The following is a 144,179-nucleotide window of genomic DNA, read 5'->3' as shown; positions in this document are numbered from 1 at the left end:
CCAGCCAGAATAAGGGAAAAGAAGAAATCCCAGATGCCTCACAGGGGATCAAAAATAGTGTACCACCCACTATCACCCTAGAAATAAGAATTATTAATGTGCCAGAAGCTGAATGGTTAATGCCATGTATCATTGAAGCAGTAGTTCAGAGGTTAAAGCTGGTACGAACAGAAAACCTTGCCACAAGCAGTAACAGAATTGTCCGTACTACAAGCTTCACCAGAAATCACATGGTCACGGAGATTAACATTTCTAAAGTAGTACAAACTGGTGCAAGAGAAACTACAAGCCCATTTGACAACACGCAACCAAAAGAAATGCTATTATTTTTTTTACAGGAAGGATGCTGAAAAAGTGTAGGCTAGAAGTCTGAGGAGTGAATGAAATGAATGAGTAAAGTGGTGTGACCCTAAACTATCTTACTGCTTCTTTTTCCCTCTTTCTAAAAATGTCATTTTTTCCCTTTTGGGGCAGGCCTCAGGCACATCAGAAGTGCAACGACACACCATTCACGGACTAACTCTGAGGAGTTATGAAACAATGAACTTTGGCTGTAAAAAAATGAACCTTTATTTTTAAGTGAACAATGGCCCAAAATGGTCATCAAAGCAGGGGATAAGCCTTTTGTATATTCAAACTGTCTGACAAAGATAAAGGACAAATCTTCAAAATATCCTAAAAATATTCCAGAATTGATGTCTTGTTCTAAAACAAAGGAGGTATGAAGTAGACACATCCTAGTGTGATTACCATGGGAAAGAAACCAGAGTGTCTCCTAACAGGAGGTGAGAGATGACAGTTTTACCCTAAAACAAAGACAGCCAAAGAGAGAGAGAGAGTGACCCAGAAAATGAAGCTACTTGTAACTGCTGGCATTCCAGCAAACCGGAAGGCACATGTCCTGCTGGAAAATCTGGCATCTACATAATACAGGAGAGAGAGCTGGAAGTGACCTACCATCTACAACAGAACCTTCAATCAAGAGAGAAATCTACAATCATCTCGGGTCTTCAACTATCTGGAGCTTGAATCTCAAGAGAATTCAACAGGTTTATCGTAAACTTTCTCCCCCACTAAAACCCATCTACCTCTTTCCCTTCCCTGTCTGTTTCTTCATATGTGTGTGTGTCAGCAAGTGTCTGGGTGAATGAGGTTGTGACAATTTCGGGTTAAGGCATATTTATCAATAAATAATTGACTTTCTATGTGTTAAAACCTACAAGAAAGTCTGTTGCTGTCTGTTTACTTGAAAAATAAAACCCCAAGGGGCTAAACTCTTAATACAAATACACTTTTTGTAGTCAGGTAGGGAGTTAGTGAAGCCTGCACAGTGTGAGTGATGGCAGTGGAGAGACACTAGTGAGTCGCATCTGCAGCCAGTAAGCAGCAGCGGGGCAGGGCAGGGCAGAGCAGAGGGAGGGATGGAGTCGGCAGGTGGGTGGGGAGGCTTCAGAAATGCACAGTGCAGGCTTCAAACTGCGAATAAACAGCTACCGGTCCCGTGTTTGCACCAAGCAGGGCAACAGCTGCAGGACTTCTCCTGGTTACAGGCCCAGTTTAACAGCCACCATTTTTCTGGGGCAATGTGCTACAGGGCACATATGTGACCATCCTGGACCAGGAAGTAGGAGGAGAGAATGTTGTGAATTTCTATGCTGGAATGGCAGTGATGGGTTTTGTAAACTCCTTTTACAGAGGATTAGCAGGGGTGAATTTACACACAGAAAACTCAAACCAAGAGAAACGTTTGCCTCTTCTGAATTTCTATTCTGGACTGACAGTGATGGGTTTTGTAAACTCCTTTTACAGGAGGTTAGAAAGGGAGGATTTACAGATGGGAAACTCAAGCTAACTGTCAAATCAAGATTTGAGATAGTCACTCGATTCATCAGGACCTGAATATCATCAACCTTTGAATGTGGAAGGAAAAAGGTTTGTCAGCTCTGTCTGTGGGAAAAGATTTCAAGTATTAATGTGACTGGAAAAGCAGTGATATACATAAAGCCCTGGTTAGACACACCTGGATGACTTAGTCCAGTTCTAGCAGCACACATTAGGAAGGATGTATTAGTCTTGGAGGTAGTGCATTGCAGATCTACCTGAATGATACCTGAACTCCAAGGTTTAAATTATGAGGAGAGATTATACAAATGAATCATTATGGTATAGAAAGAGGCCATTTGGTCCATCAAGTCTATGCCAGCTCTCAAGTCAGTCCAATTCCCCTCCTCGATCCCCTGGCCCTGAAGGTTTATTTCCCTCAAGTGCCCATTCAATTTTCTTTAAAATCATTCATTGACTCCATTTCCATCACTGTCCTCGGTAGGGTGTTCCAGGTGATAACACTCGGTGTGTAAAAAATGTCTTCATCACAACCCTCTTGCCCAAAGCTTTAAATCTGTGTCACCTTGTACCATCAGCTAATCGGAACAGCTTTTCTTTGTATACCCTATCTAAACCTGACATAATCTTGGACATCTCTAACAGATTCCCCCATCACTAGCTTTGCTGCAAAGATAAAAACACCAGCTTCTCCAATCTAACCTTGTAGCTAAATTCCCTCATCCCTGGAACCATTCTGGTAAATCTCCTCTGCACCCTCTCAAGGACCTTCACATCCTTCCTGAAGTGTGGTGATGAAAATTGGACATAGTACTGTAGTTGTGGCCTAACCAGAGTTTATAAAGGCGCAAGCTTAACTTCTCAGATTTTGTGCTCAGTACCTCTATTTATGAAGCTCAAGATTGTTAACTTTGTTAACTACTCTCTCAATATGTCCTGCCACCTTCAAAGATCTATGCACATGAACCCCAGGTCCTTCTGTCCTGCACACACTTTATAACTGTGTCATTATGTATATATTGCCTCTCCCTATTCCTTGTACCAAAATGCATCACCTCACTATTTCCGCTGGTTGGGGAACCTAATACTAGGGGTCATAGTCTAAAAATTAGAGCCAGACCTTTCATTAATCTACCCCTAGGCCCTGTAAATCTGAGCCTCAATCTGCCTCTGGGCCCAATAAACCCGAGCATTAATCCACCCGGGTTCTGTAAACCCGAGAAATAATCCACCCCTGGGCTCTGTAATGCTGATCATTAACTCACCTTGGGTCCTGTAAAACTGTGCATTAATCTTCCTTGGTGCCCTGTAAACCCAAACATTAATACACCCCTGGTCCTGTAGGCTTAAACATTAATCCACCTTGCTGTATATAAAAAAACAAAAAGAACAAAGAACAGTACAGCACAGGAACAGGCCATTCGGCCCTCCAAGCCTGCGCCGATCTTGATGCCTGTCTAAACTAAAACCTTCTGCACTTCCGGGGTCCGTATCCCTCTATTCCCATCCTATTCATGTATTTGTCAAGATGCCTCTTAAACATCGCTATCGTGCCTGCTTCCACCACCTCCCCCGGCAGCAGGTTCCAGGCACTCACCACTCTCTGTGTAAAGAATGTGCCTCGCACATCCCCTCTAAACTTTGCCCCTCTCACCTTAAACCTATGTCCCCTAGTAACTGACTCTTCCACCTTGGGAAAAAGCTTCTGACTAGCCACTCATAGCTTTGTAAACCTCTATCATGTCGCCCCTCCACCTCCATCATTCCAGTGAAAACAAGCCGAGTTTATCCAACCTCTCCTCATAGCTAATACCCTCCAGACCAGGCAACATCCTGGTAAACCTTTTCTGTACCCTCTCCAAAGCCTCCACATCCTTCTGGTAGTGTGGCGACCAGAATTGCCCGCAATATTCTGTGTGTGGCCTAACTAAGGTTCTGTACAGCTGCAGCATGACTTGCCAATTTTTATACTCAATACCCCGACCGATGAAAGCAAGCATGCCGTATGCCTTCTTGACTACCTTATCCAGTTGCGTTGCCACTTTCAGTGATCTGTGGACCTGTACTCCCAGATCTCTCTGCCTGTCAATACTCCTAAGGGTTCTGCCATTTACTGTATACCTCCCACCTGCATTAGACCTTCCAAAATGCATTACCTCACATTTGTCCGGATTAAACTCCATCTGCCATTTCTCTGCCCAAGTCTCCAACCGATCTATATCCTGCTGTATCCTCTGACAATCCTCATCATTATCCGCAACTCCACCAACCTTTGTGTCGTCCGCAAACTTACTAATCAGACCAGTTACATTTTCCTCCAAATCATTTATATATATATACAAACAGTATATACCCAGAATTACAGCCCAGAAACTAGCTTCTTGGCCCCACAAGTCTGTGCTGGTGTTTATAATCCACATGAGCCTCCTCCCAATCTAATTCCTTCATCCCACCCTGCCCCCATATCCCTCTATTCCCTTCTCCCTCATAAATGTATTGAGCCTCCCCTTAAACATATCATTGCTATCAGCTTCACCCACTCCACGTGGCAGTGAGTTCCACATTCTCACCACTCTCTGAGCGGAGAAATTCCTCCTAAATTCTCTATTTAACCTGTTAATGTCTGTCTTATATTGCTGCCTCCTTGTTCTGACTCACCGATAATTTTAAAGACCTCTATCAGATCTCCTCCTAGTCTTCTCTTTTCCAGAGAAGGAGCTCCATCCTGCTCAATCTTGCTGGACAGTAACATCCTCTCTGGTGACATCTTTGTAAATCTATTCTGCACTTTCTTCACTGCTTCAATCTCCTTTTTTAATGTGGAAACCAGAACTGCTCACAGTCCTTCGAAACGAGGTTCTCTATAAATTTAACACTCCCTCCCTGCTGTTGCAGTGTATTCCTCTAGAAAAGAACATCAACTCTTTCTTTGCTCTCTTATCAACTTGTGTTGCTCCTTTTAGTTATTTATGTGGCTCTGTTCCCAGATCTCTTTGCTCTTCTGCTCCATCGAATTTATTACATTCTCACTTATTGCTCCTCCCAAAATGAATCAGCTCACATTTCACTGTAGTCACTGACCCGAAACGTTAACTCTGCTTCTCTTTCCACAGATGTTGCCAGACCTGCTGAGTGGTTCCAGCATTTCTTGTTTTTATTTCACATTTCACTGTGTTGACTTTCATTTCCCATTTATCTCTACAGTCTGCCAGCCTGTTTATGTCTTTCTGAGTTCAAATGTGGGTAAAAAGCAGAAGTCCCATTGTACTTTTCACCATCATTGATGGCCCAGGCACTCAGGTTTCTGTATAATTTGTTTAATAATTTCATTCATTGCTTCTCCAGCTCCAATCTCGATGGGATGACACAAAAATAATCATCCATTCAAAAATTGGAGCTTTTAATGGCCGATTAATTACCCATGGGTCAGAAAGTCCCCTATCAATGACTACAGGCGCCCAGTGCGCCGGCGTGGGATCAGACTGTGCTTTGAGCTGGTGCTGGTGGAGATGGACTCAGATAGAACAGGCGGATCAGGAGGAGACTGTGGGCACAGGAGAGCAATTGGAGCCGTGAGTGGGCTAGGAAACTTCAGAAACACCGGGGGTAAACCTGAGGCCTCGAGTAAGATCCCAAAGGCTGCGAATTTACCCTGCAATGACAGGCCCGAGGGAGCGGGGGCACTGGCTGCCATCTAGGCCAGGGCAGGGTCAGTGGTGCGGGCACAGGGAATGGGCAGGGCTTCATGGTCTCTGTTTCCAGCTGGGTGCCAGTGCCCGGGAGATGGAGCCTCCTGGACAACAGGATATTAAGCAGCTTCACCCACTCTCAGGCTGCATGTGATGTTTACAGCCTCGAGGAGTCCATGGTCATGTATATATTCAGTGTAGAGGTTACAGTCCCTGTATAGTTAACATGAAGAGGCTGCTCCTCAACTTAGAAAATTGGAAATATACAGCCCGGAAGGAGGCCATTCAGCCCATCGTATCCACCCAGCCGACAAGGAGCCATCCAGCCTAATCTCACTTTCCAGCTCTTAGTCCGTAGCCTTTTAGGTTAGGGCACTTCAAGTACATATCCAGATATTTTTGAAATGTTATGAGGGTTTCTACCTCTGCAGGCAGTGCAGATCCCACCACCCTCTGGGTGAAAACATTTCCCCTCAAATCCCTCTAAATCTCTACCTCTTTCCCTAAATCTATACTCCTTGCTTATGGCCCCTCAACCAAGGGGAATAGGACCTTCCTATCCACTCTATCTAGACCCCTCATAATTTTAAACACTTCAATTAGGTCTCCCCTCGGCCTGCTGTGTTCCAACGTAAACAATCCTGGTTTCTCCAATCTTTCCTTATAACTAAAATTCTCCAGTCCAGGCAACATCCTCATAAATCTCCTTTGTACCCTCTCGAATATAATCTTTCCTGTAGTGTGGTGACAGAACTGCACACGATACTCCAGCTGTGGCTTAGCCAAGTGTTTGATTTAGTTCCAGCATAACCTCCCTGTTCTTGTATTCTATGCACGGCAAGTATCTCACATGCTTTTGTGATGGAGTCCTTGGGCTGAATTTAATGAGCCCGCTGTTGATCTTGGAGGTGGGCCTGGTCAATGGCGCTGTTTCCATCTGTCACGTGACAGCCCGCCCCACCCCGATTATGCAGCAGGTGGCCATTTTGCATGGGGGAGGCGTGGGTTTCCCCTCAATCGTGTGGCGGGGGCGAAAGTGTCATTGATTACAGTCTCAGATGACTCTGGAGCAGGTGCTGGCCAGCATTCACTTCCGTCCTGAATACATTGTCAGCTTGGTGCACCCTATGATTTAGCCCAAATGACTCCTGTACTTCTCACTTGGATCCACTGGGAAATAGTGATCATAATACCATGGAATTTCATGTTAAGTTTGAAAGTGACACATTTCAATCACAAACAAGAATCTTAAACTTAAACAAGGTATGAGGGGAGAACTGGCTAGGGTTAATTGGGTAAATAGACTGGAAGGTATGGCGGTAAATGAGTGGTGGGAAACATTTAAAGAAACAATTCAAAGGGATCAACAAAAGTACATTCCATTAAAAAAACAAAAACTCGACTAGAAAGACCCATCTGTGGATCACTCAGGAAGTTAAGGACAGTATTAGACTAAAAGAAGAGGCTTACAATGTTGCAAAAAATAGTAGAAAGTCTGAGGATTGGGAATGTTTTAGAAACCAGCAAAGGGCCACGAAAAAGTTGATAAAAAGGGAAAAAATTGAATAAACTAGCCAGCAATATAAAAACAAATTGTAAGAGCTTATATAAGTACATAAAAAGGAAGAGAGTAGCTAAAGTAGACATTGGTCCCTTAGAGGCAGAGACAGGAGAAATTGTTGTACCTAATACGCACTTACTCTTAAAGAATCCACAGAATTTGATTGGTGAAAGGTATATGAATATTTTATTCACACACTTAATCATCAAGTACAAGCTCTCACTACTTGTACAATATACTACCCGTCAAGGCACGAGGTGATCGGTCTCGGACTTGCGGCTGCTCTTCTGTTCTCTGAGCCCCTGGCTCAGGGGTATCTTCTCGAGTGTTCTTCCCCGGGGTTCTCGTGCCTTCCCTCGTTTCAGTCAGGGGTTAAATCTTGTTTCCAAGACCCTCCCCTCTTGCTTACTCATAGGGGTCTGGTATAATGACATAATGATAATTCCCTATTTGGCTCAGTGAGAACCTGGTTCATTTCCTTACAGTTTCCCATTGTCTACTGTCAGTCTAATCGTATCTTGTGTCCATAGCAACTCCTTTATCTATTATGTGCAAGGACACTGAGTCTGCTAGCATCTTTGCTGTTCCCCTTTCTACCCAATCCCCCTATGTTTCGACACACTGCTCTTTGTTTCAACTAAATTCTTATATGTTTTTACTAATATGTGTTTTTAATGGGTCTACAGTCCCCACTTTGATCCTGCAGGGCTATGTCCAAGGGATCACACTCTCATGTCTCTTAGGTAGTACACTTGTGCAATTACAATTTCATTTGTGTAATGTTAAAGAAAGCGCATTTTAATCATCGCTATTACATAATCAGCATTTCGGGGATAGTGACCATAACCCTGTAAGATCTAAGGTAGTTATGGAAAATGATAAATATGGACCAGAAATAAAGGTACTGAATTGGGGGAAGGCCAATTTCAATATGATAAAACAGAATCTGGCCAAAGTGGACTGGGAGCAGCTACTTGTAGGAAAGTCTACATCACATCAGTGGGAGTCATTCAAAGAGGAAATAGTGAGAGTTCAGAGCCAACGTGTACCCATTAAGGTGAAGGGTAGGACCAACAGGTCCAGTGAACCCTGGATGTCAAGGGATATAGAGGATTGGATAAGGGGAAAAAAAGGAGGCTTATGGCAGATTCAGAGTGCTGAAAACAGCAGAGGCACAAGAGGAGTATAGAAAGTGTCTGGGGGTACTGAAAAAAGTAATTAGGAGAGTGAAGAGGGGACATGAAAAAACAATGGCAGGCAAGATAAAGGAAAATCCTAAGGCATTTTGTAAGTATATTAAGGGCAAGAGGATAACCAGGGAAAGAGTGGGCCCATTAGGGACCAAAGTGGCAATCTATGTGTGGAGCCGGAGGACATAGATGAGGTTTTAAATGATTACTTTTCATCTGCGTTCACTATGGAGAAGGACGATGTAGGTGTAGAGATCAGGGAGGGGGGTTGAGATATACTTGAACATATTAGCATTGAAAGGGAGGAAGTATTAGCTGCTTTAGCGGGCTTAAAAGTGGCCAGGCCCAGATGAGATGTATCCCAGGCTGTTAAATGAGGCAAGGGAGGAGATAGCAGGGGCTTTGACACAAATTTTCAAATCCTCTCTGGCCACAGGAGAGGTACCAGAGGACTGGAGGACAGCGAATGTGGTACCATTATTCAAGAAGGGTAGCAGGGATAAACCAGGTAATTATAGGGCAGTGAGTCTAACATCAGTGGCAGGGAAACTATTGGAAAAAATTCTGAGGGACAGGATTAATCTTCACTTGGAGAGGCAGGGATTAATCAGCGATAGTCAGCATGGCTTTGTTGGGGGAGATCGTATCTAACTAACTTGATTGAATTTTTCGAGGAGGTGACTAGATGTGTAGATGAGCGTAAAGCAGTTGATGTAGTCTACATGGACTTCAATAAGGCTTTTGATAAAGGCCCGCATGGGAGATTGGTTAAGAAGGTAAGAGCCCATGGGATCCAGGGCAATTTAGCAAATTGGATCCAAAATTTGGCTTAGTGGCAGGAGGCAGAGGGTGACGGTCGAGGGTTGTTTTTGCGAGTGGAAGCCTGTGACCAGTGGTGTACCACAGGGATCGGTGCTGGGACCCTTGCTGTCTGTAGTGTACATTAATGATTTAGACATGAATATAGGAGGTATGATCAGTAAGTTCGCAGATGACACGAAAATTGGTGGTGTCTTGGATAGTGAGGAGGAAAACCTTAGATTACAGGATGATATAGATGGGCTGGTAAGATGGGCAGAGCAGTGGCAAATGGAATTTAATCCTGAGAAGAGTTAGGTGATGCATTTTGGGAGGACTAACAAGGTAAGTGAATACACAATGGATGGTAGAACCATAGGAAGTACAGAGGGTCAGAGGGACCTTGGTGTATTTGTCCATAGATCACTGAAGGCAGCAGCACAGGTAGATAGGGTGGTTAGGAAGGCATATGAGATACTTCCCTTTATTAGCCGAGGCATAGAATATAAGAGCAGGGAGGTTATGATGGAGCTGTATAAAATGCTAGTTAGGCCACAGCTGGAGTACTGTGTACAGTTCTGGTCACCACACTATAGGAGGGATGTGATTGCCCTGGTGAGGGTGCAGAGGTGATTCACCAGGATGTTGCCTGGGCTGGAGCATTTCAGCTATGAAGAGAGACTTAAAAGGCTAGGGTTGTTTTCCTTAGAGCAGAGAAGGATGAGGGCGAACATGATTGAGGTATACAAAATTATGAGGGACATTGATAGATTAGATAGGAAGAAACTTTTTCCCTTAGCGGAGGGGTCAATGACAAGGGGTCATAGATTTATGGTAAGGGGAAGGAGGTTTAGAGGGGATTTGAGGAAGAAAATTTTCATTCAGGGGATGGTTGGAATCTGGAACACACTGCCTGAAGAGGTGGTAGAGGCAGGAACCCTTGCAACATTTAAGAAGTATTTAGATGAGCATTTGAAACACCATAGCATACAAGGTTACGGGCCAAGTGCTGGAAAATGGGATTAGAATAGTTAGGTGCTTGATGGCTGGCACAGACACGATGGGCTGAAGGACCTGTTTCTGTGTTGTATAATTCTATGACTCTCTGACTTGTGCGAACATAATGCAGTCGCAATTTCATTTTTAGAGTACCTTGATCATTCATTAATTCATTTTCAGTATATATGAATAGGTTATACAATAACCCTCGTGTTACATAACTAATTGTCTATCATTTTATAGAGCAAGTTCGAATACTGGTTGCCTTTAAGGTCCAACCTGCGTTCATACATTTCTTAACTTTCCAAATTAACAGTGTTACATCTAACACCATGATACCCCAAACCACCATCAGGACATGGGAGATAATTCTAAACCAGGGGTGTATCTGCACATTTGACCCCCAGTTCCATAAGTCCTCCCACCAAGTAGAATCGTTTATCTCGTCAATCTCATCTTGTAGCTTCTTTAACTGTTTTTCCAGATTGTAGTACAGTACAGCAATGGCTTCTAGCTGCTGTCTCTCTTTACCCATGGGCAATGCTGAATAGTATATTCATATTCCCAGAGGTAATTTCTCAAATCCTCCTTAATACATTCTGTCACAGTTATCGTTTCTGTCTTTCGTTTATGTATGTCTACCAACTCCATCTTCCCTACTCTGGTTGGTGTTTGTGGGTTGAAACAAAACATACTGTTGTTCACCAGACGAGTCTGGTTATGTCCATACTGGTACTCCTCCGCCGTGGTGGTTAAGCAATATCTCCCCTTTCCCATATAGGCCACATGGGTTAGCCCTGACAATGCTATCCATGGTGCAATTTACAGTGGCATTAAATCCACATTTTGACTCTGCTGTTTTATATATAGGATGAGGAGATATGACCACCTGGTTTTCCAGACTACACTTAGACAATGTTGTCCCAATTATCTCTCTTCCAATTTCCACAACATAGGGTAATATAATAGTTTATGTAATCATGCCTACATTTTCCACTTTGTATAATTGCATCCCTAACTTATCTCTCGGAATTACTGGTATCCCAACACTACTCCAATTCTCATAGATCCTGTATTTGCACACTCCTGACCTTTCCATACCTTGACAAGTTTTCTGAGTTGGCACCTGGTAATTTTATCATTTGTGTGACTAGCTAAGTCCTCCAACTGGGTGTCATTTATCCAAACTGGCACTTGTCCTGCATCAATTTGTCTCAAATTTTCCCGAGTTTGTTCTAACATCCACGAACTGTATTCACTACAAACACTTTCATTATTTGAAATATCGTGGACCTCCTTTACCTTTTCTATTATATCATTAATAGTATGAGCATGACCTTCCCGTACTCTCACCAGTCCTGTCACTGTGTTCGTCAAATCCTGTCCTACTTTTGCTACATCACTCTGTCCCTTTTGTTCCTTTTTCAAAATATCCTTTACTATCTGGCTGAGAGTTCTAACCTTCTGCTCCACACTTTCCAAGTCTACAGTACTGACAATTGAAGTTCCTGTATTAAAGACTGCGCTACGTCATTCACTAAACTATGTTTACGTCTCTTTCCCTTTATTATTCCCTCGTCACCGAATTCTTGTCCCAGCAATTGTTGTAGTAACACCTTGTACAACTCTTGGGTCTTCTCAGGGCACCAGTCAGGTAGCTGGATATCTGAGAAAATCAATATTACCGGTACCAACTCATGCTCTATATTATCATATACAATTTTATTAGTTTTTATTATCGTAAGTCCATTTTCTGGTCCTGCAGTTAAGGCAGGGCAAGGGAGATCAGTTGTGGCTGCTGGGTCGTAACCTTACTCATTAGTAATTCGGATGTGGGGGTAACCGTGGGGGTTGGTCCTTCTTGCCCATTTAATCTCACGACCTGGAATAGGAACTGTCCTTTTTTATTTTCCCCAACACAATAGAGCCAATAGCCCCTATCGTTGTGTGGTTTCACACATATTGGTCGATTTCTAGTCTTTATCATCGCGCTGCCATACAGGGAACTCGGCGACCCCTGGTGGATCCCTGAAGGTGGTCCCTTTTAGTCATTCGACACAGACCCACTGTCTGATAGTAACGTTTACAAGAAAGACCCACCGCTCGTCCCCATCTCCATCTTCCTGTAGCCCCTGGTAGTTGCTGTGTATTTCTACCAGTCATCCGGATGTCCTCCCCTGTAGAGGAACCGTTAACAAAAATTTTGATTGCTGGCTCCTTCCTTTGTACACCACCCAATGATTTTGACACAAAAGGTCCCTTGAGGGCCTTTGCTGTCAAAACCTGACACTCAATGGGGTTCGCCCTGGTAGATTAAATTGTCCGTCAGGAACGTAGTAGTTTTTCAGAGGATCATATAAAGGGGCTGCCTTTAAGGAAAATCCATCAATACCCAACGAGGCCCAAACGTGATCTCAGAGCCTTAATAGTTTGCTGGAGGGGGAGTTTGAGGTTTGTCTGTACTCGCATCTGCTCTATCTCATGCTTTCCCTGTGTTATTACTATTCCTAAATAGGAAACCTTTTCTTTCATTATCTGTGCCTTTTTAGGGTTAACTTTCACTCCGACCTTCCAGAGGAGTCGAAGGAACTCCTCCTTACTCTGTGCCAACTGCTGGTGGAATATCAACAGACTATTATGAAATCCTTGGAGGAGACACGTCCAGGTGTTGTCTCTGGAATGTAAACACAAATTTATATTGGCACTGTAATGCCAGTGGTATGGACCAGAACCCATTGCTAATGTTCAACACAGTAAACCATTTAGACTGTTTTTGGTTTTCTAAAACATTGTTTGTCCTCTTAAATGTCAGATAAATTTCCCTTTGAGTGCTTTAAATAACCACTCATATCAATTAAATTTTACACACAGGGTGGTGAGTGCCTGGAACTTGCTGCCAGGGGAGGTGGTGGAAGCAGATACGATAGCGACGTTTAAGAGACATCTTGACAAATATATGAATAGGAAGGGAATAGAGGGATATGGGCCCCGGAAGTGCAGAAGGTGTTAGTTTCAGCAGGCATCAAGATCGGCGCAGGCTTGGAGGGCCGAATGGCCTGTTCCTGTGCTGTACTGTTCTTTGTTCTTTGTTTATCAATTCCAATTTCTTATGCCCAGACTTGGTGGTATTGCATTTTTTTTTACATTAAAGACAGAAGTGCTTGCAACTATCTCTCCTTCTCCAGCACATTGTCTCATTGATAAAGATGCTGTGACATTTAATGTCTGCAATTAATTTAGTTTTTAAAATTTTATTTATTTAGAGATACCGCACTGAAACAGGCCCTTCGGCCCACCGAGTCTGTGCCAACCAAGAACCACCCATTTATACTAACCCTACAGTAATCCCATATTCCCTACCACCTACCTACACTAGGGGCAATTTACAATGGCCAAGTTACCTATCACCTGCAAGTCTTTGGCAGTGGGAGGAAACCGGAGCACCCGGAGAAAACCCACGCGGTCACAGGGAGAACTTGCAAACTCCACACAGGCAGTACCCAGAATTGAACCCGGGTCGCTGGAGCTGTGAGGCTGCGGTGCTAACCACTGCACCACCCAAGTTAAGTTCTTGAATTCTTAAAACTGCTGGATCTCTTGCTGTGACATCAGTTCGCATGTGGCCTTGGAACCTACCGTCACCTGCTTAAAAAGAATCCATTGTGGCTCTGCCCCTGAGCCCAATGTGTGAAGTTGCCCAATTATATCTGTCAATTTAGAAATGTAAAATTTAATAATGTCCAATATATATACATTTTACTCTCAGCAATGCAAAAATTGTGTGGTGGATTAACTGGAAAAACAACAGCTGTAGCAGGGTTAATTTCTTTGTTTGTCTCCAAGGGGGCGGAGCAAAACCGAAGCTGCGTCACTTTACGTAACCTTTTTTCTGATCGAAAAGAATTACTCTCCATTTTAAACTTTTTTTTATCTTTAGGATTTGAAAACAATAAAAGCATTAGTAACATTATCAACTTCAAAGGAAAGCATCTCCATCAGGAAAGACAGCATTTTAGATTAAACTTCAATCGTTTTCAAACTTTAGCATTCTTTTCTAATCCAAGGATTTTTTTTTATACAACAAAGATGATTCCAAATTCCAATTCACGGCAATAAGTATTTAAAAATTAAAACTGCCAATGTTATATGAGCAGGTCTATGTCCAGAATTAAAGACTCCCCCAGAACTTGACATAATAAACTTGAAAGTTCATTGTGGCCACAAATGAAATTCACAGTTTTTTCAACTTAACAGGTCAGTTAACCTTAATAGTATAAACTTAACTCAGACTTATTAACTTACAATACTTATTAGCTACACACAGAACAGAATAGCATGTACCTTTTTTAAAGATGGCAAATTACATAATTTTTCTTGTTCTTTCTTCAGGCACCTTTTCAAATGACTGTAATAAAACCAAAAACTAAAGAAAAAGTTATTTAACATTCTTAAAACAAAAGATTTAACACCAGCTTCTTAAATAGACAGAATCTTTCCTATATCTCCTTTGTTTATCCTTCTCTCCCTTAAACCAATATCCAATTCCTGACATTTGCTACTTAAACCAGTCAATAAAACATGTCTTTAATTTAAACTCCAAAAAAACAAAAACAGATTTTAAACTGGAACTGCAATTAAAGCAGTGTTTTAAACTTTAAATTGGATTTCTGCCAGTCATCTTCAGACCTTCAAGGCTGAAGCTTATCTCTTAGAAAATTGTTCATTGCCTTTTCACTGTTGAAAAACCAACTTTTAAAATAAAAATAAAACTTTAATTTAAAATATAATTCAATTTTATACCCCACTTCTGGGTGCACAATCTTAAATTGAAATAAACACTCAACAATCACTTTTCACACTCATTCAATTCCAAACAACTTAGAAAATTGATTCCTGTAATGGGTTATGAATTCAAAGTACCAAAATCTGTGTCAAATCCCCTGTCCCGATGCCAAGGACTGTGCCTATGACTCTGACATTAATTTCATTCATGGAAGCTTCCAACATTCACACATTCGTATCAAAAGACACAGTACCTTGTTTTTACTCACTTGAAATTTCACTAAAGCATAGTCTTTTTATGTCACTCTGCCATAAACTTAGTCATGGAGCCCTCTGGCTGCCCCCCCCCCCCCCCCCAGTTATTAATGGGCCACAGATAATGCCAGGGTGGGGGCCGAAGGCTCGAATGGGGGTTCGGGCGGTTCGGGGGACACAAGGACTGTAACCATCGTCATGGTACTTACTGGCCTTATCTGCCAAGTCGGCCCTATTAAAGTTATCATTGTCATCATCCTACCTATCCGTAAACGCACATATTATATCCCTTTGCACTGAGAGTTGAGACTGTAGTTCACTTAACTCCTGCTGACATTTGGTATGCTCCGCTGACTGATACACCCGCTCCGTCTGTGAGTGGTGCAGAACCCGTCATTGCGGTCTGTAAGTCAGAGTATTTCTATTCCGCTCCTGTGAGCGGTTCCTTCGCCTTGTCCGCTTCCCTCTCAGCCTTATTACGACTGTACTCAGCCTTTTTGGCCTGAGACTGGAATTGGATTAAATGCACTACCTGTTCTGCACTAACTGTTTCTGCCTTCAGGGCCCTATCACACCCCTCGTTCTTTTCTTTTTCTAACTTCTGCAACTCCTGCTTCAATCTTTCAACTTCACTCTCTTTCTCATCTAATTCTTTCATACAAGCAGTGGCTTTCACTAACTTAGGTGCCCATTTGGCTTGGTGGGTACGCGCATCCTCCCAATGTTGTACCCCAATGGAACCCTCGCCCGTGTACTGTTTAACTGCAAACTCTATCCACGAGGGCCACTTGCCCCACAAATATTTCCGGAGTTCCAACTCCCACTCTGGCCTGGCTAGGGCCATAATTACTCACCCATTGTCCTGTTTTATCTACTCAATTACTCAAAGGTTCACCAATCCGATCCGTCAAACTCGTAACTTTGCTTTTTAAATGAGTTTGAACACGGTGAGACTATTCAAAATAACTTGAAATAGCACTGCAACCGAGTCCCTGTTCGGGCACCAATTATGTTGTGCCTAACACGCGCTCTACTCTTAAAGAAGCCACGGAAAGCTGATTGGTGAAAGGTATATCAATATTTTATTCACACACTTAATCATCAAGTACAAGCTCTCACTACTTGTACAATATACTACCCGTCAAGGCACGAGGTGATCGGTCTCGGACTTGCGGCTGCTCTTCTGTTCTCTGAGCCCTTGGCTCAGGGGTATCTTCTCAAGTGTTCTTCCCCGGGGTTCTCGTGCCTCCCGTAGTTTTGTCAGGGGTTAAATCTTGTTTCCAAGCCCCTCCCCTCTTACTTACTCATAGGGGTCTGGTATAATGACATAATGATAATTCCTTATTTGGCTCAGTGTTCTCACTGGTTCATTTCTTTACAGTTTCCCATTGTCTACTGTGAGTCTAATCATATCTTGTGTCCGTAGCAACTCCTTTATCTGTTATGTGCAAGGACACTGAGTCTACTAGCATCTTTGCTGTTCCCCTTTCTACCCAACCCCCCTATGTTTTGACACACTGTGTAATTAAGTGTAACTAGCCCTTTGTTTCAACTAAGTTCTTACATGTTTTTACTGTATGTGTTTTTACTGGGTCTACAAAATCATCATAGGGAATGAGGAAATGGTAGAGGCATTGAACAAATATTTTGTGTCTGCCTTCACAGTAGAAGACACAAGTTCCATATCAGAAATAGGCAATAACCTAGGGGCTAAAAAGAGTGAGGAAATTAAAGAAATTAATATCAGTTGAGAAAACGTATTGGAGAAACTTGAGAGACTAAAATCTGACAAGTCCCGTGACCAGATGGCTAACATCCTAGGATTCTAAAAGAGATAGCTTCAGAGATAGTGGATGCTCTGGCTATGATTTTCAAGAATTCCTTAGATTCATGAATGGTCCCATCAGATTGAAAGTTGGCAAATGTTACACAGCTTTTCAAGAAAGGAGGAGAAAACAGGGAACTACAGGCCAGTTAGCCTAACATCAGTCATTGGGAAGATGCTGGAAGCTATTATTAAGGAAGTTTTAACATTGCACTTGGAAAAGCATAGTATGATTAGAACAAGGCAGCATGGTTTTACTAAAGGGAGATCCTGTTTGACAAATTTTTGAGGATGTAACTAGTCGGGTAGATAAAGGGGAACCAGTAGATGTAGTATACCTGGATTTTCAAAAGGCATTTGATAAGGTACCACATAAAAGATTAATGGGCAAAATAAGGGCTCATGGTGTTGGGGGTAATATATAGGCATGGATAGAAGATTGGTTAACAGACAGGAAGCAGAGTGAGCATAAATGGAGCACTTTCAAGTTGGCAGTCAGTGAATAGTGGGGTGCTGCAAGGATCAGTGCTGGGCCTCAGATATTTACACTCTATATTAATGACTTGGATGAAAAGACAGAGAGTAATGGATCTAAGTTTGCTGATGATACAAAGCTGGGTGGAAAGGTAAGCTGCGGGGAGGATGTAGAAAGGCTGCAAAGAGATATAGACAGGTTAAGTGAGTGGGCAACAAGATGGCAAATGGAGTATAATGTCGGGAAGTGTGAAGTTGTTCACTTTGATCGTAAAAATAGAAAAGCAGAATATTTTTAAAGGTGTGTAACTGGTAAGTGTTGATGTTGAAAAAGGCTTGGGTGTACTCGTAAAAGGAACGCACAAAGTTAACATGCAGGTGCAGCAGGCTATTAGGAAGGTAAATGGCATGTTGGCCTTTATTGCAAGGTGATTGGAGTACAGGAATAAAGACGTCTTACTAAAATTGTACAGGGCTTTGCTGAGACTGCACCTGGAATACTGTGTGCAGTTTTAGTCTCCACATTTAAGAAAGGATATACTTGCACTGGAGGCAGTGCAGCGAAGATTTACTAAGTTGGTCCCTGGGATGAGAGGGTTGTCCGATGATGAGCGGCTGAGTAAATTGGGCCTATATTCTCTGGAGTTTAGAAGAATGAGAGGTGATCTAATTGAGACATACAAGAGTCTGAAAGGGCTTGACAGGGTAGAAACTGAGAGATTGTTCCCACTGGTCAGGGAATCTAGAACATGGGGACACAGTCTCGGGATAAGGCATCAATCATTCAGGACTGAGATGAGGAGAGATTACTTCACTCAAGGGGTTGTGAATCTTTGGAATTCTCTACCCCAGAGGGTTGTGGATGCTCCATCATTGAATATATTTAAGGCTGGGATAGATAGATTTTTGGTCGCGCAGGGAATCAAGCGATCTGGGGAGTGGGCAGGAAAGTGGAATTGAAGCCCAAGATCAGCCGTGATCATATTGAATGGTGGAGCAGGCTCGATGGGCCATATGGTCTACCCCTGCTCCTATTTCTTGTGTTCTTCATGGCCACTCTCTTGGACGGGGAGATTGGAGTCCCTGCTCAAGAAAGTGAGAATTGCCTCCGATCAGCTTTTGCATTAATGCTGGCGACCCACATAATGCTTGGTTGACATCAGGAGATCTGCACAGCCTAACCCACATATGTTTGTGTTCTCTCATGCAGGTAGCCATTCGCAGATGTCTGCAGCCACAGGGGAACAAGCACCCACCTCTGAGGAGGAGGACCACTCAGAAGATGCACCGTTCCAAGACTCTCCTGCACCCTCCACCAGCGCAGATAAATTCACCTCAGTGGGCACCCGCTCAGCCTTAGAAACAGGGTCACAAGCTGGTGAGAGCGCCACACCCATGCCCACCCCAGCAGCTGGCTGAGGCTGAGACAGCTGAGGCCACTGACAGTCGGAGGACTGCAGGTAGCCAGGCCCATACTGAGGCTCAGAGTCATGATGAACCTCTGCTGTCGACAGCTGGAGTTGTAGAGAGAGATAAGGCAACATCTGGCAGAGATGCCAGAGGCAATTTGCAGCCATAAGCATACGATGGAGGAGTCCAGCCATGAGAGCTGCCATGTCTCAGGAATGTGAGTGCATGGCTTCCTGCATTGAGAGGTTGGTAACCGTGATGGAGAGTTAGATCCCATCTGCAACCATCGCCTTGGCTATGAGCTCAACATAGCAGTGGAAAGGTGAGAGAAGGAACATGAGCCCAGAGGCTTCTGCAGCCCCTGGTCCTTCTGTGGTGAGCAGGGAGTCTCAAGAAAGCCTTGAAAGGGAGGAGGAGAAGCTGACAGCCACACCTGAGGGCTCTCCTCAGGGCGCTGTGAGTGTGGACAGCAGCTTCTCAGTCCCTTCGCCTGTGAGCCCAGATCAAGCAGCTGCGACACCTGAGGAAAGTCCTGCTCCACCCAGGACACACCCAGGCAGCCGGGGCCTTCCAGGCCTCAGGCAGCCAGAGGACACCTGCCAAAGTCATCACAGGCCAAGGGGCAGCCTGATCAGCAGCCTGCCTCCAGTCCAGCTGCTGCTGCTGGGATCGCACTGTGTTGGAGCAGCCGCAAATGGATTAAGAAGAGCACATAACTGCACTTTGGGTTTCACGGATGTACCATGTAGGTTCTGTGTTAAATAATGAAAAGATTTTTTTTTAAATTATTTCCAAAATATACTTTATTCATAAAAATCTGTAAAAATTACATTGCCAAACAGTTTCAAACATCACCAAAAAATACAAACATTGCAAGGGAGATCAGTTTCCTTCAATAATGTCATGAGTTTCTTCACAACCCTTCCGTTTCACAATTGTCATGTCAATTACAGTTTTACATTTACAGCAAATGAAAATATTAACGATACAGTTCGAGGGGTTTCCCATGGATCCAGCCCCTCAGTTCAGCTTGGTGGGGGGGACCTTACACTGTGGTCTTTCCCCATTGAGCCTTTGCTGTGGTTGCCCCAAGCTTTAGTGCGTCCCTCAGCACGTAGTCCTGGACCTTGGAATGTGCCAGTCTGCAACATTCGGTGGTGGACAACTCTTTGCGCTGGAAGACCAGCAGGTTTCGGGCAGACCAAAGGGCGTCTTTCACCGAATTGATAGTCCTCCAGCAGCAGTTGATGTTTGTCTCGGTGTGCGTCCCTGGGAACAGCCCGTAGAGCACAGACTCCTGTGTTACAGAGCTGCTTGGGATGAACCTCGACAAAAACCACTGCATCTCTTTCCACACCTGCTTTGCGAAGACACATTCCAGGAGGAGGTGGGCGACCGTCTCTTCCCCACCACAGCCACCGCGGGGGCACTGTGCGGAGGGGGTGAGACTTCGGGTGTGCATGAAGGATCTGACGGGGAGGGCCCTTCTCACCACCAGCCAAGCTACGTCTTGGTGCTTGTTTGAAAGTTCTGGTGATGAGGCATTCCGCCAAATGACTTTGACGGTCTGCTCGGGGAACCATCTGACAGGATCCACCGTCTCCTTTTCCCGTAGGGCCTTGAGGACATTCCGTGCAGACCACTGCCTGATGGACCGGTGGTCAAAGGTGTTTTCCCGCAGAAACTGCTCCACGAAGGATAGGTGGTACGGCACGGCCCAACTGCATGGAGCGTTCCGCGGCAATGTGACCAGGCCCATCCTTCGCAACACCGGGGACAGATAGAACCTCAGCACGTAGTGACACTTGGAGTTTGCTTACTGGAGATCTACACACAGCTTGATGCAGCCACACACGAAGGTGGTCATCAGGATGAGGGCCACGTTGGGTACATTTTTCCCGCCCTTGTCCAGAGATTTGAACATCGTGTCCCTCCGGACCCGGTCCATTTTAGATCCCCAGATGAAGCGGAAAATGGCTCGGGTGACTGCCACGGCGTAGGAGTGGGGTATGGGCCAGACCTGCGCCATGTACAGCAACAACGTGAGCGTCTCGCACCTGATGACCAGGTTCTTACCCACAATGGAGAGAGATCGCTGCCCCCACATGCCCAACTTTTGTCGCACCTTGGCCACTCGCTCCTCCCATGTTTTGGTGCACGCCCCGGCCCTTCCGAACCATATCCCCAGCACCTTCAGGTAATCTGACCTGACGGTGAAGGGGACAAAGGATCGGTCAGCCCAATTCCCAAAGAACATGGCCTCGCTCTTGCCATGGTTAACTTTGGCTCCCGAGGCCAGTTCGAACTGGTCGCAGATGCTCATCAGTCTGCGCACGGACAGCGGATCCGAGCAGAAGACGGCGACGTCATCCATGTACAGGGAGGTTTTAACCTGAGTGCCTCTGCTGCCTGGGATTGTCACCCCTCTTATGCTCGCATCCTTCCTAATAGACTCAGCAAAGGGTTCAATACAGCAAACAAACAAGACCGGGGAGAGAGGACAGCCCTGTCTGACTCCGGATTGGATCGGGAAACGTTCCGATTCCCACCCATTGATTGAGACTGCGCTACTGATGTTTGTGTAGAGCAGTTGGATCCAATTGCAGATTCCCTCCCCAAACCCCATTTTGGAGAGCACGTCCATCATGTAGGTGTGCGATATCCTGTCAAAAGCCTTCTCCTGGTCTAGGCTGATGAGGCAGGTGTCCACCCTCCTGTCCCGTACGTAGGCGATCGTATCCCGGAGTAGTGCAAGACTATCGCAGATCTTCCTGCCGGGTACAGTACAGGTCTGATCAGGGTGAATCACCAACTCCAGAGCAGACCTGATTCGACTGGCTATGACTTTGGACAGAATCTTGTAATCAACATTAAGCAGTGAGATGGGCCGCCAATTTCTGATTTCTGCCCTCTCCCCCTTCCGCTTGTAAATGAGGGTGATGATGCCTTTTCTCATGGATTCTGACATGCTGCCGGCCAGGAGCATACTCTCGTATACTTCCAGCAGGTCTGGGCCGACCCAGTCCCCACAGGGCCGAGTACAACTCAACCGGTAAGCCGTCGCTCCCGGGAGTTTTACTCTTCTTGAAGGACTCGACGGCCTTTGTCAGCTCGTCCAGAGTTAGCGGCTTGTCCTGTCTCTCCCTCATGCTGTCATCTAAGACCTCTGTGATAGATGACAGGAAGGACTGGGAGGCTCTGCTGTCTGTGGGCTTCGCGTCATACAGCCCAGCATAAAAGGATTTGCTGATCCTTAGTATGTCGGACTGCGAAGACGTTACCGAGCCATCTTCTTCCTTCAGGCTGCTGATAACAGAGCTCTCTCTGTGTACCTTTTGGAAGAAGTAACGCGAGCACGTCTCATCCTGCTCGATGGAGCGGACTCTGGACCGGAAGATGATCTTTGAGGCCTCCTTGGCAAAGAGCGAGGCCTGCTGGCTCTTCACCTCTTGGAGGTCCTCCTTGACCTCGACCCCCATTGACTGCAACCGGAGTAGATTTTGCATAATTTTCTGGAGTCGGGACATTTCCCTCTGTCTCTCTCTCGCCTTCTGAACACCTTTGTGGATGAAGAACCTCTTGATGTTCTCCTTAATCGCTTCCCACCAGTGAACTGGAGACTCAAAGAGGGGTTTCACGGTCCTCCAACCTCCGTAATCCCCTTTTGAGTTTCTCAATGTTCTCTGGGGTCAGCAGTGTCGCATTGAGCTTCCACGTCCCTCTGCCAACCCGCTGGTCGTCCTGTAAGTGACAGTCGGCCAGTAAGAGGCAGTGGTCGGAGAAGAACACCGGCTTGACGCCGGTGGATCCGACCGTGACAGCACGGGACACAAACAGGAAGTCAATCCTGGAACGGGCAGACCCGTCCGATCTTGACCATGTGTATCTGCGCTGTGCTCCGTCTGCAGGTTTGCTGAAGACGTCGTGCAGTTTGGCATCTTTAACTGTTTCTATTAGGAATCTGGACGTAGCGTCCAGTTTGCTGTCGTCACTGCCGGATCGTCCAGCCGCATCGATGATGCAGTTGAAGTCATCGCCTAGGATGACCGGCCTGGACGTCGCCAGCAGCAGTGGGAGCTGCTGGAAGACGGTCAGCCGCTCGCTGCGTTGTACCGGGGCGTACACGTTGATCAACCGGAGCGGAGCATTGTTGTACATCACGTCTGCTACGAGGAGGCGGCCGCCCACCACCTCCTTAACTTCGGAGATGGTGAAGTTACCTCCCCGCAGCAGAATACCCAGGCCGGAGGAACGGCAGTCATTACCCCCCGACCAGATCGATGGCCCGTGGGACCACCATCGCGACCACTGCCTGTAGGTGCTGAGGTGTGGTATTCCACACTCCTGCAGAAACAGGAGGTCAGCTTTGACCTTGGCAAGGTAATCCAAGGTTGAAACACATCGCGTAGTAGATTTAATGCTACGCACATTAATGGAAGCAATTCTTACACCCATTTTTTTAAAGATAGTTGTTGCTTCCCATACCATTTGTCCTCGCTAGTCCCAGTGATACTTTGTTGATATCATTAGGCTTCATTGTCTGAAAGCCATTTTCCATTTTGCCTTAATTGTGAGATGTTGACCTCCTGCTTCCCCCTTAGGGTGATGCCAAAGTGACCACAACCCTCATTAACATGCCAATGTGATGAGAGCCTTCATTAACATATACTTTCCCATGGGCACTAACGCAATTGCATCTGCTTGCAAGACAGGGACCACAAATGGAAAGGACGCGACAGAGCTCAGGCATTAGGTGGGATTTTATTTCACTCTCTGTGAATGGACAGCAGGATGGCTGCAAACGAGTCATTGTGAGGTTGCCTCTTGCCTCCTTCGTACGTTGCTCTACCCTGAGAATGTGCCAAATCTGTCGGTGGAATCACTCATGGACTTCAGAGTCCAACCTCAATGAGGGCCCAGCCTCTGTTCCAGCAGTGTAAGCAAACAGACCCATCACACAGCAGTTATTAACCCCATACTGATAACACCCCCCCCAACAAACCCCACCCTCCCAAACCCAAACCCGGACTCCCTTTCAGAGCCCCTAATACCCCGGACCCCCTTTCAGAGTCCCCAGTACCCCCGACCCCCTTTCAGAGCCCCCGGTACCCCGGACCCCCTTTCAGAGTCCCCAGTACCCCCGACCCCCTTTCAGAGCCCCCGGTACCCCGGACCCCCTTTCAGAGCCCCCGGTACCCCGGACCCCCTTTCAGAGCCCCCGGTACCCCCGACCCCCTTTCAGAGCCCCCGGTACCCCGGACCCCCTTTCAGAGCCCCCGGTATCCCGGACCCCCATTCAGAGACCCCAGTACCCCGGACCCCCATTCAGAGCCCCCAGTACCCCGGACCCCCTTTCAGAGACCCCAGTACCCCGGACTCCCTTTCAGAGCCCCCGGTATCCCGGACCCACTTTCAAAGCCCCCGGTACCCCGGACTCCCTTTCAGAGCCCCCAGTACCCCAGACCCACTTTCAAAGCCCCCGGTACCCCGACCCCCTTTCAGAGTCCCCTGTATCCCGGACCCCCATTCAGAGCCCCCAGTACCCCCGACCCCCTTTCAGAGCCCCCGGTACCCCGGACCCCCTTTCAGAGCCCCCGGTACCCCGGACCCCCTTTCAGAGCCCCCGGTATCCCGGACCCCCATTCAGAGCCCCCAGTACCCCGGACCCCCTTTCAGAGACCCCAGTACCCCGGACCCCCTTTCAGAGCCCCCGGTATCCCGGACCCCCATTCAGAGCCCCCAGTACCCCCGACCCCCTTTCAGAGCCCCCGGTACCCCGGACCCCCTTTCAGAGCCCCCGGTATCCCGGACCCCCATTCAGAGCCCCCAGTACCCCGGACCCCCTTTCAGAGACCCCAGTACCCCGGACTCCCTTTCAGAGCCCCCGGTAACCCGGACCCCCATTCAGAGCCCCCGGTATCCCGGACTCCCTTTCAGAGCCCCCGGTACCCCGACCCCCTTTCAGAGTCCCCTGTATCCCGGACCCCCTTTCAGAGACCCCGGTACCATGGACCCCCTTTCAGAGACCCCAGTACCCCGGACCCCCTTTAAGAGCCCCCGGTACCCCGGACCCCCTTTCAGAGCCCCCGGTACCCCGGACCCCCATTCAGAGCCCCCGGTAACATGGACCCCCTTTCAGAGACCCCAGTACCCCGGACCCCCTTTCAGAGCCCCCAGTACCCCGGACCCCCATTCAGAGTCCCCAGTACCCCGGACCCCCTTTCAGAGTCCCCAGTATCCCGGACCCCCTTTCAGAGCCCCCGGTACCCCGGACCCCCATTCAGAGTCCCCAGTACCCCGGACCCCCTTTCAGAGTCCCCAGTACCCCGACCCCCTTTCAGAGTCCCCTGTATCCCGGACCCCCTTTCAGAGACTCCGGTACCCCGGACCCCCTTTCAGAGCCCCCGGTACCCCGGACCCCCATTCAGAGCCCCCGGTACCATGGACCCCCTTTCAGAGACCCCAGTACCCCGGACCCCCTTTCAGAGCCCCCGGTACCCCGGACCCCCATTCAGAGTCCCCAGTACCCCGGACCCCCTTTCAGAGTCCCCAGTATCCCGGACCCTCTTTCAGAGCCCCCGGTACCCCAGATGCCCTCTCAGAGTCCCCAGTCCTCCGGACCCCCTTTCAGAGTCTCCTGGTACCCCGACCCCCTTTCAGAGTCCCCAGTATCCCAGACCCCCTTTCAGCGTCCCCATTTATCCCGGACCCCCTTTCAGAGTCCCCAGTACCCCGGACCCCCTTTCAGAGTCACCGGTACCCCAGACCCCCTTTCAGAGCCCCCGGTACCTCGGACCCCGTTTCAGAACACCCGGTACCCCGGACCCCATTTCAGAGCCTCCGGTACCCCGAACCTCCTTTCAGAGCCCCTGGTACCCCGGACCTCCTTTCAGAGCCCCCGGTACCCCGGACCCCCTTTCAGAGCCCCCGGTACCCCAGACCCTCTTTCAGAGTCCCCAGTACCCCGGACTCCCTTTCAGAGCCCCTAGTACCCCGAACCCCCTTTCAGAGCTCCAAGTACCCCGGACTCCCTTTCAGTGTCTCCTGGTACCCCAGACTCCCTTTCAGAGTCCCCTGGTACCCCGGACCCCCTTTCAGAGTCCTGGTCCCCCGGACCCCCTTTCAGAGCCCCTGGTATCCCGGACCCCCTTTCAGAGTCCCCAGTACCCCGGACGCCCTTTCAGAGCCCTCAGTACCCTGAACCCCCTTTCAGAGCCCCTAGAACCCCGGACTCCCTTTCAGAGTCTCCTGGTACCGCAGACTCCCTTTCAGAGTTGGTACCCCAGACCCCCTTTCAGAGTCCTGGTACCCCGGACCCCCTTTCAGAGCCCCTGGTACCACGGAACTCCTTTCAGAGTCCCCAGTACCCCGGACCCCCTTTCAGAGCCCCCGGTACCCCAGACCCTCATTCAGAGCCCCCGGTACCATGGACCCCCTTTCAGAGACCCCAGTACCCCGGACCCCCTTTCAGAGCCCCCGGTACCCCGGACCCCCATTCAGAGTCCCCAGTGCCCCGGACCCCCTTTCAGAGTCACCGGTACCCCAGACCCCCTTTCAGAGCCCCCGGTACCTCAGACCCCGTTTCAGAGCACCCGGTACCCCGGACCCCATTTCAGAGCCTCCGGTACCCCGAACCTCCTTTCAGAGCCCCCGGTACCCCGGACCTCCTTTCAGAGCCCCCGGTACCCCGGACCCCCTTTCAGAGCCCCCGGTACCCCAGACCCCCTTTCAGAGCCCCCGGTACCTCAGACCCCGTTTCAGAGCACCCGGTACCCCGGACCCCATTTCAGAGCCTCCGGTACCCCGAACCTCCTTTCAGAGCCCCCGGTACCCCGGACCTCCTTTCAGAGCCCCCGGTACCCCGGACCCCCTTTCAGAGCCCCCGGTACCCCAGACCCCCTTTCAGAGCCCCCGGTACCTCAGACCCCGTTTCAGAGCACCCGGTACCCCGGACCCCCTTTCAGAGCCCCCGGTACCCCAGACCCCCTTTCAGAGCCCCGGGTACCTCAGACCCCGTTTCAGAGCACCCGGTACCCCGGACCCCATTTCAGAGCCTCCGGTACCCCGAACCTCCTTTCAGAGCCCCCGGTACCCCGGACCTCCTTTCAGAGCCCCCGGTACCCCGGACCCCCTTTCAGAGCCCCGGTACCCCGGACCCCCTTTCAGAGTCCCCAGTATCCCGGACCCTCTTTCAGAGCCCCCGGTACCCCAGATGCCCTTTCAGAGTCCCCAGTCCTCCGGACCCCCTTTCAGAGTCTCCTGGTACCCCGACCCCCTTTCAGAGTCCCCAGTATCCCAGACCCCCTTTCAGCGTCCCCATTTATCCCGGACCCCCTTTCAGAGTCCCCAGTACCCCGGACCCCCTTTCAGAGTCACCGGTACCCCAGACCCCCTTTCAGAGCCCCCGGTACCTCGGACCCCGTTTCAGAACACCCGGTACCCCGGACCCCATTTCAGAGCCTCCGGTACCCCGAACCTCCTTTCAGAGCCCCCGGTACCCCGGACCTCCTTTCAGAGCCCCCGGTACCCCGGACCCCCTTTCAGAGCCCCCGGTACCCCAGACCCTCTTTCAGAGTCCCCAGTACCCCGGACTCCCTTTCAGAGCCCCTAGTACCCCGAACCCCCTTTCAGAGCTCCAAGTACCCCGGACTCCCTTTCAGTGTCTCCTGGTACCCCAGACTCCCTTTCAGAGTCCCCTGGTACCCCGGACCCCCTTTCAGAGTCCTGGTCCCCCGGACCCCCTTTCAGAGCCCCTGGTATCCCGGACCCCCTTTCAGAGTCCCCAGTACCCCGGACGCCCTTTCAGAGCCCTCAGTACCCTGAACCCCCTTTCAGAGCCCCTAGAACCCCGGACTCCCTTTCAGAGTCTCCTGGTACCGCAGACTCCCTTTCAGAGTTGGTACCCCAGACCCCCTTTCAGAGTCCTGGTACCCCGGACCCCCTTTCAGAGCCCCTGGTACCACGGACCTCCTTTCAGAGTCCCCAGTACCCCGGACCCCCTTTCAGAGCCCCCGGTACCCCAGACCCCCATTCAGAGCCCCCGGTACCATGGACCCCCTTTCAGAGACCCCAGTACCCCGACCCCCTTTCAGAGCCCCCGGTACCCCGGACCCCCATTCAGAGTCCCCAGTGCCCCGGACCCCCTTTCAGAGTCACCGGTACCCCAGACCCCCTTACAGAGCCCCCGGTACCTCAGACCCCGTTTCAGAGCACCCGGTACCCCGGACCCCATTTCAGAGCCTCCGGTACCCCGAACCTCCTTTCAGAGCCCCCGGTACCCCGGACCTCCTTTCAGAGCCCCCGGTACCCCAGACCCCCTTTCAGAGCCCCCGGTACCTCAGACCCCGTTTCAGAGCACCCGGTACCCCGGACCCCATTTCAGAGCCTCCGGTACCCCGAACCTCCTTTCAGAGCCCCCGGTACCCCGGACCCCCTTTCAGAGCCCCCGGTACCCCAGACCCCCTTTCAGAGCCCCCGGTACCTCAGACCCCGTTTCAGAGCACCCGGTACCCCGGACCCCATTTCAGAGCCTCCGGTACCCCGAACCTCCTTTCAGAGCCCCCGGTACCCCGGACCTTCTTTCAGAGCCCCCGGTACCCCGGACCTCCTTTCAGAGCCCCCGGTACCCCGGACTCACTTTCAGAGTTTCCCGGTACCCCAGACTCCCTTTCAGAGTCCCCTGGTACCCCGGACCCCCTTTCAGAGTCTCCCGGTACCCCGAACCTCCTTTCAGAGTCCCCAGTATCCCAGACCCCCTTTCAGCGTCCCCATTTATCCCGGAACCCCTTTCAGAGTCCCCAGTACCCCGGACCCCCTTTCAGAGTCACCGGTACCCCGGACCCCATTTCAGAGCCTCCGGTACCCCGAACCTCCTTTCAGAGCCCCCGGTACCCCGGACCTCCTTTCAGAGCCCCCGGTACCCCGGACCCCCTTTCAGAGCCCCCGGTAGCCCAGACCCCCTTTCAGAGCCCCCGGTACCTCAGACCCCGTTTCAGAGCACCCGGTACCCCGGACCCCATTTCAGAGCCTCCGGTACCCCGAACCTCCTTTCAGAGCCCCCGGTACCCCGGACCCCCTTTCAGAGCCCCCGGTAGCCCAGAACCCCTTTCAGAGCCCCCGGTACCTCAGACACCGTTTCAGAGCACCCGGTACCCCGGACTCCCTTTCAGAGCTCCGAGTACCCCGGACTCCCTTTCAGAGTCCCCTGGTACCCCGGACCCCCTTTCAGAGTCCTGGTCCCCCGGACCCCCTTTCAGAGCCCCTAGAACCCCGGACTCCCTTTCAGAGTCTCCTGGTACCCCAGACTCCCTTTCAGAGTTGGTACCCCAGACCCCCTTTCAGAGTCCTGGTACCCCGGACCCCCTTTCAGAGCCCCTGGTACCCCGGACCTCCTTTCAGAGCCCCTGGTACCCCGGACCTCCTTTCAGAGTCCCCAGTACCCCGGACCCCCTTTCAGAGTCCCCAGTACCCCGACCCCCTTTCAGAGTCCCCTGTATCCCGGACCCCCTTTCAGAGACCCCAGTACCCCGGACCCCCTTTCAGAGCCCCCGGTACCCCGGACCCCCATTCAGAGTCCCCAGTACCCCGGACCCCCTTTCAGAGTCCCCAGTATCCCGGACCCCCTTTCAGAGCCCCCGGTACCCCAGACCCCCTTTCAGAGCCCCCGGTACCCCGGACCCCCTTTCAGAGTCCCCAGTACCCTGGACCCTGTTTCAGAGTCAACAGTACCCCGGACCCCCTTTCAGAGCTCCCAGTATCCCGGACCCCCATTCAGAGTCCCCAGTACCCCGGACCCCCTTTCAGAGTCCCCAGTATCCCGGACCCCCTTTCAGAGTCTCCTGGTACCCCAGACCCCCTTTCAGAGTCCCCAGTATCCCGGACCCCCTTTCAGAGCCCCCAGTATCCCGGACCCCCTTTCAGAGCCCCCGGTACCCCAGATGCCCTTTCAGAGTCGCCAGTATCCCGGACCCCCTTTCAGAGTCCCCAGTACCCCGGACCCCCTTTCAGAGTCTCCTGGTACCCCGACCCCCTTTCAGAGTCCCCAGTACCCCGGACCCCCTTTCAGAGTCTCCTGGTACCCCAGACCCCCTTTCAGAGCCCCCGGTACCTCAGACCCCGTTTCAGAGCACCCGGTACCCCGAACCTCCTTTCAGAGCCCCCGGTACCCCGGACCTCCTTTCAGAGCCCCCGGTACCCCGGACCCCCTTTCAGAGCCCCCGGTACCCTGGACCCTCTTTCAGAGCCCCCAGTACCCCAGACCCCCTTTCAGAGCCCCTAGTACCCCGGACCCCCTTTCAGAGCCCCCAGTACCCCGGACCCCCTTTCAGAGCCCCCGGTACCCTGGACCCTCTTTCAGAGCCCCCAGTACCCCGGACCCCCTTTCAGAGCCCCTAGTACCCTGGACCCCCTTTCAGAGCCCCCAGTACCCCGGACTCCCTTTCAGAGCCCCTAGTACCCTGGACCCCCTTTCAGAGCCCCCAGTACCCCGGACCCCCTTTCAGAGCCCCCAGTACCCCGGAACCCCTTTCAGAGCCCCTAGTACCCTGGACCCCCTTTCAGAGCCCCCAGTACCCCGGACTCCCTTTCAGAGTCTCCTGGTACCGCAGACTCCCTTTCAGAGTTGGTACCCCAGACCCCCTTTCAGAGTCCTGGTACCCCGGACCCCCTTTCAGAGCCCCTGGTACCACGGACCTCCTTTCAGAGTCCCCAGTACCCCGGACCCCCTTTCAGAGCCCCCGGTACCCCAGACCCCCATTCAGAGCCCCCGGTACCATGGACCCCCTTTCAGAGACCCCAGTACCCCGACCCCCTTTCAGAGCCCCCGGTACCCCGGACCCCCATTCAGAGTCCCCAGTGCCCCGGACCCCCTTTCAGAGTCACCGGTACCCCAGACCCCCTTACAGAGCCCCCGGTACCTCAGACCCCGTTTCAGAGCACCCGGTACCCCGGACCCCATTTCAGAGCCTCCGGTACCCCGAACCTCCTTTCAGAGCCCCCGGTACCCCGGACCTCCTTTCAGAGCCCCCGGTACCCCAGACCCCCTTTCAGAGCCCCCGGTACCTCAGACCCCGTTTCAGAGCACCCGGTACCCCGGACCCCATTTCAGAGCCTCCGGTACCCCGAACCTCCTTTCAGAGCCCCCGGTACCCCGGACCCCCTTTCAGAGCCCCCGGTACCCCAGACCCCCTTTCAGAGCCCCCGGTACCTCAGACCCCGTTTCAGAGCACCCGGTACCCCGGACCCCATTTCAGAGCCTCCGGTACCCCGAACCTCCTTTCAGAGCCCCCGGTACCCCGGACCTTCTTTCAGAGCCCCCGGTACCCCGGACCTCCTTTCAGAGCCCCCGGTACCCCGGACTCACTTTCAGAGTTTCCCGGTACCCCAGACTCCCTTTCAGAGTCCCCTGGTACCCCGGACCCCCTTTCAGAGTCTCCCGGTACCCCGAACCTCCTTTCAGAGTCCCCAGTATCCCAGACCCCCTTTCAGCGTCCCCATTTATCCCGGAACCCCTTTCAGAGTCCCCAGTACCCCGGACCCCCTTTCAGAGTCACCGGTACCCCGGACCCCATTTCAGAGCCTCCGGTACCCCGAACCTCCTTTCAGAGCCCCCGGTACCCCGGACCTCCTTTCAGAGCCCCCGGTACCCCGGACCCCCTTTCAGAGCCCCCGGTAGCCCAGACCCCCTTTCAGAGCCCCCGGTACCTCAGACCCCGTTTCAGAGCACCCGGTACCCCGGACCCCATTTCAGAGCCTCCGGTACCCCGAACCTCCTTTCAGAGCCCCCGGTACCCCGGACCCCCTTTCAGAGCCCCCGGTAGCCCAGAACCCCTTTCAGAGCCCCCGGTACCTCAGACACCGTTTCAGAGCACCCGGTACCCCGGACTCCCTTTCAGAGCTCCGAGTACCCCGGACTCCCTTTCAGAGTCCCCTGGTACCCCCGGACCCCCTTTCAGAGTCCTGGTCCCCCGGACCCCCTTTCAGAGCCCCTAGAACCCCGGACTCCCTTTCAGAGTCTCCTGGTACCCCAGACTCCCTTTCAGAGTTGGTACCCCAGACCCCCTTTCAGAGTCCTGGTACCCCGGACCCCCTTTCAGAGCCCCTGGTACCCCGGACCTCCTTTCAGAGCCCCTGGTACCCCGGACCTCCTTTCAGAGTCCCCAGTACCCCGGACCCCCTTTCAGAGTCCCCAGTACCCCGACCCCCTTTCAGAGTCCCCTGTATCCCGGACCCCCTTTCAGAGACCCCAGTACCCCGGACCCCCTTTCAGAGCCCCCGGTACCCCGGACCCCCATTCAGAGTCCCCAGTACCCCGGACCCCCTTTCAGAGTCCCCAGTATCCCGGACCCCCTTTCAGAGCCCCCGGTACCCCAGACCCCCTTTCAGAGCCCCCGGTACCCCGGACCCCCTTTCAGAGTCCCCAGTACCCTGGACCCTGTTTCAGAGTCAACAGTACCCCGGACCCCCTTTCAGAGCTCCCAGTATCCCGGACCCCCATTCAGAGTCCCCAGTACCCCGGACCCCCTTTCAGAGTCCCCAGTATCCCGGACCCCCTTTCAGAGTCTCCTGGTACCCCAGACCCCCTTTCAGAGTCCCCAGTATCCCGGACCCCCTTTCAGAGCCCCCAGTATCCCGGACCCCCTTTCAGAGCCCCCGGTACCCCAGATGCCCTTTCAGAGTCGCCAGTATCCCGGACCCCCTTTCAGAGTCCCCAGTACCCCGGACCCCCTTTCAGAGTCTCCTGGTACCCCGACCCCCTTTCAGAGTCCCCAGTACCCCGGACCCCCTTTCAGAGTCTCCTGGTACCCCAGACCCCCTTTCAGAGCCCCCGGTACCTCAGACCCCGTTTCAGAGCACCCGGTACCCCGAACCTCCTTTCAGAGCCCCCGGTACCCCGGACCTCCTTTCAGAGCCCCCGGTACCCCGGACCCCCTTTCAGAGCCCCCGGTACCCTGGACCCTCTTTCAGAGCCCCCAGTACCCCAGACCCCCTTTCAGAGCCCCTAGTACCCCCGGACCCCCTTTCAGAGCCCCCAGTACCCCGGACCCCCTTTCAGAGCCCCCGGTACCCTGGACCCTCTTTCAGAGCCCCCAGTACCCCGGACCCCCTTTCAGAGCCCCTAGTACCCTGGACCCCCTTTCAGAGCCCCCAGTACCCCGGACTCCCTTTCAGAGCCCCTAGTACCCTGGACCCCCTTTCAGAGCCCCCAGTACCCCGGACCCCCTTTCAGAGCCCCCAGTACCCCGGAACCCCTTTCAGAGCCCCTAGTACCCTGGACCCCCTTTCAGAGCCCCCAGTACCCCGGACTCCCTTTCAGAGCCCCTAGTACCCTGGACCCCCTTTCAGAGCCCCCAGTACCCCGGACTCCCTTTCAGAGCCCCTAGTACCCTGGACCCCCTTTCAGAGCCCCCAGTACCCCGGACTCCCTTTCAGAGCCCCTAGTACCCCGAACCTCCTTTCAGAGCCCCCGGTACCCCGACCCTCCTTTCAGAGCCCCCGGTACCCCGAACCTCCTTTCAGAGCCCCCGGTACCCCGAACCTCCTTTCAGAGCCCCGAGTACCCTGGACCCCCTTTCAGAGCCCCCAGTACCCCGGACTCCCTTTCAGAGCCCCTAGTACCCCGAACCTCCTTTCAGAGCCCCCGGTACCCCGAACCTCCTTTCAGAGCCCCCGGTACCCCGAACCTCCTTTCAGAGCCCCCGGTACCCCGAACCTCCTTTCAGAGCCCCGAGTACCCCAGACTCCCTTTCAGAGTTGGTACCCCAGACCCCCTTTCAGAGCCCCTGGTACCCCGGACCTCCTTTCAGAGTCCCCAGTACCCCGAACCACCTTTCAGAGCCCTCAGTACCCCGAACCCCCTTTCGGAGCCCCTAGAACCCCGGACTCCCTTTCAGAGCCCCCTGGTACCCCGGACCCCCTTTCAGAGCCCTCAGTACCCCGGACCCCCTTTCAGAGACCCCAGTACCCCGGACCCCCTTTCAGAGCTCCCGGTACCCCGGACCCCCATTCAGAGCCCCCGGTACCCCGGACCCCCTTTAAGAGACCCCAGTACCCTGGACCCCCTTTCAGAGCCCCCGGTACCCCGGACCCCCATTCAGAGTCCCCAATACCCCGGACCCCCTTTCAGAGCCCCTAGTACCCTGGACCCCCTTTCAGAGCCCCCAGTACCCCGGACCCCCTTTCAGAGCCCCCAGTACCCCGGACCCCCTTTCAGAGCCCCTAGTACCCTGGACCCCCTTTCAGAGCCCCCAGTACCCCGGACTCCCTTTCAGAGCCCCTAGTACCCTGGACCCCCTTTCAGAGCCCCCAGTACCCCGGACCCCCTTTCAGAGCCCCCAGTACCCTGGACCCCCTTTCAGAGCCCCCAGTACCCCGGACCCCCTTTCAGAGCCCCTAGTACCCTGGACCCCCTTTCAGAGCCCCCAGTACCCCGAACCTCCTTTCAGAGCCCCCGGTACCCCGAACCTCCTTTCAGAGCCCCCGGTACCCCGAACCTCCTTTCAGAGCCCCGAGTACCCCGGACTCCCTTTCAGAGTTTCCCGGTACCCCAGACTTCCTTTCAGAGTTGGTACCCCAGACCCCCTTTCAGAGCCCCTGGTACCCCGGACCTCCTTTCAGAGTCCCCAGTACCCCGAACCCCCTTTCGGAGCCCCTAGAACCCCGGACTCCCTTTCAGAGCCCCCTGGTACCCCGGACCCCCTTTCAGAGCCCTCAGTACCCCGGACCCCCTTTCAGAGTCCACAGTACCCCGGACCCCCTTTCAGAGTCCACAGTACCCCCGACCCCCTTTCAGAGCCCTCAGTACCCCGAACCCCCTTTCAGAGACCCCAGTACCCCGGACCCCCTTTCAGAGCTCCCGGTACCCCGGACCCCCATTCAGAGCCCCCGGTACCCCGGACCCCCTTTAAGAGACCCCAGTACCCTGGACCCCCTTTCAGAGCCCCCGGTACCCCGGACCCCCATTCAGAGTCCCCAGTACCCCGGACCCCCTTTCAGAGTCTCCTGGTAACCCGACCCCCTTTCAGAGTCCACAGTATCCCGGACCCCCTTTCAGCGTCCCCAGTACCCCGGACCCCCTTTCAGAGTCTCCTGGTACCCCGACCCCCTTTCAGAGTCTCCGGTACCCCAGACCCCGTTTCAGAGTCTCCTGGTACGCCGGACCCCCTTTCAGAGCCTCCTGGTACCCCGACCCCCTTTCAGAGTCTCCTGGTACCCCGACCCCCTTTCAGAGCCCTCAGTACCCTGAACCCCCTTTCAGAGACCCCGGTACCCCGGACCCCCTTTCAGAGTCTCCTGGTACCCCGGACCCCCTTTCAGAGCCTCCTGGTACCGCGGACCCCCTTTCAGAGCCTCCAGTACCCCAGACCCCCTTTCAAAGTCCTGGTACCCTGGACCCCCTTTCAGAGCCCCTGGTACCCCGGACCTCCTTTCAGAGTCCCCAGTACCCCGGACCCCCTTTCAGAGCCCCTAGAACCCCGGACTCCCTTTCAGAGTCCCCAGTACCCCGGACCCCCTTTCAGAGTCCCCAGTACCCCGACCCCCTTTCAGAGTCCCCTGTATCCCGGACCCCCTTTCAGAGACCCCGGTACCCCGGACTCCCTTTCAGAGCCCCCGGTACCCCGGACCCCCATTCAGAGCCCCCAGTACCCCGGAACCCCATTCAGAGCCCCCAGTACCCCAGACCCCCTTTCAGAGTCCCCAGTACCCCGGACCCCCTTTCAGAGTCTCCTGGTACCCCGACCCCCTTTCAGAGTCCCCAGTACCCCGGACCCCCTTTCAGAGTCTCCTGGTACCCCAGACCCCCTTTCAGAGCCCCCGGTACCTCAGACCCCGTTTCAGAGCACCCGGTACCCCGAACCTCCTTTCAGAGCCCCCGGTACCCTGGACCCCCTTTCAGAGCCCCCGGTACCCCAGACCCCCTTTCAGAGCCCCCGGTACCCTGGACCCTCTTTCAGAGCCCCCGGTACCCCGAACCTCCTTTCAGAGTTTCCCGGTACCCCAGACTCCCTTTCAGAGTTGGTACCCCAGACCCCCTTTCAGAGTCCTGGTACCCCGGACCCCCTTTCAGAGCCCCTGGTACCCCGAACCCCCTTTCAGAGCCCCTGGTACCCCGGACCCCCTTTCAGAGCCCCGAGTACCCCGGACTCCCTTTCAGAGTTTCCCGGTACCCCAGACTCCCTTTCAGTGTCTCCTGGTACCCCGGACTCCCTTTCAGAGTCTCCTGGTACCCCAGACCCCCTTTCAGAGCCCCCGGTACCCCGAACCTCCTTTCAGAGCCCCCGGTACCCCGAACCTCCTTTCAGAGCCCCGAGTACCCCGGACCCCCTTTCAGAGTCCTGGTCCCCCGGACCCCCTTTCAGAGCCCCTGGTACCCCGGACCCCCTTTCAGAGTCCCCAGTACCCCGGACCCCCTTTCAGAGCCCTCAGTACCCCGAACCCCCTTTCAGAGCCCCTAGAACCCCGGACTCCCTTTCAGAGCCCCTGGTACCCCGGACCCCCTTTCAGAGCCCCTGGTACCCCGGACCCCCTTTCAGAGCCCCTAGAACCCCGGACTCCCTTTCAGAGCCCCTGGTACCCCGGACCTCCTTTCAGAGTCCCCAGTACCCCGGACCCCCTTTCAGAGCCCCTAGAACCCCGGACTCCCTTTCAGAGCCCCCTGGTACCCTGGACCCCCTTTCAGAGTCCCCAGTATCCCGGACCCCCTTTCAGAGCTCCCGGTACCCCGGACCCCCATTCAGAGCCCCCGGTACCCCGGACCCCCTTTCAGAGCTCCCGGTACCCCGGACCCCCATTCAGAGCCCCCGGTACCCCGGACCCCCATTCAGAGCCCCCGGTACCCCGGACTCCCTTTCAGAGTCCCCAGTATCCCGGACCCCCTTTCAGAGCTCCCGGTACCCCGGACCCCCATTCAGAGCCCCCGGTACCCCGGACCCCCTTTCAGAGCTCCCGGTACCCCGGACCGCCATTCAGAGCCCCCGGTACCCCGGACCCCCATTCAGAGCCCCCGGTACCCCGGACCCCCATTCAGAGCCCCCGGTACCCCGGACCCCCTTTCAGAGCCCTCAGTACCCCGAACCCCCTTTCAGAGACCCCAGTACCCCGGACCCCCTTTCAGAGCTCCCGGTACCCCGACCCCCTTTCAGAGTCCACAGTGTCCCGGACCCCCTTTCAGCGTCCCCAGTACCCTGAACCCCCTTTCAGAGCCCCTAGAACACCGGACCCCCATTCAGAGTCCCCAGTACCCCGGACCCCCTTTCAGAGTCCCCAGTACCCCAACCCCCTTTCAGAGTCCCCTGTATCCCGGACCCCCTTTCAGAGACCCCGGTACCCCGGACCCCCTTTCAGAGCCCCCGGTACCCCGGACCCCCATTCAGAGCCCCCGGTACCATGGACCCCCTTTCAGAGACCCCAGTACCCCGGACCCCCTTTCAGAGCCCCCGGTACCCCGGACCCCCATTCAGAGTCCCCAGTACCCCGGACCCCCTTTCAGAGTCCCCAGTATCCCGGACCCCCTTTCAGAGCCCCCGGTACGCCAGACCCCCTTTCAGAGCCCCCGGTACCCTGGACCCCCTTTCAGAATCCCCAGTACCCCGGACCCCCTTTCAGAGCCCCCGGTACCCTGGACCCCCTTTCAGAGTCCCCAGTACCCCGGACCCCCTTTCAGAGCCCCCAGTATCCCGGACCCCCATTCAGAGTCCCCAGTACCCCGGACCCCCTTTCAGAGTCCCCAGTATCCCGGACCTCCTTTCAGAGTCTCCTGGTACCCCAGACCCCCTTTCAGAGTCCCCAGTATCCCGGACCCCCTTTCAGAGCCCCCAGTATCCCGGACCCCCTTTCAGAGCCCCCGGTACCCCAGATGCCCTTTTAGAGTCCCCAGTATCCCGGACCCCCTTTCAGAGTCCCCAGTACCCCAGACCCCCTTTCAGAGTCCCCTGTACCCCGGACCCCCTTTCAGAGTCTCCTGGTACCCCGACCCCCTTTCAGAGTCCCCAGTACCCCGGACCCCCTTTCAGAGTCTCCTGGTACCCCAGACCCCCTTTCAGAGCCCCCGGTACCCCGGACCCCCTTTCAGAGCCCCCGGTACCCCGAACCTCCTTTCAGAGCCCCCGGTATCCCGAACCTCCTTTCAGAGCCCCCGGTACCCCGGACTCCCTTTCAGAGTTTCCCGGTACCCCAGACTCCCTTTCAGTGTCTCCTGGTACCCCGGACCCCCTTTCAGAGTCCTGGTCCCCCGGACCCCCTTTCAGAGCCCCTGGTACCCCGGACCCCCTTTCAGAGTCCCCAGTACCCCGGACCCTCTTTCAGAGCCCCTGGAACCCCGGACTCCCTTTCAGAGTCTCCTGGTACCCCAGACCCCCTTTCAGAGTCCTGGTACCCCGGACCCCCTTTCAGAGCCCCTGGTACCCCGGACCTCCTTTCAGAGTCCCCAGTACCCCGAACCCCCTTTCAGAGCCCTCAGTACCCCGAACCCCCTTTCAGAGCCCCTAGAACCCCGAACCCCCTTTCAGAGCCCCTAGAACCCCGGACTCCCTTTCAGAGCCCCTGGTACCTCGGACCCTCTTTCAGAGTCCCCAGTATCCCGGACCCCCTTTCAGAGCCCTCAGTACCCTGAACCCCCTTTCAGAGCCCCTGGTACCTCGGACCCCCTTTCAGAGTCCTGGTACCCCGGACCCCCTTTCAGAGCCCCTGGTACCCCGGACCTCCTTTCAGAGCCCCTCGTACCCCGGACCTCCTTTCAGAGTCCCCAGTACCCCGAACCCCCTTGCAGAGCCCTCAGTCTTCCGAACCCCCTTTCAGAGCCCTCAGTACCCCGAACTCCCTTTCAGAGCCCCTAGAACCCCGGACCCCCTTTCAGAGCCCCTGGTACCCCGGACCTCCTTTCAGAGTCCCTGGTACCCCGGACCCCCTTTCAGAGTCCACAGTACCCCGGACCCCCTTTCAGAGCCCTCAGTACCCCGAACCCCCTTTCAGAGACCCCAGTACCCCGGACCCCCTTTCAGAGTCCACAGTACCCCGGACCCCCTTTCAGAGACCCCAGTACCCCGGACCCCCTTTCAGAGTCCACAGTACCCCGGACTCCCTTTCAGAGCCCTCAGTACCCCGAACCCCCTTTCAGAGACCCCAGTACCCCGGACCCCCTTTCAGAGCTCCCGGTACCCCGGACCCCCATTCAGAGCCCCCGGTACCCCGGACCCCCTTTCAGAGCTCCCGGTACCCCGGACCCCCATTCAGAGCCCCCGGTACCCCGGACCCCCATTCAGAGCCCCCGGTACCCCGGACCCCCATTCAGAGCCCCCGGTACCCCGGACCCCCTTTCAGAGCCCTCAGTACCCCGAACCCCCTTTCAGAGACCCCAGTACCCCGGACCCCCTTTCAGAGCTCCCGGTACCCCGGACCCCCATTCAGAGCCCCCGGTACCCCGGACCCCCATTCAGAGTCCCCAGTACCCCGGACCCCCTTTCAGAGTCTCCTGGTACCCCGACCCACTTTCAGAGTCCACAGTATCCCGGACCCCCTTTCAGCGTCCCCAGTACCCCGGACCCCTTTCAGAGTCTCCTGGTACCCCGACACCCTTTCAGAGTCTCCGGTACCCCAGACCCCGTTTCAGAGTCTCCTGGTACCCCCGACCCCCTTTCAGAGCCCTCAGTACCCCGAACCCCCTTTCAGAGACCCCGGTACCCCGGACCCCCTTTCAGAGTCTCCTGGTACCCCGGACCCCCTTTCAGAGCCTCCTGGTACCACGGACCCCCTTTCAGAGCCTCCAGTACTCCAGACTCCCTTTCAGAGTCTCCTGGTACCCCAGACTCCCTTTCAGAGTTGGTACCCCAGACCCCCTTTCAAAGTCCTGGTACCCCGGACCCCCTTTCAGAGCCCCTGGTACCCCGGACCTCCTTTCAGAGTCCCCAGTACCCTGGACCCCCTTTCAGAGCCCTCAGTACCCCGAACCCCCTTTCAGAGCCCCTAGAACCCCGGACTCCCTTTCAGAGCCCTCAGTACCCTGAACCCCCTTTCAGAGCCCCTAGAACCCCGGACCCCCATTCAGAGTCCCCAGTACCCCGGACCCCCTTTCAGAGTCCCCAGTACCCCAACCCCCTTTCAGAGTCCCCTGTATCCCGGACCCCCTTTCAGAGACCCCGGTACCCCGGACCCCCTTTCAGAGCCCCCGGTACCCCGGACCCCCATTCAGAGCCCCCGGTACCATGGAACCCCTTTCAGAGACCCCAGTACCCCGGACCCCCTTTCAGAGCCCCCGGTACCCCGGACCCCCATTCAGAGTCCCCAGTACCCCGGACCCCCTTTCAGAGTCCCCAGTATCCCGGACCCCCTTTCAGAGCCCCCGGTACCCCAGACCCCCTTTCAGAGCCCCCGGTACCCTGGACCCCCTTTCAGAATCCCCAGTACCCCGGACCCCCTTTCAGAGCCCCCGGTACCCTGGACCCCCTTTCAGAGTCCCCAGCACCCCGGACCCCCTTTCAGAGCCCCCAGTATCCCGGACCCCCATTCAGAGTCCCCAGTACCCCGGACCCCCTTTCAGAGTCCCCAGTATCCCGGACCTCCTTTCAGAGTCTCCTGGTACCCCAGACCCCCTTTCAGAGTCCCCAGTATCCCGGACCCCCTTTCAGAGCCCCCAGTATCCCGGACCCCCTTTCAGAGCCCCCGGTACCCCGGACTCCCTTTCAGAGTCCCCTAGAACCCCGGACCCCCTTTCAGAGTCCTGGTCCCCCGGACCCCCTTTCAGAGCCCCTGGTACCCCGGACCCCCTTTCAGAGTCCCCAGTACCCCGGACCCCCTTTCAGAGCCCTCAGTACCCTGAACCCCCTTTCAGAGCCCCTAGAACCCCGGACTCCCTTTCAGAGCCCCTAGAACCCCGGACCCCCTTTCAGAGCCCCTGGTACCCCGGACCCCCTTTCAGAGTCCCCAGTACCCCGGACTCCCTTTCAGAGCCCTCAGTACCCTGAACCCCCTTTCAGAGTCCCCAGTACCCCGGACCCCCTTTCAGAGTCCCCAGTACCCCGAACCCCCTTTCAGAGTCCCCAGTACCCCGGACCCCCTTTCAGAGTCCCCAGTACCCCGGACCCCCTTTCAGAGCCCTCAGTACCCTGAACTCCCTTTCAGAGCCCCCGGTACCCCGGACCCCCATTCAGAGTCCCCAGTACCCCGGACCCCCATTCAGAGTCCCCAGTACCCCGGACCCCCATTCAGAGTCCCCAGTACCCCGGACTCCCTTTCAGAGTCTCCTGGTACCCCGGACTCCCTTTCAGAGTCCTGGTACCCCGGACTCCCTTTCAGAGCCCCCGGTACCCTGAACCCCCTTTCAGAGTCTCCTGGTACCGCAGACTCCCTTTCAGAGTCCTGGTACCCCGGACCCCCTTTCAGAGCCCCTAGAACCCCGGACTCCCTTTCAGAGTCTTCTGGTACCGCAGACTCCCTTTCAGAGTCCTGGTACCCCGGACCCCCTTTCAGAGCCCCTGGTACCCCGGACCTCCTTTCAGAGTCCCCAGTACCCCGAACCCCCTTTCAGAGCCCTCAGTACCCCGAACCCCCTTTCAGAGCCCCTCGAACCCCGGACTCCCTTTCAGAGCCCCCTGGTACCCCGGACCCCCTTTCAGAGTCCACAGTACCCCGGACCCCCTTTCAGAGCCCTCAGTACCCCGAACCCCCTTTCAGAGACCCCGGTACCCCGGACCCCCATTCAGAGCCCCCGGTACCCCGGACCCCCTTTAAGAGACCCCAGTACCCTGGACCCCCTTTCAGAGCCCCCGGTACCCCGGACCCCCATTCAGAGTCCCCAGTACCCCGGACCCCCTTTCAGAGTCTCCTGGTACCCCGACCCCCTTTCAGAGTCCACAGTATCCCGGACCCCCTTTCAGCGTCCCCAGTACCCCGGACCCCCTTTCAGAGTCTCCTGGTACCCCGACCTCCTTTCAGAGTCCACAGTATCCCGGACCCCCTTTCAGCGTCCCCAGTACCCCGGACCCCCTTTCAGAGTCTCCTGGTACCCCGACCCCCTTTCAGAGTCTCCGGTACCCCAGACCCCGTTTCAGAGTCTCCTGGTACCCCGGACCCCCTTTCAGAGCCTCCTGGTACCCCGGACCCCCTTTCAGAGTCTCCGGTACCCCAGACCCCGTTTCAGAGTCTCCTGGTACCCCGGACCCCCTTTCAGAGCCTCCTGGTACCCCGACCCCCTTTCAGAGCCCTCAGTACCCCGAACCCCCTTTCAGAGACCCCGGTACCCCGGACCCCCTTTCAGAGCTCCCGTTACCCCGGACCCCCATTCAGAGCCCCCGGTACTCCAGACCCCCTTTCAGAGCCCCCAGTACTCCAGACCCCCTTTCAGAGTCCACAGTATCCCGGACCCCCTTTCAGCGTCCCCAGTATCCCGGACCCGCATTCGGAGCCCCCGGTACCCCAGATGCCCTTTCAGAGTCTCCTGGTACCCCGAACCTCCTTTCAGAGCCCCCGGTACCCTGGACCCTCTTTCAGAGTCCCCAGTACCCCAGACTCCCTTTCAGAGCCCCTAGTACCCCAGACTCCCTTTCAGAGTCTCCTGGTACCCCGGACCTCCTTTCAGAGCCCCCGGTACCCCGGACCCCCTTTCAGAGTCTCCTGGTACCCCGGACTCCCTTTCAGTGTCTCCTGGTACCCCAGACTCCCTTTCAGAGTCCCCTGGTACCCCGGACCCCCTTTCAGAGTCCTGGTCCCCCGGACCCCCTTTCAGAGCCCCTGGTACCCCGGACCCCCTTTCAGAGTCCCCAGTACCCCGGACCCCCTTTCAGAGCCCTCAGTACCCTGAACCCCCTTTCAGAGCCCCTAGAACCCCAGACCCCCTTTCAGAATCCCCAGTACCCCGGACCCCCTTTCAGAGTCTCCTGGTACCCCGACCCCCTTTCAGAGTCCACAGTATCCCGGACCCCCTTTCAGAGTCCCCAGTATTCCGGACCCCCTTTCAGAGTCCCCAGTACCCCGGACCCCCTTTCAGAGTCTCCTGGTACCCCGACCCCCTTTCAGAGTCTCCTGGTACCCCGGACCCCCTTTCAGAGCCTCCGGTACCCCGGACCTCGTTTCAAAGCCCCCGGTACCCTGGACCCTCTTTCAGAGCCCCTGGTACCCCAGACTCCCTTTCAGAGTCTCCTGGTACCCCGGACCCCCTTTCAGAGCCTCCGGTACCCCGAACATCCTTTCAGAGCCCCCGGTACCCCGAACATCCTTTCAGAGCCCCCGGTACCCCGGACTCCCTTTCAGAGCCCCTAGTACCCCGAACCCCCTTTCAGAGTCCCCAGTACCCCGGACCCCCTTTCAGAGCCCCCGGTACCCCGAACATCCTTTCAGAGCCCCCGGTACCCCGGACTCCCTTTCAGAGCCCCTAGTACCCCGAACCCCCTTTCAGAGCCCCCAGTACCCCGGACCCCCTTTCAGAGCCCCCAGTACCCCCGACCCCCTTTCAGAGCCCCCAGTACCCCCGACCCCCTTTCAGAGCCCCTGGTACCCCGGACCCCCTTTCAGAGCCCCCGGTACCCCCGACCCCCTTTCAGAGCCCCTGGTACCCCGAACCCCCTTTCAGAGCCCCCGGTACCCCCGACCCCCTTTCAGAGCCCCTGGTACCCCGAACCCCCTTTCAGAGCCCCTAGAACCCCGGACTCCCTTTCAGAGCCCCCTGGTACCCCGGACCCCCTTTCAGAGTCCACAGTACCCCGGACCCGCTTTCAGAGCCCTCAGTACCCCGAACCCCCTTTCAGAGACCCCGGTACCCCGGACCCCCATTCAGAGCCCCCGGTACCCCGGACCCCCTTTAAGAGACCCCAGTACCCTGGACCCCCTTTCAGAGCCCCCGGTACCCCGGACCCCCATTCAGAGTCCCCAGTACCCCGGACCCCCTTTCAGAGTCTCCTGGTACCCCGACCCCCTTTCAGAGTCCACAGTATCCCGGACCCCCTTTCAGCGTCCCCAGTACCCCGGACCCCCTTTCAGAGTCTCCTGGTACCCCGACCCCCTTTCAGAGTCTCCGGTACCCCAGACCCCGTTTCAGAGTCTCCTGGTACCCCGGACCCCCTTTCAGAGCCTCCTGGTACCCCGACCCCCTTTCAGAGCCCTCAGTACCCCGAACCCCCTTTCAGAGACCCCGGTACCCCGGACCCCCTTTCAGAGCTCCCGGTACCCCGGACCACCATTCAGAGCCCCCGGTACTCCAGACCCCCTTTCAGAGCCCCCAGTACTCCAGACCCCCTTTCAGAGTCCACAGTATCCCGGACCGCCTTTCAGCGTCCCCAGTATCCCGGACCCGCATTCGGAGCCCCCGGTACTCCAGACCCCCTTTCAGAGTCCACAGTATCCCGGACCCCCTTTCAGAGCCCCCGGTACCCCAGATGCCCTTTCAGAGTCTCCTGGTACCCCGAACCTCCTTTCAGAGCCCCCGGTACCCTGGACCCTCTTTCAGAGTCCCCAGTACCCCAGACTCCCTTTCAGAGCCCCTAGTACCCCAGACTCCCTTTCAGAGTCTCCTGGTACCCCGGACCTCCTTTCAGAGCCCCCGGTACCCCGGACCCCCTTTCAGAGTCTCCTGGTACCCCGGACTCCCTTTCAGTGTCTCCTGGTACCCCAGACTCCCTTTCAGAGTCCCCTGGTACCCCGGACCCCCTTTCAGAGTCCTGGTCCCCCGGACCCCCTTTCAGAGCCCCTGGTACCCCGGACCCCCTTTCAGAGTCCCCAGTACCCCGGACCCCCTTTCAGAGCCCTCAGTACCCTGAACCCCCTTTCAGAGCCCCTAGAACCCCAGACCCCCTTTCAGAGTCCTGGTACCCCCGGACCCCCATTCAGAGCCCCCAGTACCCCGGACCCCCTTTCAGAGTCCCCAGTATCCCGGACCCCCTTTCAGAGCCCCCGGTACCCCAGATGCCCTTTCAGAGCCCCCAGTACCCCAGACCCCCTTTCAGAGTCCCCAGTACCCCGGACCCCCTTTCAGAGTCTTCTGGTACCCCGACCCCCTTTCAGAGTCCACAGTATCCCGGACCCCCTTTCAGAGTCCCCAGTATTCCGGACCCCCTTTCAGAGTCCCCAGTACCCCGGACCCCCTTTCAGAGTCTCCTGGTACCCCGACCCCCTTTCAGAGTCTCCTGGTACCCCGGACCCCCTTTCAGAGCCTCCGGTACCCCGGACCTCGTTTCAGAGCCCCCGGTACCCTGGACCCTCTTTCAGAGTCCCTGGTACCCCAGACTCCCTTTCAGAGTCTCCTGGTACCCCGGACCCCCTTTCAGAGCCTCCGGTACCCCGAACATCCTTTCAGAGCCCCCGGTACCCCGAACATCCTTTCAGAGCCCCCGGTACCCCGGACTCCCTTTCAGAGCCCCTAGTACCCCGGACCCCCTTTCAGAGTCCCCAGTACCCCGGACCCCCTTTCAGAGCCCTCAGTACCCCGAACCCCCTTTCAGAGTCTCGTGGTACCGCAGACTCCCTTTCAGAGTCCCCAGTACCCCGGACCCCCTTTCAGAGCCCCCAGTACCCCGGACCCCCTTTCAGAGCCCCCAGTACCCCCGACCCCCTTTCAGAGCCCCTGGTACCCCGGACCCCCTTTCAGAGCCCCCGGTATCCCAGACCCCCATTCAGAGCCCCCAGTACCCCGGACCCCCTTTCAGAGCCCCCAGTACCCCAGACCCCCATTCAGAGCCCCCAGTACCCCGAACCCCCTTTCAGAGCCCCTGGTACCCCGGACCCCCTTTCAGAGTCCCCAGTACCCCGGACCCCCTTTCAGAGCCCCCAGTACCCCGGACCCCCTTTCAGAGTCCACAGTACCCCGGACCCCCTTTCAGACCCCTCAGTACCCCGAACCCCCTTTCAGAGCCCCTGGTACCCCGAACCCCCTTTCAGAGCCCCTGGAACCCCGAACCCCCTTTCAGAGCCCCTGGAACCCCGGACTCCCTTTCAGAGTCCCCAGTACCCCCGACCCCTTTTCAGAGCCCCTGGTACCCCGGACCCCCTTTCAGAGCCCCTAATACCCCGGACTCCCTTTCAGAGTCCCCAGTACCCCCGACCCCTTTTCAGAGCCCCTGGTACCCCGGACCCCCTTTCAGAGCCCCCGGTATCCCAGACCCCCATTCAGAGCCCCCAGTACCCCGGACCCCCTTTCAGAGCCCCCAGTACCCCGGACCCCCTTTCAGAGTCTCCTGGTACCCCGACCCCCTTTCAGAGTCCCCAGTATCCCGGACCCCCTTTCAGAGTCCCCAATACCCCGGACCCCCTTTCAGAGCCCCGGGTACTCCGGACCCCCTTTCAGAACCCCCGGTACCCCAGACCCCCTTTCAGAGCCCCCGGTACCCCGGACTCCCTTTCAGAGCCTCCTGTACTCTGGATCCCCTTTCAGAGACCCCAGTACCCCAGACCCCCTTTCAGAGCCCCCGGTACCCCGGACTCCCTTTCAGAGCCTCCTGTACTCTGGATCACCTTTCAGAGCCCCGGGTACTCCGGACCCCCTTTCAGAACCCCCGGTACCCCGGACTCCCTTTCAGAGCCTCCTGTACCCCGGACTCCCTTTCAGAGACCCCAGTACCCCGGACTCCCTTTCAGAGACCCCAGTACCCCGGACTCCCTTTCAGAGCCCCCGGTACCCCGGACCACCTTTCAAAGTCCCGGGTAACCTGGACCCCCTTTCAGAGTTCCCAGTACCCTGGACCTCCTTTGCATAACCCCCAATACCCCAGCCCCCCTTTGCTGAGCCCCTGGCCACTGTTGCAGAGTCCCCCAGTACCCCTTTCCCCCTTGCAGAACCTGCAACAATGCTCTCCCACAATGGCCTCCAAATCCCCCCTCTTCCCCAATGCAGGCATGCTCCAGGCTGCCTACCTGACATGGCAATGTGCTCTCTGACTGCAGTGCTGCCAGGTTTTACTGATCGTGAATCTGGAGGCACACTCACTGATTATTAAATCACTTTTGATTATATCGAAATACATTTAAATAGGCATTTCAGCAATTTAAAATAAGGTCCCATCACCTTGCGGTGGCAATGCCAGAATTGTGCTTTCCCGCCACTGGATCAGTCCTAGATCCGTCCTGGATATCCAGGCGGATGTCTGCATTGTGATTCTCTGTCCCCAAAGTCATTTGGCGGAATGCCTCATCACCAGAACTTTCAAACAAGCACCAAGACGTAGCTTGGCTGGTGGTGAGAAGGGCCCTCCCCGTCAGATCCTTCATGCACACCCGAAGTCTCGCCCCCTCCGCACAATGCCCCCGCGGTGGCTGTGGTGGGGAAGAGACGGTTGCCCACCTCCTCCTGGAATGTGTCTTTGCAAAGCAGGTGTGGAAAGAGATGCAGTGGTTTTTGTCAAGGTTCATCCCAAGCAGCTCTGTAACACAGGAGTCTGTGCTCTCCGGGCTGTTCCCAGGGACGCACACCGAGACAAACATCAACTGCTGCTGGAGGACTATCAATTCGGTGAAAGACGCCCTTTGGTCTGCCCGAAACATGCTGGTATTCCAGCGCAAAGAGTTGTCCACCACCGAATGTTGCAGACTGGCACATTCCAAGGTCCAGGACTACGTGCTGAGGGACGCACTAAAGCTTGGGGCAGCCGCAGCAAAGGCTCAATGGGGAAAGACCACAGTGTAAAGTTCCCCCCACCAAGCTGAACTGAGGGGCTGGATCCATGGGAAACCCCTCGAACTGTATCGGGAAAATTTCTGTCTCCTGTATAATGTAAAAATGTATCTGGCAGGACAAATGTGAAATGGAAGGGTTGTGAGGCAACTCATAATTGTATAGAAGGAAACTGATCACCTTTGTACTGTTTGTATTTTTTGACTTGATGCTGTTTTAAACTGTTTGGGAATGTAATTTTTACAGATTTTTATGAATAAAGTATATTTTGGAAATTTAAAAAAAAGTGATTCTCTGTCCCCGCCCCCCACATCACAATTCCTTCCCTTGACAGCAAAATTCAGCCCCTCGTGTGCAGGTTGTTATCTGAACAGTTGACTTGTTAAATGTACTGTTCAGCGCAAGGACTTTGGTATCAAAGCTTGTTTTATTCTGAGACAGTCATTTCCTGGAAAATGAAACTAAAAGCTTCGGTGTTCTGGAAAGTCAGAACTGGTGGAAACCAGATTGAGAAAGCAATGTCATTTGCATAGAGGCATGTGATTGGTGCATTCCAAGCTCAGTTTCAGTTTACAAGACAGCAGAACTGAAAACAAGCTCCAAGCTGTTGGTTTTAAAAAGTCAGGCTACAAAAAGGCAAGACCTGGTTTCTGGACCCAAACCGTTGGTAAATCTGATTTACCACAGCTGTTCTCGGTGACTTAGAGTATCCAGTGGAACCACTCCATCAAGATTGTCATGAGCAGGACTGGTGTTATTCGAGAGGCAACAAGAGCAAAATGTTGGAGGGAAGAATGTAACTCTCGCTATCAGCAGGAAGATACTGCATCAGTGTATGGTCTTGGAGGACAGGAGTTGGAAATGCACTTGAAGAAGTTTATATTTTTGAGGAACTTTGTGATTGCTCAGTGCCATCGTTGCTGAGAGGACTGCCCAGTAAATCCGTGAGGTCTGTCTTTGTTGCACCTGATAATTACATATAATCTGTAAACTATATATCAAGCATGATTTAACTGTTAGTTCATGTTTAATTTGTATTGGTTTTGGTTTGAGTGTTAAAGTTGATAAAAGTGACATCTTGTCCGTCTGGTTTTTCTATTGGGGCTGGTCAGTAAATTTAGTTCTTTTACTTCTGATGAAGGGTCACTGACCTGCAACGTTAACTCTGCTTCTCTCTCCACAGATGCTGCCAGACCTGCTGAGTATTTCCAGCATTTCTTGTTTTTAAATTCAATTCTTTTGTTTTGGTGATCCCCACAGGGATCATAACACCTTCTTGACTACCTTCTCTACCTTCCCAGCCACCTTCAGGGGTCTGTGGAAATGCACACCAAGGTCCCTCTCTTTCTCTATACTTCTCAGTAGATCAAGAGAGTTGTTCCATAGGAACTAGAATTGTCTGTTCTGAATTTCTATCCTGTACTGACATTGATGACTTTTGTAAACTCCTTTCACAGGCTATTAAAAGGGAAGGATTTGCAGACAGAAAATTCAAACCAAACATCACATCAAGATCTGACGGAGTCCCTCATTTCATCAGGACCTGAATATTATTGGCCTTTGAACGTGGAAGGAGAAATGTTTGTCTCGACTGTTTGCAGGAAAAGATTTCAAACATCAGTGTGACTGGAAAAGCACAAAGACAGGCACACCCAAGTGAGAGCATTTCAGTGCACTGATTATGGAAAGAGCCTTAACCAGTTACACAGCCTGAAAAAAACATCACACCATTCACAACAGGGAGAAATTGTACACATGTAGACGAGGCTTCAACTGATCATCCAACCTGGAGAGACACGAGGACACCCGCACCATGGAGAAACCGTGGAAATGTGGGGACTGTGGGAAGGGATTCAATTACCCATCCCAGCTGGATATTCATAGACGCACTCACACGAGGGAGAGGCCGTTTACCTGCTCCTTGTGTGGGAAGGGATTTACTCAGTTAACCAATCTCCTGAGGCACCAACTTGTTCACTCTGATGAAAGATGCTTTGCATGTTCTAAATGTGAGAAGAGCTTTAAAAGCAGCAATGACCTGCTGATGCACCAACGAACTCACACTGGGGACAGACCATACACCTGCTCTATGTGTACAAAGCAATTTATTCACTCATCAGCCCTGCTGAGACACCAGCGAGTTCACACTGGGGAGAGGCCGTTCTCCTGCTCCATATGTGGGAAGGGATTCACTCGGTCATCACTCCTGCAGATACACCAGCGAATTCACACTGGGGAGAGGCCGTTTAACTGTTCCGTGTGTGGGAAGGGATTCACTCAGTCATCCCACCTGCTGACACACCAGCGAGTTCACACAGGGGAGAGGCCATTCACCTGTTCCGTGTGTGGGAAGGGATTCACCCAGTCAAACAACCTGCTGACACATCAGCGTGTTCACACTAGGGAGAAGCTGTTCACCTGCTAGGTGTGTGTGATGGAATTCATTGATTTGCCCTCCTTGCCGAGACACCAGTGTGTTCACAAGTGACTGCAGGGGTTGGATTTTGCTGTTGTTGCTGTTGATAATGACATCAAGGAACAAGCCATGTTAATTCTGACAGTTGGGGTTTCTTTCTGCTGATGTTAATGACCCTATGACTGGGCTGGGTTTAATATTCTGGACCAATGTCAAATAATTCAGCTTTATTTTCAACACACAGTGTGTTGAGTGTTTGTTTTCTCCAGGATAAGAGGAGACTAATTGAAATCCTACTATTGACTGTTCTATTTCTGGGTCTTCTCTCCTCTCATAAAGAAAGACATGTATTTATGTAGTGCCTTTCACGACATCAGGATGTCCCAAAGCACTTTACAGCCAATGAAGTTCTATTGAATTGCAGCCACTGTTGTACGGTAGAAAATGCAGAAGCTAATTTGTGCACAGCAAGATTTCACAGACAACAACATGATATAACCCAGATAATCTGTTCTAATGATGTTGAATAGGTGATAAATATTGGCCAAGTCTCTGGGGAGAACTTCCCTGTTCTTCAGCATAATGTCTATGGATCTTTCATGCCCATTGGTTGAAGGTGTCACCTGAAAGGCAGGGCCTCTGACAGTGTAGCACCTTCTCAGTACTGCAGTGGAATATCAACCTAGATTTTATGTTCAAGTTCTGGAGGTGGATTTGAACCCGCAACCTATTGACTCAGCGACAAATGCAACCACTGAGTCACAACTAACAGCTCATCATTACTCTCGATTATTTCAGTTCTTAGACCTGTAGTTATTCTCATGGATAGGTTTCAACTCCCCAGGGTGCCTTGTTATCCAGGGAAAGTATCAGTAAAGTGCCCAAATCTGTTCTGAGAGAGCTTGATAGGACAGTGTAGAGACAGCTTTACTGTGCGTCTAACCTGTTCTGTACCTGCCCCGGTAGCATTTTTCCTCATTTACCTGATGAAATTTTGAACCCCTCCCTCAGATCTACAATGATCCTTTGTTCTAATTAAAAGAGACCCAGTTTCTCTAATCTCTCCTGATAACTAAAGCCTCTCTTCCCCGGTATCATCTCAGTGAATCTCTTCTACACCCTCTCCATGACCTTGACATCCTTCCTGGTATAAGATCCCAGAACTTGACTCAATATTCTAACTGCAGCCTAACCAATGATTTGTACAGGTTTATATGCCCTCTGTCCTTTTGTACTCCACACCCCTAATTATAAAATCTAAGATCCCATGTGCTTTTTATCCACTTTATCAACTTGTCCTCCCACTTTTAAAGGTTTGTGTCTCTGAACCCCTTGTGGGTTTAGAGATGGTAACATACATAACATGTTTAAAATACAATGACATCAAATGTCTGATATAATGTGTATTATGGGATGGAGAAGTTTAGTCTGAGTTAGAAACTCAAACAGGCGCTTCACTGCAGACAGGTTGCCATGGCAACAATGATAAGATCCCATTCGGCTGAATTGACTCATTGGAAACTCCAATCAGATCAGGGGAAAGGACAGGGTTTGTCAGTTATTAACTACAATATAAACTTAAACCAGAGTGAGTAACAGAATAGATTAACTTATAATGTGTGATGTTTATACCTATAATTGTGAAACTATAAGAAATAACAATTCACAGTAGGCAGGGTAGTTTAGGGATAATGAGAAAATTACTGAAGAAAAGTAACTGCTGGGAACCAGGGAATGTGTCCTTGTAAATCACAGATTAGAGAAATTCCAGCTGTCTTTTCCTCATTTTCTGCCAAATCCCAGCAGAGAAGACAAAGAAGAGTCAGGTACCAGAGCTGGATCACTACAGGGTATAAAAGTGAGGGGATACTGATGTAAGGGGGAAGTCGGGACTGGAGACACCGAAGATCAAGCTCAGGGTGCTCGAGGTTCCATCCAGTGGGCTGACCTCATGTAAGTGACTGTGGACACGTGGGACTTACATGTTTACTCTGATTGATGGATCAATATAAGATACGGTAGAGGACAGAGAATCTGCTCAGCTTATATTTCTTAATAAGGAATTAAAGTTGCTGACACTGGACTCTCAAACCTGCCACCAAAATCTTCCACCTCTTTACTGTTCTGCTCCTCTACTCCTTTTAAACTTTTACAATTTAATGTACATTTCCTCCCTCCATTTCTCTGAGATAAATTTCACCTGCCCGATTCACTAATCTGTATTTTCACAGAGCCACTTACATTCCGATTCACAGTTCCCCTCACTCCCTATTTTAAAGTCATCTGGAGATTTTGATCTTTTGCCCATATACCCAAGCCCAGATCATTTCTCTATATTGAGAAAAGCAATGGTCCCAACACTGACCCTGGGGGACACCACTGTTTCCATCCCTCCAGTCTGAGGAACATCCATTAACCACTACACTCTGTTTTCTGCCCTTTACCCAACTTCCTATCCACACTGCCCCACTCCCTTCAATACCATGAGCTTTAATTTTATCAACAAGCCTCCTGTCCGGCACCTTATCAAACACCTTTTGACAATCCATCTACACAACATCCACTGCATTTCCTTTCTCACTACACTGTGTTATTCCCTCAAATAATCCCTGCTGTCTGTCCTGAATGAATCCATTTCACTAACAAATGTTGAAATATTTGCTCCACACCCACAGGGTTTCATCTGTTTAAAGTCACAACAGAAAGGGCCAGTTTGCTGCTGGAGTTTGAGACAAATCAGCTTTCAAAATGTTACAGAGTTTCAGCCAATGAGGGAGATCCGGGCTCAGCCCCGCCCACTCGGTGCTGCAGGCCCTGCCCCCCCCCCATTCACTCCAATTGGTTGGAGGAACAACCGGCTCGGTCCTCCAGCTTTTCCAGTGGTCGAAGTCAATCACCCGGGCAGTCGGAGTGTCTGTAAACGAAGGAGAATTAACTCAGTATTTTTGGGGTTGGTTTGTGTGAACAAATCTATCCCTGATTTTACTGAGACTCTTTTCCGTGTCCCAGCTCCTGTAAATACTGGCTGGAAAGGGAGCGGACTCTCAGGAGGCTCCACACCACTGGCTGCTCGTGTGTAAGTGATCTCCTATCAGATAAATGTGCTTCTGCTGTGTGTGTGTGTTTAATAAAGTGCCTGAAAGCCTCACTGTAACACTCTCACATATCCCAGCTGCAGTGTAATGTCTGTGCTGTCTGCTTCCTCTCCAATATCCCCCTGATCAAACTCAATGAACAATCCCATCTCCAAAGGGAAATGTCTCCTTAAAGCTGACGGTGTCGGCAGTTCTGCAGCTCATTTCACACTGTGAGTGTGTCAGAATGAAAAGCTTTAACAACAGCTGATGTTTCACAAAGGGAGACCTCACCAGACCAAAGGACATTGGTGGAGTTTAATGGGCTGTTTGTGTCACTGGGCTACAGGAGGCTTCTTTTTAACAGAAGGAAAACTGGTCACAGCAAACAGACAGTTTAACAGACTGTCCATGGTTCACTCTAACCCCCACCATCTCACTATTTATGGACATTGCTGCATTAATTACTCCTCTGACCTTTCCTCTTTTGACCTTCCTACACCCCTAATACACAGTACACAATCCTCATCTCCTTACATCCTCACTATTCTCCCCAACTGCTCCTTGTGGTCTCCCTGGATCCTAAAACCACTGAACTCAGTCTGTGACCTCTGGTTATAGGCACACCAGTCAGGGAAAACATCTTCCCAGCATTTACTCTGTCAAGTTCCTTCAGGATTTTATATGTTTCAATGAGATCACTTCAAATCATTAAACTTGCAGGAATATAGGCCTCGCCTACTCAATCTCTCCTCATAGGACGATCATTGAATCAGTCCAGAGAACCATTGTTGTACTCCCTCTCAGGCAAGTATATCCAAAGTGATATTAATCAAATCAAGGTCCATGCATTCGGGATCCTGTATGACTTATTTAATTATTTCATCATAATCCGACCACAGAATATCACATTCCTTCACTAAGTGGTGCTCCCAGTAGTGGGGCTGTGACCCAGCATTACCCATGGAAATGAATGTGCCCTATTCACTACAGGAGCCCAGTGTGCAGGCACATTGCTGGCCTGTATCTGGAGCATGTGCAGTGTCACTGTGATCAGTGCTGGGTGGGCGGGGAGGCCTCAGAAACAACCGGTGTAGGCCGCAAGCCCCAAATAAGAGGCTCCAGATCCCGCGTGAGTCACAGAGTCACTTGATTCATCAGGACCTGAATATTAGATTAGAATTAGAACATTACAGCGCAGTACAGGCCCTTCGGCCCTCGATGTTGCGCCGACCTGTGAAACCATCTGACCTACACTATTCCATTTTCATCCATATGTCTATCCAATGACCACTTAAATGCCCTTAAAGTTGGCGAGTCTACTACTGTTGCAGGCAGGGCGTTCCACGCCCCTACTACTCTGAGTAAAGAAACTACCTCTGACATCTGTCCTATATCTATCACCCCTCAACTTAAAGCTATGTCCCCTCGTGTTTGCCATCACCATCCGAGGAAAAAGACTCTCACTATCCACCCTATCTAACCCACTGATTATCTTGTATGTCTCTATTAAGTCACCTCTCCTCCTCCTCTCCAACGAAAACAACCTCAAGTCCATCAGCCTTTCCTCGTAAGACCTTCCCTCCATACCAGGCAACATCCTAGTAAATCTCCTCTGCACCCTTTCCAAAGCTTCCACATCCTTCCTATAATGCGGTGACCAGAACTGCACGCAATACTCCAGGTGCGGTCTCACCAGAGTTTTGTACAGCTGCAGCATGACCTCGTGGCTCCTAAACTCGATCCCCCTACTAATAAAAGCTAACACACCATATGCCTTCTTAACAGCCCTATTAACCTGGGTAGCAACCTTCAGGGATTTATGCACCTGGACACCAAGATCTCTCTGTTCATCTACACTACCAAGAATCTTCCCATTCGCCCAGGACTCTGCATTCCTGTTACTCCTTCCAAAGTGAATCACCTCGCACTTTTCCGCATTAAACTCCATTTGCCATCTCTCAGCCCAGCTCTGCAGCCTATCTATGTCCCTCTGTACCCTACAACATCCTTCGGCACTATCCACAACTCCACCGACCTTAGTGTCATCCGCAAATTTACTAACCCACCCTTCTACACCCTCTTCCAGGTCATTTATGAAAATGACAAACAGCAGTGGCCCCAAAACAGATCCTTGCGGTACACCACTAGTAACTAAACTCCAGGATGAACATTTGCCATCAACCACCACCCTCTGTCTTCTTTCAGCTAGCCAATTTCTGATCCAAAGCTCTAAATCACCTTCAACCCCATACTTCCGTATTTTCTGCAATAGCCTACCATGGGGAACCTTATCAAACGCCTTACTGAAATCCATATACACCACATCCACTGCTTTACCCTCATCCACCTGTTTGGTCACCTTCTCGAAAAACTCAATAAGGTTTGTGAGGCACGACCTACCCGTCACAAAACCGTGCTGACTATCGCTAATGAACTTATTCTTTTCAAGATGATTATAAATCCTGTCTCTTATAACCTTTTCCAACATTTTACCCACAACCGAAGTAAGGCTCACAGGTCTATAATTACCAGGGCTGTCTCTACACCCCTTCTTGAACAAGGGGACAACATTTGCTATCCTCCAGTCTTCTGGCACTATTCCTGTCGACAATGACGACATAAAGATCAAGGACAAAGCAATCTCCTCCCTAGCTTCCCAGAGAATCCTAGGATAAATCCCATCTGGCCCAGGGGACTTATCTATTTTCACACTTTCCAAAATTGCTAACACCTCCTCCTTGTGAACCTCAATCCCATCTAGCCTAGTAGCCTGAATCTCAGTATTCTCCTCGACAACATTTTCTTTCTCTACTGTAAATACTGACGCAAAATATTCATTTAACACTTCCCCTACCTCCTCTGATTCCACACACAACTTCCCACTACTATCCTTGATTGGCCCTAATCTAACTCTAGTCATTCTTTTATTCCTGATATACCTATAGAAAGCCTTAGGGTTTTCCCTGATCCTATCCGCCAATGACTTCTCGTGTCCTCTCCTTGCTCTTCTTAGCTCTCCCTTTAGATCCTTCCTGGCTAGCTTGTATCTCTCAAGCGTCCTCCCTGAGCCTTCACGTCTCATCCTAACATAAGCCTTCTTCTTCCTCTTGACAAGCGCTTCGACTTCTTTCGTAAACCACGGCTCCCTCGCTCGACAACTTCCTCCCTGCCTCACAGGTACATACTTATCAAGGACACGCAGTAGCTGCTCCTTGAATAAGCTCCACATTTCGATTGTTCCCATCCCCTGCAGTTTCCTTCCCCATCCTACGCATCCTAAATCTTGCCTAATCGCATCATAATTTCCTTTCCCCCAGCTATAATTTTTGCCCTGCGGTATATACCTGTCCCTGCCCATCGCTAAGGTAAACCTAACCGAATTGTGGTCACTATCACCAAAGTGCTCACCTACATCTAAATCTAACACCTGGCCGGGTTCATTACCCAGTACCAAATCCAATGTGGCATCGCCCCTGGTTGGCCTGTCTACATACTGTGTCAGAAAACCCTCCTGCACACACTGGACAAAAACTGACCCATCTAAAGTACTCGAACTATAGTATTTCCAGTCGATATTTGGAAAGTTAAAGTAACAACTACCCTGTTACTCTCGCCCCTGTCGAGAATCATCTTCGCTATCCTTTCCTCTACATCTCTGGAACTATTTGGAGGTCTATAAAAGACTCCCAACAGGGTGACCTCACCTCTCCTGTTTCTAACCTCGGCCCATACTACCTCAGTAGACGAGTCCTCAAATGTCCTTTCTGTCGCTGTAATACTCTCCTTAATTAACAATGCCACACCCCCCCCCTCTTTTACCATCTTCTCTGTTTTTACTGAAACATCTAAATCCCCGAAACTGCAACATCCATTCCTGCCCCTGCTCTACCCATGTCTCCGAAATGGCCACTACATCAAGATCCCAGGTACCAACCCATGCTGCAAGCTCACCCACCTTATTCCGGATGCTCCTGGCGTTGAAGTAGACACACTTTAAACCAGGTTCTTGCTTGCCAGTGCCCTCTTGTGTCCTTGTAACCTTATCCCTGACCTCACTACTCTCAACATCCTGTACACTGGCACTACATTTTAGGTTCCCATTCCCCTGCTGAATTAGTTTAAACCCCCCCGAAGAGCACTAACAAATCTCCCCCCCAGGATATTGGTACCCCTCTGGTTCAGGTGAAGACCATCCTGTTTGTGGAGGTCCCACCTACCCCAGAAAAAGCCCCAATTATCCAGGAAACCAAAACCCTCCCTCCTGCACCATCCCTGCAGCCACGTGTTCAACTCCTCTCTCTCCCTATTCCTCGCTTCGCTATCACGTGGCACGGGCAACAACCCAGAGATAACAACTCTGTTTGTTCTCGCTCTAAGCTTCCACCCTAGCTCCCTGAATTTCTGTTTTCAATCCCCATCTCTCTTCCTACCTATGTCGTTGGTGCCTATGTGGACCACGACTTGGGGCTGCTCCCCCTCCCCCTTAAGGATCCCAAAAACACGATCCGAGACATCACGAACCCTGGCACCTGGGAGGCAATATCATTGACCTTAGAATGTGGAAGGAGAAATGTTTGTCTGTTCGGTCTGTGGGAAAAGATTTCAAACATTAGTGTGACTGGAAAAGCACTGAGACACACACGCCCAAGTGAGAGTGTTCCAGTACACTGACTGGGAGCAGCTTTAACCAGTTACACAGCCTGAAAAAAAGATCGCACCATTCACAGTGGGGAGAAACTGTACACATGTTCTGTGTGTGGATGAGGATTCAACTGATCATCCAACCTGGAGAGACACACGGACACATGCACCATGGAGACACCGTGGAATGGGATTCAAATGCCCGGCTGACCTAGACATTCATCTACACAGTCACACTGAGGAGAGGCCATTCACTTGCTCTGTGTGTGGGAAGGGATTCACTCAGCCATTCAGTCTATAGCAGCATCAACAAGTTCACACTGATCAGAGATCATTTAAATGTTCTGTCTGAGAGAAGAGCTTTGAAATTATCTGCTAAAACACCAATGAATTCAGACTGGGGAGAGGCCATTACCTACTGATTGTATGGGAAGGGATTCACTTGTTCATCCCACCTGCTGAGACACCAGTGAGTTCCCAAGTGACTGTAGGGGTTGAATTCTGCTGTTATTGCTGTTGTTAATCACATCCAGGACTCAACCATGTTCATTCTGACAGCTGGGGTTTATTTTTACTGATATTACTAAGCCCTATAACTGGGCTGGAGTTTAATGTTCTGATATGTGTCAAATTAATTAATGTTGTTTAAAATGCATACTGGACCAGGTCCTTAATTTCTCCAAGGTAAGAGGAGACTGATCGATGTACTGTTACTGACTGATCCATTTTTGGGCCTTTTCTTCTTTCTAACTCTAGATTATCTCAGTTCTCAGTCCTTCGGTTACTCTCATGGACAAGTCCCAGCTCCCCATCCCTTCCAGAGTGCCTCTCTTAGCCTTGGTATCCCGGGAAGGTATCAGTAACATGCCAAGGGATCACTGAACACAAAACCCAGTCTGTTAATTACTTTCAGCTAGTGGACCTCGTGTGTTTCCCACAGCATCTCTCTCACCTTCTATGTATGAATAGAACTTCATGCCTGAAAACCTGGTTTTAAATGTTTACCCACTCAGGAAATGTATCTAACAGGAGCCTTTAGGTCGATGAGACTCTGAAGATGCCAACATTATAAATCCACAGTGGCGCAGTGGTTAGCACCGCAGCCTCACAGCTCCAGTGACCCGGGTTCAATTCTGGGTACATCCTGTGTGGAGTTTGCAAGTTCTCCCTGTGTCTGCGTGGGTTTCCTCCGGGTGCTCCGGTTTCCTCCCACATGCCAAAGACTTGCAGGTTGATAGGTAAATTGGCCATTATAAATTGCCCCTAGTATAGGTAGGTGGTAGGGAAATATAGGGACAGGTGGGGATGTGGTAGGAATATGGAATTAGTGTAGGATTAGTATAAATGGGTGGTTGATGGTCAGCACAGACTCAGTGAGCCGAAGGGCCTGTTTCAGTGCTGTATCTCTAAACTAAACTAAACTAAACCTGTAGGCAATGAGTTCAAGTCATTTCATTCACATGTTTAAAATTAAATTGGGATTTATATGTTGTGGCAATTTTTACACTTCTGGATAAATCAGCATTTCTGCTGCACTCAACTCATCCTTTTCCTAACACTCACAGTAATGAGATGGTGATATCACACAAATGGAAGACCAGTGAGACTTTAAATCAGCAGCTGACTCACGCCAGGATGAGTTCGATTTCCTTCCACTCTGGTTAATGTTGTTCTTATCCACCATCAGCTTCACAGACCCTGATTGGAAATGACAGGGAACATTGGTCCGATTGTGTTCTGTATGAGGTCTCAGTCTTGGGTTCACCTTGGGTGTTGTGTTGACCTTGGAGTGACAGCTACTCTGTATCTGAGATGGAGATTCAATGTCAGTGGAATAGACAATGAGACTGCAAGAGACAGACAGAGAGAAAGAGACAGAGAGACAGAAAGAGGATAAGAGATAGATGGACAGAGTGAAAGAGAGTGAGAGAGTCAGAGACTGGCAGAGTAAGTGAGCGTTAAGAGTGTGTGAGATAGACAGTGTGAAAGACACAGAGAGGGACCGATAGTGAGAGACAAACAGAGAATTTCAAAACTTGGTGATTGATATATTTTTGTTGGGTAAGGTTATTCAGGAATATGGAACCAAACTGGGTAAATGTCGCTGAAATACATATCAGGCATGATGTACTTGAATGGCGGAGCAGGCCCGACGTGTCATGTATTCTTTGTATTATCTTTAGCAACACAATGAAGTACATGGATTCCAATTCCTTGAACACCTCAAACAGTTTTATTAACAGCTAACTAGTGTATGCAGTATGGAGCAAACTATTTACAGAACTTTTGTCCAGGGAGTTATAGTTGCAGAGTGACTATGGTTTCTAGTCATATGACTATGTCCTGGTACATAGCTCATTAGCAAGCTGAGTTCTTAGAGGGCCATCACTCTTAAGGCGATCATACAACAGAGGGGCTGAATGGCCTCTTCCCACTCTATTTTACAGGATCACCGAGACTCTTACAATACTGGGACCTTCTATTCCTGACAGTTATGGAGCGAGGGTATTCAGGGTGGTCTAGACAGGACAACAGCCTCCCCTTCATAGACACATGATCCCCACTATGAGGCAATGGTGCGTCCAGGAGAACGATGGGGGGACACAATATGTTGTCATTTTAATGATAATCTTACGCTCAAGAAATAAACAGCCCCCAGGAGTGAAGTGAGGCCCTTCAATTAAACATGAAATTTAATTTGGAGCAAATCAGATCTGGGATTGTCTTTCTCACACATGGATGTTGAGATGGTCCATGTTATTGGGGCAGGTGGAACTGGACAGGGCCTGACCCAGCAGTGACAGGACAGGCCACTGGGAGGTGATTTAAAGCCAAATTAAACTCAAATGTATCATTTTAATTATTTAATTTTACAATGAGACTCTGGATATTTCCTGTTGGGTTCCCTTTCAGCTGAAGACAGGATAAAAATTTTCACATCACTAATCACATCAATGTTCACTATATCGAACAGCCCTGGCAAACTTTCCTGCAAGTCCCTTTAACAGGACACTGATGAACTATTCATTTAGAAATGTAAATGTACATAGTATAATTTAGGTGAGGGGTCCGTGATTACTAATCCATTTGAAAAGGAATCCTTCAAACAAAAACATTTGAGACCCACTGCTTTTGGTTCGATGTAATGCTGTGAACTCGATGTAATTCAATGTAACTCCATGTTACAATGTCTCTGACTCCTAGCATACCTGGAAAAGCTTCCACTATTATGACCATAATTGTGCACCATCTCCTTTACCAATGATCTCTCAACTTCTCTAATGGCTGCTTTTGTCCTCAGTTGTGGCTGATATTTGTCCCTATTCTCCTGGAAACAGAATCCATCTTGTTCCAAACTGGGTTCAATGTAAGACAGTTCGGGGGTGGGGGGGGGGTGGTCAGGCATCATTCACCCCTTGACCTACACTGACAGGTAAAACCCCAGACAGTTCCTTAGTAAGGATTCCTCTGGTTCCTCACCGTGTATCTATCAGGATACTGAAACCCAGCTTTCTTACAGCGCATTCCTGGAGGCCCCACTCCCTGAGCCTACAACCTTCAGCAGGGTCAGTGGCGGAATTCCACAGCAGGAGTGATCCCAGAGTAACTGTTGGGATCACATTCCCGTGGATGTTCCAGGTTGTGCATTTTTAGTTATCCTGGTGTCTAACACTCACACATCAATAAAACAGGGAATTCCTGGAAACACACTGCGAATCCTTCTTTATCTGGAGATCAAGTCTTTGTTGTGTAATTGTACCAACAGTTAACAGGCTCCTGTAAACTCTTCCAACTGTAATTTTCATGCAGAATTTATCCAATTTATTTGAAACAGGTTTATTTTAAATGAGTTAACACCTGCCATAAAATGGTCGATTTAGAACTGTCACAAAAATATGTTAAACTTTAGTATAATAATCACCACAGTCATTTTCATCTGGAAACTTAAACCTGCTGTTTCACTTTCAGACAGGAACAGATCACAGTTTTACACAAATCTCTGATTTGACAGCACATTTCCAGCATTCACTGTTGTTCTTCCTGACTCTAAACACAGTTGTAAAGGAGCCTTCTCCATGCCCAGGAGCTCTGAACCATGGAAGAGAGCAACTGGGACACATTTCTGACACACCTCAGGATTAACCCACACGGGGACTCTGCTGTCAGTGAACAGAGACGAGAAAGACCAAAGTGCTGTTTGTCCCTCTCACTGTGACCCTGATGGCTGAAGTTCTGTTCCTGCCGTACGATCCTCCTCCCAGATTGTCCTTTTTGAGCTCCAGCCAGGTGATTAGATTAGAATTAGAACATTACAGCGCAGTACAGGCCCTTCGGCCCTCGATGTTGCGCCGACCATCTGACCTACACTATTCCATTTTCATCCATATGTCTATCCAATGACCACTTAAATGCCCTTAAAGTTGGCAAGTCTACTACTGTTGCAGGCAGGGCGTTCCACGCCCCTACTACTCTCTGCGTAAAGAAACTACCTCTGACATCTGTCCTATATCTTTCACCCCTCAACTTAAAGCTATGTCCCCTCGTGTTTGCCATCATCATCCGAGGAAAAAGACTCTCACTATCCACCCTATCTAACCCTCTGATTATCTTGTATGTCTCTATTAAGTCACCTCTCCTCCTCCTTCTCTCTAACGAAAACAACCCCAAGTCCCTCAGCCTTTCCTCGTAAGACCTTCCTTCCATACCAGGCAACATCCTAGTAAATCTCCTCTGCACCCTTTCCAAAGCTTCCACATCCTTCCCATAATGCGGTGACCAGAACTGCACGCAATACTCCAGGTGCGGTCTCACCAGAGTTTTGTACAGCTGCATCATGACCTCGTGGCTCCGAAACTCGATCCCCCTACTAATAAAAGCTCACACACCATATGCCTTCTTAACAGCCCTATTAACCTGGGTAGCAACTTTCAGGGATTTATGTACCTGGACACCAAGATCTCTCTGCTCATCTACACTACCAAGAATCTTCCCATTAGCCCAGTACTCTGCATTGCTGTTACTCCTTCCAAAGTGAATCACCTCACACTTCTCCGCATTAAACTCCATTTGCCATCTCTCAGCCCAGCTCTGCAGCCTATCTATGTCCCTCTGTACCCTACAACACCCTTCGACACTATCCACAACTCCACCGACCTTCGTGTCATCCGCAAATTTACTAACCCACCCTTCTACACCCTCATCCAGGTCATTTATAAAAATGACAAACAGCAGTGGCCCCAAAACAGAACCTTGCGGTACACCACTAGTAACTAAACTCCAGGATGAACATTTGCCATCAACCACCACCCTCTGTCTTCTTTCAGCTAGCCAATTTCTGATCCAAAGCTCTAAATCACCTTCAACCCCATACTTCCGTATTTTCTGCAATAGCCTACCGTGGGGAACCTTATCAAACGCATGTTAAACACTCAGGTGGGAAAGACAAAAAAACTATAACATGTTTAAAACAAGCCTGATTTATTTCATGTTTATCCAGAATATTAAACTCCAGCCCAGATACAGGGATTATTCACATCAGCAGAAGCAAACCCCAACTGTCATCATTAAAACATAGAACATTTATGGCACAGAAGGAGGCCATTCAGCCCATCATGTCCACTGGCCATTAACAGCTGTCCAGCCTAATCCCACTTTCCAGCTGTTGGTCTGAAGCTACGTAGGTCACAGCTCCTCAATTGTATATCGAAGTACTTTTTAAATGTGATGAAAGCTGCTGCCTCTACTACCCTTTCAGGGAATTCCTGAAAACAAACTGCAGATCCTTCTTTATCTGGAGATCAAATCTCTGTTCAGACACCCTCCCCCCCAGTCCTCTGATGGAAAGATTTCTCCACTCTTTCTAATCTATGCCCTCTGATTGTTAACCTCTCTGATAACAGAAATAGCTCCTTCCTATCTACTCTATCTCCGCCCCTCGTATTTTTATACATATCAGCCTCCTCTGATCCAAAGAAAGCAACCCGAGCCTAACCAATCTTTCCTCACAGCTAAAATCCTCCAATCCTGGCAACATCCTTGTAAATCTCCTCTGTACCCTCTCTCATGCAATCACATGCTTCTTGTAATGATGTGACCAAAACTGCACACAGTACTGGAGCTGTGGCCTAACCAGTGTTTTATACAGTTCCAGTATGACCTCCCAGCTCTTCTATCGTATGCCTCAGCCAATAAAAGTAGGCATCATGTTTGCCTTCTTAACCACCTTCTCTACCTGTCCAGCCACCTTCGGAAATTTGTGGACATGTACGCCAAGGCTACATCTCTCAGTATCCTACCATTTACAAAAGTGACTCCTGACAACTCAGCCCAGCGCTGACGTCATCAGAGTGCTCCCAGTTTTGCACACGTGTAAACAGACTCTTGCTGTCAGTATGGTGCTGCACATGTGCAGCCTACTTCAGCACCCGGCTTGCCAGGACTAATTCGCGCATGTGCGTAAAAACTTCTTCACGCGCTGCAACATCTGCTCCCCACTCTCTCCCTGCCCCTCCACTCGCTCCCTGCCACACCACTCGCCCCCTGCCACACCACTCGCCCCCTGCCACACCACTCGCCCCCTGCCACACCACTCGCTCCCTGCCACACCACTCGATCCCTGCCACACCACTCGCCCCCTGCCACACCACTCGCCCCCTGCCACACCACTCGCCCCCTGCCACACCACTCGCCCCCTGCCACACCACTCGATCCCTGCCACACCACTCGATCCCTGCCACACCACTCTCTCCCTGCCTCTCCACTCGCTCCCTGCCCCTCCACTCGCTCCCTGCCTCTCCACTCTCTCCCTGCCTCCCCACTCTCTCCCTGCCCCTCCACTCGCTCCCTGCCTCTCCACTCTCTCCCTGCCTCCCCACTCTCTCCCTGCCCCTCCACTCGCTCCCTGCCACACCACTCGCTCCCTGCCACACCACTCGCTCCCTGCCACACCACTCTCTCCCTGCCTCTCCACTCGCCCCCTGCCTCTCCACTCGCTCCCTGCCTCTCCACTCGCCCCCTGCCTCCCCACTCGCTCCCTGCCTCACCACTCGCTCCCTGCCTCTCCACTCGCCCCCTGCCTCTCCACTCGCCCCCTGCCTCCCCACTCTCTCCCTGCCTCCCCACTCTATCCCTGCCTCTCCACTCGCCCCCTGCCTCTCCACTCTCTCCCTGCCTCTCCACTCTCTCCCTGCCTCCCCACTCTATCCCTGCCTCTCCACTCGCCCCCTGCCTCTCCACTCGCCCCCTGCCTCTCCACTCGCCCCCTGCCTCTCCACTCTCTCCCTGCCTCCCCACTCTCTCCCTGCGTCCCCACTCGCTCCCTGCCTCCCCACTCGCTCCCTGCCTCCCCACTCGCTCCCTGCCTCCCCACTCGCTCCCTGCCTCCCCACTCGCTCCTTGCCTCCCCACTCGCTCCCTGCCTCCCCACTCGCTCCCTGCCTCTCCACTCGCTCCCTGCCTCTCCACTCGCTCCCTGCCTCTCCACTCGCTCCCTGCCTCTCCACTCTCTCCCTGCCTCTCCACTCTCTCCCTGCCTCTCCACTCGCTCCCTGCCTCTCCACTCGCTCCCTGCCTCTCCACTCGCTCCCTGCCTCTCCACTCTCTCCCTGACTCTCCTCTCTCCCTGCCTCTCCACTCGCTCCCTGCCTCTCCACTCGCTCCCTGCCTCTCCACTCGCTCCCTGCCTCGCCACTCGCTCCCTGCCTCGCCACTCGCTCCCTGCCTCTCCACTCGCCCCCTGCCATTCCACTCGCCCCCAGCCTCTCCACTCGCCCCCAGCCTCTCCACTCGCCCCCAGCCTCTGCACTCGCCCCCAGCCTCTGCACTCGCCCCCAGCCTCTGCACTCGCCCCCTGCCTCGCCACTCGCCCCCAGCCTCTCCACTCGCCCCCTGCCTCTCCACTCGCCCCCTGCCTCTCCACTCGCTCCCTGCCTCTCCACTCGCCCCCTGCCTCGCCACTCGCCCCCTGCCTCTCCACTCGCACCCTGCCTCTCCACTCGCACCCTGCCTCTCCACTCGCTCCCTGCCTCTCCACTCGCTCCCTGCCTCTCCACTCTCTCCCTGCCTCTCCACTCGCTCCCTGCCTCTCCACTCGCTCCCTGCCTCTCCACTCTCTCCCTGGCTCTCCTCTCTCTCCCTGCCTCTCCACTCTCTCCCTGCCTCTCCACTCTCTCCCTGCCTCTCCACTCTCTCCCTGCCTCTCCACTCGCTCCCTGCCTCTCCACTCGCTCCCTGCCTCGCCACTCGCTCCCTGCCTCGCCACTCGCTCCCTGCCTCTCCACTCGCCCCCAGCCTCTCCACTCGCCCCCAGCCTCTCCACTCGCCACCAGCCTCTCCACTCGCCCCCAGCCTCTCCACTCGCCCCCAGCCTCTCCACTCGCCCCCAGCCTCTGCACTCGCCCCCAGCCTCTGCACTCGCCCCCAGCCTCTGCACTCGCCCCCAGCCTCTCCACTCGCCCCCAGCCTCTCCACTCGCCCCCCGCCTCTCCACTCGCCCCCCGCCTCTCCACTCGCCCCCCGCCTCTCCACTCGCCCCCCGCCTCTCCACTCGCCCCCAGCCTCTCCACTCGCCCCCAGCCTCTCCACTCGCCCCCAGCCTCTCCACTCGCCCCCAGCCTCTCCACTCGCCCCCAGCCTCTCCACTCGCCCCCTGCCTCTCCACTCGCCCCCTGCCTCTCCACTCGCCCCCTGCCTCTCCACTCGCCCCCAGCCTCTCCACTCAGCCCCAGCCTCTCCACTCGCTCCCAGCCTCTCGCTGCCTCTCCACTCGCTCCCAACCTCTCCACTCGTTCCCTGTCTCTCCATTCTCTCCCTGCCTCTCCACTTACTCCCAGCCTCTCCACTCTCTCCCTGCCTCGCCACTTGCTCCCTGCCTCTCCACGTCTCCCCGCTTGGCCGGTCACTCCTGGCTTCAACCACTCCGGCCCCACCCCAGCCCCTATCAGCAAATTGCTACAGGCCTCGCTGCTTCCCCCCCCCACCCCCTGCTGTGCCTCTGCTCCCCGCTTCCTCCCACTTCTGGTCCCCTTGAATACCACGTCTCTTCCCTACATGGGGAAAGCAGGGGAGAGAGAGAGAGTGACAAGATAGGCAGGGGAGGGGAGAGCAGAGACAGAGCAGAGGGGAGGAAGCAGCAAGGCCTGCAGCGAGTTGCCGATAGGGAGCCAGTGGGGGGTGAAGCAGGGAACAAGTGGCCAAGGGGGGAGAAGTGGCGAGCGGTGAGGAGCCAGGTGTAGGAGGCAGCGGCGAAGAGAAGCACAATGGCAGCAGGGAGCGGGGTACTGTTGGGGGTGGGATGGAGGCGGCGATTCCAGCCACTGGGCATTTGGGTTTCATTTATTTTTGTTTTTGTGATAAATTGAGCAGCACCATCTTTACTACTGGCAGCTGCCAAAAACGTTGCAGACAGTGATGTTTCAGTGCATGAAGCTGCATTTCTCACATTAACTGCAGCGGTTCAAGAAGGCAGCTCACCACCACCTTCTCAAGGGCAATTAGAGATGGGCAATAAATGCTGGCCTGGTCAGCGAAGCCCACATCCCCATGAATGGATACTAAAAATATGCAATTACTGCACCACCTAGTGGTTTTGTTGTCAGCAAATGCAGCTTTCCATTTATTGTGCATTCCCTTGCCTTTGTTTGCCTCTCCAAATGCATTACCTTACACTTCTCCAGACTGAATGCTATTGACTACTTTATCCCCACCTGACCAGTCCATTGGTACCTTCCTGCAGTCAACCACAGCGCCACATTTTGTCTCATCCGCAAACTTCTTAATCATGCCCCCTACATTTCAGTCGAAATCATCGATATATATCACAAAAAGCAAGAGACCTGGTACTGAGCCCTGTGGAACTCTCCTGGAAACAGTCATGGTTCAGTGCTAGATGTGATTAACAGCAGCAAAAACAACAGAATCCAACCCCTGCAGTTATGTGTGAACTCGCTGATGTCTCAGCAGGTGAGATGACTGAGTGAATCCCTTCCCACACATAGAGCAGATGAACGGCCTCTCCCCAGTGTGAACTTGCTGGTGTTTCAGTAGGGTGGATGAATGCGTGAATCCCTTCCCATACTCGGAACAGGTGAACAGCCTCTGTCCAGTGTGAACTCGCTGGTGTGTCAGCAGATTTGTTTTACTTTTAAAGCTCTTCTCACAATCAGAAAGTTTAAAAGGTCTCTTTTCAGTGAACAAGTAGGTGTTTAGTGAGATGGGATGACCGAGTGAATCTCCTCCCACACACGGAGCATGTGAATGCCCTCTCCCCACTGTAATCTTGCTGGTGTCTCAGAAGGTGGGATAACTAAGTGACTCCTGTCCCACACTCAGAGCAGATGGATGGCCTCTCCCCAAAGTGAATTTATCAAATTTCTTTTACTTTTAACGCTCCTTTCACAGTCAGAACATTAGAAAGGTCTGTTATCAGAATGAACAAGTTGGTGTGTCAGAAGGTGGGATGACTGAGAGAATCCCTTCCCAGGTAGAAAATACTATCGAGAACCAGGCTGAACATAGAAGGTCCAGAGGGGAAGTGAAAAAGCAAATAGGAGAAGCAAAGAGAGAGCATGAAAAGAGACTGGCAGCTAGCATTAAAGGAAATCTCAAAGTTTTCTATCAGCATATAGACAGTAAAATTGTGGTAAAAGGAGGAGTGGGGTCGAGACCAGAAAGGAGATTAACACATGGAGCCAGAGGGTATACCTGAGGTAGTAAATGAATACTTTGCATCTGTCTTTACCAAGGAAGAAGATACAACCCAGGCAATGTTGAAACAGGAGGTAGGTCAGACTAGAGGGGTTTAAAATTGATGAAGAAGGAGTATTAGATAGGCTGTCTGTACTTAAAGTGGATAAAGCACCAGGACCAGATGAGATGCATCCAAGGATACTGAGGGAAGTGAGGGTGGAAATCGCAGAGGCACTGGCCATAATTTTTTAGTCTTCCTTAGACTCAGGGGTGATGCCAGAGGACTGGACAATTGCAAACATTACACCCTTGTTCAAAAAAGGGTGTAAAGATAAGCCCAGCAACTACAGGCCAGTCAATTTAACTTCGGTGGTGGGAAAACTTCTAGAAAAAATAATTTGGGACAAAATTAATAGTCACATGGACAAATGTGAGTTAATTAAGGAAAGCATGGATTTCTTGAAGAAAAATCATGTTTAACCAACTTGCTGGAGTTTTTTTGAAGAGGTAACAGAGAGGGTTGATGAGGGCAATGCTGTTGATGTGGACTTTCAAAAGGCATTTGATACAGTGCCACACAACAGACTTGTGAGCAAGCTTGTCGCTCATGGAATAAAAGAGACGGTAACAACATGGATACAAAATTGGCTGAGTGACAGGAAACAAAGAGTAGCACTTAATGGATGCTTTTCAGGCTGGAAGAAGATTTGTAATGGAGTTCCCCAGGGATCATTGTTGGGACCCTTGCTTTTCCTGGTATATAATGACCTAGACCTTGGTGTACAGGGCACAATTTCAAAGTATGTAGATGATATGAAACTTGGAAGCATTGTGAACTGAGAGGAGGATACTGTAGATCTTCAAAAGTACATAGACAAGTTGGTGAAATGGGCAGACAGGTGGCAGATGAAGTTCAATGCAGAGAAATGTGAAGTGATTCATATAGTAGGAAGAACATGGAGAGACTATATAAAATAAAGAGTACAATTCTAAAGTGGGTGCAGGAGCAGAGGAACCTAAGTGTATATGTGCATAAGTCATTGAAGGTGGCAGGACAGGTTGAGAGATCGGTTAATAAAGCATACAGTATCCTGGGCTTTATTAATAGGGACATAGAGTACAAGAGCAAGGAAGTTATGTTGAGCTTGGACAAGACACTAGTTCAGTCTCAGCTGGAGTACTGCATCCAGTTCTGGATGCCGCACTTTAGGAAAGATGTGACAGCATTGGAGAGAGTACAGAAAAGATTCACGAGAATGGTTCCAGGGATGAGGAACTTCAGTTATGAAGATAGATTGGAGAAGTTAGGACTGTTTTCCTTGGAGAAGAGAAGACTGAGAGGTGATTTGATAGAGGTATTCAAAATCATGTGGGGTCTGGACAGAGTAGATAGGTAGAAATTGTTCCCACTCAGGAAAGGATCAAGAGGGCATAGATTTAAAGTATTTGGTAAAAGAAGCAAAAGTGACATGAGGAAAGACTTTTTCACACAGCGAGTGGTTTAGGTCTGGAATGCGCTGCCTGAGAACGTGGTGGAGGCAAGTTCCGATGAAGCATTCAAAAGAGAATTAGACAGTTACTGAAAGGGAAGAATGTGCAGGCTTATGGGGAGAAGGCAGGGGAATGGAACTGAGGGAATTGCTCATTCAGAGAGCTGGTGCAGACGCAATGGGCCAAATGGCCACCTTCTGCACTGTAACGCTTTCGTGATTCTGTGACATGGAGTATGTGAATGGTCTCTCCCCTGTGTGAATGCGCTGGTGTATCAGAAGGTGGGATAAATGAATGAATCCCTTCTCACACTCGAAGCAGATGAACAGCCTATCCCCAGTGTGAGTGCATTGGTGTGTCTGTAGAACCCTTGTGCTCTTAAAGCTCTTTTCACAGCCAGAACATTTAAACGGTCTCTTATTGGTTAACAGAAGATGTGATAAAGCCTTAAGTCCCTTCCAACATTCAAGGCAGGTGAATGGCCTCTTCCCAGCGTGAACTCGCTGGTGTGTATAGTGGTTGGATGAGTGAGTGAATCCCTGTCCACAGACAGAGCAGGTGAATGGCCTCTCCCCAGTGTGAGTGCGTCGATGAGTGTCCAGCTCTGATGGGTAATTGAATCCCTTGCCACAGTCTCCACATTTCCATGGTTTCTCCGTGGCGTGGGTGTCCTTGTCTCTCTCCAGGTTAGATGATCAGCTGCAGCCTCGACCATACACAGAACACATATACAGTTTCTCCCCACTGTGAATGGTGTGATATTTTTTCAGGCTGTCTAACTGGTTAAAGCTCTTTTCACACTCAGTGCACTGGAACACTCTCACTCGGGTGGGTGTGTCTCAGTGCTTTTCCAGTCACATGTGATTTCAATCTTTTCTCATGTATAAAACAGACAAACATTTCTACTTTCACACTCCAAAGTCGATGATATTCAGGTGCTGATGAATCGAGTGACTGTCAGATCTTGACATGGTGTTTGGTTTGAGTTTCCCATCTGCAAATCCTCCCCTTCTAATATCCTGTAAAAGGAGATTACAAAGGATTAGATAAAATACACAATACATCAACAGGCCATTCAGTCCACTTATTCTGGGCTGTGGTTGATACTCCACGTGTGTCTCCTCCCATTCCATCCACCTCATCCCGGCCTTTCAGTATATCTCTCCATTCCCTTTTCTCTCATGTACTCATTCAGTTTCTTTTTGAAAGTATCTTAACTATTTGCTGTGCTACTGAGTTGCACATTCTAACACTCTCTGAGTAAATAAATCTTTCCTTACTTCCCCATTGGTTTCATTGCTAACTATCTTCTATTTATTGCCCCAAGTTTTAGATTCTCCTACAAGTGTAAACATTCTCTACACATCTACCCTGTCCAACCCATTCATCATTTTAAAGAATTCCTTCAGGTCACCGCTAATTCTTCTCTTTTCTGAAGAAAAAAACCCCACCTGTTCAAACTTTCCTAATCAGATTGGAGTTGGCAAATGTTACACCACTTTTCAAGAAAGGAGGTAGAAAACAGGGAGCTACAGGCCAGTTATTCTGACATCAGTCGTTGGGAAGATGCTGGAAACTATTATAAAGGATGTCTGAACATTGCATTTGGAAAAGTATAGTATGATTAGAACAAGTCAGCATGGTTTTACTAAAGGGAGGTCCCGTTTGACAAATTTATTCGAGTTTTTTTGAGGATATAACACGTAAGAACCAGTAGATGTAGTATACCTGGATTTTCAAAAGGCATTAAATAAGGTGCCACATAAAAGATTAATAGGCAAGATAAGGGCTCATGATGTTGGGGGTAATATATTAGCATGGATAGAGGATTGGTTAACAGACAGGAAGCAGAGAGTGGGCATAAATGGGGCAGTTTCAAGTAGGCAGGCAGTGAATAGTGGGGTGCTGGGGCCTCAACTATTTACACTCTATATTAATGACTTGGATGAAGAGACAGAGGGGCAATAAATGTATCTAAGTTTGCTGATGATATAGAGCTCAGTGGAAAGGTAAGCTGCGGGGAGGATGTAGAGAGGCTGAAAAGAGATATAGATAGGTTAAGTGAGTGGGCAACAAGATGGCAAATGGAGTATAAAGTAGGGAAGTGTGAAGTTGTTCACTTTGGTCATAAAAATAGAAAAGCAGAATATTTTTTAAAAAGTGTGAAACTGGTAAGTGTTGATGTTCAGAGAGACTTGGGTGTATTCGTACAAGGAACGCACAAAGTTAACATGCAGGTGCAGCAGATTATTAGGAAGGTAAATGGCATGTTGGCCTTTATTGCAAGGTGATTGGAGTACAGGAATAAAGACGTCTTACTAAAATTGTACAGGGCTTTGCTGAGACTGCACCTGGAATACTGTGTGCAGTTTTAATCTCCACATTTAAGAAAGGATATACTTGCACTGGAGGCAGTGCAGCGAAGATTTACTAAATTGGTCCCTGGGATGAGGGGGTTGTCCAGTGATGGGGGGCTGAGTAAATTGGGCCTATATTCTCTGGAGTTTAGAAGAATGAGAGGCGATCTAATTGAGATATACAAGATTCTAAAAGGGCTTGATAGGGTAGAAGCTGAGAGATTGTTCCCACTGGTCTGTGAATCTAGGACACAGGGACACGGTCTCGGGATAAGGCATCAATCATTCAGGACTGAGATGAGGAGAAATTACTTCACTCAAAGGGTTGTGAATCTTTGGAATTCTCTACCCCAGAGGGTTGTGGATGCTCTATCGTTGAATAGATTTAAGGCTGGGATAGATAGATTTTTGGTCTCGCAGGAAATCAAGGGATATGGGGAGCAGGCAAGAAAGTGGAATTGAAGCCCAAGATCAGCCATGATCGTACTGAATGGTGGAGCAGGCTCGATGGGCCATATGGTCTACCCCTGCTCCTATTTCTTGTGTTCTTATGTTTTGTACTTGATGTAATCTCTCAGTTTACAAAAGCCATCACTGTTTGTCCAAGGTAGAAATTCAGAAGTGGCAAACATTTCTCTTGGTTAGAGTTTGCTGTGTATAAATCCTCCCCTTCTATGCCTCTGTAAAAGGAGTTTACAAAAACCATTACTGTCCATCCATTTAGAAGAGACAAACAAAATACTATAGATGCTTGAAATCTGAAATAAAGGGAAAAAATGCTGGAAATACTCAGCAGGTCAAGGAAAATTAATTAAAATTCACTTTAAAAATATTTAACATTCAAATTAATTGATTAAATAGAATAAAAATTATGAAATAATTAAATAAATTGCTGGTACAATCCACGGTGACCACATTTGCAGCAAGTGTTGGCTGCTCGAGGAACTTCAGCTCAGAGTTGATGAGCTGGAGTCCGAGCTGTGGACACTGCGACACATCAGGGAGGGGGAGAGTTACCTGGACACTGTGTTTCAGGAGGCAGTTACACCCCTTAGATTAATTACATCCAATCTGGACCGTGGTCAGGGACAGGAGGGTGTGACTGCGAGTGAGGCAGGTATGGGGATCCAGAATTTAGCTTTGGAGGAGCCTCAACCAGTGCCCTTATCCAATAGGTATGAGGTTCTTGCTCCCAATGTAGACGAGGGCTCAGACTGCAGGGAGGATGAGCGAACTGACCACAGCACCGTGGTTCAGAGTGCCATTCAAGTGGGGGGAGAAAAGAGAAATGTAGTTGTAATAGGAGATAGCATAGTTAGGGGAGTAGATACTGTTCTCTGCAGCAAAGATAGAGAGTCCCGAAGGCTGTGTTACTTACCTGGTGCCAAGGTTAAGGACTTCTCTTCTGGGCTGGAGAGGAACTTGGAGTGAGAGGGGAAGGATCCAGCTGTTGTGGTCCACGTAGGTACCAATGACCGAAGTAGGACTAGGAAAGAGGTTCTGCTGAGGGACTGTGATCAGCTCGGGGCGAAATTAAAAAGCAGAACCACAAAGGTAATAATTTACAGATTACTACCTGAGCCACGTACAATTGGCGTAGGGTAAATAAGATTAGAGAGGTAAACCCGTGGCTCAAAGATTGGTGTGGGAGAAATGGTTCCAATTCATGGGGCACTGGCACCAGTACTGGGAAAGGAGAGAGCTGTTCCGTTGGGACGGGCTTCATTTGAACCATGCTGGGACCAGTGTCCTGGTGAATCGTATAACTAGGGTTGTAGATAGGACTTAAAACTTATTAGTGGGGGGTGGGGGGGGGGGGGGGAAGAGTTCAATTGAAGGGAAGTTTAAAAAATCAAAAAGAAACGAGAGAGCAGAGGTGCAGGGTAGTGAAGAGGCGAACAGTAATCAAAGTGTGACAGGAAGGGGCAGAAAATATAAGCAGAAGAGTGCAGCAGAAATTAGAACCAGAATGAGTAATAATGGTAAAAAGTCAAAGCTTAATGCTCTTTATCTGAATGCACACAGCATTTGTAACAAGATAGATGAGTTGACGGCACAAATAGAAATAAATGAATATGACTTGATAGCTATTACAGAGACGTGGTTGCAGGGTGACCAAGACTGGGAACTCAATATTCAAGGGTATTCGACATTCCGGAAAAACAGGCAAAAAGGAAAAGGAGGTGGGGTAGCTTTGTTAATAAAGGAAGGTATCAGTGTGGTGGTGAGTAGTGAAATAGGTGAAATAGATCGTGATGTGGAATCAGTTTGGGTGGAAATAAGGAATAGCAAGGGGAAGAAGTCATGGGTGGGAGTTGTCTATAGGCCCCCGAAGAGTTGCCTCACTGTAGGACAAAGTATAAATCGGGAAATAATGAAGCCATGTAAGAAGGGTGCTACAATTGTCATGGGTGATTTTAATCTGCATATTGACGGGACAAATCAGATTGGCAGAGGTAACGTGGAAGACGAATTTGTAGAGTGCATCAGGGATTGTTACTTGGAGCAATACGTTGCAGAACCTACGCGGGAACAGGGTATTTTAGATCTAGTAATGTGTAATGAGGTGGGATTAATAAGAGATTTCGTAGTTAAGGATCTTCTAGGGGGAAGCGATCACAACATGGTAGAATTTCAAATTCACTTTGAGGGCGAGCAACTCGGGTCTCAAACCAGTGTTCTCAACTTAAACAAGGGCAATTACGGAGGTATGAAGAAAGAGTTGCCTAAAGCAGGCTGGGAAAATCGACTAAGGGGAAGGTCAGTGGATGAGCAGTGAGAGACATTTAAGCAGATATTTCATAACGCTCAGAAAAAATTTATCCCAATCAAAAAGAAGGACTGGATGAGAAGGATGAAACACCTGTGGTTAACAAAGGCGGTCAAGGAAAGTATCCAATCAAAAACTAAGGCTTACAAAGTGGCGAAAACTAGTGGTAGGCCAGAGAATTGGGAACTTTTTAGGAACCAGAAGCGGATGACTAAAAAGCTAATACAGAGGGAGAAAATTGATTATGAAAGTAAATTGGCAAGAAATATAAAAACACTGAGCAAGAGCTTCTACAGGTATATAAAAAGAAAGAGAGTAGCTAAAGTGAGCATCCCTCTTGGAGGGTGCAACTGGAGAATTGATAACGGGGAACAGGGAAATGGCAGATAATTTAAACCAATATTTTGCATCGGTCTTCACGGTGGAGGACACTATAAACATCCCACAGATATCAGATAAGCAAGGAGCTAATGGGAGGAAAGATCTTGTAACAGTCTTTATCACAAGGGACAAAGTATTTGACAAACTAATACTAAAGGCAGACAAGGCGCCAGGATCTGATAGCCTACATCCAAGGGTTTTAAAGGAAGTGGCTGTAGACATCGTGGAGGCATTGGTCAAAATATTCCAGAACTCACTGGATTCCGGAGGGTCCCAGCGGTTTGGAAAACCACTAATGTGACGCCCCTGTTCAAGAAGGGAGGGTGACAAAAAGCTGGAAACTATAGGCCAGTCAGCCTAACATCAGTTGTTGGGAAAATGCTAGAGTCCATTATTAAGGAAGAAATAGCAAGACATTTAGAAAAACTTAACGCAATCAAACAGTCAACATGGTTTAGTGAAAGGAAATCATGTTTGACAAATTTGTTCGAATTCTTTGAGGATATAACAAGCAGAGTTGATAAAGGGGAACCGGTAGATGTAGTGTATTTGGATTTCCAGAAAGAACGTGATAAGGTGCAAAATAAAAGATTATTGCACAAGACAGGAGCTCACGGTATTGGGGGTAATGTATTAGCATGGATTGAGGATTGGTTACCTCACAGAAGACAGAGAGTCGAGATTAATGTGTTTTTTTCAGGTTGGAAAGACATAACTAGTGGAGTGCCACAAGGATCAGTCCTAGGGCCACAATTACTTACTATCTATGTTAATGTTTTGGAGGAAGGGGCAGAGTGTAATGTATCCAAATTTGCTGACGATACAAAAATAGGTGGGAGGGCATGTTGTGATGAGGACATAAGGGGATATAGATAGGTTGAGTGAGTGGGCAAAAACTTGGCAGATGGAGTTTAATGTGGGAAAGTGTGAGGCCATACACTTTCGTAGGAAGAATCAAAAGGCAGACTATTATTTAAATGGAGAGAGACTCCAAAAAAGTGCAGCACAGAGGGATCTGGGTGTTCTTGTGTATGAAACACAAAAAGTTAGCATGCAGGTGCAGCAAGTAATTAAGACGACAAATGGAATTTTGGTCTTTATTGATCAGGGGGTTGGAGTTTAAAAATAGGGAAGTCTTGTTACAACTGTACAGGGTGTTGGTGAGGCCGCACCTGGAGTACTGTGTACAGTTTTGGCCCTGGTATTTAAGAAAGGATATACTGGCATTGGAGGCAGTTCAAAAGAGATTCACTAGGCTGATTCCTGGGATGAAGGATTGTCTTATCAAGAACGGCTAAACAGGTTAGTCCTTTATTCATTAGAGTTAAGAAGAATGAGGGGTGATCTCATTGAAATGTGCAAGATTCTGAGGGGGCTTGTCAGGGTAGATGTTGAGAAGATGTTTCCACTAGTGACGGAATCTCGAACTAGGGGACATAGTTACAGAATAAGGGGACATTCATTCAAAACTGAGATGCGAAGGAATTTCTTCTCTCAGAGGGTAGTGAATGTCTGGAATTCTCTACCCCAGAGAGTTGTGGAGGCTAGATCACTGAAAGTATTTAAAGAGGAGGTAGACAGATTTTGGAAACATTGGGGAGTTGAGGGCTCTGAGGAGCTGGCACCAAAGAGGAGTTGAGGTCTGGGGCAGATCAGCCATGATCTTACTGAATGGCGGGGCAGGCTTGAGGGGCCGAATGGCCTACTCCTGCTCCTATTTCTTATGTTCTTTAGGTCAGGCAGTATCTGTGGAGAGGGAAACTGAGTTAACATTTCAGGTGCTTTGAGCCTGCAGACTGGAACTCTGAGTGGGAGAAGGAGGAAAAATGAGGAGAGGCAATATAGTCCAACACTCACAGCAACCTACAATTCACCTACATTACTGGGACAGGGAGACAGAGTTTAGAAACACTCACCAACTCCAGTAAAACATCCCAGGAGGAAAAGGGGGAGCAGTGTGTGTACCTGCCCTGATATCCCCCTCCCCAGGCCTGCCAGTCAAACCCCCCACTCCTCCCAGTCCACAGCTCAGCCTAGCAGCTTGCAGCTTCCAGCACCTTGAGCCAGCCCTGCTCCGGTGTGGCCCAGTCCAAGGGGAGTCTTTGTGGAACCGGGGAGGGGGGACCTCCTGCCCTGTGCTGTGTCCCAAATGGTTCCTCCCTCCCCTCCCCCAGGCCCCTTTATAATGGAGCTCAGTTTCCTTTAAAGTTTTGCCCTTTGATGTTACAGTTTATTAATACTTAGTCCCTCCAAAAGAGGAAAGATGACGGCCGATAACCCAGGCCTGTCACCGGGAGAAGCCCCGCAGCTGCAGCCCCGCTCGGTGCAAACGCAAGGACCGGGAGTTTCTTATTGGGGGTTTTGAGCAACTACAACAACTTGCATTTATATAGCACCTCTACCAGAGTAGAAGCATTAAAAATGTTGACATTAAGTTCTGATGAAAGGTCATCAGCCAGACACATTAACTCTGTTTCTCACTCCACAGATGCTGCCAGATGCCTTGAGTATTTCCAGCAACCACTGTATTTTGTTTTTGCCCTACATTAAGATGTTTGATTCCTGACATGGCTGTGTCTCCAATTTGGTCCTCAAATCACTGCTATAATTTCCATATAATAAAAATGGAAATGCACAGATTTTGAGGTCCTGCAGGCAGATTTTAGGAAGCTAGGAAGGAGACAAGCAAAGAGGACCTCAAAAGGTAGTAATCTCCTGATTACTCCTGGTACCATCTGCTACTGTATACAGAAATAGGAGAATAAAGCAGATGATGCAGGAGGGAGGGCTGTTGATTCCTGGGATATTGAGACTGTTTCAGGGGAAGATGAGACCTTTACAGGCCGGAGAGGTTGCACTTGAACACAGCCAGGACCAATGTCCTTGCCGGGCAGTTTACCACTGCTTTTGGGGACAGTTTAAACTAACTTGGCCGGGGAATGGGAACCAGGAGTTAACATTAGTGAATAAAAACAAGATGCTTAAAGAATTGGGAGGAACCGATAGATCTAGAGTAAGAAATAGTAAGGAATTAGGTGGGGTCAGCGTAAGAGGGTATGCAATAAGGTCCAATTTAGGTTTACTGTGCATGTATGTGAATGCACGGAGGGTGGTAAATTAGGTTGGTGAGCTTGGTTGTTAGTCAAGTGGGAATATGATGTCGTGATGATAACGGAGACTTGGCTCCAAAAGGGGCAGGACTGGATAATGTAAGAATCCTGAGAAACCACTACATCAGGTTTTCTTGCTAACTAATGAAAACTAATTTAAATACGATGGCTGACTGTACTCTTCTTTCATTTCATTGTTGCACTGAACTATATATTTAATCCTGTTTGTAATACACCCTGGGTAAAAGTAGCTGAGAGGTGACATGAGAAACTGTGGTTTGGGCCTTCATTGGCCAAATGTTTTATTGGCCTGAAAGGTGTAAAAGGGATTCAAATGGTCAAAAAGCAAACTTCAGGAGAAATCTAGTAAAGTGTGAAAACAGACAGCTTACTGTGTGAGAACTAAAAGATAAGCGCCTCCCAGAGGCCCAAATGCAGCCAAGGCTGAGACAAAATGACTGAGCACCAAGGCCATCATTTGGCCTGCAACTAGCATTGGAATGTTTACATGGTGATTGGTGCCTGAGTGTGGGAAGCCCAAGATGTTGAGAATTTGACCTGGCTTGGGCGGGCACAATGGTTCAATTACATCTTTTGTAATTGGTCCATTCAAATATAGCGAGGTAATGATTGGGTTAAATTGTGGTATATAGACCTTGTCGAGAAAAGGAAGTAAAAAAAGGGATCTGTTCTGATGAAGGATCACAGACCTGAAATGTTAACTCTACTTCTCTCTCCACAGATGCTGCCTGACCTGCTGAGTATTTCCAGCACTTTCTGTTTTTATTATAAAAAGGGATCCCCTGGGCAGGAAGAAAGAGACATTCAGCCATTGGAGGTTTGGGACCATCTTGCAGACGGACCCTCACAGGAAAACAGGGTTGGCAAAGGGCCACATGTGTCCAAGCTGCATTGACTGGTGTGACCAGAGAGTGATTACATAGAGATTACAGTTCTACCCAGAGTGAAATGGTAGTGGTACTGCGCTTTGATATTACAGTTCAGACATCAGCATGTGTCAAGTCTTACTTATAATGAAAAAAATATAACCACAATCACCAACGAGGTTGTCACTTCAAATCATTTCAAAATTTGGGAAAAGGGGATAAAAGATTAATTGACTCCCTTACCACGAATCCCTACAGTACTAAATATTCCTGGATAAAAGGTGTTCAGGAAAGGAAAGGAAAGAAAGGAGGAGGGGTGACAGTATTGATTAAGGAGAATATTACAGTGCTGGAGAAAGTGCAAGTCACAGACAGGTCAAGGATAGAATCTATTTGGTGAGAGCTAAGAAACAATAGAGGTACCGTTAGAATACTGGGTGTATTCTAGAGACCAGATAGAAAGATATAGAGGAACAAACTTTCAAGGAAATTACGGAGACTGCTGGAATGGATGCACATGTGACAGATGAAATCTAATGCAGAGAAGTGGGAAAAAGTTGTGTTTTGTTGGGACAATTGGGGAGAAGCAATAAAAACTAAAGAACACATTTCGAAATGGGATGTGGGAAGAAGGATCTGGGGGTAGATGTGCAATAATCGCTGAAGGTGGAAGGGCAGATTGAGAAAGTGGTTTCTAATCCTAATCCCTAACAATAACATCCTATCGACTACCCCCAAACACTAACCCCAATCCTAATCAATAACCACTGGCCCCAAACACTGACCCCAATCCTAATCAATAACCACTAACCCCAACCACTGACCCCAAACACTAACCCCAATCCAATTCAATAACCACTGACCCCAACCACTGACCCAAATGCTAATCAATAACCACTAACCCCAACCACTGACCCCAATCCTAATCAATAACCACTAACCCCAACCACTGACCCAAATCCTAATCAATAACAACTAACCCCAAACACTAACCCCAATTCTAATCAATAACCACTAACCCCAACCACTGACCCAAATGCTAATCAATAACCACTGACCCCAAACACTAACCCCAATTCTAATCAATAACCACTAACCCCAACCACTGACCCAAATCCTAATCAATAACCACTGACCCCAACCACTGACCCAAATGCTAATCAATAACCACTAACCCCAACCACTGACCCCAATCCTAATCAATAACCACTGACTCGAAACACTAACCACAACCCTAATCAATAACCACTAACCCCAACCCTAATCAATAACCACTGACCCCAATCCTAATCAATAACCACTATCCCCTACCACTGACCCCAACCCTAATCAATAACCACTGACTCCAAACACTGACCCAAATCCTAATCAATAACCACTAACCCCAACCACTGACCCAAATCCTAATCAATAATCACTGACCCCAAACACTAACCCAAATCCTAATCAATAACCACTGACTTGAAACACTAACCACAACCCTAATCAATAACCACTAACCCCAACCACTGACCCCAAACACTGACCCAAATCCTAATCAATAACCACTAACCCCAACCACTGACTAAAATCCTAATCAATAACCACTGACCCAAAACACTAACCCCATTCCTAATGAATAACTACTAACCCCAACCACTGACCCAAATCTTAATCAATAACCACTGACCCCAAACACTGACCCAAATCCTAATCAATAACCACTGACCCCAAACACTGACCCAAATCCTAATCAATAACCACCAGCCCCAACCACTGACCCCAATCCTAATCAATAACCACAACCACTGACCCAAATCCTAATCAATAACCACTGACCCCAAACACTAACCCCAATCCTAATCAATAACCACTGACCCCAAACACTAACCCCAAATCCTAATCAATAACCACTGACCCCAAACACTAACCCCAATCCTAATCAATAACCACTGACTCCAAACACTAACCCCAATCCTAATCAATAACCACTGACCCAAATCCTAATCAATAACCACGAACCCCAACCACTGACCCCAATCCTAATCAATAACCACTGACTCGAAACACTAACCACAACCCTAATCAATAACCACTGACCCCAATCCTAATCAATAACCACTAACCCCAACCACTGACCCCAATCCTAATCAATAACCAATGACCCCAATCCTAATCAATAACCACTATCCCCAACCACTGACCCAAATCCTAATCAATAACAACTGACCCCAAACATTAACCCCAATCCTAATCAATAACCACAACCACTGACCCAAATCCTAATCAATAACCACTGACCCCAACCACTGACCCCAACCCTAATCAATAACCACTGACCCAAATCCTAATCAATAACCACTAACCCCAATCCTAATCAATAACCACTGACCCCAAACACTAACCCCAATCCTAATCAATAACCACTAACCCCAACCACTGACCCAAATCCTAATCAATAATCACTGACCCCAAACACTAACCCCAACCCTAATCAATAACCACTAACCCCAACCACTGACCCAAATCCTAATCAATAATCACTGACCCCAAACACTAACCCCAATCCTCATCAATAACCACAAACCCCAACCATTGACCCCAATCCTAATCAATAACCACTGACCCAAATCCTAATCAATAACCACTGACCCCAATCCTAATCAATAACCACTAACCCCAAACACTGACCCAAATCCTAATCAATAACCACTAACCCCAAACACTAACCCCAATCCTAATCAATAACCACTGACCCAAATCCTAATCAATAACCACTGACCCCAAACACGAACCCCAATCCTAATCAATAACCACTAACCCCAACCACTGACCCCAATCCTAATCAATAACCACTGACTCCAAACAGTAACCACAATCCTAATCAATAACCACTAACCCCAACCACTGACCCCAATCCTAATCAATAACCACTAACCCCAATCCTAATCAATAACCACTAACCCCAACCACTGACCCCAATCCTAATCAATAACCACTAACCCCAACCTCTGATCCCAATCCTAATCAATAACCACTGACCCCAATCCTAATCAATAACCACTGACCCCAAACACTAACCCCAATCCTAATCAATAACCACTGACCCCAACCCTAATCATAACCACTGACCCCAATCCTAATCAATAACCACGAACCCCAACCACTGACCCAAATCCTAATCAATAACCACTGACCCCAAACACTAACCCCAATCCTAATCAATAACCACTGACCCCAATCCTAATCAATAACCACTGACCCCAATCCTAATCAATAACCACTGACCCCAAACACTAACCCCAATCCTAATCAATAACCACTGACCCCAAACACTGACCCAAATCCTAATCAATAACCACTAGCCCCAACCACTGACCCCAATCCTAATCAATAACCACTAACCCCAACCACTAACCCCAACCACTGACTCAAATCCTAATCAATAACCACTGACCCCAAACACTAACCCCAATCCTAATCAATAACCACTGACCAGAATCCTAATCAATAGCCACTAACCCCTACCACTGACCCCAACCCTAATCAATAACCACTGACTCCAAACACTGACCCAAATCCTAATCAATAACCACTGACCCCAACCCTAATCAATAATCACTGACCCCAAACACTAACCCCAATCCTAATCAATAACCACTGACTTGAAACACTAACCACAACCCTAATCAATAACCACTAACCCCAACCACTGACCCAAATCCTAATCAATAACCACTGACCCAAAACACTAACCCCATTCCTAATGAATAACTACTAACCCCAAACACTGACCCCAATCCTAATCAATAACCAATGACCCCAATCCTAATCAATAACCACTAACCCCAACCACTGACCCAAATCTTAATCAATAACCACTGACCCCAAACACTGACCCAAATCCTAATCAATAACCACCAGCCCCAACCACTGACCCAAAACACTAACCCCATTCCTAATCAATAACTACTAACCCCAGCCACTGACCCAAATCCTAATCAATAACCACTGACCCCAAACACTAACCCCAATCCTAATCAATAACCACTGACTCGAAACACTAACCACAACCCTAATCAATAACCACTGACCCCAATCCTAATCAATAACCACTAACCCCAAACACTAACCCCAATCCTAATCAATAACCACTAACCCCAACCACTGACCCCAATCCTAATCAATAACCACTAACCCCAAACACTGACCCAAATCCTAATCAATAACCACTAACCCCAACCACTGACCCCAATCCTAATCAATAACCACCGACCCCAAACACTAACCCCATTCCTAATCAATAACCAATGACCCAAATCCTAATCAATAACCACAACCACTGACCCAAATCCTAATCAATAACCACTAACCCCAATCCTAATCAATAACCACTAACCCCAACCACTGACCCAAATCCTAATCAATAACCACTGACCCAAATCCTAATCAATAACCACTAACCCCAAACACTGACCCAAATCCGAATCAATAACCACTGACCCCAAACACTGACCCAAATCCTAATCAATAACCACTGACTCGAAACACTAACCCCAATCCTAATCAATAAACACTAACCCCAAACACTAACCCCAATCCTAATCAATAACCACTAACCCCAACCACTGACCCCAATCCTAATCAATAACCACTAACCCCAACCACTGACCCCAATCCTAATCAATAACCACTGCCCCCAATCCTAATCAATAACCACTAACCCCAAACACTGACCCAAATCCTAATCAATAACCACTAACCCCAACCACTGACCCCAATCCTAATCAATAACCACCGACCCCAAACACTAACCCCATTCCTAATCAATAACCAATGACCCCAATCCTAATCAATAACCACTATCCCCAACCACTGACCCAAATCCTAATCAATAACCACAACCACTGACCCAAATCCTAATCAATAACCACTAACCCCAATCCTAATCAATAACCACTAACCCCAATCCTAATCAATAACCACTAACCCCAACCACTGACCCAAATCCTAATCAATAACCACTGTCCCCAAACACTAACCCCAATCCTAATCAATAACCACAAACCCCAATCCTAATTAATAACCACTGACTCCAAACACTAACCCCAATCCTAATCAATAACCAATGACCCAATTCCTAATCAATAACCACTAACCCCAACCACTGACCCAAATCCTAATCAATAACCAATGACCCCAATCCTAATCAATAACCACTGACCCAAATCCTAATCAATAACCACTGACCCCAAACACTGACCCAAATCCTAATCAATAACCACTGACTCGAAACACTAACCACAACCCTAATCAATAACCACTGACCCCAATCCTAATCAATAACCACAAACCCCAACCACTGACCCCAAAACTAATCAATAACCACTAACCCCAACCATTGACCCCAATCCTAATTAATAACCACTGACCCAAATCCTAATCAATAACCACTGACCCCAAACACTAACCCCAATCCTAATCAATAACCACTGACCCAAATCCTAATCAATAACCACTGACCCCAAACACGAACCGCAATCCTAATCAATAACCACTAACCCCAACCACTGACCCAAATCCTAATCAATAACCACTGACCCCAAACACTAACCCCAATCCTAATCAATAACCACTGACCCCAAACACTAACCCCAATCCTAATCAATAACCACTGACCCCAATCCTAATCAATAACCACTGACCCCAACCACTGACCCAAATCCTAATCAATAACCACTAACCCCAACCACTGACCCAAATCCTAATCAATAACCACTAACCCCAACCACTGACCACAATCCTAATCAATAACCACTGACCCCAAACCTAATCAATAACCACTAACCCCAACCACTGACCCAAATCCTAATCAATAACCACTAACCCCAACCACTGACCCCAATCCTAATCAATAACTACTAACCCCAACCACTGACCCCAATCCTAATCAATAACCACTGACCCCAAACCTAATCAATAACCACTAACCCCAACCACTGATCCCAAACCGAATCAATAACTACTAACCCCAACCACTGACCCAAATCCTAATCAATAACCACTAACCCCAACCACTGACCCAAATCCTAATCAATAACCAAAAACCCCAACCACTGACCCCAATCCTAATCAATAACCACTAACCCCAATCCTAATCAATAACCACGAACCCCAACCACTGATCCCAAACCTAATCAATAACTACTAACCCCAACCACTGACCCCAATCCTAATCAATAACCACTAACCCCAAACACTAACCCCAATCCTAATCAATAACCACTAACCCCAACCACTGACCCCAATCCTAATCAATAACCACTAACCCCAACCTCTGACCCCAACCCTAATCAATAACCACCAGCCCCAACCACTGACCCCAATCCTAATCAATAACCACTGACCCCAAACACTAACCCCAATCCTAATCAATAACCACTGACCCCAACCCTAATCATAACCACTGACCCCAATCCTAATCAATAACCACGAACCCCAACCACTGACCCAAATCCTAATCAATAACCACGGACCCCAACCACTGACCCCAATCCTAATCAACAACCAATGACCCCAATTCTAATCAATAACCACTGACCACAAACACTAACCCCAATCCTAATCAATAACGACTAACCCCAAACACTGACCCAAATCCTAATCAATAACCACTGACCCAAATCCTAATCAATAACCACTGACCCCAAACACTAACCCCAATCCTAATCAATAACCACTAACCCCAATCCTCATCAATAACCACTGACCCCAAACACTAACCCCAATCCTAATCAATAACCACTAACCCAAATCCTAATCAATAACCACTGACCCCAAACACTAACCCCAATCCTAATCAATAACCACTGACCCCAAACACTGACCCAAATCCTAATCAATAACCACTAACCCCAACCACTGACCCCAATCCTAATCAATAACCACTGACCCCAAACACTGACCCAAATCCTAATCAATAACCACTAACCCCAACCACCGACCCCAATGCTAATCAATAACCACTGACCCCAAACCTAATCAATAACCACTAACCCCAACCACTGACCCCAATCCTAATCAATAACCACTGACCCCAATCCTAATCAATAACCACTAACCCCAACCACTGACCCCAATCCTAATCAATAACCACTAACCCCAAACACTAACCCCAATCCTAATCAATAACCACTAACCCCAACCACTGACCCAAATCCTTTTCAATAACCACTAACCCCAACCACCGACCCCAATGCTAATCAATAACCAGTGACCCCAAACCTAATCAATAACCACTAACCCCAACCACTGACCCCAATCCTAATCAATAACCACTGACCCCAATCCTAATCAATAACCACTAACCCCAACCACTGACCCCAATCCTAATCAATAACCACTAACCCCAACCACTGACCCCAATCCTAATCAATAACCACTAACCCCAAACACTAACCCCAATCCTAATCAATAACCACTCACCCCAACCACTGACCCCAATCCTAATCAATAACCACTAACGCCAATCCTAATCAATAACCACTGACCCCAATCCTAATCAATAACCACTGACCCCAATCCTAATCAATAACCACTAACCCCAACCACTGACCCCAATCCTAATCAATAACCATTAACCCCAACCACTGACCCCAATCCTAATCAATAACCACTAACCCCAATCCTAATCAATAACCACTGACCCCAATCCTAATCAATAACCACTAACCCCAATCCTAATCAATAACCACTGACCCCAAACACCGACCCCAATGCTAATCAATAACCACTGACCCCAAACATAATCAATAACCACTAACCCCAACCACTGACCCCAATGCTAATCAATAACCACTGACCCCAATCCTAATCAATAACCACTAACCCCAACCACCGACCCCAATGCTAATCAATAACCACTGACCCCAAACCTAATCAATAACCACTAACCCCAACCACTAACCCCAATCCTTTTCAATAACCACTAACCCCAACCTCCGACCCCAATGCTAATCAATAACCACTGACCCCAATGCTAATCAATAACCACTGACCCCAAACCTAATCAATAACCACTAACCCCAACCACTGACCCCAATCCTAATCAATAACCACTCACCCCAATCCTAATCAATAACCACTGACCCCAATCCTAATCAATAACCACTGACCCCAATCCTAATCAATAACCACTAACCCCAACCACTGACCCCAATCCTAATCAATAACCACTAACCCCAAACACTCACCCCAATCCTAATCAATAACCACTGACCCCAATCCTAATCAATAACCACTAACCCCAATCCTAATCAATAACCACTGACCCCAATCCTAATCAATAACCACTAACCCCAACCACTGACCCCAATCCTAATCAATAACCACTAACCCCAACCACTGACCCCAATCCTAATCAATAACCACTAACCCCAATCCTAATCAATAACCACTGACCCCAATCCTAATCAATAACCACTAACCCCAACCACTGACCCCAATCCTAATCAATAACCATTAACCCCAACCACTGACCCCAATCCTAATCAATAACCACTAACCCCAATCCTAATCAATAACCACTGACCCCAATCCTAATCAATAACCACTGACCCCAAACACTAACCCAAATCCTAATCAATAACCACTGACTTGAAACACTAACCACAACCCTAATCAATAACCACTAACCCCAACCACTGACCCCAAACACTGACCCAAATCCTAATCAATAACCACTAACCCCAACCACTGACTCAAATCCTAATCAATAACCACTGACCCAAAACACTAACCCCATTCCTAATGAATAACTACTAACCCCAACCACTGACCCAAATCTTAATCAATAACCACTGACCCCAAACACTGACCCAAATCCTAATCAATAACCACTGACCCCAATCCTAATCAATAACCACTGACCCCAAACACTAACCCCAATCCTAATCAATAACCACAACCACTGACCCCAAACACTAACCCCAATCCTAATCAATAACCACTGACCCCAAACACTAACCCCAAATCCTAATCAATAACCACTGACCCCAAACACTAACCCCAATCCTAATCAATAACCACTGACTCCAAACACTAACCCCAATCCTAATCAATAACCACTGACCCAAATCCTAATCAATAACCACGAACCCCAAACACTGACCCAAATCCTAATCAATAACCACTGACCCCAAACACTAACCCCAATCCGAATCAATAACCACTGACTCGAAACACTAACCACAACCCTAATCAATAACCACTGACCCCAATCCTAATTAATAACCACTAACCCCAAACACTAACCCCAATCCTAATCAATAACCACTAACCCCAACCACTGACCCCAATCCTAATCAATAACCAATGACCCCAATCCTAATCAATAACCACTATCCACAAACACTGACCCAAATCCTAATCAATAACAACTGACCCCAAACATTAACCCCAATCCTAATCAATAACCACAACCACTGACCCAAATCCTAATCAATAACCACTGACCCCAACCACTGACCCCAACCCTAATCAATAACCACTGACCCAAATCCTAATCAATAACCACTAACCCCAATCCTAATCAATAACCACTGACCCAAATCCTAATCAATAACCACTAACCCCAATCCTAATCAATAACCACTGACCCAAATCCTAATCAATAACCACTGACCCCAATCCTAATCAATAACCACTGACCCCATTCCTAATCAATAACCACTAACCGCAATCCTAATTAATAACCACTGACTCCAAACACTAACCCCAATCCTAATCAATAACCACTGACCCAATTCCTAATCAATAACCACTAACCCCAACCACTGACCCAAATCCTAATCAATAACCAATGACCCCAATCCTAATCAATAACCACTGACTCCAAACACTAACCCCAATCCTAATCAATAACCACTGACCCCAAACACTGACCCAAATCCTAATCAATAACCACTAACCCCAACCACTGACCCAAATGCTAATCAATAACCACTGACCCCAAACACTAACCCCAATCCTAATCAATAACCACTGACCCCAACCACTGACCCAAATCCTAATCAATAATCACTGACCCCAAACACTAACCCCAACCCTAATCAATAACCACTAACCCCAACCACTGACCCAAATCCTAATCAATAATCACTGACCCCAAACACTAACCCCAATCCTCATCAATAACCACAAACCCCAACCATTGACCCCAATCCTAATCAATAACCACTGACCCAAATCCTAATCAATAACCACTGACCCCAATCCTAATCAATAACCACTAACCCCAAACACTGACCCAAATCCTAATCAATAACCACTGACCCCAAACACGAACCCCAATCCTAATCAATAACCACTAACCCCAACCCTAATCAATAACCACTGACCCCAAACCTAATCAATAACCACTAACCCCAACCACTGACCCCAATCCTAATCAATAACCACTGACTCCAAACAGTAACCACAATCCTAATCAATAACCACTAACCCCAACCACTGACCCCAATCCTAATCAATAACCACTAACCCCAAACACTAACCCCAATCCTAATCAATAACCACTAACCCCAACCACTGACCCCAATCCTAATCAATAACCACTAACCCCAACCTCTGATCCCAATCCTAATCAATAACCACTGACCCCAATCCTAATCAATAACCACTGACCCCAAACACTAACCCCAATCCTAATCAATAACCACTGACCCCAACCCTAATCATAACCACTGACCCCAATCCTAATCAATAACCACGAACCCCAACCACTGACCCAAATCCTAATCAATAACCACTGACCCCAAACACTAACCCCAATCCTAATCAATAACCACTGACCCCAATCCTAATCAACAACCAATGACCCCAAACACTAACCCCAATCCTAATCAATAACCACTAACCCCAAACACTGACCCAAATCCTAATCAATAACCACTGACCCAAATCCTAATCAATAACCACTGACCCCAATCCTAATCAATAACCACTGACCCCAAACACTAACCCCAATCCTAATCAATAACCACTAACCCCAAACACTGACCCAAATCCTAATCAATAACCACTGACCCCAAACACTAACCCCAATCCTAATCAATAACCACTGACCCCAAACACTGACCCAAATCCTAATCAATAACCACTAGCCCCAACCACTGACCCCAATCCTAATCAATAACCACTAACCCCAACCACTAACCCCAATCCTAATCAATAACCACTAACCCCAACCACTGACTCAAATCCTAATCAATAACCACTGACCCCAAACACTAACCCCAATCCTAATCAATAACCAATGACCCCAATCCTAATCAATAACCACTGACCAGAATCCTAATCAATAGCCACTAACCCCTACCACTGACCCCAACCCTAATCAATAACCACTGACCCCAAACACTAACCCCAATCCTAATCAATAACCACTGACTTGAAACACTAACCACAACCCTAATCAATAACCACTAACCCCAACCACTGACCCAAATCCTAATCAATAACCACTGACCCAAATCCTAATCAATAACCACTAACCCCAACCACTGACTCAAATCCTAATCAATAACCACTGACCCAAAACACTAACCCCATTCCTAATGAATAACTACTAACCCCAAACACTGACCCCAATCCTAATCAATAACCAATGACCCCAATCCTAATCAATAACCACTAACCCCAACCACTGACCCAAATCTTAATCAATAACCACTGACCCCAAACACTGACCCAAATCCTAATCAATAACCACCAGCCCCAACCACTGACCCAAAACACTAACCCCATTCCTAATCAATAACTACTAACCCCAACCACTGACCCAAATCCTAATCAATAACCACTGACCCCAAACACTAACCCCAATCCTAATCAATAACCAATGACCCCAATCGTAATCAATAACCACTATCCCCAACCACTGACCCAAATCCTAATCAATAACCACTGACCCCAAACACTAACCCCAATCCTAATCAATAACCACAACCACTGACCCAAATCCTAATCAATAACCACTGACCCAAATCCGAATCAATAACCACTGACCCCAAACACTGACCCAAATCCTAATCAATAACCACTGACTCGAAACACTAACCACAACCCTAATCAATAACCACTGACCCCAATCCTAATCAATAACCACTAACCCCAATCCTAATCAATAACCACTAACCCCAACCACTGACCCCAATCCTAATTAATAACCACTAACCCCAAACACTAACCCCAATCCTAATCAATAACCACTAACCCCAAACACTAACCCCAATCCTAATCAATAACCACTAACCCCAACCACTGACCCCAATCCTAATCAATAACCACTAATCCCAACCACTGACCCCAATCCTAATCAATAACCACTGCCCCCAATCCTAATCAATAACCACTAACCCCAAACACTGACCCAAATCCTAATCAATAACCACTAACCCCAACCACTGACCCCAATCCTAATCAATAACCACCGACCCCAAACACTAACCCCATTCCTAATCAATAACCAATGACCCCAATCCTAATCAATAACCACTAACCCCAATCCTAATCAATAACCACTAACCCCAACCACTGACCCAAATCCTAATCAATAACCACTGACCCAAATCCTAATCAATAACCACTAACCCCAAACACTGACCCAAATCCGAATCAATAACCACTGACCCCAAACACTGACCCAAATCCTAATCAATAACCACTGACTCGAAACACTAACCCCAATCCTAATCAATAACCACTAACCCCAAACACTAACCCCAATCCTAATCAATAACCACTAACCCCAACCACTGACCCCAATCCTAATCAATAACCACTAACCCCAACCACTGACCCCAATCCTAATCAATAACCACTGCCCCCAATCCTAATCAATAACCACTAACCCCAAACACTGACCCAAATCCTAATCAATAACCACTAACCCCAACCACTGACCCCAATCCTAATCAATAACCACCGACCCCAAACACTAACCCCATTCCTAATCAATAACCAATGACCCCAATCCTAATCAATAACCACTATCCCCAACCACTGACCCAAATCCTAATCAATAACCACTAACCCCAATCCTAATCAATAACCACTAACCCCAACCACTGACCCAAATCCTAATCAATAACCACTGTCCCCAAACACTAACCCCAATCCTAATCAATAACCACAAACCCCAATCCTAATTAATAACCACTGACTCCAAACACTAACCCCAATCCTAATCAATAACCACTGACCCAATTCCTAATCAATAACCACTAACCCCAACCACTGACCCAAATCCTAATCAATAACCAATGACCCCAAACCTAATCAATAACCACTGACCCAAATCCTAATCAATAACCACTGACCCCAAACACTGACCCAAATCCTAATCAATAACCACTGACTCGAAACACTAACCACAACCCTAATCAATAACCACTGACCCCAATCCTAATCAATAACCACTAACCCCAATCCTAATCAATAACCACAAACCCCAACCACTGACCCCAAAACTAATCAATAACCACTAACCCCAACCATTGACCCCAATCCTAATCAATAACCACTGACCCAAATCCTAATCAATAACCACTGACCCCAAACACTAACCCCAATCCTAATCAATAACCACTGACCCCAAACACGAACCGCAATCCTAATCAATAACCACTAACCCCAACCACTGACCCAAATCCTAATCAATAACCACTGACCCCAAACACTAACCCCAATCCTAATCAATAACCACTGACCCCAAACACTAACCCCAATCCTAATCAATAACCACTGACCCCAATCCTAATCAATAACCACTGACCCCAACCACTGACCCAAATCCTAATCAATAACCACTAACCCCAACCACTGACCCAAATCCTAATCAATAACCACTAACCCCAACCACTGACCACAATCCTAATCAATAACCACTGACCCCAAACCTAATCAATAACCACTAACCCCAACCACTGACCCAAATCCTAATCAATAACCACTAACCCCAACCACTGACCCCAATCCTAATCAATAACTACTAACCCCAACCACTGACCCCAATCCTAATCAATAACCACTGACCCCAAACCTAATCAATAACCACTAACCCCAACCACTGATCCCAAACCTAATCAATAACTACTAACCCCAACCACTGACCCCAATCCTAATCAATAACCACTAACCCCAACCTCTGATCCCAATCCTAATCAATAACCACTGACCCCAACCCTAATCAATAACCACCAGCCCCAACCACTGACCCCAATCCTAATCAAAAACCACTGACCCCAAACACTAACCCCAATCCTAATCAATAACCACTGACACCAACCCTAATCATAACCACTGACCCCAATCCTAATCAATAACCACGAACCCCAACCACTGACCCAAATCCTAATCAATAACCACGGACCCCAACCACTGACCCCAATCCTAATCAACAACCAATGACCCCAATTCTAATCAATAACCACTGACCACAAACACTAACCCCAATCCTAATCAATAACGACTAACCCCAAACACTGACCCAAATCCTAATCAATAACCACTGACCCAAATCCTAATCAATAACCACTGACCCCAAACACTAACCCCAATCCTAATCAATAACCACTAACCCCAATCCTCATCAATAACCACTGACCCCAAACACCAACCCCAATCCTAATCAATAACCACTAACCCCAAACACTGACCCAAATCCTAATCAATAACCACTGACCCAAATCCTAATCAATAACCACTGACCCCAAACACTAACCCCAATCCTAATCAATAACCACTGACCCCAAACACTGACCCAAATCCTAATCAATAACCACTAACCCCAACCACTGACCCCAATCCTAATCAATAACCACTGACCCCAAACACTGACCCAAATCCTAATCAATAACCACTAACCCCAACCACCGACCCCAATGCTAATCAATAACCACTGACCCCAAACCTAATCAATAACCACTAACCCCAACCACTGACCCCAATCCTAATCAATAACCACTGACCCCAATCCTAATCAATAACCACTAACCCCAATCCTAATCAATAACCACTAACCCCAACCACTGACCCCAATCCTAATCAATAACCACTAACCCCAAACACTAACCCCAATCCTAATCAATAACCACTAACCCCAACCACTGACCCCAATCCTTTTCAATAACCACTAACCCCAACCACCGACCCCAATGCTAATCAATAACCAGTGACCCCAAACCTAATCAATAACCACTAACCCCAACCACTGACCCCAATCCTAATCAATAACCACTGACCCCAATCCTAATCAATAACCACTAACCCCAACCACTGACCCCAATCCTAATCAATAACCACTAACCCCAACCACTGACCCCAATCCTAATCAATAACCACTAACCCCAAACACTAACCCCAATCCTAATCAATAACCACTCACCCCAACCACTGACCCCAATCCTAATCAATAACCACTAACGCCAATCCTAATCAATAACCACTGACCCCAATCCTAATCAATAACCACTGACCCCAATCCTAATCAATAACCACTAACCCCAACCACTGACCCCAATCCTAATCAATAACCATTAACCCCAACCACTGACCCCAATCCTAATCAATAACCACTAACCCCAATCCTAATCAATAACCACTGACCCCAATCCTAATCAATAACCACTGACCCCAAACACCGACCCCAATGCTAATCAATAACCACTGACCCCAAACATAATCAATAACCACTAACCCCAACCACTGACCCCAATGCTAATCAATAACCACTAACCCCAATCCTAATCAATAACCACTGACCCCAAACACCGACCCCAATGCTAATCAATAACCACTGACCCCAATCCTAATCAATAACCACTAACCCCAACCACCGACCCCAATGCTAATCAATAACCACTGACCCCAAACCTAATCAATAACCACTAACCCCAACCACTGACCCCAATCCTTTTCAATAACCACTAACCCCAACCTCCGACCCCAATGCTAATCAATAACCACTGACCCCAATGCTAATCAATAACCACTGACCCCAAACCTAATCAATAACCACTAACCCCAACCACTGACCCCAATCCTAATCAATAACCACTCACCCCAATCCTAATCAATAACCACTGACCCCAATCCTAATCAATAACCACTGACCCCAATCCTAATCAATAACCACTAACCCCAACCACTGACCCCAATCCTAATCAATAACCACTAACCCCAAACACTCACCCCAATCCTAATCAATAACCACTAACCCCAACCACTGACCCCAATCCTAATCAATAACCACTAACCCCAATCCTAATCAATAACCACTGACCCCAATCCTAATCAATAACCACTAACCCCAACCACTGACCCCAATCCTAATCAATAACCACTAACCCCAAACACTGACCCCAATCCTAATCAATAACCACTAACCCCAATCCTAATCAATAACCACTGACCCCAATCCTAATCAATAACCACTAACCCCAACCACTGACCCCAATCCTAATCAATAACCATTAACCCCAACCACTGACCCCAATCCTAATCAATAACCACTAACCCCAATCCTAATCAATAACCACTGACCCCAATCCTAATCAATAACCACTGACCCCAAACATAATCAATAACCACTAACCCCAACCACTGACCCCAATGCTAATCAATAACCACTAACCCCAATCCTAATCAATAACCACTGACCCCAAACACCGACCCCAATGCTAATCAATAACCACTGACCCCAATCCTAATCAATAACCACTAACCCCAACCACCGACCCCAATGCTAATCAATAACCACTGACCCCAAACCTAATCAATAACCACTAACCCCAACCTCCGACCCCAATGCTAATCAATAACCACTGACCCCAATGCTAATCAATAACCACTGACCCCAAACCTAATCAATAACCACTAACCCCAACCACTGACCCCAATCCTAATCAATAACCACTGACCCCAATCCTAATCAATAACCACTAACACCAACCACTGACCCCAATCCTAATCAATAACCACTCACCCCAATCCTAATCAATAACCACTGACCCCAATCCTAATCAATAACCACTGACCCCAATCCTAATCAATAACCACTAACCCCAACCACTGACCCCAATCCTAATCAATAACCACTAACCCCAATCCTAATCAATAACCACTGACCCCAATCCTAATCAATAACCACTAACCCCAACCACTGACCCCAATCCTAATCAATAACCACTAACCCCAACCACTGACCCCAATCCTAATCAATAACCACTAACCCCAATCCTAATCAATAACCACTGACCCCAACCACTGACCCCAATCCTAATCAATAACCACTAACCCCAACCACTGACCCCAATCCTAATCAATAACCACTGACCCCAATCCTAATCAATAACCACTGACCCCAATCCTAATCAATAACCACTAACCACAACCACTGACCCCAATCCTAATCAATAACCACTGACCCCAATCCTAATCAATAACCACTAACCCCAACCACTGACCCCAATCCTAATCAATAACCACTGACCCCAATCCTAATCAATAACCACTAACCCCAACCACTGACCCCAATCCTAATCAATAACCACTGACCCAAATCCTAATCAATAACCACTAACCCCAACCACTGACCCCAATCCTTTTCAATAACCACTAACCCCAACCACTGACCCCAATCCTAATCAATAACCACTCACCCCAACCACTGACCCCAATGCTAATCAATAACCACTGACCCCAAACCTAATCAATAACCACGAACGCCAACCACTGATCCCAAACCTAATCAATAACCACTGTCCCAAATCCTAATCAATAACCACTGTCCCCAATCCTAATCAATAACCACTAACCCCAATCCTAATCAATAACCACTAACCGCAAACACTAACCCCAATCCTAATCAATAACCACTGACCCCAATCCTAATCAATAACCACTAACCGCAAACACTAACCCCAATCCTAATCAATAACCACTGACCAGAATCCTAATCAATAACCACTAACCCCAACCACTGACCCAAATCCTAATCAATAACCATTAACCCCAAACACTAACCCCAATCCTAATCAATAACCAATGACCCCAATCCTAATCAATAACCACTATCCCCAACCACTGACCCCAATCCTAATCAAGAACCACTAACCCCTACCACTGACCCCAACCCTAATCAATAACCACTGACCCCAACCACTGACCCCAATCAATAACCACTAACCCCAATCCTAATCAATAACCACTGACCCCAATCCTAATCAATAACCACTAACCCCAATCCTAATCAATAACCACTAACCGCAAACACTAACCCCAATCCTAATCAATAACCACTGACCCCAATCCTAATCAATAACCACTGACCAGAATCCTAATCAATAACCACTAACCCCAACCACTGACCCAAATCCTAATCAATAACCACTGACCCCAAACACTAACCCCAATCCTAATCAATAACCAATGACCCCAATCCTAATCAATAACCACTATCCCCAACCACTGACCCCAATCCTAATCAATAACCACTAACCCCTACCACTGACCCCAACCCTAATCAATAACCACTGACCCCAACCACTGACCCCAATCCTAATCAATAACCACTAACCCCAATCCTAATCAATAACCACTGACCCCAAACACTAACTCCAATCCTAATCAATAACCACTAACCCCAACCACTGACCCCAATCCTAATCAATAACCACTGACCCCAACCACTGACCCCAATCCTAATCAATAACCACTAACCCCAATCCTAATCAATAACCACTGACCCCAAACACTAACTCCAATCCTAATCAATAACCACTGACCCCAACCACTGACCCCAATCCTAATCAATAACCACTAACCCCAATCCTAATCAATAACCACTGACCCCAAACACTAACTCCAATCCTAATCAATAACCACTAACCCCAACCACTAACCCCAATCCTAATCAATAACCACTGACCCCAACCCTAATCATAACCACTGACCCAAATCCTAATCAATAACCACTGACCCCAAACACTGACCCAAATCCTAATCAATAACCACTTACCCCAATCCTAATCAATAACCACTGACCCCAAACACTGACCCAAATCCTAATCAACAACCACTGACCCCAAACACTGACCCAAATCCTAATCAACAACCACTGACCCCAATCCTAATCAATAACCACTGACCCCAAACACTAACCCCAATCCTAATCAATAACCACTAACCCCAATCCTAATCAATAACCACTGACCCCAAACACTGACCCAAATCCTAATCAATAACCACTGACCCCAAACACTGACCCAAATCCTAATCAATAACCACTCACCCCAATCCTAATCAATAACCACTGACCCCAAACACTGACCCAAATCCTAATCAATAACCACTGACCCCAAACACTGACCCAAATCCAAATCAACAACCAATTACCCCAATCCTAACCACTGACCCCAATCCTAATCAATAACCACTAACCCCAAACACTGACCCAAATCCTAATCAATAACCACTGACCCCAAACACTAACCCCAATCCTAATCAATAACCACTAACCCAAATCCTAATCAATAACCACTGACCCCAAACACTAACCCCAATCCTAATCAATAACCACTAACCCCAATCCTAATCAATAACCACTGACCCCAATCCTAATCAATAACCACTGACCCCAAACACTAACCCCAATCCTAATCAATAACCACTGACCCCAATCCTAATCAATAACCACTAACCCCAAACACTGACCCAAATCCTAATCAATAACCACTGACCCAAATCCTAATCAATAACCACTGACTTCAAACACTAACCCCAATCCTAATCAATAACCACTGACCCCAAACACTGACCCAAATCCTAATCAACAACCACTGACCCCAAACACTAACCCCAATCCTAATCAATAACCACTAACCCCAACCACTGACCCAAATCCTAATCAACAACCACTGACCCCAAACACTAACCCCAATCCTAATCAATAACCACTAACCCCAACCACCGACCCCAATGCTAATCAATAACCACTGACCCCCAAACCTAATCAATAACCACTAACCCCAACCACTGATCCCAAACCTAATCAATAACCACTGACCACAATCCTAATCAATAACCACTAACCCCAACCACTGACCCCAATCCTAATCAATATCCACTAACCCCAATCCTAATCAATAACCACTAACCCCAACCACTGACCCCAATCCTAATCAATAACCACTAACCCCAATCCTAATCAATAACCACTAACCCCAACCACTGACCCCAATCCTAATCAATAACCACTAACCCCAACCACTGACCCCAATCCTAATCAATAACCACTAACCCCAATCCTAATCAATAACCACTGACCCCGATCCTAATCAATAACCACTAACCCCAATCCTAATCAATAACCACTGACCCCAAACACTAACTCCAATCCTAATCAATAACCACTAACCCCAACCACTGACCCCAATCCTAATCAATAACCACTGACCCCAACCACTGACCCCAATCCTAATCAATAACCACTAACCCCAATCCTAATCAATAACCACTGACCCCAAACACTAACTCCAATCCTAATCAATAACCACTGACCCCAACCACTGACCCCAATCCTAATCAATAACCACTAACCCCAATCCCAATCAATAACCACTGACCCCAAACACTAACTCCAATCCTAATCAATAACCACTAACCCCAACCACTGACCCCAATCCTAATCAATAACCACTGACCCCAACCACTGACCCCAATCCTAATCAATAACCAATAACCCCAATCCTAATCAATAACCACTGACCCCAAACATTAACTCCAATCCTAATCAATAACCACTGACCCCAACCACTGACCCCAATCCTAATCAATAACCACTAACCCCAATCCTAATCAATAACCACTGACCCCAAACACTAACTCCAATCCTAATCAATAACCACTAACCCCAACCACTGACCCAAATCCTAATCAATAACCACAACTACTGACCCAAATCCCAATCAATAACCACTAACCCCAACCACTGACCCAAATCCTAATCAATAACCACAACTACTAACCCCAATCCTAATCAATAACCACTGACCCCAACCCTAATCATAACCACTGACCCAAATCCTAATCAATAACCACTGACCCCAAACACTGACCCAAATCCTAATCAATAACCACTTACCCCAATCCTAATCAATAACCACTGACCCCAAACACTGACCCAAATCCTAATCAACAACCACTGACCCCAAACACTGACCCAAATCCTAATCAACAACCACTGACCCCAAACACTATCCCCAATCCTAATCAATAACCACTAACCCCAATCCTAATCAATAACCACTGACCCCAAACACTGACCCAAATCCTAATCAATAACCACTGACCCCAAACACTGACCCAAATCCTAATCAATAACCACTCACCCCAATCCTAATCAATAACCACTGACCCCAAACACTGACCCAAATCCTAATCAATAACCACTGACCCCAAACACTGACCCAAATCCAAATCAACAACCAATTACCCCAATCCTAACCACTGACCCCAATCCTAATCAATAACCACTAACCCCAAACACTGACCCAAATCCTAATCAATAACCACTGACCCCAAACACTAACCCCAATCCTAATCAATAACCACTAACCCAAATCCTAATCAATAACCACTGACCCAAATCCTAATCAATAACCACTGACCCCAAACACTAACCCCAATCCTAATCAATAACCACTAACCCCAATCCTAATCAATAACCACTGACCCCAATCCTCATCAATAACCACTGACCCCAAACACTAACCCCAATCCTAATCAATAACCACTGACCCCAATCCTAATCAATAACCACTAACCCCAAACACTGACCCAAATCCTAATCAATAACCACTGACCCAAATCCTAATCAATAACCACTGACTTCAAACACTAACCCCAATCCTAATCAATAACCACTGACCCCAAACACTGACCCAAATCCTAATCAACAACCACTGACCCCAAACACTAACCCCAATCCTAATCAATAACCACTAACCCCAACCACTGACCCAAATCCTAATCAACAACCACTGACCCCAAACACTAACCCCAATCCTAATCAATAACCACTAACCCCAACCACCGACCCCAATGCTAATCAATAACCACTGACCCCCAAACCTAATCAATAACCACTAACCCCAACCACTGATCCCAAACCTAATCAATAACCACTGACCACAATCCTAATCAATAACCACTAACCCCAACCACTGACCCCAATCCTAATCAATAACCACTAACCCCAATCCTAATCAATAACCACTAACCCCAACCACTGACCCCAATCCTAATCAATAACCACTAACCCCAATCCTAATCAATAACCACTAACCCCAACCACTGACCCCAATCCTAATCAATAACCACTAACCCCAACCACTGACCCCAATCCTAATCAATAACCACTAACCCCAATCCTAATCAATAACCACTGACCCCGATCCTAATCAATAACCACTGACCCCAATCTTAATCAATAACCACTAACCCCAACCACTGACCCCAATCCTAATCAATAACCACTGACCCAAATACTAATCAATAACCACTGACCCCAATCCTAATCAATAACCACTGACCCCAATCCTAATCAATAACCACTAACCCCAACCACTGACCCCAATCCTAATCAATAACCACTGACCCAAATCCTAATCAATAACCACTAACCCCAACCACTGACCCCAATCCTTTTCAATAACCACTAACCCCAACCACTGACCCCAATCCTAATCAATAACCACTAACCCCAACCACTGACCCCAATCCTTTTCAATAACCACTAACCCCAACCACCGACCCCAATGCTAATCAATAACCACTAACCCCAACCACTGATCCCAAACCTAATCAATAACCACTAACCCCAATCCTAATCAATAACCACTGACCCCAAACCTAATCAATAACCACTGTCCCAAATCCTAATCAATAACCACTGTCCCCAATCCTAATCAATAACCACTAACCCCAATCCTAATCAATAACCACTAACCGCAAACACTAACCCCAATCCTAATCAATAACCACTGACCCCAATCCTAATCAATAACCACTGACCAGAATCCTAATCAATAACCACTAACCCCAACCACTGACCCAAATCCTAATCAATAACCACTAACCCCAACCACTGACCCAAATCCTAATCAATAACCACTAACCCCTACCACTGACCCCAATCCTAATCAATAACCACGAACCCCAATCCTAATTAATAACCACTGACTCCAAACACTAACTCCAATCCTAATCAATAACCACAACTACTGACCCCAATCCTAATCAATAACCACTGACCCCAACCACTGACCCCAATCCTAATCAATAACCACTAACCCCAATCCTAATCAATAACCACTGACCCCAAACACTAACTCCAATCCTAATCAATAACCACTGACCCCAACCACTGACCCCAATCCGAATCAATAACCACTGACCCCAAACACTAACTCCAATCCTAATCAATAACCACTAACCCCAACCACTGACCCAAATCCTAATCAATAACCACAACTACTGACCCAAATCCTAATCAATAACCACTAACCCCAACCACTCACCCCAATCCTAATCAATAACCACTGACCCCAACCCTAATCAATAACCACTGACCCCAACCACTGACCCAAATCCTAATCAATAACCACTGACCCAAATCCTAATCAATAACCACTAACCCAAATCCTCATCAATAACCACTGACCCCAAACACTAACCCTAATCCTCATCAATAACCACTGACCCCAAACACTAACCCTAATCCTAATCAATAACCACTGACCCCAAACACTGACCCAAATCCTAATCAATAACCACTAACCCAAATCCTAATCAATAACCACTGACCCCAAACACTAACCCTAATCCTAATCAATAACCACTGACCCCAACCACTGACCCCAATCCTAATCAATAACCACTGACCCCAAACACTAACCCTAATCCTTATCAATAACCACTGACCCCAACCACTGACCCAAATCCTAATCAATAACCACTAACCCCAACCACTGACCCCAATCCTTTTCAATAACCACTAACCCCAACCACTGACCCCAATCCTTTTCAATAACCACTAACCCCAACCACTGACCCAAATCCTAATCAATAACCACTAACCCCAATCCTTTTCAATAACCACTAACCCCAACCACTGACCCCAATCCTCTTCAATAACCACTAACCCCAACCACTGACCCCAATCCTTTTCAATAACCACTAACCCCAACCACCGACCCCAATGCTAATCAATAACCACTAACCCCAACCACTGACCCAAATCCTAATCAATAACCACTAACCCCTACCACTGACCCCAATCCTAATCAATAACCACTAACCCCAATCCTAATTAATAACCACTGACTCCAAACACTAACTCCAATCCTAATCAATAACCACAACTACTGACCCCAATCCTAATCAATAACCACTAACCCCAATCCTAATCAATAACCACTGACCCCAAACACTAACTCCAATCCTAATCAATAACCACTAACCCCAACCACTGACCCAAATCCTAATCAATAACCACTGACCCCAAACACTAACTCCAATCCTAATCAATTACCACTAACCCCAACCACTGACCCAAATCCTAATCAATAACCACTGACCCAAATCCTAATCAATAACCACTAACCCAAATCCTAATCAATAACCACTGACCCCAAACACTAACCCTAATCCTAATCAATAACCACTGACCCCAAACACTAACCCTAATCCTAATCAATAACCACTGACCCGAAACACTGACCCAAATCCTAATCAATAACCACTAACCCAAATCCTAATCAATAACCACTGACCCCAAACACTAACCCTAATCCTGATCAATAACCACTGACCCCAACCACTGACCCCAATCCTAATCAATAACCACTGACCCCAATCCTAATCAATAACCACTAAACCCAAACACTGACCCAAATCCTAATCAATAACCACTAACCCCAACACTGACCCAAATCCTAATCAATAACCACCAGCCCCAACCACTGACCCCAATCCTAATCAATAACCACTGACCCCAAACACTAACCCAAATCCTAATCAATAACCACTAACCCCAAACACTGACCCAAATCCTAATCAATAACCACTAACCCAAATCCTAATCAATAACCACTGACCCCAACCACTGACCCAAATCCTAATCAATAACCACTAACCCCAACCACTGACCCAAATCCTTTTCAATAACCACTAACCCCAACCACTGACCCCAATCCTTTTCAATAACCACTAACCCCAACCACCGACCCCAATGCTAATCAATAACCACTAACGCCAACCACTGATCCCAAACCTAATCAATAACCACTAACCCCAATCCTAATCAATAACCACTGACCCCAAACCTAATCAATAACCACTGTCCCAAATCCTAATCAATAACCACTGTCCCCAATCCTAATCAATAACCACTAACCCCAATCCTAATCAATAACCACTAACCGCAAACACTGACCCAAATCCTAATCAATAACCACTGACCCCAAACACTAACCCCAATCCTAATCAATAACCAATGACCCCAATCCTAATCAATAACCACTGACCAGAATCTTAATCAATAACCACTATCCCCAACCACTGACCCAAATCCTAATCAATAACCACTGACCCCAACCACTGACCCCAATCCTAATCAATAACCACTAACCCCAATCCTAATCAATAACCACTAACCGCAAACACTAACCCCAATCCTAATCAATAACCACTGACCAGAATCCTAATCAATAACCACTATCCCCAACCACTGACCCAAATCCTAATCAATAACCACTATCCCCAACCACTGACCCAAATCCTAATCAATAACCACTGACTCCAAACACTAACTCCAATCCTAATCAATAACCACTAACCCCTACCACTGACCCCAACCCTAATCAATAACCACTGACCCCAACCACTAACCCCAATCCTAATCAATAACCACTAACCCCAACCACTCACCCCAATCCTAATCAATAACCACTGACCCCAAACACTAACTCCAATCCTAATCAATAACCACTAACCCCAACCACTGACCCAAATCCTAATCAATAACCACAACTACTGACCCAAATCCTAATCAATAACCACTAACCCCAAACACTAACCCCAATCCTAATCAATAACCACTGACCCCAACCCTAATCAATAACCACTGACCCCAACCACTGACCCAAATCCTAATCAATAACCACTAACCCCAAACACTGACCCAAATCCTAATCAATAACCACTAACCCAAATCCTAATCAATAACCACTGACCCCAAACACTAACCCTAATCCTAATCAATAACCAGACCCCAAACACTAACCCAAATCCTAATCAATAACCACTAACCCCAAACACTGACCCAAATCCTAATCAATAACCACTAACCCAAATCCTAATCAATAACCACTGACCCCAAACACTAACCCTAATCCTAATCAATAACCACTGACCCCAAACACTAACCCAAATCCTAATCAATAACCACTAACCCCAAACACTGACCCAAATCCTAATCAATAACCACTAACCCTAATCCTAATCAATAACCACTGACCCCAATCCTAATCAATAACCACTAACCCCAACCACTGACCCCAATCCTAATCAATAACCACTAAACCCAAACACTGACCCAAATCCTAATCAATAACCACTAACCCCAACACTGACCCAAATCCTAATCAATAACCACCAGCCCCAACCACTGACCCCAATCCTAATCAATAACCACTGACCCCAAACACTAACCCAAATCCTAATCAATAACCACTAACCCCAAACACTGACCCAAATCCTAATCAATAACCACTAACCCCAATCCTAATCAACAACCACTAAACCCAAACACTGACCCAAATCCTAATCAATAACCACTAACCCCAACACTGACCCAAATCCTAATCAATAACCACCAGCCCCAACCACTGACCCCAATCCTAATCAATAACCACTGACCCAAATCCTAATCAATAACCACTGACCCAAATCCTAATCAATAACCACTAACCCAAATCCTAATCAATGACCACTGACCCCAAACACTAACCCTAATCCTAATCAATAACCACTAACCCCAACCACTGACCCAAATCCTAATCAATAACCACTGACCCCAATCCTAATCAATAACCACTGACCCAAATCCTAATCAATAACCACTGACCCCAATCCTAATCAATAACCACTGACCCTAATCCTAATCAATAACCACTAACCCCAACCACTGACCCAAATCCTAATCAATAACCACTGACCCCAATCCTAATCAATAACCACTGACCCCAATCCTAATCAATAACCACTCACCCCAACCACTGACCCAAATCCTAATCAATAACCACTGACCCCAATCCTAATCAATAACCACTGACCCCAATCCTAATCAATAACCACTGACCCCAATCCTAATCAATAACCACTAACCCCATTCCTAATCAATAACCACTAACCCCAATCCTAATCATTAACCAGTAACTCCAAATTAGAATCAATAACCACTCACTCCTTCTATGATGCTGATAGATTGGTTACAGCACAGGAGGAGGCCATTGGGCCCATTGTACCCCTGTTGCTCTCTGCAAGAGCAACTGACCTTGTCCCACTCCTCTGCCCTTTTCCTGTAGCCTTGCAAATTTTTTCCTGCTTAGATAATTACCCATTTCTTTTATGAAGGCCTCAATTGAATCTGCCTCCACCATACCCTTAGGCAGAGCTTTCCAGATCTTCACTACCTGCCATGAATGTGTGTTGGCCCAGGTGGGTTATGGCTGCCTGGGGGGCATCAGGCCTTTGGTTGAAGTTGGGGCCAGAGAGAAGGCAGAAGTGGCGGATAGTGAGATTGGATAATGTTCATTGTTTAATTTTGGGGCCTGGGGCTGCACTCGGTATTTGAAGCAGGATAGTGAGATTGGATAATGTTCATTGTTTAATTTTGGGGCCTGGGGCTGCACTCGGTATTTGAAGCAGGATAGTGAGATTGGATAATGTTCATTGTTTAATATTCAAGCCCAGGGATGCACTCAGAAAGTGGAATTTTATGTTCTCCCCTGCGGCGGATTTGGAGGCAGTGTCAGTGTGTAATTGGGTGGGAACCCACCACCTTCCTGCCTTCACAGAAATTAAGTCCAGGGTGGGAAGGCCTATGAACGGCCTCCCCACTCTGCTGCCAATTGAGGCCCTTAAATTAATGCCAATCAAGGGCCTCATCTTACCCCCACAATTAGCCCAGTGGTGGACAGGCCTGTCACCGCACAGGGAGCACGACAAGAAAATCCACCCTCCTGCACTTGCTGCTGACCCACCATACATCACTCTCCCCCACCACCCCCACCCACGAGACCCCTCCCTCTTTGACCTACCTGTGGCTTGGGTCCAGCGCTGCTGCTAGGCCTCAGGTAGGTGCTGTACCAGCAGCAGCCACCACCTGTGCATTGGAGCTGCTGCCTCCTACTTGCCAACTGTCATTTACAGGATAATCAGTGGTTGGCAGGGGGAGCTGGAAGCTGAGTGAAACTGTTGACCCCAGAGAACACTGAGGAACTCAAAAGGGATTACAAAGGTTGGAGAACCATGAAACCCCTCTTTGAGTCCCCGATACTGGTAGGAAGCGATCAAGATGAACCTCATGAGGTTCTTCATCCTCAAAGTTGTTCAGAGGGTGGGAGAGAGACAAAGAGAAATGCCCCAACTCCAGAAAAGCATGCAGAATCTGCTCCTGCTGCAGTCGATAGGAGTCGAGGTCAAGGAGGATCTCCAAGAGGTGAAGAGCCAGCAGGCCGCGCTCTTTGCCGCAGAAGCCTCCAAGATCATTTTCTAGTCCAGAGTCTGCTCAATGGAACAGGATGAGATGTGATCGCACTTCTTCTTCCAAAAGGTCCACAGAGAGAGAGAGAGCTCTGTGATCAGCAGCCTGAAGGAAGAGGACAGCTCAGTTACATCATCACAGTCTGACATACTGAAGTTCAGCAAATCCTTTTATGCTGGGGTGTATGACGTGAAGCCCATGGACAGCAGAGCCTCCCAGTCCTTCCTGTCCTCTACCACAAAGGTCTTAAATGACAGTCTGGACAATCCGCTAACTCTGGACAAGCTGACAAAGACCATCAGGTCCTTCAAGATGAGTAAAACTTCCGGAAGCGACCGCTTACTGCTCGAGTTGTATTTGACTCTGTTGGACTGGATTAGTCCAGACCTGCTGGAAGTGTATGGGAGAATGCTTCCGGCCAGCAGCATGAATCCATGAGGAAAGGCATCATCCCCCTCATCTCGGAGGAAATCAGAAATTGGCGGCCCATTTTCACTGCTTAATGTGGACTACAAAATTCTGTAAGAGGTTATCAGCAATCGGGTCATGTCTGCTCTGGAATCAGACATATACTGTACCTGGTGGGAAGATCTCTGATAGCCTCGCGCTACTCAGGGATATGATCGCCTATGTACGGGACAGGGGGGTGGGCACCTGCCTCATCAGTTTGGACCAGGAGAAGGCCTTTGACAGGATATTTCACACCGACATGATGGATGTGCACCCCAAAATGGTGTATGGGGAGGGAATCTGCAATTGGATCCAACTGCTCTACACAAACATCAGTAGAGCAGTTTCAATCAATAGATGGGAAACGGAATATTTTCCAATCAAATCTGGAGTCAGACAGGGCTGTCCTCTCTCCCCTGTCTTGTTGTTTACTGTATCGAAACTTTTGCTGAGTCCATCAGCAAGGATGCGGACATAAGAGGGGTGACAATCCCAGGCAGCGGATGCACTCAGGTCAAAGCCTCCCTGTACATGGATGAACTCACCATCTTCTGCTCGGATTCGCTGTCAATTCGCAGACTGATGAGCATCTGTGACCAGTTCGAACTGGCCTCGGGAGCCAAAGTAAATCGTGGCAAGAGCAGGGCCATGTTCATTGGGAACTGGGCTGACCGATCATTTGACCCCTTTACTGTCAGGTCAGACTCCCTGAAGGTGCTGGGGATATGGTTCGGAGGGGCTGGGGTGTGAGCCAAAAACTGGAAGGAGCGAGCAGCTATGGTGAAACAGAAACTAGTCATGTGGGAGTAGCGCTCCCTCTTCATTGTGTGTAAGAACCAGGTCATCAGGTGCAAGGTGCTCTCGGTGTTACTGTACACAGTGCAGGTCTGGCCCATACCCCATTCCTGTGCCATGGAGGTCACCCAAGCCATTTTACGTTTTATCTGGAGCTCGAAAATGGACTGTGTCCGCAGGGACACGATGTTCAAACCTCTAGATAAAGGGGGAAAAAATGTACCCAATGTTGTCCTCATTCTGATGGCTACCCTTTGTCAGTGGCTACATCAATCTATGCGTAGACCCCCGGTACCTAAGCACAATGAGTCATTATGGGCTGTGCTTCTATCTGTCTGCAGTAAGTTTGTGTAGAAAAACACATTTGATCACAAGCCAATCAGGCAGTGGTCCACACGTAACGTCCTCAAGGCCCTGCGGCAAAAGGGGATGGTGGATACTGTCAGATGGTTCCCAGAGAAAACAGTCAAAATCATTTGGCAGAATGCCTCATCGCCAGAAATTTCAAACAACCACCAAGACATAGCTTGGCTGAGAAGGGCCCTCCCCTTCAGATCCTTCCTGCACGCCTGGAGACTCACCGACTCTGCATGCTGCCCTCGAGGTGGCTGCGGTGCGGAAGAGACTGTCGTCCACCTCCTTCTGGAATATGCCTTTGCAAAGTGAATCTGGAAAGAGATGCCGTGATTTTTGTCGAGGTTCATACAGCTCTGTAACACAGGACTCTGTGCTCTACAGCCATTCCAGAGATGCACACCGAGATAAACATCAACTGCTGCTGGAGAACCATCAACTCTGTGAAAGAAGCACTTTGATCTACCCAAAGCTTGCTCGTCTTCAGTGCAACGAGCTGTCGACAACCGGCACATTGCAAAGTCCAAGACTATGTGTTGAGGGACGCACTAAAGCTTGGGGCAGCCGCTGCAAAGATGCAATGGGGAAAGACCACTTTGTCAGGTCCTCCCGCCATAATATAATGAGGCTGGACACCGTGTAAAACCCCTCAGCCTGTATGCACCAGAGAACATTTTTTGGTAAGTAATGCAAATGTATAATATAAATATAACCTGGAATGGCAAGAGTAGTGAGGCACCTCATGTACTGTATCAAAAGAAACTGATCTATATTGCACTTTATGAAGCCTCCAGTTTGAATTGTTTTGTAATTTTTTTTAAACAAACATTTCTTGGCAGACTGGTACAAAAGGTGACATCACACGGGATCAGAGGTGAGCTGGCAAGATGGATACAGAACTGACTCGGTCATAGAAGACAGAGGGTCTGTTTAGTATAAAAGCAAAATACTGCGGATGCTGGAAATCTGAAACAAAAACAAGAAATGCTGGATTCACTCAGCAGGTCTGGCAGCATCTGCGGAAAGAGAAGCAGAGTTAACGTTTCGGGTCAGTGACCCTTCTTCGGAACTTTCCGAAGAAGGGTCACTGACCCGAAACGTTAACTCTGCTTCTCTTTCCACAGATGCTGCCAGACCTGCTGAGTGAATCCAGCATTTCTTGTTTTTGGGTCTGTTTAGTAAGTTTGCAGACAACACAAAGGTTGGTGGAGTTGCGGATAGTGATGAGGATTGTCAGAGTATACAGCAGGATATAGATCGGTTGGAGACTTGGGCGGAGAAATGGCAGATGGAGTTTAATCCGGACAAATGTGAGGTAATGCATTTTGGAAGATCTAATACAGGTGGGAAGTGTACAGTAAATGGTAGAACCCTTAGGAGTATTGACAGGCAGAGAGATCTGGGCGTACAGGTCCACAGATCACTGAAAGTGGCAACGCAGGTGGATAAGGTAGTCAAGAAGGCATATGGCATGCTTGCCTTCATCGGTTGGGGCATAGAGTATAAAAATTGGCAAGTCATGCTGCAGCTGTTCAGAACCTTAGTTAGGCCACACTTGGAATATTGCGTGCAATTCTGGTCGCCACACTACCAGAAGGACATGGAGGCTTTGGAGAGGGTACAGAAGATGTTTACCAGGATGTTGCCTGGTCTGGAGGGCATTAGCTATGAGGAGAGGTTGGAAAAACTCGGATTGTTTTCACTGGAACGACGGAGGTGGAGGGGCAACATGATAGAGGTTTACAAAGTTATGACAGAGTGGATAGTCAGAAGCTTTTTCCCAGGGTGGAAGAGTCAGTTACTAGGAGACATAGGTTTAAGGTGCGAGGGGCAAAGTTTAGAGGGGATGTGCGAGGCAAGTTCTTTACACAGAGGGTGGTGAGTGCCTGGAACTTGCTGCTGGGGGAGGTGGTGGAAGCAGATACGATAGCGACGTTTAAGAGGCATCTTGACAAATACATGAATAGGATGGGAATAGAGGGATACGGACCCCGGAAGTGCAGAAGGTGTTAGTTTAGGCAGGCATCAAGATCAGCGCAGGCTTGGAGGGCCGAATGGCCTGTTCCTGTGCTGTACTGTTCTTTGTTCTTTTGAATAAAGTATCTTTTGGAAAAAAAGTTAGAGTGGCCGGCAGCTCTCAGAGGGCGGTGCTTCTGTCGTCGGGCTCCCTGATCCCGGTGGCGTTTTGCCAGAGGTCGAAACCCCCGTCGCCCGGCTAAAATGCTGCCCAGTGGTTTGTAAACCCCTCTCCCCTGCCCCTGCAACAACGCCTCGCCCGCCCGATCCCGCTACTCACCTCACCAAATCGCTTACAATGTTTGGGTGATTGACGGCAGCTCTGGGCCAATGGGAAGAAGTCGGAGTAGGGCTCCGCCCACTCAGCGCCACGAGCCCCGCCCTTCACTGACTAGCTCGATCTTCCAGGCCCGCCCCCGTTCGTTCTATTGGGCTGTAGCTGCGTCAATCAACAGCTCGGTCCGACACGCCCGCCCCATTCTTCCTATTGGTCCGCAGCTACGTCAATCAGCAGCTCGATCCTCCAGGCCCGCCCTTTTTCTCCTATTGGTCCGCAGCTACGTCAATCAGCAGCTCGATCCTCCAGGCCCGCCCCCATTCGTCCTATTGGTCCAGAGCTGCGTCAATCAGTCGGGCGGATGATGTGAACTGAACATGCGCGACCAGCAGGGCCTGAAGGAGACAGTGGTTCCAGCAGGTGAGAGGGAGGTGGATTAACAGAGCTCTGTGTCACAGGTTGCAGAAACACTTAATGCGGAGCCAGGAGCCAAACTAAACAGCGAGATCACAACAAACAACATGATCAAGTCCAGCCGCGGCTTCTACCGCTTCCTTCCAGCCCGAATCTCAACAAAGAGACGAGAGCAGAGACTGTTGCAAAATGCAGGAGAGGCAGGGAGCGTCTGTAAATGGAGGAGAAATGGGGACTGGTCAGGGAGCGTCTGTAAATGGAGGAGAAATGGGGACTGGTCAGGGAGCGTCTGTAAATGGAGGAGAAATGGGGACTGGTCAGGGAGCGTCTGTAAATGGAGGAGAAATGGGGACTGGTCAGGGAGCGTCTATAAATGGAGGAGAAATGGGGACTGGTCAGGGAGCGTCTATAAATGGAGGAGAAATGGGGACTGGTCAGGGAGCGTCTATAAATGGAGGAGAAATGGGGACTGGTCAGGGAGCGTCTATAAATGGAGGAGAAATGGGGACTGGTCAGGGAGCGTCTATAAATGGAGGAGAAATGGGGACTGGTCAGGGAGTATCTATAAATGGAGGAGAAATGGGGACTGGTCAGGGAGTATCTATAAATGGAGGAGAAATGGGGACTGGTCAGGGAGTATCTATAAATGGAGGAGAAATGGGGACTGGTCAGGGAGCGTCTGTAAATGGAGGAGAAATGGGGACTGGTCAGGGAGTATCTATAAATGGAGGAGAAATGGGGACTGGTCAGGGAGTATCTATAAATGGAGGAGAAATGGGGACTGGTCAGGGAGTATCTATAAATGGAGGAGAAATGGGGACTGGTCAGGGAGCGTCTATAAATGGAGGAGAAATGGGGACTGGTCAGGGAGCGTCTATAAATGGAGGAGAAATGGGGACTGGTCAGGGAGCGTCTGTAAATGGAGGAGAAATGGGGACTGGTCAGGGAGTATCTATAAATGGAGGAGAAATGGGGACTGGTCAGGGAGCGTCTATAAATGGAGGAGAAATGGGGACTGGTCAGGGAGCGTCTATAAATGGAGGAGAAATGGGGACTGGTCAGGGAGCGTCTATAAATGGAGGAGAAATGGGGACTGGTCAGGGAGCGTCTGTAAATGGAAGAGAAATGGGGACTGGTCAGGGAGTATCTATAAATGGGGACTGGTCAGGGAGTATCTATAAATGGAGGAGAAATGGGGACTGGTCAGGGAGCGTCTATAAATGGAGGAGAAATGGGGACTGGTCAGGGAGCGTCTATAAATGGAGGAGAAATGGGGACTGGTCAGGGAGCGTCTATAAATGGAGGAGAAATGGGGACTGGTCAGGGAGCGTCTATAAATGGAGGAGAAATGGGGACTGGTCGGGAGCGTCTATAAATGGAGGAGAAATGGGGACTGGTCAGGGAGCGTCTATAAATGGAGGAGAAATGGGGACTGGTCAGGGAGCGTCTATAAATGGAGGAGAAATGGGGACTGGTCAGGGAGCGTCTATAAATGGAGGAGAAATGGGGACTGGTCAGGGAGCGTCTATAAATGGAGGAGAAATGGGGACTGGTCAGGGAGCGTCTGTAAATGGAGGAGAAATGGGGACTGGTCAGGGAGTATCTATAAATGGGGACTGGTCAGGGAGTATCTATAAATGGAGGAGAAATGGGGACTGGTCAGGGAGCGTCTATAAATGGAGGAGAAATGGGGACTGGTCAGGGAGCGTCTATAAATGGAGGAGAAATGGGGACTGGTCAGGGAGCATCTATAAATGGAGGAGAAATGGGGATTGGTCAGGGAGCGTCTGTAAATGGAGGAGAAATGGGGACTGGCCAGGGAGCGTCTGTAAATGGAGGAGAAGTGGGGACTGGCCAGGGAGCGTCTGTAAATGGAGGAGAAATGGGGATTGGTCAGGGAGCGTCTGTAAATGGAGGAGAAATGGGGATTGGCCAGGGAGCGTCTGTAAATGGAGGAGAAATGGGGACTGGCCAGGGAGCGTCTGTAAATGGAGGAGAAATGGGGACTGGCCAGGGAGCGTCTGTAATTGGAGGAGAAATGGGGACTGGTCAGGGAGCATCTATAAATGGAGGAGAAATGGGGACTGGTCAGGGAGCGTCTGTAAATGGAGGAGAAATGGGGACTGGCCAGGGAGCGTCTGTAAATGGAGGAGAAATGGGGACTGGTCAGGGAGTGTCTATAAATGGAGCAGAAATGGGGACTGGCCAGGGAGCGTCTATAAATGGAGGAGAAATGGGGACTGGTCAAGGAATATCTGTAAATGGGGAGAAATGGAAATTGGTCAGGGAGTGTCTGTAAATCAGGAGAATCTGAGAATGGCCAGAAAGTGTCTGTGAATGGGAAGCAATGATGCCAGTTTAGGGAGTGTCTGTAAATGATGCTGCTATGGAGTTTGGTCATGGGTTATTGATAAAGGAAGGAGACTTGGAGACAGATCAGGGATCATCTATAAAGAAAATGTTTGTAAAGAATCAGACTTACCTATTTAACACACAGGCTAACGTCAACATAACGACTGCATAGAGACACAGCAGTGTAATATTAGTGCCTGCAACAGATCACCTGGAGTCAGCTTACAGAACTCTGTTGCTAGTCTGATTAACTTTTTCCTTAGAGCCGCACTCTGCTGGACCATGGCTCCGGTACTAAAAAGCCTGCCATCAATTCTCAAACACCCAATAAGAAGCTCCTGGTCCCATGTTTGCACCGAGCGGGGAGGCAGCTGCTCCCGGTGACAGGCCCGGGTTAACGATCGCCAGGTTTCCAGCTCTTTTGGAGGAGCTAAGGATCAATAAACTGCAACATCAAAGGCCAAAATTTTAAAGGAAACTTGCTTCAGTTACAATGGGGGAGGGAGGAACCATTTGGGGCACAGGGCAGGAGGTTCCCCCTCCGCGGTTCCACAAAGATTCCCCTTGGACTGGGCCACAGCGGGGCAGGGCTGGTTCAAGGTGCTGCAAGCTGCTAGGCTGAGCTGAGGAGTTGGTGGGGGGGAGGGTTTGATTGACAGGCCTGGGGAGGGGGATTTCAGGGCTGGCACACACACTGCTCCCCCTTTTCCTCCTGGGATGTTTTATTTGAGTCGTGTTAGTGAGTGTTTCTAAACTCTGTCTTCCTATCCCGATAATGTAGCTGAATTGTAGGTTGCGGTGAGTGTTGGACTATATTGCCTCTCCTCATTCTTCCTCCTTTTCCCACTACGAGTTCCAGGCTGCAGTTTCCGGTGGCTCGTTGCACCTGAAACATTAACTCTGTTGCTCTCGCCACTGATGCTGCTTGACCTGCTGAGTATTTCCAGCAATTTCTCCTTTTATTTCAGATTTCCAGCATCCACAGTAATTTGCTTTAGTTTTATTGCTGGCATTGCTCACAGAACTGAGTCAAGAAACACAATTAAACCAATTAAGAGCAGGTTTGTATCGGGGTGGGTGTTGGTTGTGGAAGTCGGTCGCTGGCCTCCTGTGTAGGTCTTTTTCATTTTATCAGTTTGAGCTGGAGTGGAGATGGGGTAGAAGCCGCTGGATTTAACCTCGAGTACTTTTCAGCCCACTCGGCCCAGCACTTTCCAATGTGGGACTGTCAAGGGGGGTAGATTCCTGGGGAGATGAGTTTGCTAAATGGACGTCAATCAGTCAATGTGAAAGAGTATTGTTTTAGTAACAGTATTTCTGTAGAGGCTTTTAATCCATTTAACAATTACAGATTTAATTTTACTTCTTTCTTGGGATATGGGCGTCACTAACAAGACCAGTATATATTGCCAATCCCCAGCTGGCCATTGAGAAGGTGATGTTGGGCCTTCTTCCTGAACTGCTGCAGTCTGTGCGGTGAAGCTGCTCCCACAATGGTGTTAGGGAAGGAGTTAGAGGATTTTCACCCAGCAATGATGAAGAAACGGTGATCTATGTCCAAATCAACAACAACTTCTATTTATATAGCGCCTTTAATGTAATTAAATGTTCCAAGGAACATCACAGGAGTGTTGTAAAACAACATGCGACACTGAGCCACATAAGGAGATATTAGAGCAGATGACCAAAAGCTTGTTCAAAGAGGTAGATTTTAAGGAGTGTCTGAAATGAGGTTGAGGGGCAGAGAGGTTTAGGGAGGGATTTCCAAAGCTTATGGCCTTGGCTGCTGAAGGCTCGGCTGCCAGTGGTGGAGCAATTACAATTGGGAATGCTCGAGATGCCAGAATTAGATGAGCCCTGATATCTCGGAGGGCTGTTGTGCTGGAGGAGATTATAGAGATAGTGAGGGGCGAGGGCAGAGAGAGATTTGAAAACAAGGATGAAGATTTTCAAATCGAGGTGCTGTTTAACTAGGAGCCTGTGTAGGTCAGTGAGCACAGTGGCGATGGGTGAACAGGACTTGGTTCGAGTAAGGACACAGGCAGTAGAGTATTACATGGTCTCAAGTTTACTGAGGGTTTAGCCTCAGACAGTTGCCAGGAAGAGGAATGGAATTGGGGGCTAGGGAGTGGAGATTGTTTAAGGGACCGAAGAGGACTTGGAGAGGAACTTGGAGGTGATGGTGTTCACATACCCTGGTCCTTCTAGATGGTGGAAGTTGAGGGTTTGGTAGGTTCTGTTAACATTCTGGTTGAATTGTAAATATATAAAATCTACTTCGCTCCATGCCCCTCCCACCTCTTTCTCTCTCTTTCTTCCCTTAGAGGGCAGAGTCTTGTGTAGATCCAGACTGGTTTCCTTCCCTGAAGGACACGAGTGAACCAGCATATCAATCCCAGCAGCTTTCATGGTCACTTTTTCATAATGCCTGCCCCATAAATTACCAGATTCATTCAGCTCTATTTTGTAATCTGCCTTTGTATTTATGTGGGTTCCCTCACACTTTTTTTCTATTTTAAATCCATTTCACAGGGTATTAGCAAGGAGAGGATTTACAGCCAAGAAACTCAAACCAAATATTAGGTCAAGATCTGAAGGAGTCGCCCAATTTATCGTAACCTGAATATCATAGGATTTTGAACATGGAAGGAAAAAGCAGTGTTCACAGTGGGGAGAAACCGTACACGTGTTCTGTGCGTGGTCAAGGTTTCAGTCGATCATCTAACCTATCGAAACACACACACAGTCACACTGGGGTGAAAACATGTCAATATGGGGACTGTGGAAAGGGATTTAATTATCCAGGTGAGCTGCAAATTCATCCACGTAGTCACATGCTGGAGAGGCCATTCACCTGCTCTGAGTGTGGGAAGGGATTCACAAATTCATTCAACCTGCTCACACACTGGCGAGTTCACACTGGGGAGAGGCCATTCACCTGCTCCGAGTGTGGGAAGGGATTCACTAATTCATCCAACCTCCTGACACACCAGCGAGTTCACACTGGAGAGAGGCCATTCACATGCTCTGTGTGTGAGAAGGGATTCACTCAGTCATCTGACCTGCTGAAACACCAGCGAGTTCACACTGGGGAGAGGCCGTTCACTTGCTCCGTGTGTGGGAAGGGATTTGCTAACTCATCCAACCTCCTGACACACCGGCAGCGAGTTCACACTGGAGAGAGGCCAGTTACCTGCTCCGTGTGTGGGAAGGGATTCACAAAATCAACCGACCTTCTGGCTCACCGGCGAGTTCACACTGGGGAGAGGCCATTCACCTGCTCTGTGTGTGGGAAGGGATTTACAACTTCATCCCACCTGCTGACACACCAGCGAGTTCACACTGATGAGAGACCTTTTAAGTGTCCAGACTGTGGGAATTGTTATAAATGTTCCGCTGAACTGATGTCCCATCAACGTGTTCATACTGATGAGAGACCGTTCAGGTGCTCTCACTGTGGATCTGGGTACAGGCGATCATCTGAACTCACTGTACACCAGCGGACTCACACCGGGGAGAAGCCATTCACCTGCTCTCAGTGTGGGAAGAGGTTTGCTCAGTCATCCATGCTGCTGAGACACCAGCGAGTTCACACTGGGGAGAGGCCGTTTACCTGCTCTGTGTGTGGGAAGGGATTCACTCAGTTATCCCACCTTCTGACACACCAGCAAGTTCACACTGGGGAGAGGCCGTTTACCTGCTCTGTGTGTGGGAAGGGATTCACTCGGTCATCCAGCCTGCTGAGACACCAGCGAGTTCACAAGTAACTACAGTGATTGGATTCTCATGTTAATCAGATCGAAGACTGAACTTTGTTCATTGGGGACTGTTTCTGCTGATAACCTCTTTCACTAGCCTGGAGTTTAATATTCTGGATCGATGTCAAATAAATCAGTTTGTGTTAAACAGATTGTGTGTCGAGTCTTTTTAATATCTCTAACACAAGTTAGTTCCTTTTGAAGTGCTCTCCCTCTCCCCTGTCTTCTCCATCCTCACCTCCAACAAGAAGTGTGAGGAGCTCATGGACTTCTTTGTCACTAAGATTGAGATTATCCAATCAGCTGCCTCTGCTGCTGCCCTCCCTTCCACTAGCCCACCAGGACAAACTGCCTCTAAAGGTCATCCACCCCACCCCGCTCAAGCCCAGAACCCACATCTTTCATTTTCTCTCCTCATGCCCTCTCCAAGCTCATCTTATCCATGAGACCCACCTCCTACTCCCTCGACCGTATTCCCACTAACTGCTGACGAGCCAACTTCCCAATGTTAGCTGATATTGACAGTTCTCTCTCTTCAGCTATTGTCTGTCTCTCCTTTAAATTTGCCATCGTCAAAATAAACCCTTGACCCTTCATCCTTGCAACCTAAATCCTTGACCATTTTATCGCCTCCCAGATTCGTGCCCATCTTTCCCGGAATTTCATGTTTGCATCCCTCCAATCAGGCCTCCGTCCATGCCACAGTACAGAAACGGCTCATATCAAAGTCACAAATTATGTCCGATGTAACCTTGACAAAGGTAAACTTTCCTTCTTGACCTGTCTGCAGCTTTTGACATGGTTGACCACACCGTCCTCCTCCAACATCTCTCTACTGTTGTCCAACTGGGTGGGACTACACCTTTCTGGTTCCATTCTTATCTATCGAATCATAGCCAGAGTATCACCTGCAATGGCTTCTCTTCCCACTCCGCATAGTTACCTCTGGTTTCCTCCATTCTTGACCCCTCCTAGTTCTCATCTACATACTGACCCTAACAGCACCATGTGAAAACACAGCGTTAGTTTTCACATGTATGCTGATTGCGCCCAACTCTAGCTCACCAACTCTCTCGACTAAATTATTACACTGTTTGTCTGATATCCAGTGGTGGAAGAGCAGAAAGTTCCTCCAATTAAATATTTGGAAGACTGAAGCCATTGTCTTCAGGCTCCACCGCACAATCCATTTCCTAGCCTCTGACTCCATCCGTCTCCCTGGCAACTGGCTGAGACTAAATCAGATGTTTTGCAACTTTGCTTCCCTATTGGACCCCAAGTTGAGCTTCTGACCTCATATTTGTGCCATTGTGCCATCATTAACACCTTTGTAACATTGCCTGACTTCGCCCCTGCCTCAGCTCATCTGCTTCTGAAACCCTCATTCAGGACTTTGCTACTTTTAAATTTGATTTTTCCAATGCATTCCTGGTCAGCCTCTGATATTGTACCCTCTGTAGACGTGAGGTCATCCAAAACTCCACTGTCCGTGTCCTGACACACATCAAATCCTATTCACATCACCCTTGTGCTCGCTGGAAGACATTGGCTTCTGGTCAAGCAATGCGTCAATTTTAAACTCCTTATCTTCATTTTCAATTGCTGCCTGGTGTCACCCCTTCCTATCTCTGTAATCTCCAGCCCTACAACTCTCTGAGCTATCTACCCACTTCCAATTCTGGCACCTAGTGCATCCCATATTTTGTTGTCTCCTCTATTGGTGGTTGTACTTTCAGCTGCCTAATCCCTAAGTTCCGGAATTGTCTCCCTAAAAGTCTCTGCCTCTCTTCCTTTCCTTTTAGCTACTCCTTCAAATTTGACACTTTGACCAAGTGCTTGGTCATCTGCCCTAATTTCTCCTTATCAAATTTTGTTTGATAACTCTCCTTGGGATGCCTTAATATATTAAAAATACTATGTGAAGGCAAGTTATTGGATGTGTTTAACAACAGTAATAATAGCAGAATCCACCCCCAGCAGTGACGTGAACTCGCTGGTGTTTTTACAGGATGGTTGAGTGAGTGAATCCTTTCCCACGCACACAGCAGGTGAACAGCCTCTCCCTGGTATGACTGAGCAGATGAGATTCCAGTTCTGATGGGTACTTTGAATCCTTTTCCACTGTCCCCACATTTCCACAGTTTCTCCATAGTGCAGGTTTCCTTGTGTCTCTCCACTTTGGCCAATTGGTTGAAGTCACGTCCACGCACAGAACATTTGTAAAGTTTCGCCCCACTGTGTATGGTGTAATTTTTTTCAGGCTGTGTAATTGGCTAAAGCTCTTTTCACGGTCTGCATGTTTTGGTGCTTTTCCAGCCTGAAAGATGATTTAAACCTTTTTCCACAGACAGAACAAAGAAACATTTCTTCTTCCATAATCAGAGGACGATCAGACGTGAATTGAGTGATTTGTAAGATCTTACTGTGATTTTTGTTTGAGTTTACATCTGAAATCTCTTTGTAAGGTCCTGTAAAATGAGTTTACAAAAGTCATCACTGTCAGTACAGGATAGAAATTCAGAACAGACGATTCTAGTTTCATTCCCCAAAATCTATAAATCCCTGTCCCACACACTCCTCCTCCTCCCCCTCTCTGCTCATTGTTCCAGATTCAGCACCGGTCTCCTACTAATTCTTTTCTCCTCCAGATTCTGCAGCTTCTGTAGTTCTGCGCTCTCCCAAGAAAGGAGGTGGTTAGATGATGTAAGTGCCAACATTAAGCTGTTATTAGTGTTATTAATAAGAAGTGACTGTAGCATTCCGCCTCTGAATCACAAAACCCCCTTCCAGACAATCCTGGTGAGTGGAGATGGCTCTCCAGCTCATTCTGGATATCAGACAGGCTAGGTGTGTCTGAAGAGTTTGGCTGCTCACTCTCGTTGTGTGAGCTGTGGAAGTTCATTAAACTCTCCCAGTTAAAGACTGACCAACAGATCAGCTGGAATCAACTGGTTCCAGCCATGGAAGGAGTGTTAAATAGCCTGTGAATCCTTCCACTAATTCACACTGTTCTTTCCCTAATACACATAATATCAGACATTTGATGTCAATGCATTTTAAACATGTTATATTCATATCTCTAAAACCTACAAGGAGTACAGAGACACAAACCTTTAAAAGTGGGAGGACAAGTTGATAAAGTGGTTAAAAAGTGCATGGGATCCTAGGTTCTATGATCAGTAATGTTGAGTAAAAATGTAAACCTGTACAAATCATTGGTTAGGCTGCAGTTAGAATATTGGGTCAAGTTTTGGGATCTTATACCAAGAAGGATGTCAAGGTCATGGAGAGGGTGTAGAAGAGATTCACTGAAATGATACCAGGGAAGAGAGGCTTTAGTTATCAGGAGAGATTAGAGAAACTGGGGCTCTTTTCATTAGAACAAAGGGTCATTGGAGATCTGAGGGAGGGGTTCAAAATTTCATCAGGTAAATGAGGAAAAAACTATTTCCATTAGTCAGTGAGTCAGTATCTGGAGGGCATCAATTTCAAATCATCAACAAAAACTCAGAGCCAGGGGAGAAATTGATGGATTTCTCTTATCACTGAGTTAAATGTTGTTCTTATCGAGGTGATAGATGTCAGTGCCAGGGAATGAGGCATACTTAGCATCTGATTGCAGCATTCTCAAGTCAGATACAGCACGATTAGATACAGAGTAAGGCTCCCTCTACAGTGTCCCAAGGCAGCCACACGGGTGTGTTACTGATACCTTCCCTGGATACCAAGGCTAGGAGAGGCACTCTGGAAGGGATGGGGAGCTGGGACTTGTCCATGAGAGTAACCGAAGGACTGAGAACTGAAATAATCTAGAGTTATTATTAGTCATGGCTCAACGGTTGCATTCGCATCTCTGAATCAGTAGGTTGTGGATTCAAATCCACTTCCGGAGATTTGAGCACAAAATGTATGCTGATATTCCAGTGCCTTCTGAGGGGGTGTTGCACTGTCAGAGGTCCTGTCTTTCAGATGACTCCTTCAACTGATAGGCATAAAAAAATCCATTGATGTTATTCGGAAGAGCAGGGGAGTTCACCATTGACACCTGGCCAATCAACATCAACTAAAGCAAATTGTCTTGGCATTATCATGTTGCTGTCTGTGGGATCTTGCTGTGTGCAAATTATCTGCTGTATTTCCTGCATTACAACAGTAGCTGAACATCATTGTCTCTAAAATGCTTTGGGACATCCCGATGACATGAAAGGTGCTGTATAAATGCAAGTCTTTCTTTTACAGAGGAAAAAAGGCCCAGAAATGGAACAGTCAATAACAAGATTTCAAAGAGTCTCTTATCCTGGAGAAAACAAATACTCGACGGACTGTATGTTAGATAAAAAGCTGATTTATTTGACATTGATCCAGAATATTAAACCCCAGCTTAGTTAGAGGGTTATTTATATCAGCAGAAACAAACCAACTATCAGAATGAACATGGTTCAGTCTTGGATGTGATTAACAGCAGCAATAACAGCAGAATCCAACCTCTGCAGTCACATGGGAACATACTGGTAAGTCAGCAATTGGGACGAATCAGTGAATCCCTTCCCGCACACGGAGCAGGTGAAGGGCCACTCCCCAGAATGAATTCGCTAATGTGTCAGCAGAGTGGATGAGTGAGGGAATCCCTTCCCACACATAGAGCAGGTGAATGGCCTCTCTCCAGTGTAAATGTGTTGATGTGTCAGCAGATAATTTTTGTTTTTAAAGCTCTTCTCACATTCAGAACATAAAAAACATCTCTCATCAGAGTGAACAAATTGGTGGCTCAGGAGACTGGATAACTGAGTGAATCCCTTCCCACATATGGAGCAGGTTAATGGCCTCTCCTTGAAGTGATTTATGACTTTAACCCCTTATAGGGACTAAACCAAATCAGGAGTACATCCCTATGAATCTCTTTTAATTAAGTGCAAACCAGACAAATTCTTATAGACCCTTATTTGGGTCCAAAGAATTGAACTGGCCTTCCCTCAAAGAAAGAAAACTAACAGAGAATATTACCATCTTTCAGAATGCCTATTTTTAATAATTATGGCTAAGTCAGATATTATGAGGGTCTTGGAAACTCTGTCCAATATGTATCTCGCCACCTAAAGAGACAGAGAGAGGGGTTCATGTACAGAATGCTGCATGAGACGATTTATTAACTTTTATATATTTATTAAAGAATTTAACATGCAATACACTTTTAAGTGGATAAGTATGACACAACATCAACTATTATTGAGATATAACACATAATCTCATTTCTAACGTAGAATCCAAAAGTTTAGCCTTGCTAATGTTACAGCAAAATATCTTAGAATATCCATCAAAATTTAAAGTAAACTTTTACCTTAAATTCCCCGAGTAAACCATGGGGTGAGAAGTATTGTTTGAGGAATGCAACACCTCTAATTTTGCTTCAAGTACCCTCATGTTTCTAAGGTGTCATATGACCTTTTAGCGTATAGGTGTTACCTTTCTGTGTTTGTTTTACTTGCTTTCAAGATCCATATTTGGTAGTACCATTAACTAACAGCTCACTTAATGTTTTACTGGAAACTCCCTGCTCTTGAAGTTGTGAGCATTTATCTGGTCAAAATATTTATAATTGTGTTTACTTGACCTCTTGTTCCTGTAAGTACTATTCCATTTTGTTATCTATAATTGTGTTTTATGGTAGGTTGAACCCTCTTTGTGGGTCAATCTGCCTACATTTACCAATACCATCAATTAATTAAACTTATGGCTAGCTACCTTTTACTGATGTCACCAGGATATTTCAATGTGTGTGTTTATCCTCCAAGTCCCTGGCAACAGGAACACCTGAAATGGATTTCCCAACTAAAGAGTTGTTTCAGGTTCATATTCTATTGCAACAGGGACCTTGATTTTTTTTAAAAACTCTACCTTCTTAAAGGGGAATTTCAGTGAGTCTTGAAAACTGACCATTTATTCAATCTTTAATTCTATCTAACCATATCTAATTAAGCCTATTAAACCTATATTCCATCACATTCCCACTGTGACTGTGTCAATGAGTTTCCAGTTTGGATGGGGAATTGAATCCCTTCCCACAGTCCCCACATTTCCACCGTTTCTTCATGGTGAGGGTGTACTTGTAAGTCTCCAGGTTGGATGATCAGTTGAAGCCTCATCCACACACACAACACATGATGGTGTGATGTGTTTTCAGGCTGCGGGATCTTGCCATGTGCAAATTAGCTGCTGCTGAGGAAAGATTGGATAGGCTGGGGTTGTTCTCCTTGGAACAGAGAAGGCTGAGGGGAGATCTGATTGAATTGTACAAAATTTTGAGAGACCCGGATAGAGTGGAGGTGAAGGATCCATTCACCTTAGCAGAGAGGTCAGTGATGAGGGGGCATAGATTTAAAGTGATTGGTAGAAAAATTAGAGTGGAGATGAGGAAAAACTTTTTCACTCAGAGGGTGGTGGGGGTCTGAAACTCACTGCCTGAAAGGATAGTTGAGGGAGAAGCCTTCACGTCATTCAAAAGGAGTCTGGATATGCACCTCAAATGCCGTAATCTGCAGGTCTATGGACCAAATGGTGAAAGGTGGGATTAGAATAGGTGGATCGTTTTTCGGCCGGCACAGACATGATGGGCCAAGTGGCTTCTTTCTGTGCCTTAAACTTTCTATTATTCTATGAAGGCTGATGTAGATAGAAGGATTTGCTCTGCAACTTTCAGTCTGTGTGAGAGCGATAACGGAATATTATGGTTGACCGTAAGGTTGTCAAGATGAACCAGTCAGATAGTGCAGAATTCTCCGAAATGCATCTCACTCACCAACCAGTATTCCATTCTCTATATTGGAGAGAGTGATGGTTCCTCTGGGGTGTTCAGCTAGAGTTTAGACTACAGCTGGTTAAGCTGTACAGGGGGGCAGGAGGAAGATTGAAAAAATCAATAGTGATAAGGGATTTTATACTTAGGGGAAATGACAGGCGTTTTTGTGGCCGCAGAAGTGAACCAGAATGGCATAGTCCCTTCCTGGTGCCAGGGTCAAGGATGCAATGGAGCAGCTGCAGAGCACTGAGGGGAAAGGCTGAACAGCCTGCAGTCATGGTCCATATTAGTACCAACGACATAGAGGGATGAGGTCCTGCAGGTGGCATTTAGGAAGGTAGGAAAGAAACAACAAAGAGGACCACAAAAGTAGTCATCGCCGGATTACTGCCAGCAACATGCACTAGTGAGTATAGAAAGAGGAGCTAGAGCAGATGGATGCATGACAGTAGAGATGATGTAGGAGGGAGGGCTTCAGTTTCCTGGGCTTTGGGATTGGTTCTGGGGGCGATAGGAACTTTACAGGATGGACGCCTTGCACCTAAACAGAGCCAGGACCAATGTTCTTGTGGGGCGATTTGCTAATGCTGCTGGGGAGGGTTTAAACCAGGGTTCTCCAAGCTTCTGTGTGGGGGGGGGGGGGGGGGGGGATGGGCACATTACAATTTTGTCTTACATGGGTGGCCAGTGAGACAATTTCAGAAAGATAAAGGCATTAAAAATTTATCTTACTATTAATCAAAACAAGAAATGGGCATTTTTGTCAAGAAGCTTTAAATGAGAAGATTAATTTATTGACTTACTTTCTCATCACTATGTTGGACACTGATTGAGTGAGATCCCTAGCATTTTTCTGCTTGCACAACTAGTCAATATTTTCCCATACTCCTTATAGCGCTGCAGAGTATTCTGGATAGTTGTCCATCTGTCAGGAGTGGTCTTGATCATTCTGTCTCCCTGTCTCACTCTGTCTGTCTCCCTGTCTCTCTCTATGTGTCTCCCCCCCCCACCTCTGTGTTGCTCCCCAATGTCATCCTTGCTCTGTCACCCCCCTTCTGTCCCTCCTTTCTTCACTCTGTCCCTCTCTCTGTCTGTGTTCCCCCCTCTCTCTGTCTACCTCTCTCTTTCTCTCTGTCTGTTTCCCCCTCTCTGTCCTTCTCTTCTCTGCCCCCTCTCTCTCTCTGCCCTGTCTTTCTGCCTCTAACTCTCTCTGCCCCCTCCCTCTCTGCAACTCTCTTTGCTGCCCCCCCCCTCTCTGTCTCCCTCTCTCTTTCTGCTCTGCCCTCTGTCCTTCTCTTCTCTGCCTCCTCTTTCTCTGCCTCCCCTCTCTCCCTCTTTCCTCCTCTCTGTGCCCCACTCTTTCTCTCTGTTCCCCCCTCTTTGTTCTTCTCTTCTCTGCCCCGTCTCTCTGCCTCTCTCTCTCTCTATCCCCTCTCTCTCTCTGTTCCCCCTCTCTCTGCCCCTCTCTTTGCTGCCCCCCTCTCTCTGACTCCATCTTTCTCTCTCTCTGTCCCTCTTTTCTCTGGCCCCCCTCTCTCTCTCTCTCTGTTCCCCCCACACCCCTCCCCCGCCCCAAAACTGACTTGCATTTTTTTTTAAACTGGTCTGAAAGAAGATAATGGAAAATTTCTCATCTCTGAAATCCAGCTGTGGACCCAAGAGCCGTATGTTGGACAACTCTGGTTTAAACTAACCTCGCAGGGGAGCAGCAACTAGGTGGTAAATTTAGAGAGGAAAGACAAGGTACAGAGAATTACAAGAGACAGCTAGCACTACTGTAGAAAGGTATTTTGGGGGTACAGTGTCCTCCTGAATCCTTGCTTAAGTTCCTTCCTACTGTCTTTATATTCCTCAAGGGATTCGTCTGTTCCCAGCCTTCCAGCCCTTACGAATGCTGCCTTTTTCTTTTTGACAAGACTCACAATATCCCGTGTTATCCAAGTTTCCCGAAACTTGCCAAACTTATCCTTCTTCCTCACAGGAACATGCTGGTCCTAGATTCTAATCAACTGACATTTGAAAGACTCCCACATGTCAGATGTTGATTTACCCTCAAATAGCTGCCCCCAATCTAAATTCTTCAGTTCCTGCCTAATATTGTTACAATTAGCCTTCCCCCAATTTAGCACCTTCACCCGAGGACTACTCTTATCCTTATCCACAAGTACCTTAAAACTTATGGAATTATGGTCACTGTTCCCGAAATGCTCCCCTACTGAAACTTCAACCACCTGGCCAGGCTCATTCCCCAATACCAGGTCCAGTATGGCCCCATCCCCAGTTGGACTATCTATATATTGTTTCAAGAAGCCCTCCTGGATGCTCCTTACAAATTCTGCCCCATCGAAGCCCCTCGCACTAAGTGAGTCCCAGTCAATATAGGGGAAGTTAAAATCACCCACCACTACAACCCTGTTACCTTTACATCTTTCCAAAATCTGTCTACATATCTGCTCCTCTACCTCCTGCTGGTTGTTGGGAGGCCTGTAGTAAACCCCCAACATCGTGACTGCACTTTTCCTATTCCTGAGCTCCACTCATATTGCCTCGCTGCACGACCCCTCCGAGGTGTCCTCCCGCAGTGCAGCTGTGATATTGTCCTTAACCAGTAATGCAACACCCCCACCCCTTTTACATCCCCCTATATCCCACCTGAAGCTTCTAAATCTTGAAACATTTAGCTGTCAATCCTGTCCTTCCCTCAACCAAGTCTCTGTAATCGCAACAACATCATAGTTCCAAGTACTAATCCAAGCTCTAAGTTCATCTGCCTTACCCGTTATACTTCTCGCATTGAAACAAATGCACTTCAGACCACCAGTCCCGCTGTGCTCAGCAACATCTCCCTGCCTGCTCTTCCTCTTAGTCTTACTGGCCTTATTTACTAGTTCCCCCTCATTTATTTCACTTGCTGTCCTACTGCTCTGGTTCCCACCCCCCTGCCACACTAGTTTAAACCCTCCCGAGTGACGCTAGCAAACCTCGCAGCCAGGATATTTGTGCCCCTCCAGTTTAGATGCAACCCTTCCTTCTTGTCCAGGTCCCATCAGTCCCTGAAGAGATCCCAATGGTCCAGATATCTGAAACCCTCCCTTCTACACCAACTGTTCAGCCACGTGTTTAGCTGCACTATGTTCCTATTTCTAGCCTCACTGGCATGTGGCACAGGGAGTAATCCCGAGATTACAACCCTATAGGTCCTGTCCTTTAACTTTCTACCTAACTCCCTAAACTCCCCCTGCAGGACCTCGTCACTCTTCCTGCCTATGTCATTGGAACCGATGTGTACCACAACCTCTGGCTGTTCACCCTCCCCCTTCAGAATGCCCCCTGTTCGTTCAGAGACATCTTTGACCCTGGCACAAGGGAGGCAACATACCATCCTGGAGACTTTTTCACGTCCATAGAAGCGCCTATCTGTGCCCCTGACTATAGAGTCCCCTATAACTATTGCTCTTCTGTGCTTTGTCCTTCCTTGCTGAACAACAGTGCCACTGCTCTGGCTGCTGCTGTTTTCCCCTGATAGGCCATCCTCCCCAACAGTATCCAAAACGGTATACTTGTTCGAGAGGGGGATAGCCACAGGGGATTCCTGCACTGACTACCTACCCCTTCTAGCGGTCACCCATCTATCTGCCTGCACCTTGGGTGTAACCACTTCTCTAAATCTCCTGTCTGTGACACTTTCTGTCACCTGCATGCTCCTAAGTGCATCCAGTTGCTGCTCCAACCGATCCATGCGGTCTGTGAGGAGCTGCAACTGGGTAAATTTGGAAGCGTCACGGACCTCCCACATCTCACAGGTGAAGCACTTCACCCCTCTGACCGACATTTCTAGAACTATTTAATAAATAAGAATAAATACTTATTAAATCCTTACTAAATTGTTATAATTAACGATATGATTCCTACTATAAATATTAAATGCTATCTAAATACAGTAATCTCCTCCCTCTGGTTTAGTTACTCTACTTATTTAGTTAATTAGGGTTTTAATCAATTTTTATCAATATTTTATTTTCAAATTCAGTACAAATTCCCTACCAGCCAATCAGGTCACAGCTTTCCTGTGACATCACTTTTCAGTTTTTTTTTACCACAGGTAAGTTTTTTATACTTCCCGGTCCGGAACTCCGCCCTCCGAGTCTTCTCCGTGAATGTAGGCCGCGAATCCCCGAGGTAAGTTTTTTATACTTCCCGGTCCGGAACTCCGCCCTCCGAGTCTTCTCCGTGAATGTAGGCCGCGAATCCCCGAGGTAAGTTTTTTATACTTCCCGGTCCGGAACTCCGCCCTCCGAGTCTTCTCCGTGAATGTAGGCCGCGAATCCCCGAGGTAAGTTTTTTATACTTCCCGTTCCGGAACTCCGCCCTCCGAGTCTTCTCCCTGGATGTAGGCCGCGAATCCCCGAGGTAAGTTTTTTATACTTCCCGGTCCGGAACTCCGCCCTCCGAGTCTTCTCCCTGGATGTAGGCCGCGAATCCCCGAGGTAAGTTTTTTATACTTCCCGGTCCGGAACTCCGCCCTCCGAGTCTTCTCCCTGGATGTAGGCCGCGAATCCCCGAGGTAAGTTTTTTATACTTACCGGTCCGGAACTCCGCCCTCCGAGTCTTCTCCCTGGATGTAGGCCGCGAATCCCCGAGGTAAGTTTTTTATACTTACAGGTCCGGAACTCCGCCCTCCGAGTCTTCTCCCTGGATGTAGGCTGCGAATCCCCGAGGTAAGTTTTTTATACTTACAGGTCCGGAACTCCGCCCTCCGAGTCTTCTCCCTGGATGTAGGCCGCGAATCCCCGAGGTAAGTTTTTTATACTTACAGGTCCGGAACTCCGCCCTCCGAGTCTTCTCCCTGGATGTAGGCCGCGAATCCCCGAGGTAAGTTTTTTATACTTACAGGTCCGGAACTCCGCCCTCCGAGTCTTCTCCGTGAATGTAGGCCGCGAATCCCCGAGGTAAGTTTTTTATACCTACCAGTCTGGAACTCCGCCCTCCGAGTCTTCTCCCTGGATGAAGGCCGCGAATCCCCGAGGTAAGTTTTTATACTTACAGGTCCGGAACTCCGCCCTCCGAGTCTTCTCCCTGGATGTAGGCCGCGAATCCCCGAGGTAAGTTTTTTATACCTACCGGTCTGGAACTCCGCCCTCCGAGTCTTCTCCGTGGATGTAGGCCGCGAATCCCCGAGGTAAGTTTTTTATACCTACCGGTCCGGAACTCCGCCCTCCGAGTCTTCTCCCTGGATGTAGGCCGCGAATCCCCGAGGTAAGTTTTTATACTTACCGGTCCGGAACTCCGCCCTCCGAGTCTTCTCCATGAATGACCTGCTGAATATTTCCAGCATTTCTTGTTTTTATTGCAAAAGTAACACCCTTGCTCAAAAAAGGGTGTGAAGATAAGCCCAGCAACTATAGGCGAGACTGTTCAACATCAGTGGTGGGAATTCAGAACAAAATTAGTAGTCACTTGGACAAACAGGGATTAGTTAAGGAAAGCCAGCATGGATTTGTAAGGACAAATCATGTTTATCTAATGTGTTTGAGTTTTTTGATGAGGTAATTGAAAGGATTGATGAGGGTAATGCAATATAGTGCACATGGACTTCCAAAAGGCATTTGATAAAGTGCCACATAACAGTCTTGTGAGTAAAATTAAAGCCCATAGAGCAGCATGAATATGAAATTGGATGAGTATCAGGAAACAGAGAGTAGTGGTGAATGGTTGTTTTTCAGACAGGAGATGAAAGTTAATGCAGGCAAGTGTGAAGTGATTGATGTTGTTCGGAAGAATTAGAAGAGGAAACACAAATTAAAGGGACCTGGGGGTATAGGTGCACAAATCATTGAATGTTACAGGGCAGGTTGAGAAAGTGGTTAATAAAACATACGGATCCTGGGCTTTATAAATAGGGGCATAGAGTACAAAAACAAGGAAGTTACGATAAACCCGTATAAAACACTTTCAGCCTCAACTGGAGTATTGTGTCCTGTTCTAGGCACCACACTTTCAGAAGGATGTTCAGGTACTAGAGAGGGTGCAGAAACGATTCATGAGAATGGTTCCAGGGATGAGAAAATTCTCTTATGTGGATAGGTTGGGTCTGTTCTCCTTAAAGGGATTAAGGGGAGATTTGATAGAGGTGTTCAAAATCATGAGGTCTGGACGGAGTAGATATGGAGAAACTGTTCCCATTGGCCAAATGATCGAGAACCAGAGGTCACTGATTTAAGGTGATTGGCAAAAGAGCCAGTGCTGACAGCAGGAAAAACATTTTTACACAGTGAGTGATTAGGATCTGGAATGCACTGCCTGATACTGTGGTGGAGGCAGACTCAATTGAGGCCTTCAAAAGAGAACTGGATAATTATCTGAAAAGAAAAATTTGAAGGGCAACGGGGAAAAGGCAGGGGAGTGGGACTGGGTGGGTTGCTCTTCCAGGGAGCTGGCATGGATATGATGGTCTGAATGGCCCCCTTCTGTGCTGTAAGCATTCTATGATTCCTGTGCCAGTTTCAGTGAGATCTGATAACTTACCGAGTGAGTGAGTCTGCATAAATTTCAGATAGTCACAGCTTGTAAGAACAGACCTGGGGAGAAGGAAGTTCTGAACTAACCACTGGACTTTCTCTTCTCCACAGTCGGAAAAAGATGACTCTTTCCATACATTCAAATTTACTAATAAAGTCATGAAAGATAGCTTGTGGTTGTGAGCCAAATTATTTGGTAGAATTAGAATCAATGGGCTGGATTTTAAGCAGCCCTCGCGTTGAGATCCTGGCGGGGAGAGCCTGAAGTCAGCTCCGGATGAGGCCCACTACAGACTTCAATGCCGGCGGGACCTGGCATGATCCTCCCAGCGGCGGTGAGGCTCCGTGGCAGCCCCTCCCATCGCTGGGCAACGGGACTACAATCAGCATATTCAAATTAATAAAATATATTTACATATACTCAACCTGCAATCTTGAGGGCCACCACGATCTTCGGCGTGACAGCTCGCACTCCCACGCTTTCAGATCCCAATCCGGGGAAACAGGCATGACACTGGTGGGGTGGGAGAAGGAGGTAAGTTTACCAGTGTGGCTGGTGGGGGGGAAATGGGGTCAAATAAATATCATGGCTGTAGGGGATGGTGGGAAGGGTTGTACTTTAAACGTTGTGCAGTTTGGGTGGTTGGGGGCAGGGGCTGGTGGGAGGGAAGGAAGGTCAGATAAAGGTATGTGTTTGGGGGGCGAAAGGGTAAATAGTTAATGTCATTGTTATCGGGGGGAGAAAGAAATGTGTTCATTTCTTTTATATGTATTTAAATATATAAATTTCCTGTCAGGGCTGACTGCCCTTTAAAAATGTCAGCACCTGTGCGCAGTCAGTCTATGCCATTGCCAGGAACAGATAGCTCACCCCCTCCATGTGATTGGGGGGTACAGGCCACCCTGCTATTTAAACGAGTCACCGGGTTTGAGATCGCAGCGGCTCTTTGGCGTGTGGCCCGCACGAATGGGCCACCATTTTTTGAGCTTGCTGCCGACATCATAGAATGGCAGCGAGCTCATCGAATCCAGCCCAACAAGTGGGATTGACCCAAAGCCTGAACCACCATTTTAAGGCGAGGAAGACAGAGAATCTGCAGAGAAGAAGAAAACTAGGAGATCGACTGCTGAATCTGCAACAATGAGGAGACAGGGGGAAGAATGTGTGCATTGGGGATTTTGAGATTTGAGGAAATGAAAGGAGAAAGAATACTCCAGAGAAACTAGAATAGTCTGTTCTGAATTTACATCCTGTACTTACAGCGATGCCGTTTGTAAACTCCTTTTACAGAGTATTAGAAGAGAATTAGCAGACAGGAAGCTCAAACCAGAACTCTGAGTGAGATGTTACAGAATCATTTAATTCATGTACGATCAGCTTCTGATTTTGGAAGAAGAAATGAGTGGCGCAATGGTTAGCACCGCAGCCTCACAGCTCTAGTGACCCTGGTTCGATTCTGGGTACTACCTGTGTGGAGTTTGCAAGTTGTCCCTGTGACCGCGTGGGTTTTCGCTGGGTGCTCCGGTTTCCTCCCACAGCCAAAGACTTGCAGGTGATAGGTAAATTGGCCATTATAAATCGCCCCTAGTATAGGAAATGGTGTGGAGATGTGGTAGGAATATGGGATTAATGTAGGATTAGTATAAATGGGTGGGTGATGGTCAGCACAGACTCGGTGGGCTGAAGGGCCTGTTTCAGCGCTGTGTCTCTAAATAAAAAAATGATTGCTTGTACTGTGTGTGAGAGAAGATTTAAATTATCATTGAGGCTGGAAAAGCACCGAGACCCATACACTTGTGTGAGAGTGTTCTCGTGCACTTACTTCGAAAGAGCTTTAACCAGTTACACAGCCTGAAAAAATCACTCCATTCACAGCAAGGAGAAACAGTAAATACGTTGTGTGCGTGGACGAGGCTTCAATTGATCATCGAATCTGAAGACACACAAGGACACCCGCACCGGAGAAACCATGGAAATGTGGGGACTGTGGAAAAGGATTCAATTACCCATCAGAATGGAATCTTATCTGCTCAGTCATGCTGTGTAGGGATTCACTCAGTCAGGCAACCTTCTCACATACCAGGTTGTTCACACTCAGGAGAGGCCATTCAACTCCTGTGTGCGGGAAGGGATTCACTCACTCATCCATCCCATAAAAAACACCAGCAAGCTCTCGTGTCACTGCAGAGGTTGGATGCTGCTGTCAATTGCTGTTATTAATCACATCGAACAAATTACCTTCATATATTTTTAATGTAGTTAAACATTCCAAGGAGAGTTTCCAAACAATATTTGGCACAAAGTCACAGAAAAATAAATTAGAGAAGACCAAAAACTTGGTCAGAGACAAATTTGAAAGAGCATCTAAAAGGAGAGGTAGAGATGTGGAGCATTCTGGGGAGGAATTCTGGAACTGAGGGACTGGGCAGATGAAAGCACAGCCACCAACGGCAGAGCTAACAAAATATAGGATGTGCAAGAGACCAAAATTGGAAGGTGGCAGCTATCTCAGAGGGTTGTAGGGCTGGAGGAGATTACAGAGATGGGTAGGGGTGAGGCCATGCAGGGATTAAAAACAAAGATAAAAATGTAAAAATCGAGGCATTGCTTGATCAGAAGCCAATGAAGCCCAGAGAGTACAAGGTGATAAGTCAACAGGATTTAATGTGCTAGGACATAGACAGTGGAATTTTGGATGACCCCAAATTTATAGAGGATAGAATGTGGGAAGCTAGCCAGACGTACATTGGAATAATCAAGGATTGAGGCAACAAAGGCATGCATGAGGGTTTCAGCAGCATATGAGGTGAGGCGGGGCAGAGTTGGGCAATGTTACAGAGATGGAAACATGTGTTCTTACTGATGGCACAGATATGCGGTTGGAAGCACAGCTTGCGGTCAAATAGGGCACCAAGGTTGCAAAACATCTGGTTTAGGCTCAGACAGTTGCTAGGGAGACAAATGGAGTCAGAGGCTAGGGAATGGATTATGGAGTGGAGACTAAAAACAATGGCTTCGGTCTTCCCAATATTTAATAGGAGGAACTTTGTGTGATAATTAGTTGAGAGGTGGTGAGGTAGAGCTGGGCATGATCATCATACATGTGAAAACTAATGCTGTGATTGCAGATGGTGCTGTTGAGGGACAGCCTGATAGAAATAGGAGGGGGGCAAGGATAGATCCTTGGCAGACATCACAGGTAATGGTGCAGGTGATATTCTGGCTATTATTAGATAAGGTAAAAATGGAATCAGGAAGGTGCAGCCCCACCCAGGTGGACAACAGTGGAGAGGTGTTGGAGGAGGATGGTGTGGTCAACCGTGTCAGAGGCTGCAGACAGGTCAAGAAGGACAAGGAGGGAAAGTTTACCTTTGTCACAGTGAACATAGGATGTCATTTGTGACTTTGATAAGAGTCATTTCTGTATTGTGGCAGAGGTGGAAACCTGATTGGAGGGTTTCAAACATGAAGTTCAGGGAAAGATGGCCATGTATTTGGGAAGCAACAAAACATTCAAAGATTTTGGAGAGGAATGGGAGGTTGGAGATGGGGCTTTAGTCTGCAAGGACAGTGGGTTGGATTATGGGTTTGTTTGTTTTTTTGAGGAGAGGGTGCCTATGGCAGACAGTAGCTGAAGAGAAAACTCAATAATATCAGCTAATATGGGGAAGTTGGCTGGTCAGCAGTCAGTGGGAATAGGGTCGAGGGAGTAGGAGGTGGGTAAGATGACATGGACAAGATTAGCTCAGAGGACATGAGGAGAGAAAACAAGAGAAACTAGAGCAAGATGTGGGTTCCGGGCTCGGGCAGGGGGGGGAACTTCAGAGACAGCTTGTTCTGGTGGGTTACTGGTAGAGAGGGAAGCAGCAGAGGCAGCTGATTGGATAATCTCAATCTTACTGACAATGATAACGAGCTCCTCACACATATTGTTGAAGGTGAGGATGGAGGAGACAGGGGAGAGGGAGAGCACTTCAAAGGCAACTATCTTGTGTTAGAGATATTAAAAAGACTCGAAACTCTGTGTTTAACACAAACTGATTGACTTTACTTTTATCCTGAATATTGATCCCTATAACTGGGCTGGAGTTCATCAGCAGAAACAGATCCCAATGAATACGTTCAGTCTTGGATCTGATTCACTGAAACAACAGAATCCAACCACTGTAGTTACTTGTGAACTCGCTGGTGTCTCAGCACATGGGATGACCGAGTAAATCCCTTCCCACACTCTGAGCAGGTGAATGGCCTCTCTCCAGTGTGAACACGCTGATGTGTTAGAAGGTGGGATGAGTGAGTGAATCCCTTCTCACACACAGAGCAGGTGAACGGCCTCTCCCCAGTGTGTACTCGTTGATGTCTCAGCAGGGTGGATGACTGAGCAAATCTCTTCCCACAGTCAGAGCAGGGGAACGGCCTCTCCCCAGTGTGAGTCCGCTGGTGTACAGTGAGTTCAGATGATCGCCTGAACCCAGACCCGCAATGAGAACACCTGAACGGTCTCTCATCAGTGTGAACACGTTGATGGGACATCAGTTCAGCAGAACGTTTATAGCAATTCCCACAGTCTGGACATTTAAAAGGTCTCTCCCCAGTGTGAACTCGCTGGTGGGTCAGCAGTTGAGATGAAGTAGTAAATCCCTTCCCACACTCTGAGCAGGTGAACGGCCTCTCCCCGGTGTGAACTCGCTGGTGTTTCAGCAGGTCGGATGACAGAGTGAATCCCTTCCCACACGTGGAGCAGGTGAACGGTCTCTCCCCAGTGTGAACACGCTGGTGTGTCAAAAGATGGGATGAAGTAGTGAAACCCTTCCCACACGTGGAGCAGGTGAATGGCCTCTCACCAGTGTGAACTCGCTGGTGAGCCAAAAGGTCAGTCGATTTAATGAATCTCTTCCCACATTCAGAGCAGGTGAATGGCCTCTCCCCAGTGTGAACACGCTGGTGTGTCAGCAGGGTGGATGATTGAGCAAATCTCTTCCCACACGCGGAGCAGGTGAATGGCCTCTCCCCAGTGTGAACTCGCTCGTGTTTCAGTAGGTCAGTAGATTTAATGAATCTCTTCCCACACTCACAGCAGGTGAATGGCCTCTCACCAGTATGAACTTGCTGGTGTCGCAGCAGGGTGGATGACTGAGCAAACCTCTTCCCACACTCAGAGCAGGTGAACGGCCTCTCCCCAGTGTGAATGCGCTGGTGTACAGTGAGGTGCCCTGAACGCCTGAAGCCAGTCCCGCAGTGAGAGCACCTGAATGGTCTCTCGTCACTGTGAACACGGTGGGACATCACTTCAGCCAAATGTTTACAGCAATTCCCAATCTGATCAATTAAAAGGTCTCCCCCCAGTGTGAACTTGCTGGTGTGTCAGGAAGTTGGATGAATTAGTGAATCCTTTCCAATACTCGGAGCAGGTGAACACCCTCTCCAAAGTGTGACTACATGGAGGAGGTCCAGCTGAATTGGATAATTAATTCCCTTTCCACCGTTTCAATATTTACTTGTTTTTTTTCCCCCAGTGTGATTGCACTTGTGATTCAACAGGCCATGAAGTCTCATCTGCTCACAGAACATGTGTACAGTTTCTTCCAACTGTAAACGGTGCTTTTTCCTTCCATGTTTAAAATCCTATGATATACAGGTTACGATAAATTGATCAACTCCTTCAGATCCTGATGTTTGCTTTGAGTTTCTGGGCTGTAAACCCTCTTCTAATAACCTGTGAAACTGATTTAAAACAGGAAAAACAGAGTGTGAGAACACCCACAAATTACCAGATTCATTCAGCTACATTTCACAACCTGCCTTTGTGTTTTTGCCCATGTCCTAACACAGGTGGATGATGGTGTGACTGGTTCCCACTGTTCACCTCCCAACTGACCACAGCAAGTGTTTTTGTGTTACTAGTGTGTCAACCCCTGTGTTTTACTTGTCGAATAAACAGACAGCAGAGTTTCGAATGACCTCAAGTTTCGAGAGGGTAGAATGTGGGAGGCCGGCCAGGAGTGAATTGGAATAATCAAGTTTAGAGGTGGCATGGTTGAGGGTTTCAGCAGCAGATGAGTTGAGGCGATGGTGGAATCTGGGAATGTTACAGAGGCGGAAATAGGTGGTATAGTGATGGCACGGATGCGTGGTCGGAAGCTCACCTTGGGGTCAAATAGGGAATCGAGGTTGCAAAACATCTGGTTTAATCTCAAACAATTGCCAGGGAAACGGATGGAGTTGGAGACGAGGGAATAGAGTGGAAACTGAAGACAACAGCTTTAGTCTTCCCAATGTTTAACTGGAGGAACTTTCTGCTCATCCATCACTGGATGTGGGACAAGCAGTGGGATAAATTTAGTGGAGAGGGGTGGTGGTGAACTAGAGCTGGGTATGATCAGCGTGCATATGAAAACTAACACTGTGTTTTCAGATGTTGCTGTTGAGGGACAACATGTAGTTGAGATATTGCAGAGGACAAACAAAGAACAGTACAGCACAGGAACAGGCCATTCGGCCCTCCAAGCCTGCGCCGATCTTGATGCCTGCCTAAACTAACACCTTCTGCACTTCCGGGGCCCATATCCCTCTATTCCCATCCTATTCATGTATTTGTCAAGATGCCTCTTAAACGTCGCTATCATATCTGCTTCCACCACCTCCCCTGGCAGCAAGTTCCAGGCACTCACCACCCTCTGTGTAAAAAACTTGCCTCGCACATCCCCTCTAAACGTTGCCCCTTCGCACCTTAAACCTATGTCCCCTAGTAACTGACTCTTCCACCCTGGGAAAAAGCTTCTGACTATCCACTCTGTCCATGCCGCTCATAACTTTGTAAACCTCTATCATGTCGCCCCTCCACCTCCGTCGTTCCAGTGAAAACAATCCGAGTTTTTCCAACCTCTCCTCATAGCTAATGCCCTCCAGACCAGGCAACATCCTGGTAAACCTCCTCCGTACCCTCTCCAAAGCCTCCACGTCCTTCTGGTAGTGTGGCGACCAGAATTGCACGCAATATTCTAAGTGTGGCCTAACTAAGGTTCTGTACAGCTGCAGCATGACTTGCCAATTTTTATACTCTATGCCCCGACCGATGAAGGCAAACATGCCATATGCCTTCTTGACTACCTTATCCACCTGCGTTGCCACTTTCAGTGACCTGTGGACCTGTACGCCCAGATCTGTCCACCTGTCAATACTCCTAAGGGTTCTGCCATTTACTGTATACTTCCCACCTGCATTAGACCTTCAAAAATGCATTACCTCACATTTGTCCGGATTAAACTCCATCTGCCATTTCTCCACCCAAGTCTCCAACCGATCTATATCCTGCTGTATCCTCGGACAATCCTCATCACTATCCGCAACTCCACCAACCTTTGTGTCATCCGCAAACTTACAAATCAGACCAGCTACATTTTCTTCCAAATCATTTATATATACTACAAACAGCAAAGGTCCCGGCACTGATCCCTGCGGAACACCACTAGTTACAGCCCTCCATTCAGAAAAGCACCCTTCCACTGCTACCCTCTGTCTTTTATGACTGAGCCAGTTCTGTATCCATCTTGCCAGCTCACCTCTGATCCCGTGTGACTTCACCTTTTGCACCAGTCTGCCACGCGGGACCTTGTCAAAGGCTTTACTAAAGTCCATATAGACAACATCCACCGCCCTTCCCTCATCAATTATCTTCGTCACTTCCTCAAAAAACCCAATCAAATTAGTAAGACACGACCTCCCCTTCACAAAACCATGCTGTCTCTCGCTAATAAGTTCGTTTGTTTCCAAATGGGAGTAAATCCTTTCCCGAAGAATCCTCTCCAATAATTTCCCTACCACTGATGTAAGGCTCACCGGCCTATAATTTCCTGGATTATCTTTGCTACCCTTCTTAAACAAAGGAACAACATTGGCTATTCTCCAGTCCTCTGGGACCTCACCTGTAGCCAATGAGGATGCAAAGATTTCTGTCAAGGCCCCAGCAATTTCTTCCCTTGCCTCCCTCAGTATTCTGGGGTAGATCCCATCAGGCCCTGGGGATTTATCAACCTTAATGCTTTGCAAGACACCCAACACCTTCTCCTTTTTGATAATGAGATGACTGAGACTATCTGCACTCCCTTCCCCAGGCTCATCATCCACCAAGTCCTTCTCCTTGGTGAATACTGATGCAAAGTACTCATTTAGCACCTCATCCATTTCCTCTGGCTCCACGCATAGATTCCCATCTCTGTCCTTGAGTGGGCCAACCCTTTCCCTGGTTACCTTCTTGCTCTTTATATATGTATAAAACGCCTTGGGATTTTCCTTAATCCTGTTTGCCAATAACTTTTCATGACCCTTTTTAGCCCTCCTAACTCCTTGCTTAAGTTCCTTCCTACTGTCTTTATATTCCTCAAGTGTTTCATCTGTTCCTAGCCTTCCAGCCCTTACAAATGCTTCCTTTTTCTTTTTGACTAAGCTCACAATATCCCATGTTATCCAAGCTTCCCGAAACTTGCCAAACTTGTCTTTCTTCCTCACAGGAACATGCTGGCCCTGGATTCTAATCAGCTGATGTTTGAAAGACTCCCACATGTCAGATGTTGATTTACCCTCAAACAGCCGCCCCCAATCTAAATTCTTCAGTTCCTGCCTAATATTGTTATAATTAGCCTTCCCCCAATTTAGCACCTTCACCCGAGGACTACTCTTATCCTTATCCACAAGTACCTTGAAATGTATGGAATTATGGTCACTGCTCCCGAAATGCTCCCCCACTGAAACTTCCACCACCTGGCCGGGCTCATTCCCCAATACCAGGTCCAGTACGGCCCCATCCCTAGTTGGGCTATCTACATACTGTTTCAAGAAGCCCTCCTGGATGCTCCTCACAAATTCTGCTCCATCCAAGCCCCTAGCCCCTAGTCAATATTGGGGAAGTTAAAATCACCCACCACTACAACCCTGTTACCTTTACATCCCTGCCCATCCCCAAGGATAGATCCTTGGCGGACAGCAAAGGTAAGTGTGGGAGCTGGAAGAGAAGCCACTGCAGGTGATATTCTAGCTATGATTAAATAGGTAAGAATGGAACTAGGAGAGAGCAGCCCCACTCAGCTGAACAACAGAAGACAGGTGTTGAAGGAGGACAGTGTAGTCAACCGTGTCAGAGGCTGCAGTCAGGTCGAGAACGATGAGGAGAGATAGCTTACCTTTGTCACAGTCACATAGGATGTCATTTGTGAATTTGATAGAACCGTTTCTGTACTGGGACAGGGCAGAAACCTGAATGGAGGGTTTCAAACATAGAGATCATTCATGATCTTATCAAATGGCAGAGCATTCTTGAATGACCATATAGCCTACTTCTGCAATGGAAATGTATTTTATGCCCTTATTTTGTCCTTTATGATCTAAAATAATGGTGAATTAAGATTTTAATGGAGCATCAAAAACTGCAAACCCTGTGTAATTAAGAGATGAATTAGAAATCCATTGGAGTTCCCACGTGCAGGTTAGAGATCTGCTGACTACAATTTAAAAATGTAACGAGGTTCCTACAGACCTCATCATCACTGACAGAATAAAACGTCACACCTTTCAACCCATCTAGGTTTTTCTCATTTTCATTCATCTCCAAGCATTCACTGTTCAATTCATTCTTGGGATGTGGGTGTCACTGGCAAGGCCAGCACTTATTGCCCATCCCTAATTGCTTTTGAGGTGGTGGTGAGCTGCCTTCTTGAACTGCTGCAGATCATGTAGTCATGTTTCACCCACACTGCTGTTTGGGAGGAAGTTCTAGAATTTTGACCCAGCGACTTTACTATCACAAACTTCATTCATGTTATTTGTGTAGCTTCATCTTAAAATGTTACTGAAGGTAAATGTTACCAGGGTAAACAGATACTAGAGAAGATTGTCTCTTCCTATATTTCCTTGAGTAGAGGCTGTTTATCGACTAAGTGGCTATACGTTACGAAAGCAGAGGATGATTGAAATTTGAACTGAGCAACATTTAAACAGACAGAGACTGAGTAGTCATGGTCAAGTGCTTAGGACAATGGACACAGAGAATGGATTATTAAATAAAAAATACCAAACTCAGACGGCAGGAATTTTTTCTACTGGTGCCAGGTCTCGCAATGAACAGGAAAATAACTAGGAAAACCTGAGCAGCTGGGACTCCTTTCCCTAGAAAAGGGAAGGCGACCAACATTTAACTCTAAATTATTGATTAATGACACAAACAGCAAGAGACCCAGTCCTGACCCCTACCGAACCCCACAGGCAACATCCAGTCACAAATACATCCGTCGACCATTATTCTCGGTTTCCTGCCAGAGCTAATTATGCTCCCAAATTGCCACTTTCCCAAATAGCATGTGAGCGTTTAATTTTCTGAGCGGTCTTCTATGTGGAACCTTGTCAAAAGCCTTGCTAAAATCCATGTAGACGACATGAAACACGCTAGCCTCACCAACCCTCCACAGATGATGCCAGAACTACTGCTTTCTTTCTGTTTACATTCAGCAAGGAAGTGATGATAATTGTGACAGTTTGTTCAGCAGCAAGCAAGTCTCAATCTGTGTCTGGGAATCACACCTTAACCACGATGGTTACAGCACCAAATCCTCACCATCTGATGAGCTGCTACAAGCGCCTGCACATTAGCTCACCCAGGCCACTTTCATATTTCTTTACTTCAGTTGACTTTTGCCACAGATTGGTGGCTTGTCTTCAAAGGCATGCTTAGTTAGAACACAAAAGACTTGTTCAGCCAATGACAGCACCAAGTGTGATAGACATGAACATGAAATGGACAGTGAGGTGAAACAGTACAAGATGTACAAGTTTCAATTTCCAAAAGGCAACAACCTAATCAATGTGGCTCCTGTGAAACATGCAAGGCAACGCATGGCTGTCATTCATCAATAGAAACAACTGGCACAGGTCAAATTCTGCCAGTTTCATGTGGCATCACCTTCTGTCACTGTTTTTCCTCCAACTCCCTCTGCTGCTCCAGGTCCCAGGTGAACTAGCTGCTTGATGCGAACACACCGAATTTGTGAAACGCAGCCCTATCTGGAAAGCAAGAAGTGGGAATGAAAGATGTAGTACATTGACAATGGATTTTTGCAGATAACAGGATGAATAGACAGCAGGATCTCAGCTTCCTACTTCTTCCAGATACTGAGTATATTGATGTACAAATGTTGTTTCCATTGTCCATTATCTCTGGTCACACTCTCCTCCCAATCTTGTATACATTTAGATTTGAAATTGTGCATATATTTGCACTGGCTTCCAATGTAAAGAAAGCACAGCTATGATAAGTTAACATTTTTCAGATGTACTACAAGAACATACATAACATGTTGATAACAGTGACTGCACTGACTCTGAGCTACAGTTAAAGGTTGACAACATTGAAAGTGTCATTCAGTTGGTCTTGTTCTAAATCTCACGAGAGAAATGGCAAGAAAACATCTTGCTGAATTTGCTTCACATCATTACTTCAAAAAAGAGCAGGGCACAAGAAACTACATCTCACCACAATGGGTTGTAAGATGGTAGAATGACTGTGAAGGCAGCAGCAGTGAGGTTTAAAAATCATTGCAACTTAGCTGACTTATGCTGCTAAAATTCCCGATTCCTGGCATCATATTCGTAAATCTCCTCTGTACTCTTTCAAGTATGATGCACTCCTCGTTGTAAAGCGGTGACCAGAACTGTACACAGTACTCTAGCTGCAGTCTATATAGTTTAAAAAAAAAACTACAGTTCTAGCATAATCTCCCCAGGCTGTGGCCAAAGAAAATTATCCTGTATGCCTTCTTAAACATTTCATCTACTCGTCCTACCTTTAGGGATCGGCACATATGCCCTCCAGGGAACTATGATGTTGTTGCTGTTACAGAGACTTGGTTGAGGGAACGACAAGATTGGCAGCTAAATGTTCTAGGATTTAGAAGCTTCAGGCGGGATATAGGGGGATGTAAAAGGGGTGGGGGAGCTGCATTACTGGTTAAGGAGAATATCACAGCTGTACTGCGGGAGGACACCTCAGAGGGGTCATGCAGCGAGGCAATATGGGTAGAGCTCAGGAACAGGAAGGGTGCAGTCACGATGTTGGGGGTTTTCTACAGGCCTCCCATCAGCCAGCGGGAGGTAGAGGAGCAGATATGTAGACAGAATTTGGAAAGATGTAAAGGTAACAGGGTTGTAGGGGTGGGTGATTTTAACTTCCCCTATACTGACTGGGACTCACTTAGTACTAGGGGCTGAGATGGGGCCGAATTTGTAAGGAGCATCCAGGAGGGCTTCTTGAAACAATATGCAGACAGTCCAACTAGGGATGGGGCCGTACTGGACCTGGTATTGG

At 48.5% G+C, this 144,179-nt stretch overlaps 2 protein-coding genes across 9 annotated transcripts in view; one reads left to right on the top strand and one right to left on the bottom strand.

Moving 5' to 3' along the window:
- The first annotated feature begins 47,999 nt into the window (after nucleotides 1–47,999).
- On the top strand, nucleotides 48,000–118,640 carry LOC137347851 (zinc finger protein 271-like). Its single transcript, XM_068012911.1, has 3 exons — nucleotides 48,000–48,362; nucleotides 48,871–49,822; nucleotides 117,600–118,640. The coding sequence occupies exons 2-3, from the start codon at nucleotides 49,227–49,229 to the stop codon at nucleotides 118,519–118,521; spliced, it is 1,518 nt and encodes a 505-aa protein (XP_067869012.1). The 5' UTR covers nucleotides 48,000–48,362; nucleotides 48,871–49,226; the 3' UTR covers nucleotides 118,522–118,640.
- Nucleotides 118,641–133,124: 14,484 nt separating this feature from the next.
- LOC137347843 (zinc finger protein 3-like) overlaps nucleotides 133,125–144,179 on the bottom strand; it is a 20,649-nt gene continuing 9,594 nt past the window's right edge. For 3 of the 8 annotated variants that reach the window (XM_068012893.1, XM_068012891.1, XM_068012890.1), the window contains 2 exons: nucleotides 142,779–142,879; nucleotides 133,125–137,551 (listed from right to left, as the gene is read on the bottom strand). In XM_068012893.1, the coding sequence (XP_067868994.1) occupies nucleotides 135,998–137,113 (1,116 nt within the window). In that variant the 5' untranslated portion in view covers nucleotides 137,114–137,551; nucleotides 142,779–142,879 and the 3' untranslated portion in view covers nucleotides 133,125–135,997. The other 5 variants (XM_068012896.1, XM_068012895.1, XM_068012892.1 and 2 more) reach the window with 4 other exon arrangements.

Source organism: Heterodontus francisci, chromosome 32 (assembly GCF_036365525.1).
Source record: "Heterodontus francisci isolate sHetFra1 chromosome 32, sHetFra1.hap1, whole genome shotgun sequence".
Lineage (NCBI taxonomy): Eukaryota > Metazoa > Chordata > Chondrichthyes > Heterodontiformes > Heterodontidae > Heterodontus > Heterodontus francisci.
This window is presented reverse-complemented; position numbering and strand designations above follow the sequence as displayed.

What these genes read in the sequence shown, in the direction of transcription:
- LOC137347851 (XM_068012911.1), top strand. Translation starts at nt 49,227, where the DNA reads ATGGAGAAACCGTGGAAATGTGGGGACTGTGGGAAGGGATTCAATTAC. An exon ending in CGTGTTCACACTAGGGAGAA is followed by an intron (nt 49,823 to 117,599) that starts GCTGTTCACCTG and finishes CATGCTGGAGAG; the next exon opens with GCCATTCACCTGCTCTGAGT.